The sequence below is a fragment of the Bos grunniens genome, chromosome 2 (assembly GCF_055505025.1).
Source record: "Bos grunniens cultivar Pamir isolate PY7600 chromosome 2, Bosgru_T2T1.0, whole genome shotgun sequence".
Taxonomy (NCBI): Eukaryota; Metazoa; Chordata; class Mammalia; order Artiodactyla; family Bovidae; genus Bos; species Bos grunniens.
This window is the reverse complement of record NC_141166.1, coordinates 4,677,316-4,781,718: the sequence shown is the minus strand read 5'-3', so window position 1 is coordinate 4,781,718 and position 104,403 is coordinate 4,677,316. Positions and strand designations below refer to the sequence as shown.

General features: G+C 51.5%; 1 protein-coding gene and 2 long non-coding RNA genes across 3 annotated transcripts; 2 read left to right on the top strand and 1 right to left on the bottom strand.

Annotated features, from left to right (window-relative positions):
* The first annotated feature begins 19,577 nt into the window (after window positions 1–19,577).
* Window positions 19,578–22,577, top strand: LOC147377304 (uncharacterized). The gene is made up of 3 exons (XR_015136594.1): window positions 19,578–19,853; window positions 20,557–20,663; window positions 21,462–22,577. It is a non-coding gene; the product is annotated as an uncharacterized LOC147377304 (long non-coding RNA).
* Window positions 22,578–22,838: 261 nt separating this feature from the next.
* LOC147377303 (uncharacterized) lies at window positions 22,839–35,878 on the top strand. The gene is made up of 4 exons (XR_015136593.1): window positions 22,839–23,184; window positions 34,996–35,123; window positions 35,419–35,577; window positions 35,671–35,878. It is a non-coding gene; the product is annotated as an uncharacterized LOC147377303 (long non-coding RNA).
* On the bottom strand, window positions 27,852–80,309 carry VWA5B1 (von Willebrand factor A domain containing 5B1). The gene is made up of 21 exons (XM_086326083.1): window positions 80,130–80,309; window positions 77,819–77,971; window positions 76,299–76,518; window positions 70,802–70,941; window positions 69,786–69,917; window positions 69,082–69,206; window positions 64,850–65,026; window positions 60,262–60,372; window positions 57,933–58,135; window positions 56,885–56,999; window positions 55,257–55,442; window positions 51,918–52,101; window positions 50,742–50,932; window positions 44,674–44,875; window positions 43,927–44,241; window positions 40,302–40,439; window positions 34,966–35,094; window positions 32,791–32,859; window positions 30,973–31,042; window positions 29,941–30,058; window positions 27,852–28,452 (listed from the first exon to the last, which is right to left on the bottom strand). The coding sequence occupies exons 1-21, from the start codon at window positions 80,266–80,268 to the stop codon at window positions 27,958–27,960; spliced, it is 3,612 nt and encodes a 1,203-aa protein (XP_086182209.1). The 5' UTR covers window positions 80,269–80,309; the 3' UTR covers window positions 27,852–27,957.
* Between the last annotated feature and the right edge of the window lie 24,094 nt (window positions 80,310–104,403).

The window sequence follows — 104,403 nt, the reverse complement described above, 5'->3', positions numbered from 1 at the left end:
CTCTGGGACATGAAGGATGTGAAGGACAGGGAAGGCTGGAGGGCTGCAGTCCATGGGTCACAAAGACTCAGACATGGCTTGGCGACTGAACAATAAGAGAGGGCAGTAAAGCCTTCAAGTGGCCTTTGGGCAATTTCTGGGTATAAGACTGATGTTGCTTTGACTTGTAACTCATGCTGAGATTGACTCAGAGGAACCGGGATGGCCTGGCTTGAAGAGAGTTACACTTGATTCCTTCATTTGCTCAGACAACAAATATTTTTTAAACTCCCAGGAAGCATCAGGCCTTGTGCTGGGAATGGGATTCAGCAGTGAGGACAGAATAGAAGCAGTCCTTGCCCTCCTGGGGAGAACAGACACGACTCCAATAGTTATGAATGGAAGGAAATGACAGATCAAAGCACTACTCCACCAAAGTAGGGTCGGCTAAGAAAACACAAAACTCGGAATGAGGAGTGGTTTTGGGAGCTGGGGCTCTTTGAGGGTGATTATCATTATTTTACACATGGGGAAACTGAGGCACAGAAAGTAAATTGTCCAATGTATACAGTTAGTAAGTAGCAGGGTAGAGATTTGAAACCAGGCTCCCTGGCTTTGGAGTCCAGTGTCTTAGTCACTTTTCTCCGTTTGTTTCTGGTGGACGAGGGGCTTTAACGAGGCAGTGATGGGGCGGGCAGATGGAACAGAGCTACGTGGGAAGTGCCTGGCGGTCTGAGGGGTACAGAGCATCCCAGGAGCTGGCTGAGGTCACGTGCAGCTGGCATGAGGGACCATGGCAGGGGAGACACGGGCAGCACCAGATTGCTCAGGGCCTGGTGGGCATGCTAGGGTTTAGATCAGGACCCTGGTAGAATGAGCCCCCCCAGGGCAGGCGCTGTGCCTGTTTTCGTCACCCATGAACACACAGCTCTGAGCACACTGCCTGGCACGGAGTGGGTGGTGGTGAAAGAATGAACAGCCCCGCCCTGCTTGGCTTCCTCCAGTCTCACTGTCCATCAGAATCCCCAGGGATCTTATTAAAAATATAAATGCTGCGGCTCCAGCCTGAAAAACCCAGTTTAGCAATTCTTGCTTGGGCCTTTGGATCTGTACTTTCAACAAGTTCCCCGGGTGATTCTGACTTCGCTTGGCAGTCCCCTGGGTACCCCCAGAAGCCAACAGTTCAGCCTGTAATGGGTGGCGTGCAGGGCGCTGCTGACCTGCAGAGACTTGCCGGGGCGCCTGCCTGGAACTCACTGCCTTGCACCACAGTCTTCATCTACAGCACTGTGGAGAGGAACCCTCTTGGGAGAGGGTCTTCCAAGGGCCAGCAGTCCTCTCTTCCTTTGGTGATGAAGATCTTAGTTTCCAGACAGAGCCTGGCCAGCGGACCCCCCGAGAACATTGACTTGATCCTTGTTGTATTTCTGGTTTATAAACTCCTACAAACCCCCTGGAAGTCTGCTGAAAATTGGGAGAGTGCGCGTGCAAGAGAACAATCAATCAACTAACCAACAATTGGTTAACTCAGAAAAGAGGAACAAGAGAGAAGGGTGGAGACAAGGGGATTTGTGTGTGTGTGTGTGAGTTGCTCAGTTGTGTCCAATTCGTTGTGACCCTATGGACTGTAGCCCACCAGGCTCCTCTGTCCATGGGATTCTCCAGGCAAGAATACTGGAGTGGGTTGCCATTTCCTTCTCCAGGGGATCTCCCTTACCCAGGGACTGAACCCAGGTCTCCTGCACTGCAGGCAGACTCTTTACCATCTGAGCTAGGAGGAAGGTGCAATAGGAGAAGAGTTGGAGACAGGTTGAGGATGGAGATGAGAGTGAGGGGAGAGAGGGGGAGGGTCCAGAGAGACCCAGAGAGGGGGAGGGTCTAGACGGGGAGAGGCTGGGGGTGGCGGGTAGAGAACACAGCGGACGGGGATGGGGGTCCTGGGAGGACTGTCTGAGCAGCAGCAGGTCTGGGCCCCTGACAGCCAGGCCGTTATTGGCGGGACTCTGCGGAGGTCGCCAAGCTGAGCGCAGCTCACAGGTGTTGAGGGAGGTTGTGGGAAACCTTCTCCTCACCCCAGCTCATCCCGCCTGCCTCCTGGGGTTCAGGGCTTCAGCTGCTGCGAAAGGGTCCCTTCCCTTCAGCTTCACAGACCTCAGCCAATTCAGGGTGAATTCTCTGCCTAATTGAGCAGGCTTGGCTGGTCCCAAGGGCTCATCTGGATGCAAGGGCCACCGCTTCCTGGTGTCCATCACTCTTTGGCTTCCCTGGTGGCTCAGACGGTAAAGCGTGTGCCTGCAATGCTGGAGACCTGGGTTTGATCCCTGGGTTGGGAAAATCCCCTGGAGAAGGGAATGGCGCCCCAGTCTAATATTCTGGCCTGGAGAATTTCAGGGACAGAGGAGCCTGGCAGGCTGCCATCCCTGGGGTCGCAAAGAGTCAGACACGACTGAGCAACCAACAGTGTTAAAAGTGCATGAAACAGGTGAGGCTGGAGGTGACTGGGAAGGGTGCTCACCCCAGGGCCCCCCTTTATTTTATTCAGAACTCAAGACCTGATGTTTGGTGGCCCAGAGGCCCTCTGCGTCAGGACAGACCACTAGGCTATGAGCAGATGGACTGGCAGTCACTGAGGCCAGAGAGAGCCCCCATAGGCAAATGGTGAGGCCTGTCTCCCCAGTTACTAAGGGAGGGCGTGGAACCAGAGATCTTACAGCTACTGACATGGAGCACCCACCATGTGTCCAGCTCCTTTTGTACACATTCCAGGGCCCCACCCTGACCTGGCTATACTTACCACCTCAACCAATCCCTGTCTTCACCCACACCAGCCTCATAGACAACAAGCCTGTTGCTTCCTCAGGGCCTTTGCACATGCTGTCCCCTCTGCAGAATGTCTCTGCAGGTCTTGGCATGACCGGCTCCTTCTTGTCATTCGTCCCTTCAGAGAAGCCTTGCATGTCACCCTGCCTCAAGCAGCTTCCCAGTCACATGCCATCACGTCAGCCAGCTTCATTTGTCACCACTGTGTTCTCCCCACCCCCCAGCATGTGCTGACCATTAAGGAGGGGACCTTGTTCTTTTTGGACTCCGGGGTATTCCAACCCCACCCCATGTCTACCTCAGTGCCTGGAGCACATAGACCCTGTGTATCTTCTGAATAAAATGAATGAACGCACGCAGCTCGAGTAGTTGGTATTTGATTTGTGAGATTTTATGTAGGTATCAGGAATACCTACTTTCATCAGCTGTTGCAGGCACGCTAAGTGGACTCACTCGTGTCTGACTTTGTGTGACCCCATGGACTGTTGCCCGCCAGGCTCCTCTGTCCATGGAATTCTCCAGGCAAGAATACTGGAGTGGGTTGCCATGCCCTCCTCCAGGGGATCTTCCCAGCCCAGGGATTGGACCCGCATCTCTTATGCCTTTCGCATTGGTAGGCGGGTTCTTTACCGAAGCGAGATGTTATTGTTAGCGGTCTACACCTGAGGACACAGGTTCTGAGTGGTGAGGTCCCACAGCTGAGGCCCGGACCCAGGATTCTGCCTCTAAAGCTCTTAGTCTTTCCTCATCCAAGGCCCTCTTTTGCTGAGCCAGAAGGCGACACCAGCAGTGGGAGGTGGGGGTTATGATTTGTGTTGAGAAGTGGGGAGGTGGTGGCTCAGGCTTAAGTCGGGGCCTCCTGGCCGGTGGCAGTCAGCACCTCCAGGCCTTTGGTGGAGTGAGCTTCCACCTGTTCCCTGTTGTTCAGTCTCGAAGTTGTGTCCCATTCTTTGCGACCCCATGGACTGCAACACACCAGACTCCCTGTCTTTCATTCTCTCCTGGAGTTGGTGCAAATTCATGTCCATTAAATTGATGATGCCATCCAACCATCTCATCCTCTGTCATCCCCTTCTTCTCCTGCCTTCAATCTTTCCCAGCATCAGAGTCTTTTCCAATGAGTCAGCTCTTCACATCTGGTGGCCAAAGTATTGGAGCTTCAGCTTCAGCATATTCAGGGTTGAATCCTTTAGGATGGACTGCTTTGACCTCTTTGCTTTCCAAGGGACTCTCAAGAGTCTTCCCCAACACCACAGTCTGAAAGCATCAATTCTTCAGTGCTCAGCCTTCTTTATGGCCTGTTCCTAGTTCTCACCTTTGGCAACTCTGTGATTCCGGGAGGCTCAGGGCAGGGTTGAGGGGAAGCAGCTGCTGCCTCCTCCTGCCCCTCACTCCTGGAAGTGCCAGGGAGGATGCCCAGCCTGAAGGGGGTGAAAGTGCTTAGGATAGGGCACTGCCCTTCAAAGCCATTTGGGCTTACCTTCCAGCCAGACCCTGCTCCATGTTCCAAATGGGGAGATCTGCTTTCTCCCCAGTGGTTGAAGGTGGCAGGAGGGCTCCTGCCTGCAGGGCACAGGCTCCTTACTTCTGTGGACAGCAGAAAAGTACCATGTGTGCCCCAAGGCTGCAGAAGCGGGCTTCACCAGTCACCCGATGGCTGTCACTGGCACCTTTGAGAACTACTGAGCTGAGGTTTATCATGGTCAAGAGGCACGGTCATGGCCTTCTGAACCACCCAGGTCTGAATTCAAGTCCCAGCTCTACCATTCACTGGCTGTGTGATGTTAAGCAAGTCCCACGACTCTCTGAGCCTCAGTTTCCCCATTGCACAAGGGGCAGTGCTTACCAACATGCCCAGCCAGCAGGAAGTAACTCGAGCGGCATCATTTCCTCGCCATGAGGCCACACTCTCACGTCCGGCCACGCCCGGGCAGTTCCTCCTCTGTGCCTTTGCACAGGCTGTTCTCTGCCTGGATGCCTTGCCCTGCCTTGCCCGCTGGCAGAGGCCTCATGGCTGTCCACGACGGGCACCTCCTCAGGGAAGCCTTCCCAGATACATTGGTCCAGGCTTTTCTGCTGCCGCCCTCCCTGGTGCTCTGGAGTGGTGGGGTTGTTGGGCTCCGTGTCCTTCAGGACCTGGGCTCTGTTTGGTTGATCTGTGTCCCCAGCGCCCAGCAACAGGACTCAGCACGGAGCAGGCGCAGAAGGAATGTCCTTTTAACAGACAGAGGGAAGAGGAATGAAAGTAGGGATGAGTCCAGGGAGCTCTGCTCAATGTGATGTGGCAGCCTGGATGGGAGGGGAGTTTAGGGAGAGTGGGCACACGTGTATGTGCGGCTGAGTCCCTTTGCTGTCCACCTGAAACCATCACAACATAATCAGCTATGCTCCAATGTAAAATAAAAAGTTTAAAAAAAAATAAAAATAGGAATGAGTGAATGAGCAAAAGAAGGGATGAAGGAAAGAAAGAAGGAGGAAAAGAGGGAAGGGGGAAGGGAAGGAAAAGGAGAAGGAGAGACGGGAGGGAAGAAAACAGAAGGAGAAAAGAAGGAATGAAAGGGGAAAAAGGCAGGTGGGGAGGATGGGTTTCAGGCTCATGTCCCGCGGGGACCTCTTCTTCCCCACCCCGCAGCGCCGACACGTCTCCCCAGCCTGCTCCTGTCTGCCATCAGCAGAGATCTTCAGTCGCCTCTGGCTCCCACAAAATATTCACTGTTCTCTTGCCTGCTCTGCTCTGTCTCTCCCTGCCTCATAGGTGCCAAAAAGCGGTGGAATTATCAGAGGTAAAACACGTCTGTCACCAGGCATGGTGGGTGGGGTGCTGCTCCCGGCTGGTTCATCGGAAGATGCTTATCTGCCCCGGGCTCGGGGTGACTCAGGCCCGACTGCGTCTTCCCCAGAGGCCCTGGAGAAAGCTCCAAAGGCTATGAGAAGAGTCCCCAGGGCTGGAGAATTTCTCTGGAGCAGCTGGGTTGGGGAATCCTTGGCCAGGTGGCAGACCCCAGCCCACCAGGCTGGAGAGGGCTGGGGAGTGGTCTGGCTGGCAGCAGGAGGCTGGGGGAGTGTTGGACTCAGCTGGGCATCCTGGAGGAACCCTTAGAGCAGCTCCTTGAGCAGGATCTGGGGTGGCTGGCATCTTGGAATGGCCTTGAGCCAGGGGGCAGGGGCAGACTCTCCAAATGGGGCCAGAGATGGAGCCAGGAGAGCATGAGCGAATCCAGATGGCAGCCTGAGCAGCAGAGGCCAAGATTCAGAACGGCCGCGAGGCCTCAGCCAGCCTGGGTCTGGGGCGACGGCCACACGGCACCCAGCTATTTTCCTGTGCACTCACTGCGTGTCCAGTCCCGCGCTAGGTGCCCTAGGGGGTGCTGTCTCATCCCAGCTTCACGCTGGGTGTCATCCCCGTGCATAGAGGTCAAGGAAGTCATGGCTGGAGGGTGTCAGAGTTAGGGTGTGAACCAAGAGCTGTCAAACCCTGTTGTCTCTCGGTCAAGGCCCATTTAAACATGATTTATGAATCTTTCTAGAACATAATAATGCATGCTAGCTGTAGAGATTTGGAAAGTAGAGTTCAAGAAATAAAATTTACCCTAAACCAATTTTTTTTTTCTATGCCCTTAAAAAAAATCATACAACACACTCTGCTGGCATCTTATTTTTTCTGCTTAACATTAGAGAGAAAGCAATTTCCTGTGAGTGAAAACTCTCAGTAAGGGTAATTGCCAATGATAGTCACAATATTCCGGTTGGGGATACGTACCCTAATTTTCTTCACCATTCCCTTCTGCTGTCGTGCGTTAGTTGCTCAGTCATGTCTGACTCTTTGCAACCCCATGGACTGTAGCCCGCCAGGCTCCTCTGTCCATGGAATTCTCCAGGCAAGAATACGGGAGTGGGTTGCCATGCCTTCCTCCAGGGGATCTTCCCAACTCAGAGATTGAACCCATGTCTCCTGCATTGCAGGCAGATTCTTTACCATCTAAGCCTCCAGGGAAGTTATTCTCTTACATTTGGACATTTGAATAGACTCTAAGTTTTCTCTGTAGCAAGCATCAGAGTGATGCATTTCTTTGTGTTCAAGCTTTTTTTCCCTATACTTTAAGTGATTTTCTGAGCATAGATTTCTGGAAGAGGGGTTACTGACTCAAAGGATGGACTGCTTTTAGGGCTGGGTTGATGGGAAGAGGACCAAAGCTTCCTAGCACCAGCAGGGAGGTAGTTGTTTTCTGAGAGAGACCAACTCATGAGGGTCGTTGACTTCCTTTGGACTAATACTATCCTGATCTCGAGTTGAGGAAATTAGAATAGAAACAGGGCTTTAAAATTATTATTATTTTCTGGCCACACTTTGGGGCAGTTGGGACCATAGTTCACAACCAGGGATGAAACCTGTGTCCCCTGCATTGAAAGGCAGAATATTAACCCCTGGGTCACCTGGGGAATCCCCAAATCAGAGCTTTTGATAATATACTTTGGACTGTTTTTTCACCCTCTCCTGGGAACTGGTCATGCAGTCACTTAGCTATAGGAGGCAGCCAGCAGTTTTATCCAGCTTGGGGATCATCTCACCCAACCCTCCCCACATGCACACAGATAGGCATTTGACAGGTGGGCATCCGAGTCCCGGCCAGGACAGGGAGCTCGTCAGAGTCACTTTGCTTGGTGATGGCTTTGCTCCTGCCAGAGATGGGCTTCCTGACTCCCAGTCCATGGCTCTTTCCGCAACGTTAGCTGCTTCTCATCTTAAATTCCAGGTCATATAATTCTATAAGCTGAGCATAGTGAGCACCAATTGCTGGTACCATGGTTACCATGGCAACATTGGCCCTGAATTTCCTCCCAGAGGTGCCCTGGGCTGCGAGAGGCCTAAGACTGGGTGGGGGCTGACCTGGACAGGGCTGGAGTCCACCCGTGTCTCAGGCCGTGGAGATGACATCACCCCCATGCCCTCGAGGATGCTCCAGGGCTGGGCCCTGAGCAGGGACTGTCACCAATAATGCTCCAATTTGGTGCTGATGCTCCGGGTGAGAAGAGAAACAGGATCCGTGTTTTGGGTTTTTTTTTAAGATCGGAAAATGAGCAGCACAGCTGAGTCCTAGAGCCAGCTGAGCCACCTTAGCAGGGAAGAGCTGCTGGAGAGAAAGCATGTCGGGCCCTTTTGAAGTTCCAGGGGACAGCAAGGGAGCGGCAGTTCCTGGTGGTGGTGGGTGACAGGCAGGCTGGTTTGCTCTGGGGAAACTGTGCAGAAAGTGCCTGGAGAGAGGACTGGGCCCAGAATGGGGCTGTGGGAATGGAGGGGTTCCCAAGACACAGTGCTGAGGTCCGCAGGCTGGGCTAGCCCCAGATCCTGCTTCCCAGGTGCCCGGAAAGGGGGGCTCACCTGGGCTGTGGAGAAGGGAGGTGCTCTCACGGGAGAGCATGGGGGAGAGTGATGGCCTTGGAGGGAGTGGTGGGGGGACACCGCACTGGAGCTGAGGGGAGGGGGTCTTTTTCTGCTCCCCTCTTTTTGCCCTTCCATCTCCCTCTAGTCCTCGGTGTGCTTTCTTCCTTCTCTCTCATCCCCGTTCTGTCTCTACTTTCCCCCTCTTTCCTTCTCCTTCACCTCCTCTCTTCTCTTTTTCTTTTTCCTCCAGCCACTCTCCCCATCTCTCCTTTCCCCTACCACTGTTTGCTCAGGCAATCAAAACGTCAGCCCAAAGCCAGCAAAATTGAAAAGGAAACTCTATTGCTAAAATTTTCCAAAGCTAATAGACACGCGCTTCCCAAACTGTGGCCTGTGAACTCCAGGTCCTCAAGATGGGAGATGCCGTTCAGAGATGTGGTTAAAGCACCAGCACTGGGGCCTGTCTGCCTCGGTGCCAACCCCTGCTTGGCAGCACACGAGCCATGACCTTGGATAAGTATTTGATCCCTTTGTGCCTGGGTTTCCCTTTCTGGAAAATGGTAACAACAATAACATCTGCTCAGTAGGTTGTTGTGAAGAATAAATGCCTTAGAATGCAAAGGTCTTAGAGCAGTGCCTAGTACATAATAAGTGCCGAATGACTCTTAGCTATTCCTATAGGCATTCCATGAGAGAAAGTCTGAGAAACACTGAGCTCCTCTGTAATAACCCATCATCTTGGAAGTCATCAACACACAACAGCACAGGAGAGGCCCCAGGAGCCCTACAGCGAGAAGATCTGTTGGCTTTTGCTTACCTTTGGACTTCTCAGAGTACTCCCCCTTCCTTTTTTGTAAGCACAGAACACCTGTCTCTTAGAACACACCCACTTTTGAAGGTCATAGTCTGAGACATACTAATTTGAGATTAGTCACTGTTTTGAGACCATGGTGACTGAGGTAGAGGGAGAAAGCACTATCTGAGTCATCCGAGAGATCTGAGGTCACCCCCAGCTTTACCCTGCCAGCCACAGGGCTCAATAAATGTCACAGTGAGGCTCAGAGAGGACAAGTGGGCTGCCCAAGGCTGTACAGTTGGCTGGAGGGAGACCCGAGGCTCACACGCAGGACTCCCAGCCCAGGACTCCTCCACTTCTCCCCTCCCTTCTTCCTGACTGTCAAGCAGAAGCGTGAGATCCTTTCTAGGGGGCAGAGTGAGTGTCCCTCATCTCTGAGACTGACGTGGTCCCCTCTGCCCCACTTCCATTCTTTTTTCATGCTCTGCAAGTGGCCATAAAGAATACATGCTTTCCTCCCCCTGCCAAGGGAGAGGGAGGAGGTGAGAAATTCCCACTCTTCTCCCTGCTACCAAAGAAAGTATAAGAGCTAAACTTACCGCCACCCCGCCCACCCCCAACAGGCAGGGTGACCGGGAACTTCTGGGAGAGCCAATGCATGTGTCACTGTCCCTGGTGCTGAAATACGGCTGGCACCTGGGTGGGGGCCCTCAACTCCAGACCTGGCTGGAGAATGGCTGTTGCAAAATCTCCCGGGGAGAATTCATCCTTATTGTGATTCCCAGGCCTTGCCTCTCACTCACTGAATCAGAATGTCCCGGGGTCAGTGCTCAGCTTCTGTACATTTGAGAATCTTCCGTGAGTGTGGTTTCGTACCCCACTTCTTTGGGGAATGTTTGCGTATCCCAATCCTAGCCCACCTCTCCCATGGATCATTGCTTTTCAGTTATATTATCTTCGATTTTTCTTAATAAATTTGTAATTTTAATGCTCTCAGAGAAAAGCAAATCGTTTTTATATGTTTCATATTAATAGAGCAGATTTTATGGGCGTTGGCCATTCAATTACTTTTATAGCAGGGGCAACCATTTTCTACTCTGGGAGTCTGAGGGTGCACACTTCTTCCAGATCCAATACTTGCAGTCCTCTGAACTCCACTCCACTCTTTCCCTCTGCCTCTAGGCCTGGAGATTCAGGGAGCTGGAGTGGCTTTAATTATGTTCGTGTGCTCTCCATCCTCACACTGAACTGCTCCAGGCAGAGATGAGATGCCTTTATTGTGGTATTTACTCTTCTAGATACTTCTCTTTCCCTGTGAGACCCTGAAGAGAAAATTGTCGGTGGAGGAATAGTCACAATGGACATTCTACCAAAACGGATGCCAGCAGGATGGGGCCAGAGAGCTTCACTAGCCTCTGACTGCCCCCTTGGGGAGGAGGGTGGGTTGGACCCTTGTAAGCTGCATTACCCTCTTATTTGATTTCCAGATTCCAGAGCAGCTGGCTTTGAGGTTGTCAGGAGGTACAGAATAGTGATTGCAAGCACAGGCTTTGGTGTCACGTCCAGATTCAAAAGTTGGTTCTGCTTCTTGCTAGCTGTGCCATCTTGGACAAGCTGCTCCTACTTCCTGACCCTCATTTGCCTGGTATGTGAAATATGGACAGTGCTATCCATGCCTCGACAGGGCTGATGGAGAGATCGCATGAGAAAATGGACATCAAAGTGTCATCCTGTAAGTCACCATGGAAAGTCAGAGTTTCAGTCACTCAGTCGTGTCGAACTTTTTGCGACCCTATGGACTATAGCCCACCAGGCTCCTCTTTCCATGAATTTCTCCAGGCAAGAATACTGGAGTGAGTTGCTATTCCCTTCTTCAGGGGGTCTTCCTGACCCGAGAATTGAACCTGTATCTCCTGCATTGCAGGCAGATTCTTTACCATCTGAGCCCCCAGGGAAGCCCCCCATAAGTTATTATAATCATGCAGAGGAATCTGAACCCAGATGATGGCTGAAAACTTAAGGGGGGCATTTATTTGCATTTTATTATGATATTCTTCATGTCTTGCTAACTTCCATTTCTCTCCCCTTTCTCTGGAGACAAAAGTCTGAAAATGAAGTTGAAGGTAGATGTTTGGGGTAGTGGAAGGGCAAGGTTGTGTGTCCAGAGCAGTGTTGCTCATTGTCCCTTCTCAGGCATCTTCTTGAGTTGCCTCCAAAGGGTAATTCAACCCAGAGGAGGAAAGGGAACTGTCCCAGGTATTGGAGGAAGTCGCTGAGTCTTCCCAGGCACCTGGTGTGGAAGCCTTGTGCAAGTGGGGGCCTGGAGCTGCTCAGGTCTTAGGGTTGACCTGGAGGAGCAGAATCAAATCAGCAGTGGGGGGCCCATCCCCACATTGTGCACGTGGCAAAATGACCTGATCCATACAGGCCAGCTGACCTGTCCCAGGCCTCAGTCAGTGGGCAGCAGAACCAATGGAAAGAATCAAGTTTCCTTTCAGTGTGCCACACGGCCTCCTGGGCACAGTGCCACGAGTCCAGCCGCTGCTTCAGTCCAGAGTGAAAAAAGGAAAGATTTGAAGGGCTGTGGGTTAGCTTCTGGGAAGATGGGTTGGTTCTGTGTTGTTCCCGGGGGGAGCAGTAAAAGTTAGGTGTTAGGAACATAGATTTTGGCATCAGACAGGCTGAAATACGAGTTCTGACTCTGCTATTCACCGTTGCTAAGAGCTTGGCCTCCAAGAGGCTGGATTTCTTCACCTGCACAGTGGGGCTAATAGGGAACGCTGCCTCAGTGATGTTGTGAGTCAATTAGCTAGGAGCGATATGGACTTCGCTCCTTTTGCAATTAGTTCTTCTGTTCTTTGTCTCTGCACACGCTAAGATGTTGAATGAGAAAGTGAAGAGCCAGAAACAGCCAAAACTGTATGCAAAATGAAGGTGCAGGCCTCCAGTGATGAAGCTACCTGTGCGACAGTGGGCTCCCCATCACCAGAGGGGAGCAAGCTCCTGCGGTGGGTGCCCCCAAGAGGATTCAGGCATCTGCTGGAGAAACGGACCAGCGCCTCTGTGGTTCCATGATGCCCACTCTCCCCCTTCCCACGTCTCTGGCTCCAGCTCACCGGGGGCCTCTGTTTTCCAAAGCAGCAAGCAGCCTGCATGGTAATTACTTTTGGACTTATTAAGCATAATTATCCCCTAATCGCATACAACCAGTAATTACTGTGGCTGTTACCAGGGGCCTACCCATGCAGTACCGCCCGAAACCCTGGGGTCCAACACCCAGCTGGGGCTTGAGGTGGGGCTGGTGCTGCCTGCCACGGGGCTGGGGGCTCAGCAGAGATGGGGCCGCCGTGTCCCCCACCGGTGCTTCTCCAGCCGAAGATCAGGCTGGTGAGGAAGCCGCTCAGATGTAGCAGCCCCAGGGCTTTCCGTCCAAGTGTCTCCCCAGGCTGCTGTGCCTGCCCAGGCCACCCGGCCTTCACAGGCAGCGCTCCCTCCTCCCGGGACTGTCTCTCCTCTTTTATTCCCCTTCCTTCCCTCCCACCAACTCTACACGGTTCTTGCTTTCCTTCAAATATTTTTGAGTCTCTTTTAGGTACCTGGCCCTTTGCAAGATACTGGAGACATAGCAGTGGGGGAGGGGAAAGGGCCGAATCCATGCTTTCATGAAGCTGACTTTCTACCTGGGAGGGAGAGAGAGGCCAAGAACAAGATAATTCAGTTACATGGCACATTAGAAGGGGCTGAGTGCTCTGGAGGAATCAAGCAGAGTGTTGAGGACGGGGAGCTGTTCTTTGTGGTGGGGGAGAGAGAAATTCACAGTTCTAATGGAATGGCTGGCCTCATGCAGAATGGGAGATTTGAACAAAGACTTGAAGGCTAAAGCCTTGAAGACCTGCAGGTGATGGCTAATCTCTGATGGCGTGTGGGGAAAGAATTTTCCAGGACGAGGGAAGAGGTAGTGCAAAGATCCTAAGGTAGGAACAAGTTTGGTGTGTCCCAGATACAGAGAGGAGGCCGGCCGCTAGTGCAGAGGGAGTGAGTGGGGAGAAGTCAGGGAAGAGGTCAGTGCCAGGATGGGGAGTTGGAGGGTTCGAGGTGCTTAGGCCTGGTGTGCCCATGTTAAGGATGTTGACTTTTCCTCCGAATGAAACATTCAAGCAGAGGAGGGGCTTAATTTGACACACACACTCATATACATATTTTAAAAATTTTATTAATTTTTTGATAGCAGCCATTCTGACCGGCGTGAGATGGTACCTCATTGTGGTTTTGATTTGTATTTCTCTAATGAGTGATGTTGAGCATCTTTTCATGTATTTGTTAGCCATATGTATGTCTTCTTTGGAGAAATGTCTGTTTAGTTCTTTGGAGGGTGGGATGATCTGAGAGAATAGCATTGAAACATGTATATTACCATATGTGAAATAGATCACCAGTCCAAGTTCGATGCATGAAACAGGGCACTCAAAGCCGGTACCTTGGGACGACCCTGAGGGGTGGGATGGGGAGGGAGGTGGGAGGGGGGTTCAGGATGGGGGACACATGTACACCCATGGCTGATTCATGTCAATGTATGGCAAAAACCACCACAATATTATAAAGTAGTTAGCCTCCAATTAAAATAAATTAATAAAAAATTTATTTATTTGGCTGCACTGGGTCTTCGCTGTGGCACGTGAGATCTTTAATTGTGGCAAGCGAACTCTCATTGCAGCTTGTGGAATCTAGCTCCCTGACCAGAGACCCAACCTGGACCCTGCACTGGGAGCGCGGAATCTTAGCCATTGGACCGCTAAGTAAATCCTGTATGTTTATTTTTAAATCTCCATTCTGTCTGCAGAGAGGCTGTTGGGGTTGAGGGAGCCCCACAAGGAGAGATTGTTACAGCAATTGGGTGAGAAACGATGGGAGTTTGGGCTACAGGGCACCGGGAACTGGGCAGTGTGGAAAGATTTCAGAACCCTTTTCAAGGTAGAGAGGACAGGATTCCCTGATGGGCTAGATCGGAGGTGGGAGGGAGAGGCAGCCAGAATGACTGCAAGGTTTTTGTCCCAACAACAGGGAAAGAGGGAGCTGCCCCCACCCATCTGGGGAGAATTTGAGGGCAAAGGGGAGGGGAGGGCAGTTTGCCGGACCGGCCATGTGAAGGTCTGGACATCTAAGAGGCAGGTGAGCCAGGGGCTCGGAGGAGACAGGTCTGGCTGGAGTGTGCCCGTGGGAGGCCTTCACCCACGATGGCAGTTATCGAGCAAGTGAGGAAGGGTAAGAGGCCCTGGGATTGAGCGCTGGGGGGCCCCAAGGTTGAGCCGTTTGCGGCCAGCAGAGGACTGAGGAGGAGCCATCAGAGGAAGAAGGAGAATCCAAGGGGAGAAGGCGCTCACCTTTCTATCCTGGGGCGCTCGACCCTGCCTGTGACTTCTGTCCTCACTGCCCTTTGCCTGGTTTATGTCCTTTCTCTCTCCCCGCCCTGCTCAGCCTCTGGGGCGCGGGCGTCCCCTCGCAGCCGCCGGCACGTGCCAATCTCCCCGCGTCTCGTCTGGGAACCGCTCGTGGGCCCCCGCGCCGCGCCTCCTGCCCGCGTAATGCGCTCTAATATTTATTTACATGCCTTTCAGACTATTATTTATTAAGGTATCGCTGCCAACTGTGCGCGGGCTAATTGCTCTTAATGTGCCCCCTCCTGGTTCCCACGGCGACGCCTTTGTGGCGGCGGCGGAGTCAGCGCCGCAGCAGAGGGGAAACCGAGGACCCGCGCGCGGAGGGGGCGGCGGGTGGGCCCCGCGCGGGCGCGGGCGAGGCGCAGAGGGTGCTTAGGGTGCGCGCGTTTGAAGGGCTGGGGACCTGGGGAGCGCGGGGTGGGGGTCCCCGAGCCAGAGCGAGAGAGGCCTGCCTGAGCGCAGTTTGGAGTCTTGGGAGTGCGGTGGGGGTTGCGGGGGACCCAGATGGGAGTTCTTGGAGCAGGTGGGGGATCATGGGATGGAGGCACGGTGCAGAGGGCCCCAGCTGGGGGGTCTTGGAGCAGGTGGGTACTCTGGGCACGAGGCTGGATGGGACTAAGGTTTGGACGGGCTGCGCTTGGACCTTGGAGGCTCACCTGGCTGTGGGCTGACTGACAGACGGCGGGGGCCGCGGGGGCGGCATCGCCTCCCCGCGCCCCACCCGCGTAGGCGGCCGCCTCGCCTCGCCTGGTTCTCCCGACGTCAGCAGCAGCCGCCGAAGCCGGAGGGAGCGGTTTAATTGGCAGGATTTTGGGTTAAGGACAGATGTGGCTTCCCTGGGTCTGGAGGCTGGGCGCGCGGGGGCGGGGGCGGGCGCTGGTCGGAGTGGGGAAGGGGAGCGGGCGGAACGGACTGGGAGAGACCCCGGCTGGGCGCCCCTGGAGAGAGGAGATAAGACAAGGGGAGGCGACGACTGGGAGACAGAGGCAGAGGAAGGGGACAGAAGATACAGCTGGGCCCAAACTGGCGAGCTGGAGGCTGGAGAGGCAGCCAGGAGAGGGGGCTGCCGGCGGCCGGCTTCTGCCCGGGACCACCCCCTCTCTGATCAGCCCAGCCCCACCCCAGGCAGCAGACTTAATGCGGAGGCCAGCTACTTTGAGGACCTTTATTCGTTTAATTTTATTACCGGTACTGTGGGTACTGTGCTTAATCGGGCTTCCCTGGTAGCTTAGCTGGTAAAGAATCTACTTGCAAGGCAGGAGACCTCCGGGTGGATTCCTCGGTCGGGAAGATCCCCTGCAGAAGGGATAGGCTACCCACTCCAGTATTCATGGGCTTCCCTGGTGGCTCAGACAGTGAAGAATCCACCTACAATGCCAGAGACCTGGGTTCGATCTCTGGGTTGGGAAGATCCCCTGAAGGAGGGAGTGGCAACCCACTCCAGTATGCGTGCCTGGAGAATTCCATGGACAGAGGAGCCGGGCAGGCTACAGTCCATGGGGGTGGTAATATGGTGTTTGCCAACTCTCAGGCCTGGTTGGTGTCACCCTGAAACTGTGTCTGCTGGATGGGAACTGCAGTTTAATAAAGCCCAGGATACTGTGCCCCACCCCCACCCCACCCCAAAGACTGATTTAAAGGGGCGGTGCAGGGATCTCGGGTCCCTCTTCTGAGCTGCAGCGAGCCAAGTGCATTTCCCTCTGTGAACACCGCGCAGGTAGGCGTGATGGTTTTCCAGAAGTACACACAGCGTCTCTGAGAGGTGATGTGACTCCCACAGCTAGTGACAGGCAGAGGCTGGATGGAGCGGCCAGCCCAGAAGCTCACGTTTTTTTCCACTACCCAGGGCCAAACCTCTGATTGATGGTGGCTGTAATTTCATCAGGCTTCTGGCCTTGAGGGATGTTGGGGTGGCCGCAGAGCCTTCTGGAACCGAAGCTGGTCGATCTGCCTGGTTGGTGGTTGCGGGAGGCTCCGGGGGGTGCTGTGTACACTGGACATTTCCCAGGTCCCCAGAGCACGTTTCTCCACGCCTGGACCAGACGCGGCCATGCTGGGTGCTGCTGCCTGAATGCTGGGGGCCTTGTGGTCCATGGGGAGGAATCCTCATCCCCAGGAGAGCTGACCCAACCTCACAGGGGCTGAGAGTCCAGGGCGGGGCGGAGGGGGGTGGAATATCCATACCATCCTTTCATCCTGGAAAGTTCTGGAGTCTGGGATCAGGATGTTAAACTAAGGCCTCAGAGGTGAAGGGAACCTTGGAGCATATCCAGTTCTCTGTCACTGAATGATTGCTGGGAGGTGCAGATGGCCCTGGGGCTTCCCCAGTGACTCAGCGGTTAAAAAATCCACCTGCAGTGCAGGAGATGTAAGAGATGGGAGTTGGATCCCTGGTTTGGGAAGATCCCCTGGAGGAGGGCATGGCAACCTACTCTAGTATTCTTGCCTGTGGAGCCTGGCGGGCTATAGTCCATGGGGTCACAGAGGGTCTGACACAACTGAGCTCACACGTGGATGGCCCCTCCCCCATCTTATTTCAGCCTCGGGGATCTGGGTTTTACTACAGAATGGGGCAGGCCGCAAGATTTCTTTCCTGTATTTCCCAGTCTTCTTTCCAGCCCTTGCTCCCCTTCACCCAGTCCTCTCAGCGGCCTAGGACCCGTCCTCACTGGCCTAGGTTTCTAGCTTGCGGGTACTGCCCCTCTGAAATCACCTGTCTCTAGCTCTGACCTACACATACATGTTTTCCCACACCCGACAGGGGCAGATTTTGCAGGATCTGAGTGACTTTGGTCCAGGCTCTGTCCCTCTCTGGGCCTCAGTGTGTCCGTCTGTAAAGTGGGGGTGCTGAGGACATCTGGGGGTTCGTAAGCACCCTTTGCAGCTCTTCCTTCTCAGGACTGACCACCAGAGGAGCAGCTGGGATCTGGGTCCCAGGCCCGGGCCCATCTGCTGCTTCCCGTCCTGGGGTGTAAACAGTGGAGAAAAGACAAGGGCCTCTGAGCCCCAGGAAGCAGCATGAAGAGCAGGGAGAGGCAGGAGCTGTTACCCATCCTGCTCTTGTGTCTTGAGCTTCCTGGCTCTTAGCTGCCTCCTGGTAACAGACAGCAAGAGCTGGGCTATGGTGGCCTTCGAGGGATGGTGTGGGCAAGAGAGGACTCAGTGGGCAAAGGGGTAGTGAGCCTGCAGTCCCAGGACCCGAACTCGGAAGCGCAGTTCTTCATCTAATGCGGAGGAAGTGAAGCACTCTCAAACACTTCCCTCTCCTACTTGGCTGGGTTAGCCTGGCCTTGGGGTAGCCGGCACTCAGTAGACATGGCGGAGTGAATGAATGAATGAGTGTCTTAGAGTAAAGAGACCTGGCCCTAGAGTTGGGCAGACTTGGGTTTGGTCCAGAAACTGGTGGGTGACCTTGAGCAGATTCCTTCGTGTCTCTGAGCCTCGGTTTCCTTATCTATAACATGGAAATGGTACTTCCTAGGGTTGTGAGGAGCGAACAAGATGAATCAATGGGAAGGTCTTAGAATCAGGTCTTAGAATCCTTCTGACATTTAGGATTCCCCAAATCAGAGCTTCTATTTATTTTCACTAAAGAGAGAATGACTGGGTCGCCGTCTAACCTTGCACTTCAGTCTGCAGTTACTGCGCCTGTAAGATGTTCCAGGCACTGCAGAGGATGTAGGCGTGGCTGAGGCCCCATCTCTGCTCTCAGATTGCTTATAGTCTGAGAAAGGAGACATCTGAACACACAGTCTGGAAATATCCCCTGAGAAGTGCACATAATAGCTGCTACCTGGAGTCCAGAGGGCTGTGGGAGAGGCTGAGTCTGCTCTGGGGTGGGGGAGTGCAGGTCAGGGAAGGCTTCCTGGAGGAGCTGTGCTCCGCACTGAGCTCAGAAGGACTTTGCTTTTGGTAAACCTCCATCATAGGCAGAGAAAACGTGGCGGACATGAATGGCTTGCTTGGGGGAACACTCAGAATCCAGCCTTCGCTCTTATGCCACTTTCCCAGGAGGAATTCTCTAATTGCGCTTGAATACACAGCACCCTCCCTTCCCTGTTATTCCCTTCCCCCATACGGCTTCATTTTTCTGCCTTACCTTTTGCTCCAGCCTATATTTATTTGATTTTGTGTTTCTTGTGTCTCTTGGCACTAGGACATCAACCCCATGAGCACAGTGCTATGGATTTAATTGAGTCTCCTCCCACCAAAAACATTTTCAGATATTGAATTCCTAACCCCTACTACCTAAAAAATGTGACCATATTTGGAGACTTACGGAGGTAATCAGGTTAACATGAGGTCATCGTGGTGGGCCCTGATCCGGTATGATGGGTGTCCTTATTCAAAGGGGAAATTTGGAGGCAGGCACGTACACAGGGAGGATGCCGTTTGAGGATGGGGGTCATGCTGCCCCAAGCCGAGGAACCCCCAGATGCCGGGAGAGGGGCCTGGAAGAGATCCTTCCCTCAGCCCTGAGAAAGAGTCAGTGCTGCAGACACCTTGATGTTGGACTTATAGCCTGTGGAGCTGTGGGACAACACTTTTCTGTTATTTAAGCTCCTTGTCTGTACTGCCTTTAGGACAGCCTGAGTTCTTCCCCGACTGTATCCCCAGTCTAGAGTGCTGCTGTTCAGTTGCTCATTTGTGTCTGACTCTGCAACCCCGTGAACTGCAGCATGCCAGGCCTCCCTGTCCATCACCATCTCCTGGAGCTTACCCAAACTCATGTCCATTGAGTCGGTGATGCCATCCAACCATCTCATCCTCTGTCGTCCCTTTCTCCTCCTGCCCTCAATCTTTCCCAGCATCAGGGTCTTTTCCAATGAGTCTGCTCTTCACATTGGGGGCTTCCCTAGTGGCTCAGATGGTAGAGAGTCTGCCTGAAGTGTGGGAGACCTGGGTTCGATCCCTGGGTCAGAAAGATCCCCTGGAGAAGGAAATGGCAACTCATTCCAGTGTTCTTGCCTGGAAAATCCCATGGATGGTGGAGCCTGGCAGGCTACAGTCCATGGGGTCGCAAAGAGTCTGACACGACTGAGCGACTTCACTTTCTCCACATCAGGTGGCCAAAGTATTGGTTTTCCAGTTTCAGCCTCAGTCCTCCCAGTGAAATTTGGGATTGATTTCCTTTAGGATTGACTGGTTGATCTCTTTGCAGTCCAAGAGTCTCAAGAGTCTTCTCCAGCACCGCAGCTCAAAAGCACCAGTTCTAGTTCAGAATGGGCTCAGCATTTAGTAACACATAGTTGCTTGTGGCTCTCGAATGAACAAACCTTGCTGGTGACATGCAGTGAGGAGGACCAGGTCCCGGACGACCATGTAGCTGGAGGAGAGGACCTTCAGGACAGGACAGAGGTGCGGGGCAGACCAGGGGCTGGTGGCTCCATCCCTTACAAAGCCCGTCTGCCCGCCTTCTGTTCTGCTTTCCAAAGAGGTGAGCTCTTACTGATCAGATTCCATCTGTCTCTTGCCCAGTGTGCCAAGCTCATGGGACTTGAGGGCAGCTCGGATGCCCCCACCTTGGGGGCGTGGGGGAAGAGAACTGGCCCTGGTCTGCTCACTGTCTGTGAACAGAGTCCCAAAACAGGGGCCATGGGCTACACAGGAGTTGCCTCAGAGAGTGCACCATCCAAGGGCGGAGACAGAGCCCTGTTTGGGAAACACCCTGGTCTGATGGAGGAAATGAGATCTGTGCCCTTGGAGAGCCTCCCACCTGATGTGGGTGCACAGCCCCTGCCCCGGGGGAAGAGATTTTCAAGGACGATGGGGGAGACATACACGCATAGGTGCACTAATAAAGTAGCCCATTAGAAGCTGCTCCTGGGAGGCCTGGAAAGGCGTCCTGAAGGAAATGGGTTTGCACAGAGTTGGGGTGGGCAGGAGGGGGTTCTCCGTGGTGGGGAGGGGGAGGCGTGGGCAGGGCAGGGAGGGACCAGGTTGTCACCTCTCCTTTGCAGTCCCAGGTGAGCTGGTCTGGTGTCTGGACACACGGGTGAATACGTGGCCTGCACAGCCTTTCAGTGGGCTTCTTGGCCATCACGAATCACCCATTTTTAGGAGAGAAAAAAAGACTGTTGGCAGGGGACAGGAATAGCTTCTAAAGCCTCCCTTCATCCCTGCTGCTCCTCTTTTCCCAGATGTCTCCGCAGGCCTGGGGTCTGGAAGGCAGTGCATGCCCACAGCACCCTCTGCTGGACAGCCAGCCTCCTGGTTTCCGGCTCTGGGGGAGAAATTCTGAAGTCAGGTAGGAAGGACAGACAGGCCCTGGGTCCATGTCTGGGAGGATCTTGGGGGCTTGAGAGTAGTGAAGGGAGAGGCTAGTTTGGCTTGGGATGACTGCGGGAGCCATCGGGGTACCTTGTCCCCCAGATCTCGGAGGGGGGCGTTCAGGAGCTGGGGTGGCCACCACCCTGGGTATCCAGGACTCCTTCTCCACCCCAGATCATGAGAGAGGATCCCCTCCCAGCAGATCCCCTATGTCTCGTTATATCCCAGGGGACGTGTGTCCCCTTCTTCCTCCAACCTGGCATCTGGGGTGGGTGGACTTTGGGTGGGTGGTTGGGGTGCTTCCAGGAGGGACTGATGGTAGGGGGACTCAGACGGGAATGAGAGCAAGTGTGCTGGATGGAAGAGCAAGAGAGCTTGGCAGAGCCAGGCTGGGACTCAGTGTTTTCTCTCCGTTTCAGGAGAATGGAGCCTAGAGGAGCTCAGGTGGTTTCCCTGGTGGGAACCCCTTGGGGTTTCCCAGGTGGCGCTAGTGGTAAAGAACCCTCTTGCCAATGCAGGAGACATCAGAGACATGGGTTCAATGCTGGGGTTGGGAAGATCCCCTGGAGGAGTGCATGGCAACCCACTGCAGTATTCTTGCCTGGAGAATCCCATGGACAGAGGAGGCCGGCGGGCTACAGTCCATGGGGGCGCAGAGTCAGACACGACTGAAGCAACTTAGCACACAGCACAAGGGAGCTCAGTGCCTTGGAGTGGGACGGAGGGCTTCAGAGGCTCAGAGACCACAGGTTCACTTCATTCTCTCCTTCTACAGAGCTCCTGGGGAGACCCTGAGTCCCTGCTTCCCTGCACATGTCTTTCCCTGTGGGAGGGACCAGGAGACCCGTACAACCATCCCAGCAGGACGTGCATGTTCACACACACACCTGGCTTTTGCAGGGTGAAGAGGACCAAGCAGCCAACTGCAAGTTTCCTACAAAGGTAGATGGTGCCTGGCTCGTGTTAAGTCAGTGAGGTCTGAAAGGACTGTGCGTCCTCCAGCAGCGTGGAGCTGTGGTGGTGATCGGAGAAAAGGGCTGGTCTGTCTCAGTGAAAGCCATTAACCTGGTTGAGAAATCACCCATGGGGGCTGCCCGTGAACAGTGTTTTGGCTGACCGTTTAAGCTCAGCCTCTTGGCTCCTGGAATTGTTTCCACGAGGGGCTGTTGGCATGCTGCTTCTGGCCCATTGGGAGTTCCTGTTTTAATCAACTGTTCTCCCTGGACTCTGCCAAGCGATGACTGATTTTGAAGAAACGAGGCCAGCTGCTAGAGGACTTCCGAAGGAGCCTCAGTGTCCTGACTCGGGGGTCAGTGTGGGTGGCTTCCCAGGCAACACGGTGGCCCTCTAAGGACCATATTTTGTGGGATCACTGGTGACCACTGCGAAAAAGCAGAGATGGAAGCAGCTCGGCAGAGAGGCCACAGCAGGCGTCACCAGCACCTCTCAGCTCCGTTCAGCTCGGCGCACCAGGGCTGAAGCCCTGCCGGCACCTGCCCTTTGCCAGGTGGCTTTCTCTAGCTGCAGAAGTCAGCTCGGCCAGTGCACCCGTGGCTGGCCATGGATGCCGAGGGGTGAAGGTCCCTGGGAGGGACCCTCAAGCAGTGGCCGAGTGGAGCTGGTGCGCCGCCCCCCATTCCATCCCTGTGAGCGCTGAGATGGGCATCCACTCTCCTTCCTAGAGAGTTTGAAACTCAAAGTCCCACATCCTGGGAAGATTCCCACCCCATGCCCAAGTTCCAGGCAACCTAGGGGACAGTTGGTCATCCGAGAGAGAGAACCCAGATCAAGACAAATGTAACCGTACTAAGTGAGGCAAAAAGGTCACTGAACCTAGTTTGAAAGCCAAGCATGAGCTCTGAGAACAAAAGAGGGTCCACACCCAGAGTCATAAGCTGGTTAGTACCAATCCTTCTATGGGTGTCCTCTGTGCTATTATTTTAATTCTTCACGTGCCTAGGAAGTGAAGTGCTTCACGTTCCTGGAAGCACATGAATACACTATTTACAATGAATCCTCATCTCAGACTCTGCATCTGGGGGAACTACAGTGACCAACTTGTCCTGATTTTCCTGGGATTGTCACAGTTTTGAAACTCAAAGTCCCACATCCTGGGAGCCCCGCCCCTCCCCCCCACCAACTCCTAAGTTCCAGGCAACCTGGAGGGACAGTTGGTCACCCAAGAGAGAACCCACATCAAGAGTGGTGCAAGCACACTGAGGTGGAAAGACCACTCGATTCTAGTTTGAAAGCCAAGTGTGAGCTTCGAGAACAAAAGAGCAGACTCGAGTATAATTTTTGTCACATCGTCAACAGTTTTTATGAGCTAAAAGCCTTTAAGAGAACAGTAGCCACTGTGTAATATACAAAGAAGCCATTCTGCTGGGAACAGGCACAGGCATACAGCTCCAGGGTGGGATGCACTAACTGTTGGTGGACGTTAGACGCTGGTGTCCAGGATTCCACAGTGTCTACAGAACTGGCTACCAGGCAGAAAGGTGAGACGTGGTCCAAGATCGAGAAGTGTGGGGATATTACAGGTGAGCAGGCAGGGGTGGGGTGGCGCGCGGTAGGCACTTGAGGCTCTGGGGTCGGGGGGGACAAGCACCGGCCATGCCACTTGAGCTGATGCCGTCTGGGTGATTAGTGACTGGACTGCAGTGCACCTGTGTTCAGCCGCAGTGAGACGAGGCGCTTGGCCTTGGGAAGCGGCTGTAGGCTCCAGACAGCTGGCTCCTAGCCAGGGAGATTTGCAGCATGAACAGGAGAAATCCCACTTTGTCAGGTCACCTGGAAGGCAGTGCTGTGGAGAGGCTGGGGGCTGGGTGAACACGTGGGTCAGGGAGCTCCATTGTGGGGGCTGGAGGCCTGGCCGGGAGATGCTGCCAAGTTCCTGACCTTGGGATGGATCTCTGTAGATCAGACTATCCAGCTGCAAAGTGCCGCACCCGCCCCTGCCCTGGTTATTTTTACGCTGGCTCCGCAGAGCGTGGCACAGCTGAGCCATGTGCCCATTTTTGTTGTTTTCTCTAGTCCCTGCTAGGTTGGTGGGGTGGGGGGTAAAAAAAGATCTTCCAAATGCCATAGCAGTGAACACACAATCTACTTCCTGGGGTAGCGGCTGCCTTCTCTTTCCCTCCCCAGGGCACCATAAGGGCGAAGAATGCATTTGTGTCTGGGGACCACCTACATTCCAATATGCAAATACCTTGAGGCAGTATTTGGACCCCACAGTGGAAGTTGCCAGAGTGTCACGAAGGTTCCAGCTAGGCAGGTGAGCTGGGTGGCCGGTCCCCTGGGGTAGGCTGCACTCAGATCTCAGGAGACCCCTCCAAATAAGGGTAGGGACAAAACCTGGGGCAAGTCAGGATTGAGAGGAAACTTCCAGAGGACTTTCCGAAAGCAGGAAGAAAGGAGGAGGAACCTGGCTTTCTCAAACATCTGAGAAGCGGAAGAAAACCCACCAGCAGCTAGTTTGGGAATCAACTCCTCTTTTCATCAGTCACAGTAGCAGAGCACAGTCGGTGACATTGGTTTGGTCCACAGGCAAGGGACAGGTTGGGAAGCATGAGTGCTGGCTGGAAACCGATGCTACTTATCTCCAAGTCCAGAGTAAGTCTGCCTACGTGAGGCGCCCAGTTTTCCTGGGATCTGGAGTTGGTTTCCTCGGATGAGGGGTTCTCAGAGAGAGGGCTCTGCCTCTGTGTGTAGCAGCAGGTTGGGCCCTTGAGGCCGGGACGAGGAGGCCCCCAGCTGTAACAGCTGGGGGCTGTTACCGTCAGTTTTACCCACACACACACACACCAATGAAAAAGCAAGTTTAGGGTCGTCTTCAGGGCCGATGGGGCCTGAGGCCACACCCACAGGTGGCAGGACCACAGGGAGGGGGCGTGGCCCGTCAAGACACACCCACCTGGATTGCCAGGAAGTGAGGAAATGTGCGCAGAGGAGACACCCTTCAAATGCTTCTCCCCAAGCTCCAAAAAGAACAGGAACACCACACCGCCCCAGTGTGTCTGGCAAACAGCAGGCTCTCAATAAAGGCTTTTTATGGTGACTGCAGCCATGAAATTAAAAGACGCTTGCTCCTTGGAAAAAAAGTTATGATCAACTTAGACAGAATGTTAAAAATAGAGACATTACTTTGCCAACAAAGGTCCATCTAGTCAGAGCTATGGTTTTTCCAGTAGTCATGTATGGATGTGAGAGTTGGACTATAAAGAAAGCTGAGTGCCGAAGAATTGATGCTTTTGAACTGTGGTGTTGGAGAAGACTCTTGAGAGTCCCATGGACTGCAAGGAGATCCAACCAGTCCATCCTAAAGGAAATCAGTCCTGAATATTCATTGGAAGGACTGATGCTGAAGCTGAAACTCCAATACTTTGGCCACCTGATGTGAAGAACTGACTCATTTGAAAAGACCATGATGCTGGGAAAGATTGAAGGCGGGAGAAGGGGTCGACAGAGGATGAGATGGTTGGATGGCATCACCGACTTGATGGACATGAGTATGAGCAAGCTCTGGAAGTTGGTGATGGACAGGAAGGCCTGGCATGCTGCAGTCCATGGGGTCGCAAAGAGTCAGACAAGACTGAGCGACTGAACTGAACTGAAAGGCTTTTTGAATGTCAGCGCCTGAAGAACCTGAATGGAGATCTAGCAGCATGTTCCCAACTGAATAACCTGGGGAGAGAGACTCACATCACCTCCTGGAGACGGACGATGCGTATGTATGCATTCATGGACTGGTTGTCCTGACTTCAGGAAATCTGTTTCCTTAGTGTTTCCCCAGCATATTTGCCTGCTGGACAGATTCTCATGAATGGCTGACTCACCTGTCCACCAAGAAACAGTGCTGGAAATGCTGAGCTAGCGTCACCTCCTCCTCCTGCAAAAGATGAAATGGGGCCCAGAGGAGGTGGGCGACTTGCCAGAAGTCACACAGCACGCTACCGGCGGAGTTTAGAATGGCACTTAAATTCCCCAGCTTTCAACTCTGCATTCTTTTGAGCGGTGCCATTAAGCATTTGTATCCTCCTGATTCTTGAGCCAGGCAGGACATAAACGACCTTCTGCATGACCTAGAAAGCAGGGGCCAGGTTAACAAAGAATCCAGATGAGTCCACATCAATCCTGATTACAGGGCCAGTGGTTCATCTACACAAGACCTTTTGTACTATTTACCTAAGGTGCTTCCCTCTTCCTTAGAACTAGTCCCTCTGGTCCTTTGCTTGGCAACCCTGGGGGCAGATTTCTGAGACCCGTGTCCTGTCAATACCACCAGAGTTCTTTAAACAAAGTCTCTTATCCAGATGTCCCCCAAAGCCCTTGGGTTATCTGAAGTCAAGGAGGATCTGTTCCTCTGCACCTTTGGGTGCTGGGTAAGGGAACCGCTCCCTGGAGAAGGGGGTGGTATGCCCACCACCCTGCTGGGCTTCTCAGTTCCTCCTTCTAGGAGTCTTACAGCACTGGTTTCGTACTGGGCAGGTACTGGACCACCTGAGCCCAGGTCACCCAGAAGCAGCCGAACACAGGAAGTTGGACAGCCCAGTCCCAAGCTGGTCATGGTAGAGGGGGAGAGAGGCCTAGAAAGCATGTGGGACTTGTTCAAGGTCACACAGACAAGCACGCCGCGGTCACCGTCTCAGAGATGGAGGATCCGGGACTGTCGGAGCAGGAGAAAGCCCCCGCTTCTCAGCTCCGGGGCACCCCGAGAGGGGAAGCCACTTGCCCAAACTAGTGCCAGGCGTTTCAGCTCTCAGCCTGACAGTAGTTCCATTCACGGGGATGGCACGCCCCATCCTGAGCGGACTGCCTTTTCTCCATGTGTGATGGGCGTCCTGCTGACCCCGCCCTCTCTCTCACCCCTTGAAGACCAGGCACTGAGTCTTCTTGGGGCTTCATGAAGGCGTTTGATCCGTGGGGTCCCCCTGAAGGGGACATCTGGCAGGGGCAGGCTTCATGCCAGGGTCCTGGGCCAGAAGGGACCACCTGGTGAGGAGAGATTAAGGCCTTGGGGAGGGGGGTGGGCAAGGGTGTGGACTCAGCCTGGGGTCCCAAGCTGGTGGGCTTCCCAGGTGAGGTCCAGACCCACCCCAAGGGAGTCTGCAGGGCAGAGGTGACCGGGCACCGGCCATGAGGGAATCCTAGGCTGGGACACACCTGTCCCCAACACGGCGGGCCTGAGAGAGGGAAGTCCCCAGCGGCTCTCTGCTTTGACGCTTCAAGAGTCTTTCACTTCATTGACTAAATCACAGCCCCCAGCTGAAGCCACCATCCCCAAATGCACTGCAGCCAAGCATGGGGCTCTGTTGCCAAGAAGGCCCCTTTCTTTCTCTCACCGTGTGCTATGGCAAGAGAAGGCCTCCACTATCCCAGAGTGCAGCCAACACCGGGAGCCTCTCTAGCCCCTCAAGACAAGTGGATAGAGCTTGCATTACGTAATTCTGGAAAGTGTGTATCAATTACTTAAGGAGTCCTCTCATTTCTCCACTGACTTCTGTGACCATGGCTCTTCTTTTGGGACTGGTTTTGCACAGAATGTGGCTTTATGCTAAACCTCACCTTGCAGGGAGTCTTCCCTCGTCCTCTTTTTGAATAGGAAATCACAATCTGCAAACCAACACTGAAATATAGGAAGGGCTTCCAAGCCAAAATAAAAGTTCCCCAGGTGACTGTCGTAAAGTGCTGGGGAGGATGGTTCTCCAGGCAGTTTGTGGGTGGGATTTAGGGTCCTGGACTGTCACCGTGGAGTCAAGGGCCTGTCCCAGAATGCAACTGGCGGAGGTGGTCTCCCCCTGCCTAGATGCAAGCTTGCAGGTCTGGTTACTTTCAGCTTTGGGGTCTGTTCATCCATCCTTTATCTGGGTCTGGGGTGGGGGGTGCTCTGCCCATGTGCTCCTCCTCCAGAGAGAACTGAGATTTAAACTGTATATAGTCTTTCTCCAACCCCCAGTGGCAGTCAGTTCCGTGGCTCCCCAGAAGTCCAGGCAGAAAGGAATCTGGACATTCTCGAGACCTAGTCCAACTCTCTCACCTCACACATTTCTTTTACGGGTGGGGACACTGAGGCCCAGAAAGGAGGCAGGGGCTGGCCTAAAGTCGCACAGGTAGGTGATAGCAAAGTTGGTGTTGAATTCAGGCCTCCTGATTGCCAGTGTAGGACTCTTTCTAGCAACAGTATATTGGCTATAGTTTTCAAGAGTGCCGCTTACAAGGCCCACAGGGTTCCCCTCACTCTCCCACGCCTCCCCAGCCTCCCCACCGCCCCCCTACACGTAATTCGGGTTATAGCAGAGCATATTGAACTCCAGGTTCTCGTCCCAGTGCCGCAGGAGTACGAACAGCTGGCGGGCGGCAGCCTTGAGTGTGCCCTGCGTGCGGCCCTCAGGTACCTCCTGCTGTTCCAGCCATGAGCTGGCCTTGGCAGCCACCAGCTCCCACTCGATGAAGTAGGAGGCAGAGCTGTGCTCCAGCCACGCCAGCGCCACCACGGTGGCCCACATCTTCCCCATGTGCTCCACCACGGCCCTGGGCTCCTGGCCCGGCCTGCCCTCGGCCAGCGGCTCCTGGGAAAGGCCGTCGCGGGAGGGGTGCAGGGGCGCGGGGCTGGTGCACGGCTGGGGACTGGGGGGCTGGCGGGTGGTGAGTGACACCCGGTGGCAGGTGAAGGGCGAGGTCCACTTGAGCTTCTCCATGGGGACGCGGATGGCCTCACAGAAGGCTTGGTTGAGCAGGAAGGCCCCGGAAGCCAGCTGCAGAGACACCTGTGTGTGTGTGAGGGGAAGCCCCTCAGTGGGCATCACGCTTTTCAGCCCACAGAGCCCCAGGCCACGGCCAAGCCTGGGCACACAAGCACGCCCGTTCACCTCCCCCAGCCAGCTCGCCCTGCCCACCCGTGGGATTTGTGGGACCCCCAGACCAGCTGAGCATCGCCACACCTTATCCCACTGGTGCTCACACTGATGGCTCTTCCAAGTGCAGCTCAACGTCTTCACTCTAAACCTGCCTCTTGTCCTGGGCAGCTGGACCCACCTCAGCCCCTGGGACCATCCACTGTGGTCCAGGGAGCTCACCACCTGCTTCCTCCCACTGCCGCCACTGGTTTCTGAGTCCCAGTGAGCCCACTCTCTAGTCAGCTCTGCAATCCGCCATCTGCCACTTCACATTATCCCTAACCCTCCTTACCTTCCCTGTCCCCCCACCTCCCCCCATCCTTTCCGTGTCCTGAGGGGTCTCTGCAAGGCATAGGGCACGTCACTCTTTGGAGGCCATCCACTCAGTAGTTTCAATTTTCTTCTGGGATAAATCCAAGCTATAATCCCCAGAGCTCTGGTTTGTGCTTGACTCCTTCCCCTCCCCGCTGTTCTCTAGCCCCCAGGTGCTCTCTCGCCTCTGTAAACTGTCGCCACAACTCCTCGCCCTTTAGGTCTTGGCTTAACCATTCGCATCCTTCCAGAAGCCATGCCTCATGTCTCCCCATCCTCAAGCCTGGAGTTGGTGTCTCCTCCTTCCCTCATTAGTGAGTGAAGTCGCTCAGTCGTGTCCGACTCTTTGCGACCCCATAGACTGTAGCCTACCAGGCTCCTCTGTCCATGGGATTTTTCAGGCAATAGTACTGGAGTGGATTGCCATTTCCTTCTCCAGGGGATCTTCCCAACCCTTCCCTCATTCTCCCCCACCAAACCTGGTGTCTCCCATCACAGCACCTGGCGATCAGAGCTGCCTGGTTCCTTTGAGGTGTCCCCACTGGACACTGAGCGACTGGAGCTCAGAGACAACACTCACCTGGTCCAAGGTCATCTCCCAGGGTCTAGCACCGTGCCTGACTCAACAGACCCTTGTGACTACATGCCTCCTGCTCTGTTGTCCGGGGTGTTTGGAGACTCCAAGTGACCGTAAGCACTTGGGTGTTCAGGGGCTGGGACAGGGCAGGGAAGCTCCCACCCTGTCCATCCTTCCAGCACCTTCTTTCCCCAACTTTGCTGAGCCCCAGATGTGGCAAGACCAGGCCCCCTTGCTCCTCAGTTCAGAGACACTCATTCCTGGCTGGGGCTCCTCACCCTGCCCCGCAGGCTGGCGTGTCTGCAGAGCCACTTGCTAAACACAGTACACATCCCCAGGGTGTTCTTTTCACTTGCTGGTGACTCATTTCAAGGCTTCATTTTTATGTATTGAAAAACAGACACACACATGGCACCAGTGTGGCCCCTCTGCTGCGTGTGGGGCTGAGGCCTGGGGTCTAGGGCACTCACCAGCGGGATGTAGTCGGAGCTCTGGTTCCCCTGGGCTGAGTCTGGAGTCTTGGTCAGCGGTTTGCCCGGGAAGCCCTTGGCTGCTCTTGTCAACAGCCTAGACTTGTTGAGACTCAGCCTGTGTGGGCAGAACTGAGGAGGAGTGACCACCGCCATCCCGGGGGTGTCCCTGGTCCACCCCCCACTTCCTAGAGGCCCCTCGACAGCCTCTGAAAGTCCCGGCCAGAAGGGGTCTGACAGATGATCTCCTCCTTGGACAGCGGGGGAAACTGAGGCCCAGGGAGTGTGTCTCCCCAAGGCACTCACTCGAGCAGCAGCTCGAGTGAGGGGCGAGGTAGTACTCTTTTTAGGACCCTCTTTATTTTAAAAAAAAAAAAAGTTTTTAATTGGAGGATAATTGCTCTACAATGCTGTGCTTGTTTCTGCCACAGGTCAACATGAATTAGCCACAGGTATCCATCTGTCCCCTCCCACGCGAGGGCTTCCCACCTGGTAGCACAAGTGGTAGAGAACCTGCCTGCCAATGCAGGATCGTGAGACGCGGGTTCGATCCCTGGGTGGGGAAGATCCTTTACTGGAGGAAATGGCAACCCACTCCAGTGTTCCTGCCTGGAGAATCCTCATGGACAGGGGAGCCTGGTGGGCGTCAGCTCATGGGGTCGCAAAGAGTCAGACACGACAGAGCGCACGCACACCTCTCTCTTGACCCTCCATCCCATCCTGGGACCCTCTTTTGACACCATGTTCTTGGTCAGCCCAGTGTCAGACAGTCATGTGCCAGCCCTCCCGGGGGGACCTGCACTTGTAAAGAGACCGTGGAGGTGTGGGAAGGGGATGTGGGGCGGGGGGAGGTTTCAGCAGTGTGACACCTGAAGACGATGCTGTCTCTGGGCAAGGGTCCTTCCTGCCACCTTCAAAGTGTTCACGTTTGTGCAGCTGTCAGGCTGGGCCTACCTCTGGCCCCCAAGCCAGGGGCAGTGCTCTGAAAATGGATGGCAGTAGAGGGATCCCCCAGTGGAAATCCCCACGTACCTGGATCCAAAGAGAGTGTCTGAGGCCTTCCAGGAAGAAATGGTGTTGGTGGCCAAACCTCGCAGGGGACCTGGAGAGCCATAGACTGCAAGTTAGGACCTGAGAGATGACCTTGTCCCACTGCTCACCACCCCGCTGGGGAAACAGTCCCAGAGAGGGGCAGGGGGCTTGCCTGTATGCCTACGGATCCAAGCTAATGATGAGGCTGTTTCTGAGCCAGTGGGTGTGGGGAGGGGTGAAAGATGTGGGTTCCTGGGGAAAGAAGCAGCCCTCCAAGTCCCCTTGGCTGGCAGCCCTTGCATTTTCTGGAAGTTTCCCTGTGGGGACAGTGACAGCTGCAGCCCAATCCCCCTCAGCCCCAAGCAGGGACACTGACTTTCTTCTGTGGGAACACTGATAGAAGATTCTGGGCAAAGGGAGGTGGGAGATTGGTCCTTGAGCTGGGAATTGGGATGCCTGACTCCTGGCCTAGCTCTGTCACCAACTTGCTGTGTGACCTTGGGCAAGTCATTTCACCTGCTCCGAGTCTCAATCTCCTTCCTTTAAAGCTTTAATTCCAAACAGGAACAGGAGCACGTCAAGGCTATATATCGTCACCCTGCTTATTTAACTTATATGCAGAGTACATCATGAGAAACGCTGGACTGGAAGAAGCACAAGCTGGAATCAGGATTGCCGGGAGAAATATCAATAACCTCAGATATGCAGATGACACCACCCTTAGGGCAGAAAGTGAAGAGGAACTAAAAAGCCTCTTGATGAAAGTGAAAGTGGAGAGTGAAAAAGTTGGCTTAAAGCTCAACATTCAGAAAACGAAGATCATGGCATCTGGTTCTATCACTTCATGGTTAATAGATGGGGAAACAGTGGAAACAGTGTCAGACTTTATTTTTTGGGGCTCCAAAATCACTGCAGATGGTGATTGTAGCCATGAAATTAAAAGACGCTTACTCCTTGGAAGGAAAGTTATGACCAACCTAGATAGCATATTCAAAAGCAGAGACATTACTTTGCCAACACAGGGTCATCTAGTCAAGGCTATGGTTTTTCCTGTGGTCATGTATGGATGTGAGAGTTGGACTGTGAAGAAGGCTGAGCACCGAAGAATTGATGCTTTTGAACTGTGGTGTTGGAGAAGACTCTTGAGAGTCCCTTGGACTGCAAGGAGATCCAACCAGTCCATTCTGAAGGAGATCAGCCCTGGGATTTCTTTGGAAGGAATGATGCTAAAGCTGAAACTCCAGTACTTTGACCACCTGATGCAAAGAGTTGACTCATTGGAAAAGACTCTGATGCTGGGAGGGATTGGGGGCAGGAGGAGAAGGGGACAACAGAGGATGAGATGGCTGGATGGCATCACTGACTCGATGGACGTGAGTCTAAGTGAACTCCGGGAGTTGGTGACGGACAGGGAGGCCTGGTGTGCTGCGGTTCATGGTGTTGCAAAGAGTCAGACACGACTGAGCGACTGATCTGATCTGATCTGATTATGCATGGAGCTGTTTGGAGACTAAAAGAACCACCAAGGACTTTGTTGGGTTAAGACACTCTCTCGGCCCAAAGATCAATTACTATTTTAACTCAAGGGAGAGCTGGCAGGGACTTTGCTGGTGGTCCAGTGGCTAAGACTCTGCACTCCCAATGCAAGGGGCCCTGGGTTCCATCCTTGGTCGGGGAACTAGATCCCATGGGCCGAGACTAAGTGTTCACATGCTGTGACGATTGAAGATTCCAGGTCCTGCAGCTAAGACCTGGCACAGCCAAATAAGTAAAAAAATATCAAAATGAAAAACAGGAGCACTGGCAGACTGCGCTCACCTTCAAGAGTAGCGTACTTCTCACGGGCCATGCTCTCACTGAAGGGCGTCAGGGTGCTTTCCTCCACGTCTACAACAGAGGGAGCCAGTGAGGCCTGAGCTACCCGGCCCTCCCCTTCGCACCTCCCAGACCCCCCAGGAGGATGCTGGTCTGAATTCACGGTACCTAGGGGGGCAGGGGGAGAGCAATGTCCAGGTTCCTGTCCCTGCTTGGATGGGTCTTCACCTCCCAGAGACACCGCCACGGCTCCACCACAAGAGTTGGACACGTATGGGTTCAAATCCCAGCCATCCCAATGGATAGCTGTGTGACCCCAGGGAAAGTTACTTCCTTTATAAGCTTCGATTGCAAACCAGGGCTAATAGTACTGCTTGGTGGTGTTGTAAGGATTAGATGAGATAATACACAGATAGTGCTCAGTGCCTGGCCTGTGGTATGTAATCTGCAAAGCTCCGAGCTATGCACTCAGCAGGGTAGTGGGAGCATGTTAGAGGCCTGAACGTGGTGGTTGGAGGTGGTGGGGGGAGGGGTAGGTTCATGTCAGTTCTCCCGGAGGCACCAGAATGTGGCACTGACTTGTCAGAGGGCTCTGAGCCTCAGTTTCCCCATCTGTAAAATGGGGATAATAATTACACATATGTGTACTGTGGTGATTATTCTTATGATTATTATTTAACAGCTGGAGAGTGATGGGCAATGTACTGTTCAGGAATGATTGAAATTATGGGAAAAACTTCACACACAGAAATGTTATGCTGAGCCTCTGTCTCCCCTCTGAAACTGTTAGCAGCTCTTTGAGGGCAAGAAGCTCTGTCTACTGCTGGGTGCCTGTGTGGGGTGGGGTAAGGTGAGCACAAAAGTGAACCAGTGGCTGAATGACTGAAGCAACCAGAACATGGTAGTTAATCAATCTCATGGGCTCTGGAGCTGACAGGGCTTGTTCGCATCTTGGCTCTACTGTGCCTCTGCTGCGTGCCCTCGTGTAAGCCACTTATCCCCTCTGAGCCTCACTTTCCTCATCTCTTAATGTGGAAAATGAAAGAAACTCTCTCAGATGGGGGTGAAGAGTCATGGATAATGAGAGTAGTGCTGAGCACCTAGAAAACCCTCTGTCAGTGTTAGGCATTCCCTCCTTGGGGAAGGAAAGGGAGGGAAGGGCCTGGGGTACACAAAGAGTTTAGCAGTCATGCACACCGGGTATGAATTAGGAGACAATTAGAAAAGGAGGGATTTGTGATTTTGATGGGAGTCATGGGCCACCAAGAGCTGAGCTACAGAGGATGGAAAGGGTAGACCAGAAGTTTCTTCTAGACTGGGAGCCCAGCTTGACTCAGGGGTAGAGCAGGTTCCCCTTGGAGGCTCTGAGGAACCAAGGAGTGGGCAAAACTCCTTAATCTCTGAGGAAATCCTCGGATTTTCACCCCCTCTCACACTATTCCTTTTTGAACCCATCAGTGTCCGTGAGTACTTTCTAATCCCTCAGGTACAACAGGGCTGTTGTCTGGATGTTGGGGCTGGCAGCCAGGTGGGACTCTGATGCCCTTTCCACACACAGAGGAAGGCAGGAGATGCTCAGGGTACATGAGGGCACGGACGAAGGGGCTGGGATGGGTGCAGCGGTCAGGCTGTCTGTAGCAGGACAGAAAGACACGCAGACTTCCAGGACACAGGCTGTCCTGTGAATGTGAGCAAGGTCGCCAAATGACCAAATTGTGGATCTTCAGGGACCCAAGCTTCAGGCACAATGGAATTTGGTGACGGTCAAGAGGAAGCTTTGGGGAATCCTAGAGTAAGCAGACGGTGGGACCCGAACAGATGGAGCTGCCTTTTCCCTGGACTTTTAGGTTTCCTGACATTCAGTGCCTGGGAGGACTCGGATATTGGAAGCAGGGAACAGCCTGGGGTCACTGGACCTTGAAAAGGGAGAGCTGGGGTGTGGTGTGGGCACGTGGGCAGGGAGGCCAGTCTGCTCTCTGGTCCTGGCGGCATACCTGGGCCATGCTCAGCCCCTCTGCCTGTCTCAGGCCTCAGAGAATTCAGGAAGCCTGACCTTGCTCTGGCTCTGGCTCTGTAAGGCCCGGACTGGAGATTCAGAGAGAATCCGTCATGGCTTCGGACACAAGGGTGCAGGAACCCAGAGGCCTAGACTCCAGAACACACTGAGGCAGTTCTTACTTAGATTCTGATATTTGCTATCCCCTGCAGCTGAGTCTTCTCCGAGCATGGTCTGGGACCGCCCGAATCCAGAAGTGCCCTTCCACTGTCGAGTCAGGACCCGAGAGCTGACCATCCGCAACGCAGCACCTTCATGAGGACGAGGAGAAGGTGGTCAGGTGGGTACAACTGTGCTAGGCTTTTGCCTTGTCCCCAGGGTCTCCCTGGTGGGCCAGATGGGAAAGAATCTGCCTGCAATGTAGGAGACCCGGGCTTGGTCCCTGGGTCGGGAAGATCCCCTGGAGGAGGAAATGGCAACCCTTTCCAGTATTCTTGCCTGGAAAATCCCATGGACAGAGGAGCCTGGCGGACTACAGTCCACGGGGGTCTCAAAAAGTCAGACATGACTGAGCGACCGACACGTTCAAGGCTGGCAGGAATGGTTCTAGCTTCAGCCTGTCAATTATCTAAAAGGAGGAAGGCATTGCAGAAGGCAAGACTGTGAGATTTGGAGCCAGAATGACCTCGGCTTGAACGCCAGCCCCATCTCTTACTAGCTGGGTGGAGTGCTGACCACTCTGAGCCTCAGTGTCTTTACCTGGAAAATGGGGATAATAATACTCACCTTGCCAGGTAAGTAGTATTGCTGAGATAATGTTCAGAAAGCACAGTGTTAGTTAGAAAAGGTTGGTTTTCTCAGAAGCACCCCATTTCCCTTCCTCCCAGTCTGCCACCTCAGAAACTGAGGTCCCAGTTTCCGCCTCCCCAGAGCATCACCAGAACGTCCCAGAGCATCACCATCAGAGATGAAGCTACAACACCCAACAGTGCGTTCTGGGGAACTCCGTTCTTGGAGAAAACTAATTTGTAAGTTGTTCCTAAAAGTGAAGAGTTCTACCGAAGAATAAATTTTGAAGACGTTTCATACTGTTAATTGCTCAGTTGTGTCTGACTCTTTGCAACCCCATGGATTGCAGCCCACCATGCTCCTCTGTCCATGGGATTTTCCAGGCAAGAGTATCGGGGTGGGTTGCCATTCCCTTCTCCAGGGGATCTTCCCAACCCAGGGATCAAACTGAGGTCTCCCACATTGGAGGCAGACTTTTCACCGTCAGAGCCACTAGGGAAGCTTTATTGACTATGGCAAAGCCTTTGACTGTGTGGATCACAACACGCTGTGGAAAATTCTTAAAGAGATGGGAATACCAGACCACCTGAACTGCCTCCTGAGAAATCTGTATGCAGGTCAAGAAGCAACAGTTAGTATTGGACATGGAACAATGGACTGGTTCCAAATTGGGAAAGGAGTACGACAAGGCTGCATATTATTACTCTGCTTATTTAACTTCTATGCAAAATGCGAGGCTGGATGAAGCACAAGCTGGAATCAAGATTGAGGGGAGAAATATCAATAACCTCAGATATGCAGATGACACCAACCTTATGGCAGAAAGCAAAAAGGAACAAAAGAGTGTTTTGATGAAAGTGAAAGAGGAGTGAAAAAGCTGGCTTAAAACTCAATATTCAAAAAATGAAGATCATGACATCCAGTCCCATCACTTCATGGCAAATAGAAGGGGAAACAGTGAGAGACTTAATTTTCTTAGGCTCCAAAATCACTGCAGATGGGGACTGCAGCCATGAAATTAAAGGACACTTGCTCCTTGGAAGAAAAGCTATGACCAACCTAGACAGCATATTAAAAAGCAGAGACATTACTTTGCCAACAAAGATCTGTCTAGTCAAAGCTATGGTTTTTCCAGTAGTCATATATGGATGTGAGAGTTGGACTATAAAGAAAGCTGAATGCCAAAGAATTGATGCTTTTAAAGTGTGGTGTTGGAGAAGACTCTTGAGAGTCCTTTGGACTGCAAGAAGATCCAATCAGTCCATCCTAAAGGAAATCAGTCCTGAATATTCATTGGAAGGACTGATGCTGAAGCTGAAGCTCCAATCCTTTGGCCACCTGATGTGAAGAACGGATTCCTTAGAAAAGACTCTGATGCTGGGAAAGATTGAAGGCAGGAGGAGAAGGGGACACTAGAGGATGAGATGGTTGGATGGCATCATCGACTCAATGGACATGAGTTTGAGCAGGCTCTGGGAGTTGGTGATGGACAGGGAAGCCTGGCGTGCTGCAGTCCATGGGAAAGAGTTGGACATGACTGAGTGACTGAACTGAACTCGTCCTGTAGTCCATTCTCTGGGCCTCTTGATGTATACTAGCACCCTGAAGGCTCTGAGAAGTCCTACAGTAAAGAAAGCTTTTGAGCTTTATTTAATCCAGTGGTTGGGAAATGTTTTCCCCCAATCTGGTATTTCCTGTTTTTTTTTTTTTGTGCTGAATGGCCATTAACAGGACATGAAACTGGGGTTCCAGTCTGCTAGAACACACTTTGGGAAGTGTTGATCCAGACCTCAGGGGGCTATGAGACTTCGGTTAAGACACAGGCCTGGTCCCTAAAACTCCCAGACTGTTTTTTCAGCTACAGGGGCTAAAATGATCAGAGACGAGTGGGAAGGGGTGAGCATCATTCAGGGTGACAGTGCCCAGTGGGTGAGAAGACCAGTGGAGTGACAGCTTGGGCAGCTGGTCAGAATCTGAAATCAGAGGAGGTGAGGCAGAGAGAGAGGGAGTGGAATATTGAAAATTTTGGTGCCGTAGATTTTTAGAAAGTAGGGCAGAGGGGCAAGAGGAATGAGAAAAGGCGTATTTTATTTCCAAATACAATTCTGTCAAGAGGTCTGCTTTAAGAAGAAAAAGCTGCTGCAAGGGACAGAAAATGAAATTTAGGAAAGAAAAAGTACATAGAGTTTATAAACCTATGAAAAGTTTTCAACAAAGAAGCTAAAGAAATTCCCCAAAGATACTTTCTTCCCCTCTCAGATTGTAGGTTTAGAAAGATAAACAATTTTCAGTGCTGGCGAGAGTGGCTAACACAGGATAACCTCTGAAGGCAGGGCTAGTTTGATAGCTTACGTTACAACAATTTAAGATGAGTCAGGACTTCCCTGGTGGTTCAGTGGTTAATCCATGCTTCCACCGTAGGGGGCATGGGTTTGATCCCTGGTTGACGGGCCAAAAGATTTTGTTTTTTTTAAAGGGCCAATCTTTTGATATGCAATCTTAATTCTGAATGTCAATTAACCCTGAGGAGATAACCAGACCATGTACAAAGATGTCCTTTGCAGCATAATTTACAATAATCAAAAGGGGGAACAAACAGACGGTTTAATAATAATAGTGTTAGTCGCGCAGTCGTGTCTGACTGTTTGTGACCCCATGGATGGTAGCCCGCCAGGCTCCTCTGTCCATGGAATTCTCCAGGCCAGAATACTGGAGTGGGTTGCCATTCCCTTCTCCAGGGGATCTTCCTGACCCAGGGATCAAACCTGGGGGCTGGTTAAATAGGTTGAGATAAACCTTAAGAGGCAGTGGAGTGGGATCGCAGAGGGTGCAGACTCTGAAACCGGGTCGCTGCGAATTAAAGCCTGACTGCCCTTTGTGCTGCGTGACTGTGGACATGACTCACCCCCTTTGCCTCTGCTTCTGTATCTGTAAAACGAGGGTAATGGTATCTTCTCTGCAGAGCTGTTTGAGGACTAAATGATTTAATATATATAAAGTGCTTGGAACACTGTCTAATTGGCTGTTATGATGATTGCTCCCTGCTGTGTGCTTAGTCATGTCTGACTCTTTGTGACCCCATGGACTGTAGCCCACGAGGCTCCTCTGTCCATGGAATTTCCCAGGCAAGAATACTGGAGTCGATGGATCTTCCTGACCCAAGGATTGAACCCCCGTCTCTTGCATCTCCTGCATTAGCCAACAGCTTCTTTACCACTGGAATTGTTACTATTAAAATGAAAAGTGGAAACATATTTCCCACACCCAGAGTTTGTAAGATATAGCACATATTGATATGATTCAATTCACGCAAAATGATCTATCTTTTGATTTCTCTACATATAGATACTCATAGAAGTCTGGAAGGATGATCACACCAAGGGGGTAATTAGTACTCATTTCGGGATGACTGTCAGTTCCAGTCACTTTTACGTGCTTAATGTCTTCCTATATTTTAATTTATTTTCCATTGAAGTGTAGTTGGTTTACAATGTTGTGCTAGTTTCAGGTATGCAGCAAAGTGATTCAGTTATACACATTGTATCTATTGCATTTAGGTTATTACAACGTATTGAGTATAGTTCCCTATGCTATACAGTAGGTCCTTACTGTTCACCTATTTTATATACAGTAGTGTGTATCTCTGAGAAGGAAATGGCACCCCACTCCAGTACTCTTGCCTGGAAAATCCCGTGGATGGAGGAGCCTGGTAGGCTGCAGTCCATGGGGTCGCTAAGAGTCGGACACGACTGAGCGACTTCACTTTCACTTTTCACTTTGATGCATTGGAGAAGGAAATGGCAACCCACTCCAGTGTTCTTGCCTGGAGAATCCCAGGGACGGGGGAGCCTGGTGGGCTACCGTCTATGGGGTCGCACAGAGTCAGACACGACTGAAATGACTTAGCATAGCATAGCATAGCATAGTGTGTATCTCTGAGAAGGCAATGGCACCCCACTCCAGTACTCTTGCCTGGAAAATCCCGTGGATGGAGGAGCCTGGTAGGCTGCAGTCCATGGGGTCGCTAAGAGTCGGGCACGACTGAGTGACTTCACTTTGACTTTTCACTTTCATGCATTGGAGAAGGAAATGACAACCCGCTCCAGTGTTTTTGCCTGGAAAATCCCATGGACCGAGGAGCCTAGTGGGCTGCCTGCCGTCTATGGGGTCGCACAGAGTTGGACACGACTGAAGCGACTTAGCAGCAGCAGCAGCAGCAATGTGTATCTGTTAATCCTCAACTCCTAATTTATCCTTCCCCCACTTCCCTCTTTGATAACCACAAGTTTGTTTTCTCTGTCTGTGGGTCTGTTTCTGTTTTGAAAGTAAGTTCATATGTATCATTTTTTTGTAGATTCTACATATAAGTGACAGCCTATGAAATATTTGCCTTTCTCTGTCTGGCTTACTTCACTTAGTATGATCACCTCGAGGTCCATCTGCATCTTTCAATATTTTAGAATTTTCTACAGTGACACATGCCAAATGGAAATAGGACAATAAAGTCAAATTCATTTAGTAGGAAAAAAGGGAGCAGGATAGTTTCACAGCCCTCTGCAGAGCAGTAGGCTGGGAGCTCGTGAGCCTCCCACACCCTGGAGGTCAGACCCTCTCTGCCTGGGGCTTTTTCACTTCTAGGCCTTTCTCTGCACCCGTTCCCACCGGTCTAGGCTCCTTTGCACCCCAGACCCCCCTCCGGCCCACTGGGAGGACCCTGCCTCTGCCTTACCGGAGTTGGGGTATCCCACCACGGTGGGCAGGTAACGGCTCTTGTTTATGTCCACGGGCACAAAGGCTGTGTACTTGCTGATGACGTTGCAGGCCTTGCTGGTGTGCACGGCATTCACCTGGTAGCGGCGGCTGGACCCTGCAGAGGGAGGAGCCGAGGGCACTGTGCGGACTCGGAAAGTCCTACCTCCACAGGTGCTAAAAGGAGGGCCAGGTCAGTGGCCCCATCTTCAGAATTCAATCAGGCCTTACAGTTAAGGGGTTACCAACTTGCCATTCAGATCAGATCAGATCAGTCACTCAGTCGTGTCCGACTCTTTGCGACCCCATGAATCGCAGCACACCAGGCCTCCCTGTCCATCACCAACTCCCGCAGTTCACTCAGACTCACGTGCATCGAGTCAGTGATGCCATCCAGCCATCTCATCCTCTGTTGTCCCCTTCTCCTCCTGCCCCCAATCCCTCCCAGCATCAGAGTCTTTTCCAATGAGACAACTCTTCGCATGAGGTGGCCAAAGTACTGGAGTTTCAGCTTTAGCATCATTCCTTCCAAAGAAATCCCAGGGCTGATCTCCTTCAGAATGGACTGGTTGGATCTCCTTGCAGTCCAAGGGACTCTCAAGAGTCTTCTCCAACACCACAGTTCAAAAGCATCAATTCTTTGGCGCTCAGCCTTCTTCACAGTCCAACTCTCACATCCATACATGACCACTGGAAAAACCATAGCCTTGACTAGATGAACGTTTGTTGGCAAAGTAATGTCTCTGCTTGCCATTAAGGATGTTAAAAAAAATAAACTCTCAAAATTATTAAAAACTCCACCATCATTTCATAAAATAAGGCTATTTTAATGTAAAAGAGGTAAGATAGCTAATAAAAATGACAGTTACTTTCCTTAAATAACTTTAGTGTTATTAAAAAAACCCAAATCTCTGTGTTGGCAGTATTTTCTATTTTCATTTTGCAGCTGTGTGCTGAGAATCTTTCTGCAGGTCTCCTGGCTGCATGGGGACCATAGATCCGCCTCATGGAGACAAACCAGAAAGGGGGAGTGGGGCACACAGGGTCACACAGCAACTTAGGAATGGACCTGAGATCAGGACACAGGATGGCCTGACCCCAAAGTCCAGACTCTTCCTACTGAACAGGTGAGGAGGCTTCTTGGCATGAATGATGGACAAATGTCCTGTAAACCATAAGGAAAAGTGCTCATGGGAAGAAAAAAATAACATATACAAAACTACAAATAATATAAAACAAAAACCATGTAGTATTATTATATAAATAAGGCATAAATTATAACAAACAATAGAACTATTCTCGATGTATATCCGTATCTGTTCTCCAAATATGCTTCATCAAGAGCTCACCGATCACTTTCTTGAAAGTTTGCCCCAGTTCCTGGAGTAAATGAGCCTCCCCACCATCCCTGTTACACAATTGCTTGAATTCCTAAGTTTCTTCTTAATAGCATTAGGACAAATGCACTCAATTAATGGTGTGCAGCCATGAAATTAAAAGATGTTTACTCCTTGAAAGAAAAGTTATGACCAACCTAGATAGCATATTGAAAAGCAGAGACATTACTTTGCCAACAAAGGTCCGTCTAGTTAAGGCGATGGTTTTTCCAGTGGTCATGTATGGCTGTGAGAGTTGGACTGTAAAGAAAGCTGAGCGCCAAAGAATTGATGCTTTTGAACTGTGGTGCTGGAGAAGAGTCCCTTGGACTGCAAGGAGATCCAACCAGTCCATTCTGAAGGAGATCAGCCCTGGGATTTCTTTGGAAGGAATGATGCTAAAGCTGAAACTCCAGTACTTTGGCCACCTCATGCGAATAGTTGACTCATTGGAAAAGCCTCTGATGCTGGGAGGGATTGGGGGCAGGATGAGGATGAGATGGCTGGATGGCATCACTGACTCGATGGACGTGAGTCTGAGTGAACTGCGGGAGTTGGTGATGGACAGGGAGGCCTGGTGTGCTGCGATTCATGGGGTTGCAAAGAGTCGGACACGACTGAGCGACTGAACTGAACTGAACTGATAATTATTTGATTTATATTGGTTGGCCCCCCAGCTAGTCTGTGTCAAGCACTCATAAGTAAGGACGGGGATGACGGTGGTCACTATGCTGTTCAGCCTGACCCCCAGCTGATCCGTACTCAATAAATGGCCTTGAAAGGTGACGGGTGGACCGATTAGACCTAGAGGGTTCTGTGGGAGGAGAGGTGTGGTCCAAGAGGAGCTAGGGAGGTGGAATAGGGTGGTCCTCATGGTACTGTCTCCAGAGTCCGACAGTCCAGTTCAGTTCAGTTCAGTCGCTCAGTCGTGTCCAACTCTTTGCGACCGCATGGACTGCAACATGCCAGGCCTCCCTGTTCATCACCAACTCCTGGAGCTTACTCAAACTCATGTGCATATAGTCAGTGGTGCCATCCAACCATCTCATCCTCTGTCATCCCCTTCTCCTTCTGCCTTCAATCTTTCCCAGCATCAGGGTCTTTTCCAATGGGTCAGTGCTTCACATCAGGTGGCTAAAGGACTGGAGTTTCAGCTTTAGCATCAGTCCTTTCAATGAATATTCAGGACTGATTTCCCTTAGGATGGACTGGTTGGATCTTGCAGTCCAAGGGACTCTCAAGAGTTTTCTCCAACACCACGGTTCAAAAGCATCAATTCTTCAGCACTCAGCTTTCTTTATGGTCCAAGTTTCACATCCATACATGACTACTGGGAAAACCATAGCTTTGACTGCTGCTGTTGCTGCTGCTAAGTCGCTTCAATCATGTCTGACTCTGTGCCACCCCATAGACGGCAGCCCACCAGGCTCTTCGGTCCCTGGGATTCTCCAGGCAAGAATACTGGAGTAGGTTGCCATTTCCTTCTCCATAGCTTCAACTAGATGGACCTTTGTTGGCAAAGTAATGTCTCTGCTTTTTAATATGCTGTCTAGGTTGGTCATAACTTTTCTTTCAGGGAGCAAGCGTCTTTTTATTTCATGGATGCAGTCACCATCTGCAGTGATTTTGGAGCCCAAGAAAATAAAGTCTGCTACTGTTTCCCCATCTATTTGCCATGAAGTGATGGGACGGGAGGCCATGATCTTAATTTTCTGAATGTTGAGTTTTAAGCCAACTTTTTCACTCTGCTCTTTCACTTTCATCAAGAGGCTCTTTAGTCCTTCACTTTCTGCCATAAGGGTGGTGTCACCTGCATATCTGAGGTTATTGAGGGACCCATAGCAGGGGGGAAGGAGGGAAGAGAGAACAGGTCACCGGGCAGATCAAGCAGGAGGTGGAGCCCTTGGCTGTGTGTGTCGGTGTGTGTGTGTGTGTGTGTGTGTGTGTGTGTTGGGAGGGGGACAGTGGCGGTCAAGGGATGCAACTGGAGGCAGCGATGGGGAAAGGAGGTGGAGCGCTGGGCGGTGGCAGGGCTGCTGAGAGAAGTAAGGGGTGGGGCCGGGAAACAGGGCGGCCCCTGGGGGAGAGGCAAGGGGCGGGACTTATCGGAGGGGCGGGGCCGCTGTGAGGGGCAGGGCTGTGGTGGGGGGCGGGTGCCGCGCGGCTGGGAGGGGTGGTCCTGTGATGAGGGAGTGGGGCCGCGTGGAGGGGCGGGCCCGCTGCGCTCACCTTGCTCAATCTCACCCTCTCGCTCCGCCAGCTGCTCGAAATCCCGGATGATGGCGCGCGCCGCCAGGTGGTGGAAGGTCTCGCTCCACAGGTCGGGCTCTTGCGCGCCGCCCCTCTCGGGGCCGGGAGGCCCCAGTTCGAAGCTCACTTCCCACTGCAAATGCTGGCTGTCCCGCAGGCCCTTGACCACGGCCTTGCCCAGCACGGGGCCTGGGGTGGCGGGCCTGCTGGGGCTGGCCCGCTCCTCAGACTCGGCCAGGGGCTCCCAGTCGGAGGACGTCTCCGTCGCGAAGGCAGAGGGGTGATGGGACGGCTCTGCGGGCGGAGGAACAAGCAGGCTGAGAGCTGAGCTGCAGGACAGAGGGCCCACTCCCAGGGGACATTACATACCTCCCCGGGATGCAGACACTAGGCAAGGACAGTCCCGCCTCGGTCCTCCCGCCCCAGGGAACCCACAATGTTCCTTAGGAGAACAGGGGTAGCACGGGCTTGTCCCCAAGAGTAGGGCAGACCCCCCTCCCCGGAAGTCAGTACCTGAGGGGGCCAGAGAGTGGGGAGCACTCTGCGGGGAGGACATCTGGGACCCTCGCAGGTAGCCCAAAGACCAGGTTGATTGGGAAGGAGGGGTTGGTGAGGTCCCTGGCAGGGATGGGCCATATCAGACACCGCCCCACCTCCCCCAGGATGGGCTCCAGCTTAGGATTCCTCCGTGTCCCCAATCAGATCTTGGACCCTGTGGACACTTACCCAGGTCCCCAGGGCTGCGGCTCTCTGAGGAAGGCTTCAAATTGGACCCAAGATCCAACTCTTTCATGGGGCTCCAGGCCTGGGTCTCCTGGTTGGAGGGCAGGAAGGGCTGGCAGCCTTGGGGCAGCAGAGAGGGCCTGCGGGCCCCTGGACCCCGGAGTTTGGGACCCTGGCTCAGGTCCGGGCCACCGTTCAGCAAGGGCTAAGAACGCAAGAGGAAGAGGAGAAAGCTGAGCTCCTGGTGGTGGGCCCCCTCCCCTCTGCCCCCAGCCACAGCTCTTTCCCTGGCACATCACAGCTCCTCCCTGGTACTGCCCCCATAGCGCCCAAGGACATGTGACCTGCTTTCCACTACCCATGAGAAACATCGACACAAATAATCCCAAATCGTGGATAAAGTCCAAACCACAGAAAACCATGGGAAAATCATGTACCATGGATAATATTCTAAACCCACTTTTTTTGTTTGTTTGTTTTGTTTTTGGCCGTAAAGTTTAAAACTTTGTGTGTGTGGTTATAATTATCAACCTTTCCCCTTATGTCTTCCCATTTGTCATGCTAAAAAGTCTTTCCGAATAGGAAAAAAAAATTCTAGAATTTTTGTGATTCTGTTTTTGTTTAAATCTTTGATTCACACAAAAACAAAAATTATTTTGGTGTGAGGAAATAGAAAAGCCTTTTCTTTGATTTTCCGAATAGTACAAATGTCATCACCGTTTACCGATGACAGTTCATTCATCGAGTCCCTGCAGTTTATCAGTTCTCCATCTCTATCCTAACAAAGCTGTCATGAACATTTGGTTTTATTTCTGGACTTCTGTTTTGTGGATTTAATCTGTCCAATGCTAGTACAAAACACTTCAAAAGGCAAGAAGTCAACTGGGAAATGTATTTGCAGCATGCATGACAAACATCATTTTCAACAAAATGCTTTTATGAGAAAAGTATTATATAAGCCTGTGAAAAAATGCTCAGTCTCAGGAGCATATTCTAAATTGAAATAAGTTATGATTTTTCCATCTATGGATTAGCAAATATTTAAATGTTTGATGACACCCTTGTTGCCAAGGAGGAGACAGGGGTTCTCATGGACTGTTGATGGGCCACTGCGCTGAAGCACTCCTGCGGGAGAACGATTTAGCAATGTGCCATCTGTCAGCATTGAAAATGCACAAGCTCCTTTGACCCAGTGATTCCACTTTTAGGAATTGAATTCTGTGGCAACACACAAGGATGAAAATATCCATGTGCATGTGCTGTATATTTGTTGTGGGACTGTTTGAGAAAGTGAAAATCTGGAAACTTTCTAAAAGGCCATTGATAGGGGATAGTGTATACATCATGGTGGTTGTAGTTCAGTCGCTAAGTTATGCTGGACTCTTGTGACCCCGTGGACTGTAGCCCACCAGGCTCCTCTGTCTGTGAGGTTTCCCAGGCAAGAATACTGGAGTGGGTTGCCATTTCCTCCTCTAGGAAATCTCTCCAACCCAGGGACTGACCCTGAGCCTCCTACATTGCAGGCAGATTCTTTACCACTGAGTCACCTAGAAAGCCAAAATATGTTATGGTACCTCTATGCAGTGGAGCATCACACAACGATGAAATGAAAGTCGTGGGTTTTTTCCACACCAAGACACGAAGATATCCAAGATAAAATGTATATTTTAAAAAATTTCAGCTGTTCCATATTTTGATTGTGGAGAGAGTTACATGACTATATGTATTTGTCAAAACTCAGAGAGATGTTCACCAAACAGAGTAATTTTTACTGGATATAAGAAGTGAATTAAAAAGACATTTAAAAAGTAAATTGGAGACCAGTTTGTATATGTGATTATTCAAAACATATACGTGTGTTGCATATGTGTGTTTTTGAGTGTGTGTAGTATTTTTGGAAGGAAATGGCCCAAACCAAGTGGGCACAAGGCACAAGAGAGGGGTACTTTGACTTTATATTCAACCGAACTGTTTGAGGGTTTTTCTTTATTGAGAACACTAGTATGCAGGTCAGGAAGCAACAGTTAGAACTGGACATGGAACAACAGACTGGTTCCAAATAGGAAAAGGAGTATGTCAAGGCTGTATATTGTCACCCTGCTTATTTAACTTATATGCAGAGTACATCATGAGAAACGCTGGACTGGAAGAAACACAAGCTGGAATCAAGATTGCTGGGAGAAATATCAGTCACCTCAGATATGCAGATGACTCCACCCTTATGGCAGAAAGAGAAGAGGAACTCAAAAGCCTCTTGATGAAAGTGAAAGTGGAGAGTGAAAAAGTTGGCTTAAAGCTCAACATTCAGAAAACAAAGATCATGGCATCTGGTCCCATCACTTCATGGGAAATAGATGGGGAAACAGTGGAAACAGTGTCAGACTTTATTTTGGGGGGCTCTAAAATCACTGCAGATGGTTACTGCAGCTATGAAATTAAAAGACACTTACTCCTTGGAAGGAAAGTTATGACCAACCTAGATCAGATCAGCTCAGATCAGATCAGTCACTCAGTCGTGTCTGACTCTTTGTGACCCCATGAATCGCAGCATGCCAGGCCTCCCTGTCCATCACCAACTCCCAGAGTTCACTCAGACTCACGTCCATCGAGTCAGTGATGCCATCCAGCCATCTCATCCTCTGTCGTCCCCTTCTCCTCCTGCCCCCAATCCCTCCCAGCATCAGAGTCTTTTCCAATGAGACAACTCTTCGCATGAGGTGGCCAAAGTACTGGAGTTTCAGCTTTAGCATCATTCCTTCCAAAGAAATCTCAGGGCTGATCTCCTTCAGAATGGACTGGTTGGATCTCCTTGCAGTCCAAGGGACTCTCAAGAGTCTTCTCCAACACCACAGTTCAAAAGCATCAATTCTTCAGTGCTCAGCCTTCTTCACAGTCCAACTCTCACATCCATACATGACCACAGGAAAAACCATAGCCTTGACTAGACAAAGCAGAGACATTACTTTGCCAACAAAGGTCCATCTAGTCAAGACTATGGTTTTTCCTGTGGTCATGTATGGATGTGAGAGTTGGACTGCGAAGAAGGCTGAGCACTGAAGAATTGATGCTTTTGAAGTGTGGTGTTGGAGAAGACTCTTGAGAGTCCCTTGGACTGCAAGGAGATCCAACCAGTCCATTCTGAAGGAGATCAGCCCTGGGATTTCTTTGGAAGGAATGATGCTAAAGCTGAAACTCCAGTACTTTGGCCACCTCATGCGAAGAGTTGTCTCATTGGAAAAGACTCTGATGCTGGGAGGGATTGGGGGCAGGAGGAGAAGGGGACGACAGAGGATGAGATGGCTGGATGGCATCACTGACTCGATGGACGTGAGTCTCAGTGAACTCTGGGAGTTGGTGATGGACAGGGAGGCCTGGCATGCTGCGATTCATGGGGTCGCAAAGAGTTGGACATGACTGAGCGACTGAACTGAACTGAAGTATGTATTACTTTTGTAATTAAAGAATATTAAATTAGTTAAAAATAAAAGTTGTACCTCTGGGAACATGTACACCTGCCTGGAAGGAGGAGGGTGTAGGGGAACAAAGACACTTGGGTGTAACAGAGAGAAACTGCCCCTTAGTTTTTAGACTAATGGTTAACTACAGAGTCTTTCTCATCTCTATCAAATATTTACTGGAAAGAGGACTGTACTTCTCCAGTAGAGGGGGCTTCTTGGGGGCAGGGGTTAGAGATGGCCTTCCTGTTTCCTCTGGGCCTGAGGTCCTGGGGATGATACAAGGGTCTGGGAGATGAAAGAGACTGGTCCCTTTTAGGATGGCCTCAGTGGGAACTGGTACCCAGACAAGGCTGCTGAGTCCCGGGAGGTCCTTAACCCCTTTATTGCCACAAGAGACTGGGAGTCCCCTCACTCCTGCTCCACGATCACCACCACACTGAAAAACAGAGACTCCTACAGGTTCCACAGCAACAAATTAGTCTAAGACTCAGCCCTTCACCCATCCACAGGCTGCAGGGAGTGTGTACGTGTGTGTGTGTGCATACATATGCATTCGTGTAAGGATACTGGGAATTATCACGTTGTGGAAGAAATCAAGAAGGGGATAGGGAACAGTAAACAAAGATGGGTCAGAAGTGAGCAGGAGAGAAGCCAAACTGTCCAGAGCTCTCACCAAGCAGAACTGTGTGTAAAGGATACCATTTCACCCAACAGTCTCACCACGGGGCATATACCCTGAGAAAACCACAACTTAAAAAGACACATGTACCCCAACCTTCACTGCAACACCATTTGCAATAGCTAGGACATGGAAGCAATCTAGATGTCCATTGACAGGTGAATGGATAAAGAACTGTGTTACATATACAAAATGGAATATTACTCAGCTGTAAAGAGGAATACATTTGAGTCAGTTCTAATGAGGTGGATGAACCTAGAACCTATTATACACAGTGAAGTAAGTCAGAAAGAGAAAAACAAATGTTACATATTAACGTGTGTGTATATGGAATCTAGAAAGATGGTACTGATAAACTTATTTGCAGGGTAGCAATGGAAACGCAGATGTAGAGAACAGACTTGTTGACACAGGCAGGGAAGGAGAGAGAGGGATGAGTGGAGAGAGTAGCCTGGAAACGTACTCACTACCGCATGTCAAATAGAAGCCAGTGGGAATTTGCTGGGTGACTCAGGGAGCTCAAACCAGTGCTCTATGACAGACTAGAGGGGTAGGCTGGGCTGAGAAGTGGGAGAGAGGCTCGCGAGGGAGGGACATACGTTTACCTACGGCTGACTCGTGTTGGTGCGCCAGAGAGACAGACACAACATTGCAAAGCAATTGCCCTTCAGTTACAAACAAATGCATTAAAAAAGGAAACCAAAAAATAAAGGACAGCTACTGTGTGCCAGGCGCTGCACTAGCTACTTTATCTCTTATCAGCAGATGCTGCAAGAGTCTTCTACCTATGGTTGGCTCCCAGTAAACATCTGTTGGTGACTCTTAGTCCAGTCGTCTGACAAGCTAGTCTCTCCTTTGCAGAGATGAAAAGGTGGGACTCAGAGAGGTTAGGCAACGTCTGTCTGACTCCAAAGTCAGTGTCTTCTAACCACATCGAATGGTTCCTGGCTAAGCACAGAGAAGCACCTTCAGGGACAAGGTGGCAGTGTTTCCATCGCTGGGGAGTGCAGAGAGCTTATGTATATGTGCAGATAGGGGAGGATGGGGTTATTGGGGGGAATGGGAGGATGAAAGGCTACTTTTATGGAACCACAGACTCACAATGACAATGCTATGCAAAGCCCATTTGTAAGAAAATGGGCTGAGGCATACAGATCATAGCAAACATCCATCTGGGTTACCACGGTGTTTCTCAAACCCGGTGATTTTGCTGCCCTGCCCTGGGGACAGTTGGCAGTGTCTGCAGACATGTTTGGTTGTCCCAGCTGGGGATGGTAGTGTTACTGGCAACCAGTGGATAGATGCCAAGGAAGCTGCCCAACATTCTACAGTACATTGGACAGCCCCACAACCAAGAGTTACTGCTTCAATAGTGTGGGGGCTGAGGAACCCTAGTCGAGCTGGACACTGGATAATTGGTCCTGCTGTGCCTCTGACTCTGAGATGATCTCTGCCCCAGATGAATGTACAACCCTTGAGGTTTGCAGAGGGTGCAGAAAGGGATGAAGAGGGGAAAGCAAGGGCTTTGCAGGCAAAAGGTCCTGGGTTGCAATCCCCTGACTGGCTGAGTGACCCTAGGTAAGTCACTTTACCTCTGTGACCCTCACTTTCCACACCTGTACAGAGTGGGGGTGGCTAGCTCCTACATTCCCTCCTTTCCAAGGGGTACTGTAAAATCAAATGAGAGTGCAAATGCGGTACTGTTTGACAACTGGGAAGTTCTATGAGAAGAGAATATGTGATGTCGTTGACCGGTGAGTACCATTATTAGGAAGGTGTCAATTGGAGGTCAGGTAGGTAAAGATTTGGAAACAGGAGGAAGTGACTCATGTTGGTGTAAATTGCAGTCAAGCTCCATCCTTCTGACTGAAGCAGGAGACACAGCTCCTCCCATCTATGGTGAGCCCTAACTCCAAAATTCCCTGCTAGGGTACCTGCAAATCAATCTGCCACCAAGGAGCATCCAGGCTGGTCTGGTTGGTGAGGTCCTGCAGCTTGGTTTTCCGCAGCAGGTATCTCCTGGTAGCCGTTGTGGGGTCACTGGCTATGAGGGTCCTTGGGGTGGGCTTATGGTTGGTGATCTGGTTGGTGCTATATGCCCGCCGTCGCTGGGAGAGGTCTAGACCTGGGCAGGAGTGGTGACAGAGAAGCAAGCCATCAGGGTGGAGAAAGAGAGAGTGGCTTATAGACCCCTTGCCTGCTTGGATGCTTCTTGAGGTTTCTACTGCTTACCTAATGGGTTGGGAAGATCCCTTGGAGAAGGGAAATGCTACCCCTCCTGTATTCTGGCCTAGAGAATTCCATGGACTGTATAGTCAATGGGGTTGCAAAGAGTTGGACACGTCTGAGTGACTTTCATGTTCACTTACCTACTGAAACATAGGCGGGTGTCTCACCTCACCTGGCATCCAAAGCCTTGCCTAACCCAGCTCTAAACTATCTGCCCAGCCACTCTTTCTACTCCTTTTCCAGGCATCTGTGCTCCAAACATACTGGCCGTGTGTGTGTTCTCTAGCCACAACACCTCGACGTCTTAGCTCAGGCAGTCCCTGCTGCCTGGAATCTCCTCTCCCCACTTCTAAGAACTGGTGCCCTCTTTATGTCTTTGCTAATATCCTCTGCCAGATGTCCTTTTCCCTGGGATTCCTACAGTTTGTTAAGCTTTCCTATGGTCCTTGTCACTCTGCTTTCTAACAGAATTAAGGACAATTGTGTCTTTCTCAAAGTCGGAAGGCTTCTGAGGGACAGGTGCCACGTTTGAGCCATCTTTGCTTCCCATTCTGTGCTCAGGACCTAGCCTTAGTAGGTGACCAGTAAATACCCTACGGATGGAAACTAACGTCATAAAGAAGTTTTGGAGGAAGATGGATACAGACTCTTTATCTGTGCTCTACCTCTTTCAGGTTCCATGAGCTTAGTCAGCTGAGTTGCTAAAATTCTCCAAGTTTCGGTTTCCTCATTTGTAAAGTGGATGTAATAGTAACCCGCCTCTGCAGCTGCTAACCATTCACTGAGATTGTTAATAAGTACTTAGCACATAGTAGGTACTCAGTAAAAATGTAGCAGTCATGGCTTCCCTGAAGCTGAAGTACAAACAGCAGCCAACTAACCGGGATTGGGGGTGGTGTCTCCGCTGGACGGCTGGGCGTCTTTGGCCTGTCTCGGGTTGAACGGTGCCCCCACGCTCCTGACACAGTCCCCGCTGTCTGGGTTGGGCTCCTCATCCTGTGAGTGGTAGAAGACAGAGCTGCCGGACTCCTGAGAGTGCAGCATGCTGTATCGTCTTCTCTTGTCCTGGAGGGAGGGAGAGAAAAGAGGACTTAGAGTGAAGCTAGGTGTCAAGAAGGACATCCAAAGGGCAGCAAGGGGTGTGAGAGGAGATGGTGGAGGCTCCACCTTTGAAGAACCAGAATAATAGGCAACGGTTTTGCTTGCTCGGGGAATTTAGGCAGACTGCTGTTTAAGGGCGGAGAAGGCAATGGCACCCCACTCCAGTACTCTTGCCTGGAAAATCCCATGGATGGAGGAGCCTGGTAGGCTGTAGTCCATGGGGTCGCTAAGAGTAGGACATCACTGAGCGACTTCCCTTTCACTTTTCACTTTCATGCACTGGAGAAGGCAATGGCAACCCACTCCAGTGTTCTTGCCTGGAGAATCCCAGGGACAGGGGAGCCTGGTGGGCTTTTGTCTATGGGGTTGTACAGAGTCGGACACGACTGAAGCAACTTAGCAGCAGCAGCTGTTTAAGGGATGATGAATGGAAATGGCTTTTCATATCACTTATGCTGTTAATTGGAGATCAGCCCTGGGATTTCTTTTGAAGGAATGATGCTAAAGCTGAAACTCCAGTACTTTGGCCACCTCATGCGAAGAGTTGACTCATTGGAAAAGACTCTGATGCTGGGAGGGATTGGGGGCAGGAGGAGAAGGGGACGACAGAGGATGAGATGGCTGGATGGCATCACTGACTCGATGGACGTGAGTCTGAGTGAACTCTGGGAGTTGGTGATGGACAGGGAGGCCTGGCGTGCTGTGATTCATGGGGTCACAAAGAGTCAGACATGACTGAGCGACTGATCTGATCTAATCTGATGCTGTTAATATTTATAATTATATTCTTTGTTAAATTAAAAGTGTAATTCTAAATGCTATCGCTGTCTCCAAATAGATAAACAAAAACAGCAGTGTGAACTATCTGTTGCCCTCATTCCATTCCCCACGTTATAAACTACAAAAAATATAAAGGTTTTTGTGGCCACCTTGTATTACAAAATTTGGACCATATTACTTACATTTTGTCAGTAGCTTGAATTTCACACTTAAAACATTTTGGAAATCTTTCATATCAACTACTCTTTTAAACATCTGACTGTATGATACTGTACCACCCCTTTTTATAAAGCATTTGCTTTGTGGCCATTTATGTTTTTGCCACCATAAAAAATACTACAATAAATTCTTGGCCATAAATCTATTATATCACTTTTGTTTCTATGTATTTGACTCTTAGGAGGTTTTGCTGGGTTGAATAGTTATATATGTCTAATTTTATTAGTTATTTCTAGAAGGCAATGGCACCCCACTCCAGTACTCTTGCCTGGAAAATCCCATGGATGGAGGAGCCTGGTAGGCTGCAGTCCAAGGGGTCGCTAAGAGTTGGACATGACTGAGTGACTTCCCTTTCACTTTTCACTTTCATGCATTGGAGAAGGAAATGGCAACCCACTCCAGTGTTTTTGCCTGGAGAATCCCAGGGACGGGGGAGCCTGGTGGGCTGCCGTCTCTGGGGTCGCACAGAGTTGGACATGACTGAAGCGACTTAGCAGCAGATTGCCTTTCAGGAGGGTAAGTCATAATCACACTCTTTACCCAACAACTGTTCTAGTAGGAGGAGAAAGCATTGCTCGTCTCATGCGTTAGGACAAAAGAACGGACTTGATAATCCCTGCTGGTAGTAGTAGTCTGGGGATGACCTACTACCTCCCAGGCCTCCAAGAAGGGTCTAGTCTGTGCAAAGTCTTGACCAGCGTTTGGTTTAGCATGTTTTCTCTGCAGTTGAACACCCCACTCTCCAGAATACACTTAATATTACTGACCATGGTTCTTAAGAGATTCCATATCTTTATAACATCTGAAAATTTCAAATGAAATCCTAACTTTTCTTGAAAGATTGGAAATACATTTAACACAAGGTCTACATTCTTCCATGGCAATGCTTTGTTAGACCTGAGTAGGGGCTGACAATTTAGACAGGATGTGTGAATTGATGCTTTTGAACTGTGGTGTTGGAGAAGACTCTTGAGAGTCCCTTGGACGGCAAGGAGATCCAACCAGTCCATCCTAAAGGAGATCAGTTCTGAGTGTTCATTGGCAGGACTGATTTTGAAGCTGCGATTTCAATACTTTGTCCACCTGATATGAAGAGCTCACTCATTTGAAAAGACCCTGATGCTGGGAAAGATTGAAGGCGGGAGGAGAAGGGGACAACAGAGGATGAGATGGTTGGATGGCATCACCGACTCAATGGACATGAGTTTGGGTGAACTCCAGGAGTTGGTGATAGACAGGGAGGCCTGGCGTGCTGTGGTTCTCCGTGTCACAGAGAGTCAGACATGACTGAGCGACTGAGCTGAACGGAGCTGTGTGATCCAGTTTGCTATATTCCTCACCACCACTCATTTCCTCTCTGTCAGGAATGTCTGCCATCCTTCATGATATTTTCCCCTTCAATTTTTATAACAAGTTCATTTCATTCATTTTATACCTGCCCAGTCCCTCTGGGCATTGAGTTTGTGACTCTGGTTTAAAAAGAAAATAAGATGACAAATCCTTTAAAGGGGAGTTGAGAGACTTACTAAAGAGTAAAGAGGGAAGCTAAGTGAGAAAATAGCTTTTGGGCAATCTTCTACATTTTAGCATTTAGGGTTTCACCTCCTTTGAGAAGCTCCTCGCTTTTATCCCACTTATGCCACCACATACAACAGAATTATCCATGTTAAGAAATAAAACACAAATTCTTCTAAGGATATACGGCTGGATTAGAGTGTTTGGGGGAAGGAAACATAAGTGCTGTTCTGAACTGAATTGTTCATCGAATATACCCATAACCTACTTTGGGTCAATTATGTAAAATGTATGTTCTTGGGCCTTAGCCACTAAGTTTTATTCAGTAGACCTGGGTTGGAGCAAGGGCTCTACAGTTTAAACATGTTCCCCAAGTTCTTCAGCTGCAGGGGACCTAGAGAACCGCAGACTGAGATAGTAGCATTTATCCAAGCGGTGTCACCACTTGACTGAATGCCTATGGCCTAACAGCCATACCCCACAGCAGTAAACCCAAATCCAATTGGCTCCTGGCTGCCACAAATAAACAGTCTTTCCAGCCAAGGATGGCCTTGTGGGCAGGGTTCTGGACCCCCACCGACTCCTGGAATTTCTAAAATACTTACAGTTCTAGGATTGGAGATGTATAAAGAGGCATCACAGACAATGCCATACCCCACCAGCCGTTCTCCAGGGAAGAGGGAGCTGGTGCTGACAGGTGAGATCAGGACCTCGGTGGTCTCAGGAAAGACCCACTCCACAGTCACATCACTCAGGACTGGGGCCATAGCCTTCTTCAGGGATTTGACCATCTGTTGGGCAAGGTCAGAACACAGGTTGCAGGGGATGTGTGCGTGGGGATATGCACACGTGAGGAGCATGAAGACCATGTGAGCGTGAGCATGAGGAGGAGTAGCAGACAGGAAGTGACGAGAGACCTTGGGGCGGCCTGTTCAGCGGTGAACATGCATCTGAGCATCTCAGACTCCTAGAATGTCAGAGCTGGAGCAGATCTTTGCTGTCACCTCTAAGCTTAGCATTTTATAAATGAGAAAAACCCAAGACTCAAAGTAGGATTATGATGAGTCAGGGGCATACAGCAAGTTGTGTCAAAACATGGCCCGAATAGTGATTTTGAGCAAGTCAATTTGTCTTCCTGGGCCACAGACCTTCCTGGGCCCTTTTCTGTTAAAGGGAGTTGGTAATTCTCCACTCTCAGTGTAGTTGAGAGGACTACTTGGGATACTGCATTTCAAGTATCTGCCACAAGACAGGTGTTCAATAAATGACAGCTAGTTTAGCACTTAGTGGCTTAGCATCCCCTAGAGTGATTTCCTCAAATGTACTACAAAGGTGGAGAAAAAATTATCTGGGGAGTATGGCAGCCGTAGAGATGCACTTTCAATCTTTCCTTTGAGACAGACTGTACTCTTTTGCTGCAAGGAATGCAGTTAGATGGCAGTCTCCACATGCAATGCCTCATCTTTCAAACCAAGACCGCACAGCTCCCTGGAAGCCCCAAGGCAACAGATGAGCAGTGCCTGGCCTTTCCACCCAACACAGATGACCTAATGGGCAACTCTTGCTCCAGAGATCCCTGGTGGGTTGGTTAAGACCTTGCCAGACCCGCACTGACGTCTGAGGCTCTCCCTGCTCAATTCTGTTTCCCTCCTTCCCTTTCACAAGTGCTGCATCTGCACATGGACTCAAGAGTTTTCCTTCCTGTTTCCTCTTCCCTTCCACAGATTTTAATCCCTCAAGAAACCTCTTGCTCTTCAGCTTTCTTGTTTCTTGTCCCTGGAGGATATGGACCAACACAGAGACTCTCTAAGGGCTGGATTACTTGTGCCAATTATACAGGACATGGAGAGAAGACTAATGGCCTTGATTTCTTCTGGGCCCTTTAGATTCTTCTGAGCCATCATTTATCATCATCAGGAATACGTCCAGAAAGGACCCCAGACACAAGTCATATCCAAGAGGCAGTGATTCCTTTGGCAGCCCCAATCCAACCCACCCAGGATGAATGGAACACATGACCCAGTGGATGGAGACAAGGGCATCTAGTGTCCTGCACTAACTCCAGAAATTGCCCACTCTGTGCCTCCATCTGTGATTCTCCCTGAGGTGCAATGTGGCCTAGTGGAGAGCTCAGATTTGGGGTGAAATCCCAGTTCCACCACTGAGTTGCTGTGTGGCCAGTCTGGGCTTCTGAGGTTCCAGCACCAGAAAAGACTGAGGTCCTTCTGCCTACCTTGGGTTGCAGCCGCTCCCCCTCCTCCAGGAACTCAGCACTGCCCTTGGACACAGTTGCCAACCCTTTCACCAGTCTGTGGCAGACGTTGGGTCCAATTCCAAAGCTATAGCACCTGGGAGAGGAGGAGAAAAGAGACTGGTACTTCCCACCCTCTCTGCTATTTTGTCCCCTGATAGGAAAGGGGCAGATCATGAGCTATCTCAGAGCTGGCCCTGGCTTCAGGCAGAGGGTGAGGGAGAAGGAAGAAGGGCATCCATGGACACTCATTCACACATGGACAGCCCATCACCTCCCACCCCAGTGCAGAGCCAAAGCAGGAAGGGCTTTCTCTTTTGAGGCTACTCTTTGGGACCTGGATGCAAGGTCGTGAGCATCTTATCCTTCCTGAACTGTTGTGAGGAAAAGGCAAACTTTGAAGTCAGCCACACCACCAAAAAAGGTCCATCTAGTCCAGGCTATGGTTTTTCCTGTGGTCATGTATGGATGTGAGAGCTGGACCATAAAGAAAGCTGAGTGCCGAAGAATTGATGCTTTTGAACTGTGGTGTTGGAGAAGACTCTTGAGAGTTCCTTGGACTGCAAGGAGATCCAACCAGTCCATCCTAAAGGAAATCAGTCCTGAATAATCATTGGAAGGACTGATGTTGAAGCTGAAACTCCAGTACTTTGGTCACCTGATGCGAAGAACTGACTCATTTGAAAAGACCCTGATGCTGAGAAAGATTGAAGGCAGGAGGAAAAGGGGATGACAGAGGATTAGATGGTTGGATGGCAATACAGACTCAGTGGACATGAGTTTGAATAAAGTCTGGGAGATGGTGATGGACAGGGTGGCCTGGCCTGCTGCAGTCCATGGGGTCACAAAGAGTTGGACATGACTGAGCAACTGAACTGAACTGAACTGGACACCACCCTGGAAGCAAAGCACTGGAGGAATGTGGGTCCTTGCTTTTCCTTCTGGCGTTTTCCACATTACCCCAGGTCTGGCATCCCCAGCCCAGGGCAGCCCAGAAAAGCCGAGCCCTAGACCTTCAGCCTGTGCCCACCTGGTGGAGAAGGCGTGGTTTCGCACCAGCTCCAGCACCTTCCCGGTGTTGTTGACGGCGCCGTCTGTGATCAGGAAGAGAAGCCTCGGGCAGCCTCGGAGCACTGGCTGCCGGATGACCCACTTGAGCGGGGAGAGGATGTTGGTGCCACCCATGTCAGCTCGCATTTTCTGGATGCTATCGCAGGCCATGGCCAAGTTCTCCTACAGAGGAAGGTGGAGGGCAGGGAGGTGGTCCCCAGGGCTGTCATGTGGCATGGAGACGCCCAGAACCTGGAGGATGAGTGCTTTGTTGCCCTGAATTTTAGTTCAGCCTCACTAGACTTGACTCCTCTTCCCGGTTTCATCTCTGCCTCACGTGCAGGAGGAACAGGTGGTCATTTTCTGGTGTGAGGTGCCTAATAACACCATCTACCAATGCCCCAGATGCCACCACTCACGATGTATTAACTCGCTGTTGCCCTTTCTTTGTTCCTCTTTAAAAATGTAAACATCCCTGGAAAAGGTAGCACATTAGATCCTGATTGCTCAGCACAGAGGAGGTTTCCTTTTCTGATGAGTGAGGCAGGAGGTGTGGTGAAAAGACCAGTAGTCTAGAAATCTTAAGACTCAAGTCCTGGCTTGACTGTGGCACTAAATTCCTAGGATCCTTTGAGGAAACCATTTCCCTCATCTGGGCTTCAGATCTCCACCCTTGTGGACCAGTACTGCGAGGCACAGTTGGCCAAGGGTTCTGGAACTGGATGGATGCCACTGGGCACGGACAGATTCCTGCTGGATGTTGCATCCTCCTGATCCTGACTCAGGAAGAAGCTCTTCCAACATGCACACTCGGAGCGATGGAATATATCAAAAGTCCTCAAATGCATATGTACCCTTTGAACTAGCAAGACTAGAAATTTATTCCAAGGGAATCATTAAGGATGGATGCAAGGCCTTTGCTGCAAAGATGACTAAATCGAAAAAAATGGGGACGACTTAAATGCTCAACTGGAGGGGCTTAGTTAAATAAGTCACAGTCTGTCTGTGTAGCGAGATACTAGGCAACTATTGAAATTGTGTTGCAGATTAATACTTACTGGCATGGACATACGCTCAGGATAGGCTGTTCTGTTAGAAAAATAGGTTATACAGACAGTATGGGAGGTCTAATCCTATCTTTATTGAAAATGTGTGCAAATGCTTAGAACAAGAGGGGATTTATACTAAGCTGTTAATAGTGTTTTTTTTTTTCTCTTTTTTCTGACTAATGATGGGTGATTTTCAAATTTTTCTTTTCAACCATCTCTAGATTTAAAAATCATGGGACAATCAATATATATTATTTCTGTATTGAAGAAACCCATAAAGAAGTTATTTTTAATTGAAAAGGGGTTCCTCTGTCCCTCTTTTCTCATTTCCTACACCTTTTCTCCCCCTTTCTCTCTCCTTCCCTCCCTTCATTTCTTCCTTCCTTTTCCCCTCCTTCCATCCATCCCTCCATCCTTCTGTTCCTTCTTCCCTGTGCCTAGACCTGTATAGGGACACACCCTCCTCCCCCTTCTTTTTGGCCTTGCTGCACAGCTTGTGGGATCTCAGTTCTCCAACCAGGGATGGGACCTGGGCCACAGCACTGAAAACCCAGAATCCTAACCACTAGGTCACCATGGAATCCCCTAGGATACTCCTGTTCTGAACATCCTGCTGGGGCCAAGGTCTTCTTGTTCCAAATTGTGCCTTGTGGTTTGGAAATCTTCAGAAATCTTACGATTTCTAGACTAGTGGTCTTTCTGCCACACCTCCTGCCTCACTCATCAGAAAAGGAAACCTCCTCTGTGCTGAGCAATCAGGATCTGATGTGCTACCTTTTCCAGGGATGTTTACATTTTTAAAGAGGAACAAAGAAAGGGCAACAGCAAGTTGGCACATCGTGAGTGGTGGCTGTGGAGCTGTGTGGAGCACCACGCTCAGCCCCCTTGCCTACCTATTCACTCCTCTGCCCCTTGCCATTCACGCCTTGACTCAACCTTGCGTGAGTCCATCATTCTTATGAGAGGGAGGCTTCAGCGGGTGGGAGGCCTAAGGTACCCTCTTCCCTGTGCTCCCTCGCTGAGCACACCCATACTTTGCCCCACATGTTCCTTATTTTGGGGAGGGGGAGGTCAGCGGATGGCCTGCAAGGGGAGAAACTCCCCTATGGTTCTCTGCTCCTGGCCTCACCAGCTAGGTTCTACACGGGGTTAGGGTCCTCTGAGGGCAGGCCTTGAGGTTACCTCCTTTTTCCTTTTCTTCCCTTGCCTCTGCTCCTCACCACCCAACGCCTCTTCGTCCCAACCATGCCCCCTCCTTACCTCACTGTAGGTCTGACTGGAAGGGAAGAGGGTTTTAAATGTGGATCCAAACCCAATGACATTGAAGAGGCAGGTTGGCACGAGGCTCTTAAGAGCCACCAGCATGGCATCCTAACAGGGAAGGAAGGGACTTTTAGGGTTCCAGAAGGGGTTCTTCCTTTGGTCATTACACAGCAGTGTTCTCATACCAGCAGAGAGGCAGCCTCCAAGGGAACCTTTCGCCCTCTGCCTGCACCCGATCACGCTTCCTCCCCCAGAGCAAGAAATTCACTGATGCTGACCAGAGGCTGGGCCAAAGCCATCATCATAAAACTCCTCATCCATGTAGCAAGTCTGATTTCTCAAAGCCATTCTATTATAGTTTGCCAGTTCCATTTCACCTCCTACTGACCCTGGGCGGTAAGGAGAGCCGGAAGTATGCATTCCTTTCCGCCAAAACAAAATTGACATCTAAGGGAGACACATGGCCTGGTCTCGCTGGCCATGGAACAGGCTTCTGTCTGGCTGTCATCCAGGGCCTCATCAGAAACCGCCCCCCACCACTGTCATGAGCTAGGGATACATTTCTTAGGGAGAGTCTCTTTAGCTCATCTGTTGAATGCCCAGAATGTACTTTACATGCATTATCTCACATAATCTTCACAATAATGCTCTGAGGCAGGCACAACATCATCCTCATTTTATTCAAGAGAAAACTGAGGCACAGAGAGGTGGAGTGACTTGTTTGCGAGCATCTGGATTGTAAATTAGTGGAGCCAGGACTCAAATGTGTCACTCTGACTCCAAGCCTGTGAACATTAAAGGGTCTGACCCTATTTGACTAGGCAACACCAGGAGACCTTCATCAAGGTATATTCTAAAAATAATGACGCAGAGAGAAGGTGGTGATGGCAAGTGGGAAAATGATGGTACTGATGATGAGGAGGATATAATGCAATGATCAATGTCAAGCAATCACTATGTGCTAAGCACTTTACATTATCTCTTTTCATCTCTATAATATATATTACAGCATAGTGGTTAAGAAGATACACTTGGAAGTTAAACATATCTGGGTTTCAATCTCACCTTTACTAACCTGACCTTGGGTTAGTTATGTTATTTTTCTGAACTTCAGCATGCCACACAGTAGAATATTCAGTAAATGGTTATTATTACTTACCCTATCAAATACATATTAATAAAAAATACCTCTATTTTACAGATAAGGAAACTGAGGAATTGCACTGGGTCATAAAACCTAAGAACAGGGCTGAGGCTTTCAAAGCACAGCACTGAGATCTTCAGTCATGTTGGTTTTGCCTTGGCACAGAACTCGGGAATGAGGGGCTTTTCCCCACCCTCACAGAGTTTATTGATGGCATCCCAGGGATCTCGGCATAGCTTCACAGAAACAAACTGTTATACTCCAAAATCTAGAAGCAAACAGTTGCAAGTAGATCCTGGCAACTTTCACACCATATGGTCTTTCAGGCTCCACAGCCCTGCAGCCCCTCTCCCACCCCACTTTGTAAATATTAACATCACTGTTCTGTCCCTCTCCTTTTATTACTTGTGTCAATACATTTTGTTTTTCTGCAAAAGAAGTCAATATCTGTTTATTTTTTCATTGGCTGCTAATGTGTATTGCTGCTAGCAGGAGATTCTGCTGATCCATATAGACTGTCTCTGCTCACACCTATTACAATTTTTAAAGCCATGTTTTTGGCAGCAATTGGTAGCTGAAGAAGGAGACCAGCTGCAGGAAATTAAATTGGCTGAACTTTGCCTTTTGGCGTGACTGTTTAGATTTCTATTCTCCCTTATATCCCGAAGCCTAGCTTTTCCTAAAACTTCAACCTAATGGGCCACCTAAAGACTTCAGCAACCCCAAAATGGCCTCATTGTCAATGGGGAAAGGGACATGTGGCTTGAGTAATTTCTGTGACTTTTTCTAACAGGGGCACATTTAGCAGAATGGGTTGTGCCAACACAAAGCCATTTGTGAAAGGATGACCTTGAGCTCCCTGAGCTGAACTGGAAAAGAAAGCATGAGCGACTCCAAGGGGAAAGGGACTGAGACACAAATCAGAGCTAGAGAAAGCTATTGTCAGGGGATTCTGACAATAGGTCTTTAATTCAGGAACTGGATTTCCACTCATCAATAAACTCCATCGAACTGGTAGTAACTGCCTGGAACACCAAGCTAAGAAGGATATACAGATTGAGACCAGGCTCAGCATTGAAAAAAATGTCATGGTCAATTATATTTTTATTTTTAAATGAAACAGAGATTAATATTCTTTAATGATAGAAGGTATAATTCACAAAGAAGATGGACATCATAAACCATTAGACATCATGGTCAATTATTGATGTCTGTCTGGACTTGGGAGAGGGGAATGGAATGATGTGTGACATATGCTTGCCCTCCTGAATGAATCCTCCCTTCTCATCGAGAATAAATAAAGCCCAGAGTTGAGAATCAACTTGTCCAAAACCACATAGCAAGTCTGTGGCAGAAGTGACCCTGCAACCCAGGCATTGCTTTTCCCACAGAGCTATGAAGCAAGAATAATAATCAGAGAAGAGAGGTTTTCTTAGTGGAAGAGTCTGTATAATCCCCTGCCAGCAAGGTAAGGAAAATGAGCACCAAGTCAAGATCCAGAAGGCTTAGGTTCTTGAACCAGCTCTGTGATGTTGGGAAGAACACTTAGCCTTCTGCGAACTCAATTTCTTTACTTGGAAAATGGTGGGGAAAGGGGATTAAATGCTCTCTAAGCGATGTTTTAGGTATGTGATCCCGTGATACTCTAGAGTAACTGAAGAGATGTCTTACAAATTGGTACAGCTGTGGAATGGAATATACATGGCCACACAGGCCTGCCGTGTGCTTCAGCACTCTAGCACTGTGGACAGCTCCCCACCTTGCTGCTTGCCTTTGATGGTGGGCAGGGGTAGTCCTGCACCTGAGTGTCAAGAGGCCTCATACAGGAACTTGGATCTGATGTATGACTGCTCTGTCATACTTCAAGAGCAAACCCAGTCATGGCAAGGCCGAGGAGACAGCTGCCATCATGGATCCCACTTAACCCCATCCCTCCCTGCTGGTTCTGTTGCCCTGGAAACAAGAGGTTGCTCCAAGGACAAGCTAGGGGGAGGGATAAACTTTCAGGCAACAGCAGAGCCCTCTCCTTGGTCACTCACCCCTTGCTCTCTTGAACTGTAATCCTTTACCCAGTTCAGTAAACAGTGACCAAGGGCTCTTTATGCACAAACACAGAGCTAGACCCTATGGGGAGAGAGAGACGAGGAAGATCTGCTCTTTCCCCTCAATAAGGGAATAATTCCAGAGAAGGAGGCAGATATCTGCACAACTGAAAACACACAGAAGAGTTGGGTAATGCCATAATTGAGGTGAATGATCTTCTGAAGGAGCCGGGCTGCTTCTGGATGTGTGTGTGGGGGGTTATTCTTCTTTCACCTGCTCTCCTTCGGAACTCCCAAAGCATCAAGACCACACTCCCAGGAGCGCTGGGTTAGCAGGGCTGTGCACCTCACTGGACTGTGAGCTTCTGGGTTTTTCGTTTGGTTTGGCCACGCCACATGCTGTGTAGGGTCTTTGTTCTCCAACCAGGGATTGAAACCCAAATCCTCGGCACTGAAAGCATGAAGTCCTGACCACTGGACCGCCAGGGAGTTCCCCACTGTGAGCTCCTTGAGGGCAGAACTGTGTTTACAACCTGCCCTCTTTCCAGACAGTAAAGAATCTTCCTGCAGTGCAGGAGACCTGGGTTCCATCCCTGGGTCAGGAAGATCCCCTGGAGAAGGGAATGGCTACCCACTCTGGTATTCTTGCCTGGAGAATTCCATAGACAGAGGAGCCTGGTGAGCTACAGTCTGTGAGGTTGCCTGGACATGACAGAGCAATTAACACTTTCACTCCTTCTGGATTTCCAAGCATCGGGGCTTTGCACATATTAGGCATTTGAAAAAAAAGAGAAAAGATGAATCAAATCATTTCACTGGATTTGACACATTCCTTGATGGCAGGGGCCATATCTAATGAATCTCTGATGTCACGTGGTAGAAACAGACAGACAGGGGTTTAATTTTAGACCATGACCTTGGGTACATTACTGAAACCCTCAGGATGGGTTTTCCCATTTGGAAAACGGGGACAACTGGACCAGCCTCACAGGATTACTGTCCGGATTAAACACCAAGCTGTGCACTAAGTGGCTGCACAGAGCCTGACTCATAGCAGGTCCTCAGCCAATGCTAATTTCCTTCCTCTCTGCTCTACATCCCTCTCCACTGAGTACTTAGTGAGGCGTTTTAGCCAGAGCAGGCACACAACAGAGCTGTGGCGAATTCCAAGGGGAGTTGCTGATGACTTCATTCCTTGAAAATGGACAGCAGTTAACCTCCGCTCATATCACTGAGCAGAGAGATCTCTGTCTAAACTGATACAAAAGAAATTGCTCATCATGTCTCTTAGCCAGAGATAGTCACTTAAGGAAGTGGCTCAGGTGTGGAAGGAGAAAGTGCTGAGAAGCTGGTTACCCTGGAACCCTAGATCCTGGAGGTGGGGTCCTCATAAATGTACCTTGACACATTGGATGTTGGTCCCATTCATACTGCCACTCCTGTCGACAAGGAAGATAAACTCCCCACGGGTCTTCCTTAGGTTCGGCTGGACTGATTGGAGGTCGGGGCAGAAATTGAGCATGATGACAGAATGGTGGGGGATGTCCTTGTGAAGGCGTTTCCGGATGATTTCTGTCTGGAGGAGAAAGGAAAACTCTCACTTGAGCATTCAAGGGGCCCAGAGCTGGGGGCTCACCCTGGTGGCCCCCATCACTCTCCAAGTTTAATCAGAATCCCACTCATCCTCTGCGTATAAGACTTCCAGGTTGACCCTACCTGGCTCTTCTGCTAGATGTTCACAGGTTGCAATAGCAACAGGGACTTTGGAGGCGGGAAGACCCGGGTTTGAATCTCAGCTATCACTGTCCAGTCGTGTGATGTTGGGTCAGTCCCTCCTCAGGGTCTGTTGCTTCTTTGGAAAATGGGACAGATAAAGTCAATTTCTCAGGGTGGTTCTGAGGATGAACTGGGCTGGCCTGCAGATGGGAAGGCCCTGACACGCGTGCAGGCCCTCAGCTGAGTAGCCGTTTCTTTCCCTTTCACATCCAGGGATAAGCCACTCTCGGGCTCACCTTGGCTTCTCTGGTTTACCGATTCTCTCCCTCTGATAAACTTCCTACTCACGCTTCAAGTTTTACCTCTTTGGAAATCCTGCCCCCATCTTACATGAACTTAATTGCCCATGAAATGAGGACAAGAGTACATACTTCACTGAGTTGTATGGCCTAAATGCAACACTTGTAGGGCACCGCTCAGCAGAGTAATTGTTGCTGAACAGCAACCATCGCTGCTCTTGCTATTTGCCGCAGGGACCCAGGCATTTCTCACACTGTGAGTTTTTTGCTCATCTCTCTGTCTCCCCTCTAATTTGGGGGCTACTTGAAGGCAGACCATGCTTGAGTCTCTTGCATCTCCAGGGCTCCACATAAAGCTTGGTATAAAGATGGGCTCAGGAAACATTAAAGGAAGGATACCACCACAATTCTGTATCTTTTCATGGATCCTCTTAGCTGGCCTTGTCGTGCTGCTACTGAACTGTCTTTGACTCTTGCAGTCATCTCTGCACCAAATCTCATTTTCTCCATCCTCACCGCCACCCTCCCTCACCACCCAATCTTTCTCTGTCTCTGACTGTCTCTGTGTGTACACGTCTTTCTTTGTCTATTTCTCAGTCTGTCTGGGTCCCTTCCTCAGTTCAATAGATGACATCATCACCTGCCCATCGGGTTAAAGCAAAGATCCAGGAGTCGTCCTTGACCCCTCCCTCTTCCTCATTCTGTGTATCTACTCCCTCAATAGAGAACCACCAGTTCTGTAGCTCAAATACCTTCTGAACGTGTCCTCTTCCCTGTCCCCACTGTAAATACCCAACTTGGGCTTCCCTGGTGGCTCAGATGGTAAAGAATCCACCTGCAATGCAGGAGACTTGGGTCTGATTCCTGAGTTGGGAAGATTCCCTGGAGAAGGGAATGGTAACCCACTCCAGTATTCTTGCCTGGAAAATCCCATGGAGAGAGGAGCCTGGTGGGCTGCAGTCCATGGAGTTGCATAGAGTCAGACATGACTGAGGGACTAATACTTTCACGTCACTTTCTTTTTTCAGGACCTTTGCCTGGACCTGTGCAGTAGCCCCTTCCTGGCCTCTTTCCTTTTCTCTCCCTGTGATCTGTTCCATACAGAGCAGGCAGTGTGATCATTCCTGTTACTCTCATGCTTAAGCAACAGCGTCCTCTCATTCCCGCACCAGGGCTCATGAAGCCCCTTATGGATTGACCCCTGCCTGCCTGTCCACCTCGTGTTCGCCCCATATTTCAGGCCACAGGGGGCACATTTCTGTCTTCCAAGCACATCACCATTGTTCTGCCTCCAGTTCTTTGTACCTCCTCCCAGGGTTTCACAACCCACCAGGTCTCGTTTTGAGATAAGCTTCCTCCAACACTTGGCTTCAGCACCCAGGCCTCATCACTCATCCTGTCACTCTGTTTCAGGTCTTTCACAGACCCTGGTCCTTGCGTAACTGATCTTGCTCGTATGTTTGCTTCTTGTCTGTTTCCCTGGGCTAGAATGTAAGCGCCAGGAGGAAAGGATGTGACATTTTCAGTCCTCCCAGTGCCTAGAACAGAGCCTGATGCCTAACAGGGCACTTACTGTTTGCTGAATGAATAAATGAGAAGATGAATCTCGTGGGTTTTTCTGTCTGCAACTGACCTGTGTACATCTTTTAAAAAAATTTTTCAGTCTGTCTCTCTTTCGTCTCTGCTTCTCTCTGCATCTCCATCTGTGTCTCCCTCTGTGTCATTTGCCCCTACTTTGTTAAATCACAGTTTTTGACAGCTCAGCCCACCCAGCTCTCCCTGGCTGATGCTTCTGGGTGCTCACCTCCCTCCCTGGTGAGGGATCAGGTCCTCCCTCCCACAGCGAGGTCCTTAGCCAAAAGCTACTGCCCAACAGAGCTCTCTAGACGACAGAGCCCGAGGCAGCAATGGCCACGTCAGTGACAGGAGCCTGATTTTCGCCTCTCGGAGGGTTGGGGTGGGGGCCTCGGGCTCAGGATTCTCTGATGTCTCCTTGAGCTGCCATTATCCAATTACAATAAACTCATCACTTCTTAGCAGCTGCGGGTTGATGGCTGTCATCCCTGAAGCTCATGAGAATACAGGGTATTTGCATAACCAACCCAAGGTGGCAAATTAATTCTCATTTGCTCCGGTGGTCCCAGAGCTAATTGATTTAAGGCTTGGCAGGCAGGCAGGCAGGGAGGCTCACTGCTGATCCCCCCTGCCTGCATGCTGCAGTTCTCGGAGCCCAGTGGCACCCCGGCAATGCCACCCCTACTCTGAGAACCTGGCTCCAGCCTCTTCTCCCAACTGACTCATCTGGGGGCACCTCTGGGAGGGCAGATGTTTCCAGCAGGGTCTCCAAGGTGGGGGTGGGCACTGAGCCATCTGTACCTTCCCTGCGCCATCCCCTACCTCCCTCCAAGTAGGGGCCTTCGGGTGGGATCTCTACCAAAGGGAAGGATATCAGCTGTAGGTTTTCTCCGCATTCCTGTCTGTTCCTCTCCACCGTCCTCTGTCCGTCAGACCAGCAGGGGCCAGAGAGGCCCTTAAATTCAGCACAACCACCCCACATGAGCAGGGTGATGTCCTTAGCCTCAGTGTCACGAAAGCCAACTCCCTTTTCCCAGCTCACCAGTTATTGTGGGTGCTAAGCTGCAGTTTTCTCACCTAAAAAGGGAGATGATAGAAAGCAGTGTGCCCTGATTCTTGAGCCTACCTTGGCACTCAGGACCCAGGGCGGTGTGCGGTGACACCAGCAGGAGGGAGACTGTGGGGGTGGCTTGTGGCTGAGGCTCAGCATCCTCTTACCCCCCCTTCCCCACCCCCAGCCCCTGCTGAGGACCCCCTTATCCTTGAACTTCATGGGGGAGGGGCGGGCTGAGGGAGAGGGTTTCTCTGGCTTCCCCGGCTCTGCCTTTATTCTTTACCTAATAGCAAGCAATGACCCCAAAGGAAGGCAAATCAAGAGACCCATTCAGCAGGTGGGTAAAGGGAGACCCAGAAGTAGAGACGGAGCCTGGAGGGCACCCAGCCGTAGGGCCGTTGGTGCCTTTTGGGGGAAGACTATCCTGAAGAAGACCAAGGTCGTTTCTGCCACCAGCCTAAAATTTTTCTAGCTTAGGCACCTTGAAGGGCTTCCCTGATAGCTCATCGGTAAAGAATCCGCCTGCAATGCAGGAGACCCTGGTTCAATTCCTGGGTCAGGAAGATCCTCTGGAGAAGGGATAGGCTACCCACTCCAGTATTCTTGGGCTTCCCTGGTGGCTCAGCTGGTAAAGAATCCACCTGCCATGAGGGAGACCTGGGTTCCACCCTTGGGTTGGGAAGATCCCCTGGGGAAGGGAAAGGCTACCCATTCCAGTATTCTGGCTTGGAGAATCCCATGGACTGTACAATCCAAGGGGTCGCAAAGGGTTGAACACGACTGAGCGACTTACATGCTTTCAGGCACCTGGATGGCACTGGGAGCAGGTGACCTGGCAGGAGGTGGGATTGTCAGCTTGCTGTGTGACCTCAGGCGAGTCACCCCCACCCCTGCCCTGAGGCTCAGGCTTCTCCCTGGCCCGGCGCAGACCCCGTGCCCAGAGCCACCCCAGTTCTGCCACCGCTGACGCTGCTCAGCCACCCTCACCTTTCGCTCTGCACTGCTGTCCTTCTTCATCCCTTTGATGAAATCTGCTCTTCCCTTCAGGTGCTGGTCAAACTCCCCCAGGGTCATGTCCCCTTTCTCCATCAGGACATGTGGCAGGTGGGGCTCTGTAGAGATGAGACAGCACTGTCCGAGCGTTAAGGCAACATAGGGGACCTTGGTTGAGGGGTGGATCTTCGCTGTGGGGGGACTCCCAGTTGGAAGAGGGGGATGGGAACCCTGGCCGCTTGAGGCATGTGGGGCCATGAAGACTCCTTAGCTGGGAGTCAGGAGAGTGCATGACTCGACTTTACCCATCTGTAAAATGGGAGTGATCCTGGGCTCCAATCTTTTTGCATCTTGACATTCTAACAATTCTTAAAGAGATAAAAGAGTTGCTCCCTGGGGGTAAAGAACTGTTGGGGTCTCACCAAGCAAGCTTAGGTGTTCAGCTGGCCTGAGAGCAAAGTGCACCAATGGGTGGATGAGACAGTGGGGCCTCAGGAGCTGAAATGGGGCAGGAGACACTCAACTCTGCTAATCAGAGCCACATTTACACGGAAGCCAGTAGTTGGTCTCCTCTCCTCTGCCACATAGCCTACCCTCTCCCTGGCTACGGGGTGGGCAAGGGGCGGTCTGTGTGCCCTGGGATCAGCACCTCCTCCCTCCCACCAGCAGCCCCGGGGGCCCCCACTGGTGCACAGTACCGCTGGGGTGGATGAGGATCTCCACGGGCCGGTCGAAGGTGTGCCTGTTGGCCAGGGTGACGATGATGCTCTCGGCCGAGCTTGCGGAAGGGGCGGCATCGGCTCGGATCTCATGGGTGGGACTCTCTACCCCTGAGTGGCGCAGAAAGATGGGATAGGTTCAGGGGTCCCCAGAGAGAGAGGGCCTTGGTGGGGGGACCCGGAGACCCAGGCCGGAGGTGACTGCCACTCCAGCCGCATCAGGGGCTCCTGGCCTGCCGGGGTGCAAAACTGTGGACAGCCCTTCTCAGTCTTCCCATCTGTAAAATGGGAGCTTAGCTAGACAGGGTCGGATAACCTCTCCTGCCCTGACCCTGGGACCCAGTGGGGGTTAAAGGGGTGGCTTCCTCTCAGGCCACAGAGACAAAAGGAGCTTCACGCTCCATCGGAGGGCACTCCATAAACGCCTCTCATGTTGAATGTCGGCTTGCTCTGGGAGAACTTACTCATGGACCGAAACCACATTCTTTTAAAACCTTGACTGGGAGGGGGAGGGGAACCATCAGAACAGTGGTGCTTGACTCTGGCTCCCAGTTAGAATCACCTGGGAGCTTTTCAATGTTTCTGGTGTCCAGGGCTCTCGCCCCCAGACCAGTGTCATCATCAGAAGCTCTAGGGTGGGATCTAGGTGGCTGGATTTGGAAAGTTACCCCACTGAGAGGACCCCCACTTCCACCCCAGGGGAGGACCCGAGAAGCATCTCTGTGGCTGTGGCCTCCCGGAGAGGACCTTGGACCTCCGACCTCGGACTTTGGACTGCTAGGCCCATGTGGACATTTCCCCAGGGAAGCCATGGCGGGGAGGGGAGTGGACAGTCTTGAAATCTGTCCTTGGGAAAGAGTCCTGTTGGGCAGCAGGTTGGCTGCAGGCTGTCATCCACCTGGGCCGGCCAGCTTTCCCTCCTTCCCTTCCTCTCCCCACCCCGGGACCTGGAATCTTCGTTCCAGCCCCATCAGGGTCTAGGCAGCTCCGCTCACCTGCGAGCAGGCAGGGCCCACGAATCTCCAGCTGGAAGTTGAACTCGTATTCCATGGGGTTGGACACGTCGGTGTCCAGGAGAGTCGACAGGCACAGTCTGTTCCAGGAGTCCAGGCTGCCAAAGCAGTGCTTGTCTCTGCTGGGAAAGGGGCCGGGAGGAGGGGAGGGGGGAGGAGACTCAGCAAGATGGGAGCACTGGCCTCAGTTCCCACACTCGCACTGGGCAGAGCATACATCCTCACCTGGGTCTCTCGGACTCAGCCGTGGGACAGTTTACATAGCATCACATCACATCTGGAATCCCTGCTCTGTCTCTGCGAGCTGGGGACCCCTGCCTGAGCCACTCCTCCTCTGAGTCTCGGTTTTCTCGTTGAATAGGGATCATGACAACACAGCTGTCTCTCGTGAGTGCTTAGCAGAGTCATCTGCTGCTCAATCGTCTCTGGCCCTCTGTCTGTTGTCCCCACCTGGGCTCTCATCCCGCTCTATTTCCCTCCCCTCCACAGCCTTGCCCTCTGAGGCTTTTGTTCTGAATATGCACAGAGCGTTGTAAAAGACACCATGACATTTGGTTGAAAAGATGGCACTGTGTTAGGAATCTCATTCAGCAGCTTCCCTTTTTTTTCACCCAATGCTGCGTTTTAAAGGTCTGAAAACCAAAGTCTTTGCTGCTGCTGTGATTCAGCTTGTTTCCATGATGGCTCATCGGTAAAGAATTTGCCGATTCAGGAGACTCGGTTTGATCCCTGGGTGGGGAAGATCCCCTGGAGGAGGAAACGGCAACCCACTCTAGTATTCTTGCCTGGGAAATCCCATGGACACAGGAGTCTGGCAGGCTACAGTTCACGGGGTCGCAAAAAGTCGGATGTGACTTAGCGACTAAATAACAGCAACAATGGTCCGACTTGAGGGCCTGTGACATTGTCCTGGTTTCTTCCTGCCTCCACCTCCTGGCGTCCACAGGCCACCCCCATTTAGACCCTTATCCGTGTTCCCTTTTTGAACGTATGAAAGGATTTCTCTGGGATCCCTGGGTCAAAGGGCACACATCAAATTCCACCAGACTGCACTGCAAGGTGTCTGGGCCAGTGTTCACTTCCACCGGCAGTGAGCCAGAGTTTCCCTCCTCACCCTCACTAACATTTGGAATGGTCTGTTTTTCTTACTTTTTCTCATGTCACTCTATCTAAGCCACTTTTTCATCGGAATTTGATGCAGGCAGGTGTCTGCATCCCCTGCAGTCCCAAGGGTGCCTCTGTTAACTCTTTCCTGCTGGAATGGGCAGGAATCAAAAATTTATCAGGGCCACCTCAGGGGAGCTGTGTACTCCCAAGCCTCTTGTTCCTTGATCCACCGAGGTCTGAATGTCCCCAGCTCTGCTAGTCCTGCCTCTCAAATGTACCAGGCTTGCATTTACCAAGTGTTTTGCATTTACAAATGCACGATGGCAGCGTTTACACAGCTGACACACGAGCTGGTGCTCCCTGGCCTGACCCTGGATGGTGCCAGCAGCTTCTCTGTTGTGCCAGCAAGTGTCCTCACTCTAGATTTCGAGGCCCTCCATGATCTGACTCCAGCACTCCTCTCCCGTTTGCTATGTTCATACGAGCCTTCCTGCTGCTCTTCAAACACACCAAGCCTGGCACTGCCTCAGGGCCTTTGCACTTCCTGCCTGCTCTACTCCCGGCTCAGGATGTTCTTCCTCCAGATGATTTCCATGGCTTGCTCCCTTCATTCAGATCAGGCCTCAGATGTTGCCTCAGTTCAGCTCAGTTGCTCAGTTGTGTCCGACTCTTTGTGACCCCATGGACTGCAGCACGCCAGGCCTCCCTGTCCATCACTAACTCCTGGAGCTTACTCAAACTCATGTCCATCAAATCAGTGATGCCATCCAACCATGTCATCTTCAGTCGCCCCCTTCTCCTCCTGCCCTCCATCTTTCCCAGCATCAGTCTTTTCAATGAGTCAACTCTTCGCATGAGGTGGCCAAAGTACTGGAGTTTCAGCTTTAGCATCATTCCCTCCAGAGAACACCCAGGACTGATCTTTAGAATGGACTGGTTGGATCTCCTTGCAGTCCAAGGGACTCTCAGGAGTCTTTAACACCACAGCTCACAAGCATCAGTTCTTTGGCGCTCAGTGTTGGGGGCCAGAGTGAAGTACTCCGCCCGTGGCAAAGGTCATGAGGAAGGAGGCTCGACATACGCAAAGGCGGGATCGAGCCTCAGGAGTCCCCCTGGAAATCCTCGAGCATCTACCCTCATAACCAGAGCCTGCCTACTTTACTACTTTGTGCTCTCACCTACACCTCTGACTTTATGAGTGGCTGTCCCCCACCACCTCTTTCAGAGAAGGAGTTAACCTAGAGCTCCAGTTAATAAAAACTCCTGGGCGTGACAAGAGTGTTTTAACCTACAAACTCCTCTGAAGGTTCTCTGGCCTGCCTGACAGGCTTGTCCGGCCACATGTGATTGCTCACAGCCTCCCAACCATGAGAGGCATGAGATGCTTTAAACCTTCTAAAAACAGGTTCCTTAGAAAAGTTAGAAAACTATTAGTATAAGTATAATGGGCTGATTAGAAATTGTATTGGTGAAGGGTTTTTCATTTGTTGAGCCAATGTTTGTTGCTAAGTCTCCATATCCCCTGCCCTTACACACATTAATGAATATATAGAAGAAATAAGTATTAACCTTTGATATTAATCATGTTAGACCTTAGGCTAAGTAAATTCTTTCCTTAACTAAAACCCACTACACCCTCACCCTATAGGAATGTAACTTTATTTGCGTGGCGTCTGTTTTGAGAATAATCACCCCTGGAGAAATAAGTGTCCTGGTTGACTAACCGCTGTCACAAGGAGAGGGTCATAAATTGTCAGCAGTCCCCCCTGGCCAGAAGATGATGTAACAACCCTAAGACCTCTGTATACATTTGTATGAAGCACCTGACTTTGATAAAAGTCAGGACTGCTGACCCCGTGTGACTTTTGCATAACATCTCAGTGTATAAAAGTAGACCATGGAAAATAAAGAATTGGGATCAGTTTCTCGAAATACTGGTCTCCCCATGTCGCTCTCTCTCTCACTCTGGCTGAGTCTCCATCTGGAGTGTGGAACCCACCATGCTTACTAATTATGCCTGGGCTTCTAAGATCCGACCGGGGAGGCCTCAGTGTCTCCTCTTCTTTGGGAGAACGGAAGGACGCCTGTGGCCTCCGTAAGTGGTGCAAACTTCTTGTCTTCAAGTTTTATTGGTCTCCCGCGTAAACCAAGCTACTCAGCCTCTTTTCTCCACTGAATTTTCCTACTGAGCTATCCTCATTCTATTACTCTTTACATCTCTAATTAATGTCTAATTGAAGCTATTGTATCCTGATCCTCGCCGACGCCATCCCCGCTTTGAATACCCTGGATCAGCCGGGGCTGGACCCCGGCAGCTCAGCTTTCATTATGGTCCGAGTCTCAGATGGTGCCTAAGCCTCGTCTCTTCTAATGAGCACCTGCCGCATCCTGTCCCTCTCCAGCCTCAGTAGTGTTTATCTCCATAGACCTCATCACCTAATGTTTGACATATCTATGAGCCTGTTTCTTTATTGTCTGCCGCCTTCATTAGCACGCTAGCTCCTTAAAGGCAGGGACCTTGCCGCTCTGGTTTACTGCTGTATTCCCAGCACCCAAAACAGTGCCCGGCCCATGTGTGTGCTTGGTCCTGGCCCACAGTAAGTGTTTAATCTGTGGAATGACTGAGGAGTGCCCTCCAGGCTGGCCCCTTATGGGAGGTTGCAGTAACCCCCTCCTCGCCAGCCTGGCCATCAGTTCAGTTCAGTCACTCCGTCGTATCCGACTCTTTGCAACCCCATGGACTGTAGCACGCCAGGCCTCCCTGTCCATCACTAACTCTTGGAGCTTACCCAAACTCATGTCCATTGAGTCAGTGATGCCATCCAACCATCTCATCCTCTGTCATCCCCTTCTCCTTCTCCCCTTTCCCAGCCTAGTCACAGATCATCCCTTTAACCTGCAGTGTCCAGGAGACTATTGACATGGCCCTCTGTGATCCAGTGGGCACGTGCCTCCAGCTGTCCCCAGAGCCCTACAGAGTATGTGTATGAAGCTCCTGGATATGGACAGTGTTTATATCTTCCCGTATTTCAACTTGACTCAAAGATTCAGAACGAGAGTAGGGGAGGGGGAGTTAAGGAGTTTGTTGTTTAGTCACTAAATCATGTCTGATTCTTTGCGACCCCAGGGACTGTAACCCACCAGGCTCCTCTGTCCATGGGATTTCCCAGGCAAGAATACTGGAGTGGGTTGCCATTTCCTTCTCCAGGGGATCTTCTGACCCAAGGATTGAACCCGTGTCTCCTGCATTGGCAGGCGGGTTCTTTACTGCTGAGCCACCAGGGGAGACCAAATGATAAGATGCATCAAAAGGTACCTCCCGTAGGCAGCAGGCTTCTTAAACCGGGCTTCCTCTCTCCCTGTGGAGGAGACGCTGGTCCCCTGGGTCCACGGTGGGGAAATAGGAGGATCCCTGATCTCAGCTGCAGGTGCCTCAGGCTGTGACCCCTTTGCCCTCCTCCCTACCCCTGGGGAGAGTACAGAGAAACTGTGCTGCAATGTCCTACCCGACCCTGTTGAAAACCCTTGTTAATGGCTCCTTATTGCTCTGGGGAGCAATCCAGAGTTGGCCAGGGCCGCAGGGTGTCCTGTATGTCTGCAGCCTCATCTCATGTCACCTGTGCTTCCGGTCCTCTGGGGCCCCGTCCTTGCTGCCTCAGGGCCTTTGCCCCTGCCGTTCCCACCTATAGGAACGTTTCTCCCTGTGCCTTATCTGTCTGCCTCCTGGCTCAGCCCTCAGCTGAAATATCACTCCTCAGAGAAGACTGACCTGGCCCCTGGACCTCCCAGGGGTTGGGTCCCTCTTTTATATTCTTAGCCAATGAACGTCTCTTCCATTGCACTTTCACATAATTAATTATGCATGCAAGTTCACAAACAGTTCACCTTAGCCGTGTTACTGGTTGGATAATGATCTCTTCCACCAAGTTCCGGAAAGTTCCGGAACCGTGTGCGTTTGTTCCCTCTGTGATCCTGACACCCACCCCAGTGACTAGACACAGTGTGTGCTAAGCCGTGTCAGTCGTGTCTGACGCTCTGTGACCCCATGGACTGTAGCCCGCCAGTCTCCTCTGTCCGTGGGACTCTCCAAGCAAGAATACTGGAATGGGTTGTTGCCATTTCCTTCTCCACTAGCACATAGTAGGTGCTCCAAAAATGCCTCTTGGGTGCATTAAAGTATCAAGCCTGGATATTCTGATCCCAACTCCAACACTTCTGATCAGTACTAACATCAGCCATTTCAGGGAGATTCTTTGACAGTCTTCAAGAGGTGGCAGCTACAGAGCTTAGCATCACCGCCTATCCTTTATCTTCCCCCACACCCTGACCCCCCACTCCATGACCCTGGCCTTGTCTGGCAGGGACTCCTCACCCATGGACCTGCTGGCTGGGGGCGCCGGTGCTCTCCGTGCAGAACTGGGGCACGGTCGGGGCGCAGACAGCGGGCAGCTGGACCCGCACAGCCCCACTGGGCAGCGTCGGGAGCTCCGAGGAGGTGCTGATGAACACGAAGACATTCTCCATCGGGGCGATGGTCCCCAGGTTGACCACAAAGAGGATCCGCTCCAAATCCTCGTCCAGAGCCACCTTTCCTGGTTGGCAGGAAGGAGGGATAATGGAACGTTTGCAGAATGGTTCCTACGTGCCAGGCCTGGAGTCAGGGGCCGTGAGCTGCTTCTCTCTCATCCCCTCTAAGCTTGCTGTGTGTTGGGTTAGAGGAGCTTGTGCGCTGATGGGAAAACTGAGGCTTAGCGTGGGGGCACAATGAGTTCAAGTTATTCAACAAATAACTAATTTCTTGAACCAGGACCTGAACCTACGTGGGTCTGACGCCAGGCCTGTGTACTTTACACTGTGCCCTGCCGGGAGTGGGAGGCTGGGACCCATTCACCCCTGATGGAGGGTCACATCTCCATCCTCAGACTCTATGTCCCCCTAGGATTTACACTGGAGCGTCTCACCTCTCTCAGAATCTGTGCTGTTTCTTTTCATCAGAAAGGCCCATCCCTCATTATTTCTTAGCCCATCTTATCCACCCACCCAGCCCCTCCACGAAAACCTCCCTGGTCCCAATGTGGCCCCTTCTTTTCCCCCTCTGATATGATCTGGACCGTTTTTGGCATGGCCACGTTCAACTTCCTATCGTAGTCACTCCCTGGCATGCCCTAGCTGTTCTTCCAGGCTGGGATAAATCCTAAACTCTTGGGGGGCAACTTTGCATCTTACATAGCATGGGTGTTCAAAGATTCTTGAACATCAATGATCAGGTGAACAAACTTCATTTCCATCACAGATCCAATGGTGAGAATCTTTTATATCATATGATCCTTGGTCTGGACTCAAGCCTTGGCTCTGCCACTAATATGCTCTGTGGCCTTGGGCTGGGCACTCCCGCTCTGAGCCTCAGTATCGTCCATAGCAGGAACCCACAGCCGTTGTGTGAGTACTGACTCTGCACCAGTGACAGGGATGAGCGTTCTGCACGCTCTTTGTGAGATTTCGATGGATTATTAGTTACATTTTACAAAGCAAGTCTTCATTTCTTATCTAAGCTTGCAAGCGACAGGACTGGAAGTCAAATCCTGGTATGACTCATTCTACAACCTCTGAGCTTAAATGATAATATGCTTTTCTGGTGTTTAGAGATGTCTTAAATACCCTTCAGTTGCCTCCTTTGACCCTTACCACTCTTCCCAAGTGAGAGGAGAAACAATTGCCTGTTTTACAGACAGTAAGGTGAAGTTCAGAGAGGTTAATTATTGGGCCACGGTCGCACAGGATTCCCGACTCTTAGTACAGTGCTCTCTCTACCTGATCCCACTGCTCCCCTTTCGGTCTGCACAAGACTTCAGCCTCGCCCAGGTCCCGCCACAGCCCCTCCAGCCCTCTTACCTGTGACAGTCGCAGCTCGAATGCCGGTGGCCTCAAAGTGGCCACCCTCTATTTTGGCTTTGTCCTTGATCTGTACCGTCACGACACGGTCCCCAATGACCGCCTCAAAGCCGATCACTGTGGTGTGCTCGTCCAGGGGGTACACGAAGAGACCTGGCGGAGCAGGGCCCGGGGTCACGGGGTGACCCAGCGCCGCTCGGCGTGCCCGCCCCCCAGATGGAACTAGAGCCCCTGGTCTGCCGTTTGAGCACACCATGGCGCTCACTGCCACTTAGAGGGCTCCCGAGGGGACTCGGGCTGGCTGCCCCCAGGATAGGATGCGTAGAGTGGCAGGCTCCGCGTCAGCGGCGGGTTAGTAAAGGGACCGCTGCTCCCCTGTCCCAGCCATTTCTTACTCTGTGCCATGCTGCAAGCTCACCACGACCACCCAGCACTCTGCCCACCTGCCCCACCCTCGTGGCCCCAGGGAGTAGAAAAGAGAATGAAGAGACCGAACCTCTAAAACAGGCAGCCTCATCCACCCGCTTCAGGGAGGAACTGCACTCACCGCGGGGCAGGTGCCAAGATTCGCCCCCCGGTGGCCCTGGCCTGGGGCTGGTCTCTGCTGAGTCTTTGGGAGAAGGGGGCGCTCATGCCTATGTGGACCCTGAGCCTCTGAGAAACGTCCTGACCACCTTCTCCCCAGAGCATCTGCCTCCTCCTTCCTCCTAGGTTTTAGATTCCCCCATCCTCCTGGCTCCACTGGTGTGGCCAGGGTTTCTGATTTTTCAAGAGACAGCGGCAATCTGGATTTCTATGTGAGCTGTTGTGTGGGTCTAACAAGACACTCCTGTGTGGTGGATTATCACCTGTGGTGCCCAGGAGCTGGTCTTTGGAGGAAGAGGACTAGGATTCTAATCTGAGCCCTGCCCTCTGCCCCAGTCTGGTGACATTCAGCATCTAGAAACCTCAGAGCCCTGTCTGAAAATGGGGATGATAGAGTCAAACTCAGGGTCATTGTGAAAATGGGAGAAAGAGCCACCATTCACTAAGCTCCACCCCCCATAGTGTGCGTCCTACATTTTTATGTCTCAGGGCAGCGCTTCTCAGACTTTAAGAAAACACGAGTCACTTGGGGGAGGGGGGCAGGTCTGGTTAAAATGCAGATTCTGATTTAGTAGTTCTGGGGCAGGCCGAGATTCTGCGTTTCTAACCAGCCCTGGGTGATGCCGATGGCTGGGGGAGCACGCTCGGAGGACCGAGGTCCTATCTCATTTAATCAGCCCACTAACCCAGGGGCAGCACAGTGGCAGGACCATGGCGAGCTCTCCATAAATCCCAGTTTCCCATCCCTCTGAGCCTCAGTCTCCTCATCTGTAAAATGGGGGCACTGGTTTTTCTACACATGGAAAGCTAAAGGACTGTCTTAAAGCTGTTCAAGTAATACAGTCTCTTTGGTTCCCCGTCAGTCTCACATTAAGCTGTCCTCTGTAGGCTTCCTGAAACAGAGGGACAGGATCTTTGTTCTGCCTGCAAGATTTCTGTGGGGAGGAAAGTTTCCCTTGTAGGTTTCTTTAGGGAACTCAAAGGATTTCAGACACTCAGGTCAGGTTGGAGGGTGGGTGCCCCAAGAGGTGAAGTTTGGGAGTTAGGAGGCCCCCATCACTGTGAATGAGAAGGGATGCGAAGCATAACTATCCTTTATACAGGACCTTCCTGGCCAGGCTTCTGGTAACTCCCTTCCTTACATGCAAAGACTAGAGCACAATTTACAAACAGCCCTTGCAGGGGAACGTCGGTGCACACTCCTGACTTCAGAACACTGATGATTCACATTCGCAGACTGTTTTCCATTCCACGCTGCCCTTCCTCACGCATTACCTCATCTGCTTTTCCCTCAAACCCTGGCATCCAGACAGACACAGGAGCATCCTGACATCGAGGAGGACTGCGGCTTCCCCAAGGTCACGGGGACGAGAGCTACGCTTAGCACTGGGAGCTCCGGGCCTCCAGTGAGTCCACACACCTCTCCTCCTGTGAGACTCCCTGGGGGACGTGGAGGACTGACTATCTGACCAGTGGGCATGATCTGTGGACATCAATAGGGCTGGGACAGGGCTGGGGCAGAGCCCAAAGCTGGCTTCAAATCCTGACATGACTTGCCCCCAGCTTTAAGACCTGTTGGGCAGAAATGGTATTCCTACTTTGCAGGTGGGTAAACCGAGGCTCAGAAAGGTGACGTGACTTGTCTGATGTCAGCTGGCTGATGCATGTCAGGACGGGGAATTAAGCATGCCCGTGGCCCTGGGGAAGCCCCCGCCGGGACCCTTACCCTGGAAGGGCTGGGCTTCCAGGTTTCCATAGGTGAGGGAGGCGGTGAGCCCCAGAGCGTAGCCGCTGACGAAGGAGGTGACGTCGGACGCGGTGAGGGGCAGGGCCGCCCCTGTGATCTGGTTCAGCAGACCCGGCATCTCGCGGGCTACTCGGCCTTCAGGACCTGCAAGAGGTGGCAAGGCAGGAAGTGGGGAGAGGCCCCCCGCGCCACCATGCCGCCCGGCTCAGTTATCCCCCTTCAGCCTCCACAGGCAAGCAGAGCCTCATTCTCTCCATTTCCCCCCAACCACTTCCCACAGTGATGCTCGACCACCCCTCAGAAGAGAAGGCATGATTATGCCCTCTGTTTTCACCTCCCAGTAGAGGAAATGAGGCCTGCAGACACAAGGCCTGGCTGGATTCACGTTGTGGGTCTCCCAGCTTCCACTTCATCCCTCAGATGTGACCTGTGTGCTCTCAAACCTTTGTCCTTGCCACACTCTACCTGGAAGGCTCAGTCCGTGAGCCAAAATAAACCAGCCACGTCCCACTGCCCTTAGGTGTCAACTCAGGGCCCCCTTTGCAGGGAAGCCAGTCCACCGTGCCGGGCTTCTCACAGAGCATAGCTTCTCTCCTTCCAGCAGTCTGTCAGGATTCATCCTGTCTCCATGAGATTACGTTACTCACGTCTATCCTCCCCTTTAGGAGAAGGAAATGGCAACCCACTCCAGGATTCTTGCCTGGAAAATCCTGTGGACAGAGGAGCCTGGGGGCCACAGTCCACAGGGCCGCAGAGTCGGCCACAACTGAGGGACCAAGCAGCAGAAGCATCATCCCCTTTGGAGAGCGCGCTCCTGGTCTCTTGGTGCTTTGCATGGCATCCTAAGTGCTGACTGAATAAGTAAAAGCGTGGTTGGGAACTTCCCTGGCGGTCCAGGGGTTAAGAATCTGCCTGCCAATACCAGGGACACAGGTTCGATCTCTGGGCCAGGAAGATCCCACGTGCTGGGGAACAACCAGGCCCACGGGCCACAGCTACTGATGCCCACCTGCTCGACAGCTTGTGCTCCACCACTAGAGAAGCCGCCGCAGTGAGAAGCCCCTGCAAACTGCACCAAAGAGGAACCCCGCCCTCGCTGCAGCTGGAGAAAGCCTGTGTGCAGCAAAGAAGACCCAGCACAGCCAGAAACAACAAAAAGATGACTGTGATCACGCCAACACCAGTGACTGCCGAGCGCATTTCAGGGCAGGTGCCGATTCTCTGAGGTTCCTGAGACCCTCCCAAGCAATCACCTGCCTTCGAGGGGTGGGGGAAGGAGCGGGAAGAGAAGCCAACCAAAGGTTGCGGATACAAACTTGAGGTCCTTTTTGGGTCTTCTTCTGGGTGATGGCTGCGGAAGCCGCAGTGGGCTGGTAGCCTGTTGCCGTTTATTTGCAAGGCTGTTCTGTGACTGCTGATGACCCTGTCTTTTCTCTGAGAAGGGAACTCTGTGCTTTTCCATCTTCCTTGTGTTCCCAAGCAAGGATCCTCAGGTGCTCCCACCCTCTCTGCCCGCCCAGGAGTATTGATTTAATTAGGTGGCTCCAGCCCAGACAGCTCTCAGCCCCCCGGCATATCTGCAGCATGCTGACTGACAGCAGGAGGCAGATAAGGAGCCAGGAGAGAGGGCTGGATTCCCAGCCGCCTTCTCCCAGAGTTCTGTCTCAAAGCCCAGGGCAAAGCCGGGGGCAGAACCAGATGGTGGGGCTCCTTTCCTGAGAGAATCACCTCCCTGGCCCTCCACACTCCTTCCCTCCACCTCCTCTTCCTGGTTCCCTCCTGTCCAGAAGGTTGATGGCAAGCCAGCCCCCAGATGTGTGGGGAACTTGAACTTCAGCTTGGGTTCATCCTGGGGTGGGGGGTGGGCTTCCCCGATGGCTCCGTGAGTAAAGAATCAGCCTGCAATGCAGGAGACACAGGAGACTTGGGTTCAGTCCCTGGGTCGGGAAGATCCCCTGGAGGAGGAAAAGGCAACCCACTCCAGTATTCTTGCCTGGAGAATCCCATCAGAGGAGCTGGCGGCCTACAGTCCATGGGGTCACAAAGCGTTGGACGTGACTGGGAGACAAAGCATGCATGCACGGGGTGGAGTTTTGCCAAGGGTGCCCCAACCAGCCCAGTCACGCCACACCGCCCTGTGCCCACCCAGTTTGCTGGGGCCACTCTCCCCCAGGGAGTGGGGCTTGGGTGACGGATGTTGCTAATGCAGGCAGACTCACTGAGCGCTGATTGTTTCCCATTTGCCCTCTTGGAAAGAGTGCACTTGAAATTCTGCAGGGTCTACTTCATGCGTCATCTTTATCAATTCCTCCAGCATTGATAGGAATCTACTGTGTTCTGGGTCCTGAATTAGCCACTGGGGATGCAAAGATAAGACACGGCTCCATCCTCAAGGAACTTACAATCCTCAGTTAGAGGGGACGAGGAGTGGGGGAAGTAATAGAATAGCATCAGTGGCTGGAATTTGTTGAAAATTGAAACTGTGCCAGGCACACCTATTATCTCATCTAATTCTCACAACCTTATAAAGTGCATTGCTTTGCAAGTGAGGACATCAAGGTCTCAAAGAGGTGTGTTTGTTTTTTGCACAAGAGTTTGGGGTCCTCCAAGGACATATGGGTGCCAGGGATGCGTGGGTGGGACTTTCTCCTGGAGGACCCCAGGGGCATCCCTGCAAGAGATGGGGACCAGCGCCAGGAACGCTGAGCATCATCCCTCCAACCATCCCAGCCTGGGGCTCTGGTGGGCATCACCCAGGAGACACCTTGTGGGGAGGAAGGCACCAGCATCCCCTGGACAGTGTGAGAAGCCAGGCTCGACTTCAGGAGCAGAGCGGTGTGAATTGGTCCAGAGAGTGGCAGGGGCTGCTCTCAGTGGGTCAGTGTGTAGCCAGGCCCTTACCCTCCTCGTCTTCTTCCTGATTGGCCAGAGCACCTGTCTTTCCCCAAACTGCTGGGATGCAGGATCTAGAAAATGGGCTGGTGAGGTGAGAGGGAAGGGAAAAGGGGATGAATGGACTGGCAGAAGGAATGGGAGGGGCCCCTGGACCTTAGAGGAGCCATGAAGAGAGCAGCGGGTGCAGAGAGGGTAACAAAGAGGATTTCTAAGCGAGGAGCCACTTTAATCCCTGGCTATTCATTCCCTCTTTTATAAAACCAGGTGAGGACTTCCCTGGTGAACCTGTGGTTAAGACTCCGTGTTTCCAATGCAGGGGGTGTGGGTTTGATTCCTGGTTGGGGAAGTTCCCTGTGCTGTGCAGCACAGCCACAAAAAAAAAAAAAAAAAGGAAAACAACAACAACAACAAATCCCAGGTGAGTGGAAGGGCCAATAGGTCCTATTTCCCTGGCACTGAAGGTTAAACCGAGTAAGCATAAAGTACCCAGCACGTAGCAGGGACTCAATAAATACTTGTAAAGTGAAATGAACGAATGAATGCGGGCAGTCTCCCAGGGACGCTAACCTTTAGTGCTCATCTGCGTGCTGGGCAGACGGTGGAGAACAAGGCAGATGAGGGATATGAACTAACAGAGGCTACAGATCCCAAATACAGCTGCAAGCCAACAGATTCAAAACCCAACTCCTTGTCTCTGTCACAGCTGCCTCCGGCTTGTCCCGCAGTGACGTCCACTCCCAGTAAAGCCGTCAGAGCAGTCCTCAGAAGCCATGGGTCCAGTCATGTGGTCCCAGAGTTCGCCGCCCTGCCAGCTCTCCACGCCCCTGGAGACCCCCGATCCAGGCCCCACACCGGTTTCCTCTCTGGTTTCCCCACTGGTGACTCTGCTTGGCTCTTCCCCCACCGGAGAGCTTTCCAGCTGGGTGTTTCCACTTCTAGGGATGCTTTTCCCCTAGCTCCCTCCCTCCTTCAAGTCTTTGCTCAAAGGACGGCTTCTTCTTAATCCTGGGTTTAAACTTGTAACCTGTTCCCCCAGCTTCACTTCCAAACCCTCATCCTGCTGTCTTATTTTCCCCAAAGCACATATTACTAACATACTCCATGTAAAGCATTTATTATGTTTATTGCTTATCGTCCGTCTCCCCGCACGAGGGCGAATCCTGGGGCCTGTGTTTCTCACCGATACTTCCCGAGCGCCTTGAGGAGTGCTTGTGCTGTTAGTAGGTGGTGAATAAATAGTGTCGAATGAATCAATCGATACGTATGGTCACAGGGCAAAGCCGGCCATTTCCGAGTTTCCCATTTTTCCAGGTGACGGAGAGATATCCCCTGACCACCAGGTCCAGGGCAGCTCTTCAGGGAAAATGTTGGAATTAAATCCATCGTTTAGGCTTCCCTCCCAGAGCTTATCAGTCAGGGGCCCAGATACACCCTCCCAGCCAGCACGGCGGTCCCGCCCGTCTTTGAACAGACCATCCACCCAACTGCAGAGGGTGCTCTGTTGTCCTGCCCTTGAACCAACCCCCGGCCAGCTTCTCCCTCTCCTAACCGCCCACCACTTGGCGGCCGGCAGGCTCCTTGACAGGCTGTCTGTGTCCTTGTCCGAGGACCTGCTTCCCTCCTTCCAGCAGGGGCTGCTTATTTCTTGCACCCCCCAGGTTGGGAGGCTGACATCTCTCGGCTACATCCCACCCACTCTGTGTTGCTTGCCATCCTCAAGGCTCCAACCACGCCCTCCTTTTAGCAAACACTTGGCCCCAGGCTCCTGGCTTCCCTGCTCCCCAACCCCTGCCATCACCCAAGGGGACTTCAGCTGCTTTGGGAACTGTGCATGCAGCGTCTTGGGGTTTTATCCTCCAAATCCCACATCTCAGGAGCCTCTGCTGCCACTCCAGCTCAGCCTCCCATTGCCATGCAGTCCTTGAACTTGAGGCACAGCCCGTGGTCACTCCATCTCCAGAACCTGAGTCACTTGGCACTTTTAAGAGCAGCTTCTCAACACGTCCCAGCTCTCTCTTATTTGTTTTTTTCCTTTGCAGTCATCACCCTCGGATAGACTGTATCTTCTGCTTCTGTATTTGTTTAATGCGTCTCCCCAACTCTCTAGATGATGTATAACCTCCAGTGAGGGCAAGAATTTTTAGCTTGTTTCTTGGCTCTGTCTGCCACCCAAAGAATATTACGGGGTATAGTAGATATTCAATAAATATTTGTCAAGTAGCTGAAGTATCATTGCGAGTGCTTTATGTATACTGCTTGGCAAAAAAATTCATTCGAGTTTTTCTGTATGAAAACTTGAATGAACTTTCTGGTCAACCCCATACAATGAGGGCAGCACCCCACAGAGAGCGGGCTATAGTCCATCAGATCAGTCGCTCAGTCGTGTCCGACTCTTTGCGAACCCATGAATCGCAGCACGCCAGGCCTCCCTGTCCATCACCAACTCCCGGAGTTCACTCAGACTCACGTCCATTGAGTCGGTGATGCCATCCAGCCATCTCATCCTCTGTCATCCCCTCTCCTCCTGCCCCTGATCCCTCCCAGCATCAGAGTCTTTTCCAATGAGTCAACTCTTTGCATGAACTGTGTACTGTTCAGTTTGCATGGCCAGTGTACTGGAGTTTCAGCTTCAGCATCATTTCTTCCAAAGAACACAGTCACCAAGAGTTGGTTGGACATGACTGGGAGGCTAAAACACCACCACCAGTTCAGAAGCAGGTACTCTTACCATCCATGTGCTACAGATCGAAAACACCGAAGCTCAGAGAGGTGAGGCAACTTCCTTAAGCCCACCCAACCTTGGGCTGGGCATTAACCAAAGCAGAAGGACCAGAGCCCAGGTCCTTAACTGTGAGGCTACCCTGCCTCCTGCAGGAAGCGTCTCTCTGAGTCTTGGCACTTCTGCCCACATCCTCCTGACATCCTCTGCTCTCCACCCCCATGGGGGCAGCAGCTTCAGTGTTCTCTCCTGGAGCATCTCTACCAGCTCCTACCTGCTCCTTCAACCTCCAGGCTGATTTCCTCCTAGTCCCCTCTGCCATCTCATAGGTACACATGCAAGTGTGAACACACACACACACACAGGCACACACGCGCCTTCCCTTTCCCTTGAGCTTCGCGGCTCCCCGTTGTGTCTGTCCTGCAGGTTAAACTCCCTGAGCAGCACTCAAGGCTCCTCCCCACCAGCTCCCTGCCGCCACCCGAGTCAGCTCCTATTACGTCCTGCGTGTTCCCTTTGCTCCAAACACACTGACCTTCTCACCATGCCCTTCCTGCACTGGAGCCTTTTCCGGCAATGATCGTGACCTTCCTCTCTGCCTTTCAGAGTCCTCTTCACCACTCAAGACCCACTTCCCCTGTCACTTCCTCCCCAAAGCCTTCCCTGACAACCCAGCCCATCAGACATGCCCTCCTCGGGGTCTCCACAGTCTCTGGGCATTGTCTGCCACCTCGCACATCGTGGAGCTCTGTAACTACCCATCTGCAATGGCTTGTCTCCTCCTGAGGGTCGTGGGCACAGGAAGAACAGGGGTGCCCCTCCCCTTTCCTGCGCCCCAGCTCCCTGCAGAGGAAGGGTCTGAAATGGAATCATCTCCTAGGGTCATCAAGTGCTTTGCGATCATCGCTAATGCTCACACACACCCTCACATTACAGGTAGGGAAGCTGAGGGTTAGGGATCTGGAAGCCAGGACCACATGGCTGGTGAGGGGTCAGGATGGCTGAGATAGGAAGCAGCCTTCCTTGAAAGCCTGTACTTCAGGATTTCCCTGGTGGCCCAGTGGCTGAAACACCATGCTCCCAATGCAGGCGCCTGGGTGCGATCCTGGTCAGGGAACTAGATTCCACGTGCCTCAACCAAGAGTTCAAAAGCGAAAGTCAATATATTAGTTGCTCAATCGTGTCCAAATCGTTGTGACCCTGTGGACTGTGGCCCTCCTCTGTCCACATGATTCTCCCGGCAAGAACACTGGAGTGGGTAGCCATTCTCTTCTCCAGGGGATCTTCCTGATCCAGGGATCAAACCCAGGGCTCCTGTCTTGCAGGCAGATTCTTTAATCTGAGCCACCTGGGAAGCCCTGAGTTCGCACACTGCAACAAAAGGTCCTGAATGCCGCAATGAAGATTAAAAATCCTGCCTGCCGCAAGTAAGACCCATCACAGCTAAATAATTCAGTAAATATTAAAAAAAAGTGCACCTGTGCTTTCCCTTCCCCAGCTGCTTCACGGTCCATGCTGAGCACAGGGAAGGGGAAAGGAAGGAGGGAGGGAGGGGGAGAAGGAGTGAAGTCCAGGACTCCCGTGAGCTAGGGTTGTGAGTGCCGGGGACCCTGGGCTTCCTCTGCTCTGATGCCTCTCAAGATGCAGCCGGGACCCCAATTGGATCGTGAGCCCCACTAGCGCCCCCCCCCCCCACCTCCAGGTTGTCCTGGAACAGCCTGGGGTGCAGGGTTCCAGGCGGAGCGCAGAGGCTGGCTGACAGATGACTGCAGCGGTGTGACTTGATTCAGATGCGATGTGAGAAGGCTGCGTGGGGAAGGAGCTGGGAAAAGATGCTGGGCCCCGCCTGGCCTCAGTCGTGATGACGGCCTGCACTGGGCTCCTGGGTCAAGAAGTGGCTGCATGCCTTCCCTGCCAGGGGGCATTGACTTTCTTCAGTTTCAGAAAGAAATTGGAAAGCAAGACGCTTGTGGGGCCGCAGCGAGGTCCCAGGAGCTAACCTACTGCCTGGGGATAGAGTCCCTGGACAGCTACTTCTGGGTGACCTTGGACCAGTTACTCAACTGTGCCCTGCCAAGGACCTCCTGTGTAACCTCAAGCAAGTGACTTAACAGTTTGGTGCCTTAGTGTCTACATCTGTAAAATGGGCCCAGGCCGGTTCTCCTGCCCCACTCCTAGGAGACTGGGACGATAAAGGAGAGAATGCCTGTCAAGTGAATGGGTGCAAGCAGGCAGGTCCTGGTGGGGCTGGGGGCTTCTCCTGTCTCCCCTCCTCCATCAGCCCTCCCCGAGGGGCCACTTCCTGACCCCTGGGCAGACGGCTCCACTGGAAATGTCCTTCCGTCTCTGCCTGAGTGCTCATCTCAGTAACTCCTCTGATTCTGCCCTTGGAGCTGTTCAGTTCAGTTCAGTTCAGTTGCTCAGTCATGTCCGACTCCTTGTGACCCCATCGACTGTAGCACTCCAGGCCTCCCTGTCCATCACCAACTCCCGGAGTTACTCAAACTCATGTCCATTGAGTTGGTGATAGCATCCAACCATCTCATCCTCTATTGTCCCCTTCTCCTCCCACCTTCAATCTTTCCCAGCATCACAGTCTTTTCAAATGAGTCAGCTCTTCCCATCAAGTGGCCAAAGTATTGGAGTTTCAGCTTCAGCATCAGTCCTTAAAGGGAGGCCTCCTCCCTCCACCTGGAAAGTCATTCTGGAGGCCTCTCACCCCTCACCCCAGTCAGATCGCCTCCAGATTATGTCCACAGAGTTGGAGGCCCCCAGCCGAGGGGCCTCAGCCAGGCCTAGGAGAGGTGCAGATGGTGAGCTGGCCCACTCACCTTGGGCTCGGGGGTACGCCTCCTCTGCCCTGCGGTCGACGCCTCTCGGAAGTCCATGCCATAATGCCCTCACTCAGGGTCTGTCCCCCAAGGACCCCCGCACCCACTGACCAACACTGACACTCCCATCAAAGTGGGGGCAGAATTGATGGGTTCCTAGGATCCGATCTGATTGTTCTAAGCTTCTAGAATTCTGGGGCTCTCAAATTCTGGTCCCACGTCATCTAAACCTCCCACCATGGGTTCATATCCCCCCGGTGTGGGTAAACAAATTGGTGCTTCTGGCATCCCCTCTCCCCACCTTATTCACCCCACACTCCAACCAGTTAAGACCCCTTGAATTCGTCCAAACGAGCCTGACTTTTCCAGCTTCCATATCTCTTCTGAGGCTGCCAGTTTCTGCCAGGAATGCCATCCCCACACCAACCGCCTCCTCTAGAGGAGATCTGACTCATCCTTTAAGACCCAGCTCAAATACCACCACCTCCATGAAGCCTTCTCGGGGGTCCTGTGCTGAACAGAACTACCCCACTCCCACCCCCAGCGCAGTCAGCCCCTGTCGCATCAGCCGTCTCATTATCCGTGTGCTGCGTGTCCTTTCAGCCAATGCGTGTGGGACACGGTGCGGGCCTGGGCTGGCAAGGGCTGCACCCCCAGGCAGAGACGCCACCCTTCTGAGCAGGGAGGTGGTCAGCTCCTAGAACTCAGGGCAGGCACTCTCTCTCCCCATCGTGCATCTGGCACATAAACTGCTCGACAAGGAACTCAGGGAAGCGAACAGCAAGCGGTCCGTTTGTGGACTCAGTGCATGAGTGGGTGAGTGAATGGCTAGGGGCGATGAGCGAGGGGTGGGAAGAGGCCTTGGCGATGGGAGGAATCCCTCTATCTCAGCCCAGCGCCGGGAGGATTCCATCCCAGACACAGCTGCAGTCCCATTGTGGGAGAGGGCCCGGGGGATGGTCGGGTCACTTGGGTCGGAGCGGCGCTCGGTGTGCCTGTGCGGCCCGAGGGACCTGGAGTGCTGCCAGGACGGGCATCCAGGGCGGCCAGCCGTGCATGTGGCCGAGGCCTGAGCCGCCCACACCTTGGGAGACTTCCAGCTAAGAGGCTGCGTCCAGACCTGCTGGAGGAGGGAGAAAGGGGCATATTCGGATCTGAAACCTCCAGGTTCGTGAGCGCCAGTGGGTAGAGTTACTGATGAGAATCTTTGCCGTGTGACATTCAGGAGAAGAAAAAGTGGAGGTATGAGTCACTCGGTCCTGTCTGACGCTCTGTGACCCCGTGGACTGCAGCCCACCAGGCTCCTCTGTCCATGGGATTTTGCAGACAAGGATACCTGAGTGGGTTGCCATTTCCTTCTCCAGGGGATCTTCCCGACCCAGGAATCGAACCCAGGTCTCCTGCATTGCAGGCAGACGCTTTACCTTCTGAGCCACCAGGGAAGCCCACAAGGATACCCGAGCAGGTTGCTATTTTCTCATCCATGGGATCATCCTGACTTAGGGATCAAACCCGCGTCTCCTGTGTCTCCTGCATTGGCAGGTGGGTTCCTTACCACTGAGCCACCAGCCAGGGATGCCCACTGTGAGGGTTACAAGCAAGTTCTTGCTCACCCCAGTGTCTTGTTCTCCATGAATGCTGATGACCGCTTTCATGTCCTTCTTCCACTGGGATTTCCTCCTAGTCTTACTTTTCCCCCAAACTCAGACTGCTTCTGGGCACCTATGTTTTTTGGCATTTCCCATTTAAAGGAGTACGTCAAGGCTGTATATTGTCACCCTGCTTATTTAACTTCTATGCAGAGTACATCATGAGAAATGCTGGTCTGGAGGAAGCACAAGCTGGAATCAAGATTGCCAGGAGAAATATCCATAACCTCAGATATGCAGATGACACCACCCTTATGGCAGAAAGTAAAGAGGAACTAAAAAGCCTCTTGATGAAAGTGAAAGAGGAGAGTGAAAAAGTTGGCTTAAAGCTCAACATTCAGAAAACGAAGATCATGCCATCCAGTCCCATCACTTCATGGCAAATAGATGGGGAAACAGTGGCTGACTTTACTTTTCTGGGCTCCAAAATCACTGCAGATGGTGACTGTAACCATGAAATTAAAAGACGCTTACTCCTTGGAAGGAAAGTTATGACCAACCTAGACAGCATATTAAAAAGCAGAGACATTACTTTGTCAACAAAGGTGCTTCTAGTCAAGGCTATGGTTTTTCCAGTGGTCATGTATGGATGTGACAGTTGGACTATGAAGAAAGCTGAGCGCTGAAGAATTGATGCTTTTGAACTGTGGTGTTGGAGAAGACCCTTGAGAGTCCCTTGGACTGCACGGAGATCCAACCAGTCCATCCTAAAGGAGATCAGTCCTGGGTGTTCATTGGTAGGACTGATGCTGAAGCTGAAACTCCAACCCTTTGTCCACCTGATGGGAAAAGCTGACTCATTTGAAAAGACCCTGATGCTGGGAAAGATTGAGGGCAGGAAGAGAAGGGGACGACAGAGGATGAGATGGTTGGATGGCATCACAGACTCAATCGACATGGGTTTGGGTGGACTCCAGGAGTTTGACAGGGAGGCCTGGTGTGCTGTGGTTCATGGGGTCAAAAAGAGTTGGACAAGACTGAGTGACTGAACTGAACAGTTGTGGCCATGGCCACCCCTAGCCCTCATCCCTGCCATTCAGCCACCCCAAGGACCCCCTTTCCCAAGGCACCCAGTCAAGGTGTGGACTGAAGAATATATTCATTGCCTCAGTTTCCCTTTGAGGTCCAAGGCCAGTTGATGCCAAGCTGTGAGGCTGCAACTTCACACATGAGAGAGGCTGTGTAGACTGAGGCCACTGGACAGGTCAAGGCTCCCAGGCCTGAGTGCCAGCTCTGCCAACCGCTCCACGTGGGCCCTGGACTGGGACCCTGCTGTCACACATACAGCCTGTGCCCACGTCTCAGCTCTGGCACCACAGGTGGCTGCTGGCTTAGTGTCTGTCTTTGTCCAGCACCCCTGAGGGTGGACGCCTTGAGGGTAGGGACCAAAGTTGTCTGGTTCCTTGTTCTATCCCCTAGCATGCACAGCAGTGGCTGCAACAGTTATTCAAAAAAGAATAAAGATACTAAAGATACTGAGCAATGAAGACCTACCAGGCATCGTTCTAAATACTTCTCATGAATTAGCTTAGGTAACCCTCCAGACAACTCTGTAAAGTAAGGCATGGATATTATCCCCATTTTGCAGATGAGAAAACTGAGGCCCAGAGTGGTTAGATCCCTTGTCCAAGGTGATATATTTATAAGTGGAGCTGGAATTAGGACTCTAGCTTCAGAGATCAATGTCTTAACCATAAGGCTACATCATTCCCTCAATATTTGCAGAAGGAAATAAGAAGTCACTTTCCAACTCCACCCAAGTCTTGGCATCTTCATTTAACATCACGAAGAGATGGGCCTGGCGAATGAATCCCGTACCCCTTTCCCAAATTGACAGTCCACGGTTCTCTCTAGAAAGAAGAGAGTTCTCTGCTTTTTTAAGGCAGCTGAAGCCTGGGCATTGGTCCCTCACTTGAAGATTCCTTTTTTAAGGGGGCCATACGTCTAACTTCCCTGGTGGCTCAGATGGTAAAGCATCTGCCTACAATGCAGGAGACCCAGGTTCAATCCCTGGGTCAGGAAGATCTCCTGGAGAAGGAAATGGCAACCCACTCCAGTATCCTTGCCTGGAAAATCCTGTGGATGGAGGAGCCTTGTAGGCTACAGTCCATGGGGTCTCAGAGTCAGACACGAGTGAGCGACTTCACTTTCACTTTCATGTCTGACTGTTGAGTCCCTGCCCAGAGGCAGTCCTGAGTGTTTCTGCCCAACCTGGGGGCACATCTCATTTAATCCCCATAAAGACCCTATGGGGACTTCCCAGTGGTCCAGTGGTTAAGAATTGGCCTTCCAGTGTAGGGGACATAGAATTGATCCCTTGTCAGGAAACTGAGATCCCACGTGTGGCAGAGCTACTAAGCCCGGGCATTGCAAATAGAGAAAGCTCCCACACCACCGCAACAAGCACCCAACACAGCCAAAACAATAATAATAAAAAAAGACCCTATGAGGAAGATCAGCTTCACTTCACAGCAGAGGAAACCAAAACACAGAGAGGTGAAGTAACTCTCAAGGTCACACAGCAAGTCATAGTAGAGTCAGGATTTGAATCCAAGCAGTCTGGTTCCAAAACCTGGGTTGCCCATGGAGTCTCCCTGCGGTCTGCTGGTCAGGTCCACGTGCCAAGGCCCAGTCAGTGCCCCCCAGGGACCCTGCTTGCTCTGACTCGGTGCCTGCGATCCTTTGGCTCAGATTGGGGCAAAACCCATAGGTCCCACGTCCCACTGGCTCCTGCCCCTCTGACGTTCCTTCCAGCAGTAGGGGGCAGAGATGGGAGTGGGGATGGGCACATCTTTCCCCACGCTTCAGGCACAGATGCTGGATCCGCCCCTCGGCTCTCTTCCTGCAGCATCAGCACCATTGAGGTGACTCCCACAGGAAGTCATCTGAACCAAGAGGTGAATGGACCATAGAGGATGCAGGCAGCAGCCTCGAAATGGATCTCAAGGGGCAGCTTACTTGCAGGAGAACCTTGGAAGAGGTCTGCGGTGTCTTTTTTTTGTTAGGACTCCATGTGGTAAAGTGCCAGCTGACAGTTGGCAGGGAGTGGGGAGCCAGTTGAATGATCTGGATATTCCCGACCCTTGTAGCAAGCTGTCCCTGGGTCAAGCACTATGCTAAGTAATTCATGTTGATTACCACACTGATTCCTCCTAACCCTATATTATTATTATTATTTTTTAAACAGATGATCCGAGTGAAGCTGAAACTCCAATACTTTGGCCACCTGATGCAAAGAACTGACTCATTGGAAAAGACCCTGATGCTGAGAAAGATTGAAGGCTAGAGGAGAAGGGGACGACAGAGGATGAGATGGTCGGATGGCATCACCGAGTCAACGGACATGAGTTTGAGTAGACTCTGGGAGTTGGTGATGGACAGGCATGCCACAGTCCATGGAGTCACAAAGAGTTGGATACGACTGAGCGACTGAACTGAACTGAACTGAGTGAACCTAAGAGAGGTTAAAAAACTTGCCCAAAGTCACAGAGCTAGTAAGTGGTACGTCTGGGACTTGAACTGGCAGTCTCACTCCAGTGCCTCGGCATTTACTATACTGTTGGAGCTAAATCCACAGAAGCAAGAGAAAAGCCTTCCTGATGTAGAGTGGGGCTGTCAGCAACAGAGATGAAACCAACCAGAGGCAAGTGAGTAGGAGACCCCAGCCTGAGGGTCAAGAGCTCAGGCTCTGCAGTCCCAACAGAGTTGGGTTGGAAGCCTGCCTCTGACTTACATCTCTGAGTCACATGGACAAGTGACTTCACCTCTCTGAGCCTCAGGTTTCTGATCTGTAAAACGGGTACATTAGAGGCCTACCTCCTGGCATCGTTATGACAAAACGAAGTGATGTGCCAAGCACAGTACCTGGCCTGGAGTAAGGGGTCCTCAAGTCTGGACAGTGTGTCTGATTCAGCAAGAGGGTGTCAGGGGCCAAGCTAAAGGTGTGTGAACAAAACAGGGCTGAGTGTTAAAGGTGAGTGGGCAGCTTTGGCCTGTGTTGGGGAAGATGGGATGAGGAACAAAGTAGGTCAAGGCCAGACCTCCCAATAGGCTTGTGAGGAATCTCTTAGAAAGGGGATGTATTAGGAAAGGCTTCAAGGTCCAAAGAATTGAAAGGACAGAAGTAAACGTAGTGAGGGGTTCCCATCCCTGACCAGCTCATCCTCTCAACTCCACCAGTGAGCCTTAGAAGAATGATTAAGAGTATCCACACCTCATAGGAAGCAATGTATAATCAAAGCGTGTTCACGTCCATAAATTAATTGGAGCTTTCTAAATAGGGGCAAAATAAATTCTTATCCCCATTTAAAGGATCAGGAGCCTGATGCTAGGAAAGATTGAGGGCAGGAGGAGAAGGGGACGACAGGATGAGATGGTTGGATGGCATCACTGACTCGATGAACATAAGTTTGAGCAAGCTCCGGGAGTTGGTGGTGGACAGGGAGGCCTGGCGTGCTGCAGGCCATGGGATTGCAAAGAGTCAGACACGACTGAGCGACTGAGCTGAACTGAACTGAAGGATCAGGAGACTGAGGCTCAAAGGGAAAGTAACACAACAGAATTGGAGTTCCTGTAGCACAGCCTCCTCTATGCTGTGGACTGAACGTGTCCCCTTTAAGTTCATATTTTGAAGCCTTGATGCCCAGTGGGATTGTGTTTGGAGGTGGGGCCTCCCAGGGATAACTAGATTTTGATGAGGTCATGATTATGGAGCCCCATGATGGGTTCTGTGGGGTGCAGGAGGGCCGAGAGGAACTACTCCACGTTCAAGGTCAGGAGGGGTGGTCGTGAGGAGATACCCCTCGTCCAAGGTAAGCACCAGCGGCTGCGCTTTGCTGGAGCAGCAATGAAGAGATATCCCATGACCAAGGTAAGAGAAACCCAAGTAAGACGGTAGGTGTTGCAAGAGGCATCAGGGGGCAGACACACAAACCATAATCACAGAAAACTAGTCAATCTAATCACACTAGGACCACAGCCTTGTCTAACTCAATGAAACTAAGCCATGCCCGTGGGGCCACCCAAGACGGGCAGGTCATGGTGGAGAGGTCTGACAGAATGTGGTCCACTGGAGAAGAGAATGGCAAACCACTTCAGTATTCTTGCCTTGAGAACCCCATGAACAGTATGAAAAGGCAAAATGATAGGATACTGAAAGAGGAACTCCCCAGGTCCGTAGGTGCTCATTATGCTACTGGAGATCAGTGGAGAAATAACTCCAGAAAGAATGAAGGGATGGAGCCAAAGCAAAAACAATACCCAGTTGTGGATGGGACTGGTGATAGAAGCAAGGTCTGATGCTGTAAAGAGCAATATTGCATAGGAACCTGGAATGTTAGTTCATGAATCAAGGCAAATTGGAAGTGGTCAAACAGGAGATGGCAAGAGTGAACGTTGACATTCTAGGAATCAGCAAACTAAAATGGGCTGAAATGGGTGAATTTAACTCAGATGACCATTATACCTACTACTGTGGGCAGGAATCCCTTAGAAGAAATGGAGTAGCCATCATGGTCAACAAAAGAGTCTGAAATACAGCACTTGGATGCAATCTCAAAAATGACAGAATGATCTCTGTTCATTTCCAAGGCAAACCATTCAGTATCACGGTAATCCAAGTCTATGCCCCAACCAGTAATGCTGAGGAAGCTGAAGTTGAATGGTTTTATGAAGACCTACAAGACCTTTTAGAACTAACACCCAAAAAAGATGTCCTTTTCATTATAGGGAACTGGAATGCAAAAGTAGGAAGTCAAGAAACACCTAGGGTAACAGGCAAATTTGGCCTTGGAATACGAAATGAAGCAGGGCAAAGGCTAATAGAGTTTTGCCAAGAGAATGCACTGGTCATAGCAAACACCCTCTTCCAACAACACAAGAGAAGACTCTACACATGGACATCACCAGATGATCAACACCGAAATCAGATTGATTACATTCTTTGCAGCCAAATATGGAGGAGCTCTATAGAGTCAGCAAAAACAAGACTGGGAGCTGACTGTGGCTCAGATCATGAACTCCTTATTGCCAAATTCAGACTTAAATTGAAGACAGTAGGGAAAACCACTAGACCATTCAGGTATGACCTAAATAAAATTCCTTATGATTATAAAGTGGAAGTGAGAAATAGATTTAAGGGACTAGATCTGATAGACAGAGTGCCTGATGAACTATGGACGGAGGTTTGTGACATTGTATAGGAGACAGGGATTAAGACCATCCCCATGGAAAAGAAATGCAAAAAAGCAAAATGGCTGTCTGGGGAGGGCTTACAAATAGCTGTGAAAAGAAGAGAAGCGAAAAGCAAAGGAGAAAAGGAAAGATATAAGCATCTGAATGCAGAGTTCCAAAGAATAACAAGGAGTGATAAGAAAGCCTTCAGCGATCAATGCAAAGAAATAGAGGAAAACAACAGAATGGGAAAGACTAGAGATCTCTTCAAGAAAATTAGAGATACCAAGGGAACATTTCATGCAAAGATGGCTCAATAAAGGACAGAAATGGTAGAGACCTAACAGAAGCAGAAGATATTAAGAAGAGGTGGCAAGACTACACAGAAGAACTGTATAAAAAAGATCTTCACGACCAAGATAATCATGATGGTGTGATCACTCACCTAGAGCCAGATATCTTGGAATATGAAGTCAAGTGGGCCTTAGAAAGCATCACTACGAACAAAGCTAGTGGAGGTGATGGAATTCCAATTGAGCTATTTCAAATCCTTAAAAATGATGCTGTGAAAGTGTTGCACTCAATATGCCAGCAAATTTGGAAAACTCAGCAGTGGCCACAGGACTGGAAAAGGTCAGTTTTCATTCCAATCCCAAAGAAAGGCAATGCCAAATGAATGCTCAAACTACTGCACAATTGCACTCATCTCACACGCCAGTAAAGTAAGTCTCAAAATTCTCCAAGCCAGGCTTCAGCAATATGTGAACTGTGAACTTCCAGGTGTTCAAGCTGGTTTTAGAAAAAGCAGAGGAACCAGAGATCAAATTGCCAACATCTGCTGGATCATTGAAAAAGCAAGAGAGTTCCAGAAAAACATCTATTTCTGCTTTATTGACTATGCCAAAGCCTTTGATTGTGTGGATCACAACAAACTGTGGAAAGTTCTGAAAGAGATGGGAATACCAGAGCACCTGACCTGCCTCTTGAGAAACCTATATGCAGTCAGGAGGCAACAGTTAGAACTGGACATGGAACAACAGACTGGTTCCAAATAGGAAAAGGAGTACGTCAAGGCTGTATATTGTCACCCTGCTTATTTAACTTCTATGCAGAGTACATCATGAGAAACGCTGGGCTGGAAGAAGCACAAGCTGGAATCAAGATTGCCTGGAGAAATATCAATAAACTCAGATATTCAGATGACACCACCCTTATGGCAGAGAGTGAAGAGGAACTAAAGAGCCTCTTGATGAAAGTGAAAGGGGAGAGTGAAAAAGTTGGCTTAAAGCTCAACATTCAGAAAACGAAGATCATGACATCTGGTCCCATCACTTCATGGGAAATAGATGGGGAAACAGTGGAAACAGTGTCAGACTTTAATTTTAGGGGCTCCAAAATCACTGCAGATGGTGATTGCAACCAGGAAATTAAAAGATGCTTACTCCTTGGAAGGAAAGTTATGACCAACCTAGATAGCATATTTAAAAGCAGAGACATTAGTTTGCCAACAAAGGTCCATCTAGTCAAGGCTATGGTTTTTCCAGTGGTCATGTATGGATGTGAGAGTTGGACTGTGAAGAAAGCTGAGCACCGAAGAATTGATGCTTTTGAACTGTGGTGTTGGAGAAGACTCTTGAGAGCCCCTTGGACTGCAAGGAGATCCAACCAGTCCATTCTAAAGGAGATCAGTCCTGGGTGTTCTTTGGAAGGAATGATGTTAAATTGAAACTCCAGTCATTTGGCCACCTCATGTGAAGAGTTGACTCACTGGAAAAGACTTTGATGCTGGGAGGGATTGGGGGCAGGAGGAGAAGGGGACGACAGAGGATGAGATGGCTGGATGGCATCACCAACTCGATCGACATGAGTTTGGGTGAACTCCGGGAGTTGGTGACAGACAGGGAGGCCTGGTGTGCCGCAATTCATGGGGTTGCAAAGAGTCAGGCACAACTGAGCGACTAAACTGACTGATGATGGGTTTATACAAGAAGAGGAAGAAACCAGAGCTGTCTTTCTCCACCTTGCGAGGAAACAGCAAGAAGGCACCCAGCTGTCTGTAAAGCAGTAAGTATTTCTCCCTCAAGAACTTGACCTTGCTGGCCCCCTGATCTCAGACTTCTGGCCTCCAAAACTATGTGAAGTAAATTGTTTAAGTCACTCAGTTGACAGTATTTTTGTTACAGCGGCACAGGCTAAGACGGTGTTAAAACCAACCTACTGCTTTGCTCAGCTGGGGCTTGAGAGTTGCAGAAGCCAGCTCCATTGGCCACAGGTATTCAGATCTGCTGATCAGAGTTAGTGACCAGGGCTGGGGGTGAAGATGCTCAAAGGGATCCAGCCCAAGATCACCTTTTCTCTTTCCCCAATTTGCTGTCAACATCCTCCCAAAGGCTCTGCTGCCCCTCTCTCGGGGAAACCAGAGCGTGTCCTTCGTGTTGTTGGGCAGGTCTTTCTCATCCCCCTCCTCTGGACACAAGGCACATTACACTTCTCCGCCCCTCTCAAGGTGTGGTTGTGTGTCTTGTTTGGCCAATGAACAGAGTGGAGGTGAAGTGGGTCACTTCCAGGTGGAAGCTGTAATAGCCAGTGTGCAATTGGCCATATCTTATTCCCTGCTATGGTGATCACGGAGACACGTGTCTGCGAGGAGCCTCTGTTATCCTGGACCTAAAAGTGAGAGCGTGCACGACCCCCAGATGTGTGGCTCAAGCCAGAATGAAAACACTGCTGCTTGTTACTGCACCATCACCTCATCTACTAGCGAGTCAGTCCATGGATGGGTCTCTGAGTAATTATGGTCCCAAGGACAGAAGCCACACTACTGAGCAGAGAGTAAGAGGTGAGGAAAGGGGAGATTGGCCGGTGAGTCCACTAGAATACAAGCTCCATGAAGGCAGAGTCTTGCATATTTTGTAGACAGTGTATGCCCAGTACCTGGCAATCAACAGATACTCATTAAATGTTAAATAAATGAAAGAATGCCCTAAGGCAAGGCAGGCAACGCAGAAGCAAAAGACTTGAAGAGCAAAGTGCATGGCCCTTGCAGGGATAGTCATTCACTCATTCATTCGTAAACTTTACAAATACTAAACACTGACCACAAAAGATCTCTAAATCTTCCCAATAATTTGACCAGAAAGAGGCCAAGTTAATCCACTTAAGACATGGTAGAAAATGTCATAGGAAATGGTGGAAAAAAGTTTTCAACATGGATTTCATTTTAAGAAATGAAACTAAAAATATAAAAATAAAATCTTGAATTATTAAAATAAGATTGCAAGTGTAACCGCATGCTAAAATTTTCAATGATCATGGGAACTTCCTGGTGGTCCAGTTCTTAAGACTCTGCCCTTACACTGCAGGGACATAAGTTTGAGCCCTAGTCAGGGAACTAAGATTTCACAAACCATGTGGCCAAAAAAAAAAAAAAAAAATTTACAAAGAATAAAACAAGTGTGGTTGGGGCAGTAACATTTTTGAACGTTATATGCTAGAATGATGTGACTTTTTTTCATTTCATATTTCACTGTCTCAGCAGAGTGCTTGACGTTGCCTATCATAAACTCAGTGTGACCAATTTTCTCTTGTGTTATTAACTGGCCTACCCCTGTCAACTTCTCATTTGTCTATGAATTTGGGTGGGATTAAAAGACTCCTACAAGGGGCTTCCCTTGTAGCTCAGTCAGTAAAGACTCTGCCTGCAGTGCAGGAGACCTGGGTTTGATTCTGGGGTCAGGAAAATCCCCTGGAGAAGGAAACGGCAACCCACTCCAGTATCCTTGTCTGGAGAATCTCGTGGACAGAGGAGCCTGGTGGGCTGCAGTCCATGGGGTCACAAAGAGTTGGGCACGACTGAGCGACTAACACTTACTTAAAAGAGTCCTCCATCTTCCGCTTTGATTGGAGTCATTAAAACCCACAACTTTCACAGGACGGCAGTTTCACCATGCAATGTGTGGCATTGTATGGTCAGCTGCTGACCCCACCCACCAACCAAAGAGGGTCTGGCGGACATAGATGTTACGTGATGGGCAGGGACAATGCTGGCGAGGAGAGACGGTCACACAGGGACTACAACTCAAGTGGCTGTTTCATTAACGTTCTTCTGTTATGACTTTTTGGGTAACTTACAGCCTCACATTTGTGGGGTCTCAGATGGTGACTACTCAGATCCCTGCAAAGGGTCTGCACACACGGATCAGGAAGATCCCTCCTCCAGGCTCCTTTTGTGTCTGTGCTGGAGAATCCCCTGCAGCTGCCATCCCGACTCTGCACCTCACTGTCTCCAGAGGGGCACCCATGGAAGGAACCACTCAGCCGATGCCCTGCGTCCCACAGTTTGACCCCTAGTATGGTTAGAGGAGAGGGGAGAAGAATCCAGCGAAGGGTTTTCAAACTGGGGACTGGAATCCCCCTCCTCTCCCCACCCAGATCCTGGTGAGGATTAGAGCTGTGAAATTTCAACTCCTCAGAGCAAAGAGTTGGAGGCGACTGAGCACCTGAGCCTGAACTCACTCCCCGAGGTCCAGACCTGATCACCATGCTCTCTGCTCCTTCAACAGTCTGAACAGCATGTCGGATCCAGCCTCCCTGATGGTCACCCCCAGCTGCCTCTGAAGCCTGGTCTGGTGTCATTCCTCCACTCTTGCCCTCTGTCCCTGACAAGATAGAATATATGCCCCTCGCAACCTCATGTCCTTGCCATGTTATTCCCTCAACCCAGAGCACGCTTGAGCTGTCTACATGTTTCTAAACCTGCTGATCCTTCTGACCCTTTCAAGTCCCACCTCCTCCCTGAAGCCTCCCCCGATGCTGTATCTGGGGGTGATTGCTCCCCGCTCTGAGCCCCTGGGACGCAGGTTGGCTCAGCCACATCCTGCTGTGATCATCGCCATCAGCAGAGTGGTCCTAACATCTCTTCTGAAGAAGCAAGAGGGCCTGTGCCTGTCGCTTCCTCTCTGGGCACCCAGCACCTACTCAGGAGCTGTCTGCGGGATGTGCCCACCTCCTCACTTCATTCCTGCTGAAATGTCTCTGCCGTCTGCTATGTGACCTCCAACCAAGCTCTTGGACGTCTCCAAGGCTCAGTTTCATCATCTGTAAAATGAGAATGAAATAAAACCCCACAGGGAAGATGCCCGGTACGGAGACATCACAGACGGGGAGGACCCTCTGTACTGGCCCTCTTCCTCCAGCTGCTTCTCTGTTTCTCTGGGAGGTCATCGCTCAGGGCCAGGACTAAAGTGAGGCAAGGGACTGGTCAGTGGAGGCAAAAATTCCTCAGGGTCCAGCCTCTGGCCTTCTCCTTTCTTCTCTCTCAAAGTGGCTGACTCCTGCCCTGCTCCAAGCTGTGAGCAGATGGCTCCCACCTGCCTGTCTCCACTCGGCCTTAAGCTCTGGGCTTCAGGTTCTTACAAGCCTCCTCGGGGTCTCCTCATGGCTAGCTCGAAGAGACCTCAAACTGAAGAAGTCATGTCATGGGCACTGCTTTGTCTCATCCCAGATAACGGATGCATCTTGCTCTCCACAATTGAGACTGCAGTGCCCAGCAAAGAGCCTGGTGTAAAGCGGGCCCCCAGTGATGAAGGGTTTTCATTCCTTTCCCTCTTTCCACCCTAGGTGGTTCTCTTCATGCCGACTGATTTACTTAAAACGAGCCGACCAAGACTCCTGCTCCTCCCAGCACTGCCTGTCCTCACACCTCCCGCCACGTGTGAATGCTCCCCTGCCTCTCTTCATTCACCCATGTATCCACATCCCCCCACCATTTCCTTCAGGTCCCCACCCGAATGTCACCTCCTCCAGGAAGCCTTCTCAGCTCCACACGGAACACCCCGAGTCCCAGCCCCCTCTCTTAGAGGGTCTCATGGGCCAGCCATTCTGCTGGCTAAGTAACCCCAGAGAACACAGGTTAGGGAAAGGTTCCAGCTGGATTTTCATCAGGCAGTGCCCCATGGACACATGCTTTTCAAGAAGTTTGAAAGTGAAAGTCGCTCAGTTGTGTCCGACTCTTTGCGACCCCATGGACTGTCCACGGAATTCTCCAGGCCAGAATACTGGAGTGGGTAGCCTTTCCCTTCTCCAGGATATCTTCCCAACCCAGGAATAGATCTGGGGTCTCCCGCCTTGCAGGCAGATTGTTTACCAACTGAGCTACCAGGGAAGCCCTTAAGGAGTTTAACACGGGGTGAAAAGATTTGCGCATCTCTGGTGACTTGGAGCCGTATTTTGTCCGCTGATCCCACTGGACTGTTCCCCAGGCCCTGAGGGAAGTCTGTGGACTTCTCATGTCTGGTGACCCTCTGCCTGGCCTGGCCCAAGCCACCTTCCCAGTGTGGCTGAACTGGGAACGTCCATGAGACCACAAGCAACCTAAGTCAGCTTGGCCACGGGTTACTCGGGTCATGTAGTTGGAGGGGTTTGGCCAGGGCATGCTAAGAGAGACCTGCTCACCCAGGAGAGAGGACAATTTGAACCTGAGCAGGAACCCGAAGCCAGGATCCTGGAGGGGCAGGGTGCCTCCCCCGGGTGCCTCTTTTGCTGTCCCCATTCCCTTAGAGGTGCCCTTTCCCCCAGAAAAGCATCAGCATCTTCTATCAGGTGAGGGGAGGCCAGCGAGCAAGCGAGTCCCGCTCAGGGAGGGAAATGCTGCTCTTGCCTCCGGGCCAGGACCACCAGCAGCACCCACCCTCCAGGCAACAAACCCATGGCCAATGGCTGTAGTCCCTTAGGCAGCTATCTGGCTGGGATTTGGGGCTGGTTTCCTAGACCTGGAGTTGCCTAAGGCTGGGGAGGGAGCATCCCTGTCCCCCTAAGCCCAGGACCCTTGGCCTGTCTCACGTCAAAAGAGCAGTGGGGTGTGCAGGCCAGCCATCAGGGCACAGTGCCGCCTCCCCAGTGCCCTGGATCACCACCTGTGGGGGCGGTGGGGAGGCTTTGGTTGGAATCAGGGGAAGCTCTGTCCCTGCGGAGGGATGCTGACTGAGGCTGGGTGACAAGTACTGCCTGCAGCCAACCTGTCAGGTCTTGGGAATCCTGGAAGACAGCCTCTGGGTCAAGTTCAGTCCACAGCTGCCTGCACGTGTGCATGTGCGGGCACGCGCACATACACACACACACACACACAGATACACCCCACACTGTCCCTGCACACCAGCAGACACAGGGATCCCACACACGTGCCCCTAAACACACGCACCATGCCCCCACCTTACCAACCCCTGAGGCTCCCTCCCTACCCTTCACACCTTCTAGGGACGCACAGCCCCCCCACAGGTGTCTAGAGCAGACATTCTGCGGGCACCACGCCCCCCCCCGCGCCCCGCCCCCCCGCCCCCGTCCCTCTACACCCCCCCCACCCGCCCCCCCGCGCTCAGGTCCCCTCCCCTACAGCCAGGCCCCCTCCCCCAATTCCAGCTAAGCGAGGGAGCCTCGGGTGGCTTCTGCCCTCCACCCTCGGGCAGGATGTCAGGATTCATCCAGCGCCCCTGAGCCTCTGCCCAGATCCCAGCGGCCGGGGAATCCAGGGAAGAGGAGAGGAGGAAGGACGCTTAACCCGCTCTTAAATCTTCAAAAAAAAAAAAAAAAGGAAAAGACAGGAAGGAAGGGGAGCAGGAAGAAAGACAGGAAGGTGCCTGCGGCTCTGGGAGGAGAGGTGGGGAGGGTCTAGCATCCCCCATCCCCCGCCCCCACTCCGGGGCCCACCGAGCCTGGGTCTGAGCCGCGGGGCGGGCGGGGCCAAGGGAGCCTCGGGCTCGGGCTGTTGGCAACGCTGCTGGAGATGCGGGAGATGTTATGACGGGACTTCCAGCCCCGGCTTGACGTGTTGGCAGACGCCACTGCTGCGCGAGGGTGCCAGGCTCCCCTCCCCTCCCCCAGCCTGCCGCGGACCCCTGCTCCCTCCCAGAACCCCACTTACCTGGCAGGAGCCTGGGGTTTCCGGGCTCTGAGAAGGGCTCTCGGATCAGCTAGCGGCTGGCTTTGGGGAC

Excerpts from the sequence above, each read along its gene's own strand:
- VWA5B1 (XM_086326083.1), bottom strand. The coding sequence starts at position 80,268 with ATGCCGGGTCTGCTGAACCAGATCACAGGGGCGGCCCTGCCCCTCACC. Across the intron at positions 77,972-80,129 it reads GGAAGCCCAGCCCTTCCAGG|GTCTCTTCGTGTACCCCCTG; the intron begins GTAAGGGTCCCG and ends CTGCTCCGCCAG. Across the intron at positions 70,942-76,298 it reads CCCAGCCAGCAGGTCCATGG|CAGAGACAAGCACTGCTTTG; the intron begins GTGAGGAGTCCC and ends CCCCTTTCCCAG.